Genomic DNA, 144,179 nt, shown 5'->3' with positions numbered 1-144,179 from the left:
GGAGTTTTAGAGAGACTTTGTGACAAGATGAAGACATAGGAGGTTGATTAGAATGGGATTAGGATTCCAAGGGCTGCAATGGAAGCAGCTAAGATGCAGGATAATAGTGGGACTCATCAGGGCTAAAAAAGCAGAGAAGGAAGGATATGGGTGAACAGGAGAAAGTAGGTGATCTGAAATGGAACTTGGCACTTCTCTCTCTGTACATGAAAGTTATGATTAGTAATGATTTATTTCAACACAATTTGGTACAAATTATATCGGCACTGTAACTGGCTAAGAGTCCCAGGCAGTCTGACCTATTTCAGGTCTTTGTGTACATGGGCTTGTTAGTAGTAGTGGAGCTGAAGGGCAAGGTCTCCTAGGAGGTTTGTGGGAGTTCTGGGTTGATGTGCTGAGCTGTCGTAGTCCCACTTTTTATATAAATCTCTATTAATAATGGCATTTTCATGAGTATAAAATTTTCACTCTTTGTTTATGGGCTAACTGTTTAGACTCAATTTTGGAGGGTCTTTGGTTTTCTTCATTGAATTCAGGACATGCCCTATTTCGATTTGTGAAGTAGGGCTGCTAGGATGTTGTGGTTCTGTCATAATTAGCTTTGAGTGGGACTCATTTCTTTGAACTCCTTTTGCTTTGTGAAACTCAGTGTTCCAAGTTCTCTAATCCCTAAGGTCTTTGGCTGATGACTACTTTGTAACCATATTCTTCTAGCCAACATGATGTAAAGTAATAGAGTTCACCAGTAACATTCAGTATCTCAAACTGAGAGATCACTCAGAGAAAAGAGGTTGAATTCACTGACTAACAAAACCAGACTTCTGATCCACAAAACATCTCATAACATGGATAAATTTGGAGGACATTATGCTGAGTGAAATAAGTCAATCAGAAAAGGACAAATATTGTATGAGACCACTATTATGGAAAAAAAGAAAAGAAAAGGTTTACAAACTGAAAAAAAAAAATTCTTTGATGGCTACCAGGGATGGGAGGGCAAGGGAGGAAAAATTACTAGCTTGAAGACATATATTAATGTTGGTGAAAGGAATGGCAATACATAATGTGGGGGAAGTCAATACATGACCAAGGCAAAGGAAGACACTGAGAGATGGAAGAATAAAGAGCAACTACGGTAATTACTATAATATAGACAATCCTGGAACAATAGTAGTCAGTCCTCAATATCCACAGGTTCCACATTGTGGATTCAATCAACCATGGATTGAAAATGTTTGGAAAAAAAAAAAAAGAATGTTCCAAAAAGGAAAACTTGAATTTGCCATGCTCGAAGTACTACGCCAAATCCAGGTGAATGAAGTGATATGTAGACCTACCCTGCTGTAGCCTCCCGCCATTTCACAGATCCTCAGTCTTTCTCCAGCACTTGTTGTTTGAGCATTGTTCACCTCGCATCTCATTTGTTTGCTGCTTGTTTTGTGTGCACCCTTTGTTTCTGTGAAAAAAATAGCTCCTAAAAAGCGATTAAGTGATCAGAGCATTCCCTCAAAGGCTAAATGTTGAGGGCATTGAGGAGAGGGAGAGGGAGTTTCAGGCTAGGAAGGGATGTCTGGTTAGCTATGTAAAGTGCTACAGCCTCAAGAACGTCAAGATCACAGGAGAAATGCAGCATCCACCTTCCTAGAAGAGCTCAAGAAACTTATAGAAGAGAAAGGCTACCTTCCAGAGCAAGTCTTCAGTTGTAATGAAACAATTATTTACATAGCATTTACATTGTACTAGGTATTATAAGTAATCTAGAAATAATTTAAAGTATACAGAGGATGTGGAAAGGTTATATGCAAATACTATGCCATTTTATATAAGTGACTTGAACATCTGCAGATTTTGGTATCTGTGGGGTTCCTGGAACCGATCCCCATAGACACTAAGGGAGGACTGTATTAATGGATGACTGAATTAACAAACCATAATTTATGAATAGATACATATGTAGATAGGTATGCTAAAGAAGTGTGAGAGGGTGTAAGGGAGCACACTCATCTGCAGATATAGGTTTGGTTGTGGATATTTCTACTTACATAATTGTAGGTGCTACATGTATATTAATATAGATAATAGAGCACACAAGGGGCTCGGTCATGGAAACTTCTTAGACATAACCAAACACATTGTGGGGTGAAGTTCCTAGGCTCGAAGGTGAAGGGCCATAGACTCGGGGGATATCTATGTCAATTGGCACAACATAGTTCATAAAGACAATGTTCTGCATCCTGCTTTGGTGAGTAGCACCTCTTGTGAGTGGCCATTTAAAATACAACTATTGGTCTTTTCCCGTTGGGAGCAAAGGAGAGTGAAGAAAACTAAAGACTCAAGGGAGCAATTAGTCCAAAGGACAAATGGACCACATGAACAAAAGCCTACATGACACCAGTACCAGGAGAATTAGATGGTGCCCAGCTACCACTAGCGACCACTCTGACTGGGATTACAACAGAGGGTCTTAGACAAAGTGGAAGAAAAACGTAGAACAAAAAATCAAATTTACAAAAAGACCAGACTTACTGGTCTGGTCTAACAGAGACTGGAGGAACCGCCGAGACTATGGCCCTAAGACTCCCTTCTGACCTGGAAGTGAAGCCATCCCCAGAGACCACCTTTCAGCCAAACAATAGACAAGCCCATAAAATAAACAGTAACACCCGAGAGGAGCGTGTTCCTTAGAGCAATCAATTATATGAGATCAAAAGGACAACATTTGCCCAAAAGCAAAGATGAGAAGGCAGGAAGGGGTAGAAAATCCAGTGGGAAAGGCAGGGCAGAAATGGGGAGAATGCTGACACTTTGTAGGGAATGCAACCAATGTCATGGAACACTTTATGTAAAAACTATCGAATGGGAAACTAATTTGCTCTATAAACTTTTACCACCTAAAGCCCAATAAAAATTTTAAAACAAACAGACTTCTGGCATACATAGGAAGGGAAAATATCAAAGAAGCCAAGAAAGAAAGAATGTGCAAAGGTTCTATTTATACCAATACCTTCCTAAGAACCACTGTTAGCCCCTTCTAAGTTTCTGTTCTCTAACTTTTGAAATTTGAAAACATTAAGCTATTATGAACTAGAATTTGCCAATGCCAAACTGGAAGTAGTTTAATGAGTTTAGAATTTCATTGTAAATAAACACTTTCTCTTCCTGTCTCGGAAACCCTGGTGGCTTAATGGTTAAGTGCCACGGCTGCTAACCAAAGGGTCAGCAGTTCGAATTCGCCAGGCGCTCCTTGGAAACTCTATGGGGCAGTTCTACTCTGTCCTATAGGGTCACTATGAGTCGGAATCGACTCGACGGCACTGGGTTTGGTTTGGTTTTGGTTTTTCATGTCTCAGTTTAGAGTTGGGACATTTTTTCAAATCCAAATATTTACACTGGCAATGGAGGTTTGTTTTTGAAGCTATAATTGTGAACATCTTTAAAAAGGGACAATCAGGAACCAGGTGAGCTTTTCATAGCTCTAGTTTTGATGTGACTTTCAATCTCAGTTTACTTTGATGCTCCTATCTTGTGAAGAGGATATGAAATTTACATCCAGAGAAAACCTTTGGTTCAAGTTTGCTGAGTACACATGTGTACTCCTTAAAATCTTAGCGAAGAATCTGAAAAATGGCGAAAATAGGAATAAATCCAAAGAAATCCTGGAAAACTGAGAAGGATGCAGCTAGCAGATCAGAATAGTGAGGGATTTCTAGTGGCATCAGATTATCAGCAAAATTCAGTAGAGCTTCATAATTTTCAATATAGTAAAATTGAAAGTCAAGACTACAGGTAAAGTGAACTTTCCCAAAAGAATTATGAAATTACCCAAGAAACAGAGGCAGAAGAGGTTGGGAGTTGGTTTGGGGACTGTTGGCAAGGATACTAAAGGGCTACATAATAGCTATGGTAGTCTTGACTTAGGAGTTTCATTGTCTGCCTTTGGGTATCACCCGTCCCCATGCCTAGAAAGCAAGCTCCACATATACTCAAAAAATGCATATACTCAGCTTTATGTGCCTTGTCTCCCAGGCCCACCCTATGCACTCTATCCAAGCAGTTTGTAATAGAACCTACATTTACTACCCAAGAACAAAGTTCTTCAATGGTGCAGAGGGAACACCTTCTAGCTACCAACACTGATCAGCCCCAACTATTGTTAATATATGAACAAATAATAAAGAATAGTCATCCTAGCTAATAAAGTGAATGGCTGCAGACTTAATATCTGTCCTCTAAGTAATTATAAGCAAGTAATTTTTAGATGTCTTTCCTATTGAAATGCCAATTTCTCTACTTGTGTTCTGTCTACTACTATGGTTCCAAGAAAGAGGGCAGAGCAAATATCCCCTCAGTGAGGACTAGGCTATCATAGGAAAAAGTTGAAGTCCTATGCTTTTGGCCTCACGTAGACTGTGAGAGGGTAATGGGGCAAGATAAAAAATCAGTGTCCTAGTTTCTCCTTTTACTTGGAAGTGAGCCTGGGGGTGCAGGCTGCAGAACAGTGATAAAGCAGTACAGTCCTCTGAGAACTTGAGGGCTAGTTCCTCAGGGAGACTTCAGGTTTTTAGGAGCATTTGCCTTGGTACTCAACTCTAACACATTACAGAGTGACCATGGTGGTAGTAGAGGGAGATAGTTCGAGAGAGAATCCTGGAGAGCCTGTGGTTCTTCACATTCTGCTGAGGCTTTTGAGTGATCTAGAAGTTTTCTTTGACTAGCAACTACCTGGGGTTAGGAGTAAAAGGCTACCGTGTGTAGGGACTTTACAACTACAGGTGGAGACCTATATTGGGTGCCAGTATACTGCCTCAAAGTCAGACAAGATGAGTTAATCTTAGCAGTCACCAGGTCAAGTACCATACCAGGTCAAGAACACCAGCAGAGGCGACTGGAGGACTAAAAGAAATGTGTCGGTCTGACACCCCCCTCCTTCCCTGCTACCTTAAGAGCGCATACGGGTCAAACACCCTTGGCGAGGAATTGGCATAGGGGCCAGGGGATAAAATGTGAAAGACCAAACATTTAAAGATTCATTTAAAAGAGATTATTTAAACTGGAAGAGCAGATACCTTAAATTACAAGGTTAAAAATTCACCCTCACCTTTTCCTTCTCTACATCTACCTAGTGGAATGGAGGGTTCCTAAACAGAATCAATTCAAATTTTGTTGTTCGGTGCCATTGATTGGATTCCAACCTGTAGTGGCCCTATGTACAATAGAACGAAACACTGGTCCTGTGCCATCCTCACAATCATTGCTATGTTTCAGCCTGTTGTTGCAGCCACTGTGTCAATCTATCTCATTGAGGGTCTTCCTCTTTTTCAGTGACCCTCTAACTTACCAAGCATGATGTCCTTCTCCAGGGACTGGTGTTTCCTGATAACATGTCCAAAGTATGTCAGATGAAGTCTCACCAGCCTTGCTTCCAAGAAGGACTCTGGCTGTATTTCTTCAAAGACAGACTTGTTTGTTCTTCTGGCAGTCCATGGTTTATTCAGTGTTCTTTGCCAACACTATAATTCAAAGGCATCAATTCTTCTTCAGTCTTCTTTATTCATTGTCCAGCTTTCGTGTGCACATGTGATTGAATAGGTGATTAAAATTATCTTGGCTTGGATCAGGCGCACCTTAGTCCTCAAAGTGATACCTTTGCTTTTCAACACTTTAAAGAGGTCTTTTGCGGCATATTTGCCCAATGCAATACATCATTTGATTTCTTGACTGCTGCTTCCATGGGCATTGATTGTGGATCCAAGTAAAATGAAATCCTTGACAACTGCAGTATTTTCTCCCTTTATCATGTTGTTGCTTATTGGCCCAGTTGTGAGGATTTTTGTTTTCTTTACGTTGAGGTGTAATCCATACTGAAGGTTATAGTCTTTGATCTTTATCAGTAAGTGCTTCAAGTTCTCTTCACTTTCAGCAAGCAAGGTTGTGTCATTTGCATAACACAGGTTGGTAGTGAATCTTCCTCCAATCTGAAGCCACATTTTTCATATAGTCCAGTTTCTCGGATTATTTGCTGAGCATACAGATTGAATAAATATGGTGAAAGGATACAACCCTGACACACACCTTTCCTGATTTTAACCACGCAGTATTCCCTTGTTCCACTGGAACAGCTGACCCTTGGCCTAAGTACAGGTTCTGCATGAGCACAATTAAGTGTTCTGGAATTCCCATTCTTTGCAATGTTATCCATAATTTGTTATGATCCACATAGTCAAATGCCTTTGCACAGTCAATAAAACACAGGTAAACAAACTGACATACAAGTGGTGGTTAATTGAAATATGTTATAGGAAATAAAGAAGTTATTTTCTTTGCAAATTTGAGTAGTGCTATATGAGTAAATTTATTCTGCCACAATAACTTTTTTAAAAATTGTTTATGTGTATATTTGTTTTATGATAACTTTCTGTTTGAGCACAATATTATTCTCCCCAACCACTCTAGGTTAATAGACATAGTTGGAAAAAAATGGAGTGGAAATCTTTTGAAGGAAAAGAAGCGTTAAATATGGAACATATACAGAAGAGAAACTTGTAATTAGAATTATATGAAAAGAAGCTTTGAAAGAAAATAGAAGTGTTAATAGAGACACAAAAACACCATCTGAGAGAAATAAATTCTATAATCTCTACTACTACGTTTATGACTATTTAGGTAAGGCATAAGGCTTTATACCTTTCGTTTTCTCTATCAGTAAAATTGGAATGATAATATTCCCAGGAAAATAATTAAGCTTACTGTTTAAAAGCCCTGTATAAAGTTTATCGATAATAAAAACAAGCTAGAGTTATGTTCTGGTAGACATATCATATTAGTTTTCTTACTTAAATGGTGGGTACATAGGAGCAATTTTTAGGTGATATTTTGATAAGGCTATTTCTTGACTGGAAAAAAAGGTAAATTCATAAATATAAGCAATTATATATTTGTCTAGATATTTGAGAGTAAATTTGTTTTGGTACTCTACCAGAAGAAAAAATTCTTCTACAAGCAAACACTGTTAAAAAGTAAGCAGAAGAGTGTATTATAATAAATATGAGTAAATCTGATTGTTTCAGGATTGACTTCACCGGATTGGATCATCCTATAAACATCATTGTAAACATCATCCAAGTAGTATGTTTCTTGACTTTGCAGTTTTAGAAACTTGATTTTTATTAGGTCATCCAGGGGAGATCAAGTCGTATAAAGCCGAGTCTTGCCCTGTGATTTACAAGTCTAAGACCTTAGCCTGGAGTTCACCCTAATCTATTTACAACTTTTTGTTTTCATATATTTAATACACATATCTTCAGCTCTTATTAGGTTCTATGCACTGAACTAGGAATTGGGGATGTATAAATGAAAAGACATCATTTCTGCTGTTCAAGGTAGGATACATAAATACAAACCATTCATTACAATTACATATTTATTGCGATGAGCACATATACAAAATATAAAGGGAAAATAAGGAAAAGATCTCCTAAATCAATCAGTTAGGCTGTGACTAGGTCCTTTGCCACTAACTGAATGACTCTTACTCCCCCATTTTTAGAAAGAACACATATGTATTTAAATAAATAACATTATACCAAGATTGGTGTATGTTTCCGTATGTGTTAGTATAACATATGTGTGTATAAACTGATGCTTTTTAGGATTAGGGTTGCATCTGTTAAATCTTTTTCAGCCATTGTTTAGAAGCATGAGAGGTTTTGAAAAAGCAAGGCCCTAACATTAATGTAGAAACTGTACAGTTAGGTTTAAATTTATTATATGAAGACTGGTGGTGACAGTTCAGTGAATCCTGGTAACTTCAGGTTGTTTTATTTTTTTTACTTTTATTTGTGAGATAGAATAGGTTAATTGTGATTCATAATGAAATAATCAATTAAATTTGCTCTGTCTCCTTGCAGGATATTTATTTGAAAAACCTCATACTGCAATTCAATAGGATAAAGTGGTCTTATTCCAGAATAATAGGAGTATCGTTGTTGAAAATTAAGTAAAATCTAATTATGCCTATTCTTAGAATAATAGTACTCGAAAGTAAAAAAAAAGTCAGTGATTAAATCTACTGTAAGTTTTTAACAATCCTTGAGGTAAGAATTATTTAGGCATTTTCAATTATATTTAATTAGATATTTCTGAGTAAATGTTACTGCTGCTCAGCTTAGCCGATTTTTAGAATGTACAAAATATGGAAAGACTCTCATAGGCTAAAGAGAATAATAATAAATCTTACATCCATTGAGTGTACAATATTTACCAGATGTGGTTCTAATGTTGATGAACATTTGAGCTATTTCCAGGTTGGAACTATTATAGTGATGCTATGAATATTCTTCTTTCTTGGTACACATGTGTATGCCTTTTTGTTGGGCATATATCTAGGAATATAATTTTCCAGTCATATGATATATTTAGCTTTAAGTGATAATATCAAACATTACCCTAACCAACACTTGGTGTTTTAGCCATTCTGGCACGTATATAGTGATACCTCATTTTGGTTGTATTTTGTACTTTTTTAGTTTTTTTTAATAAGGTTGAGAATCTTTTCACATATTTATTAGCTATTTAGAGATCCTTTTTTTGAAATGCTTTTCTGAAAATATTCTGAAATTAGATAGTGCTGATGGTTGCAAAACTTGTAAATATTCTTAAAACCGTAAAACTACACTTTAGAAGGGTGAATTTTATGGTATGTGATTATATCTCAAAATTTAATTATTTAATTAATTTAAAACACTGGTTGGTACAAGAATATGCAAATAGTCCAATGGAAGAGAATGGAGAGTTTTGATGCTGGCCATTATATATATGGAGCCCTGGTAGCACGGTGGCTAAGAGCTCTGCTGCTAATCAAAAAGGTTGGCAGTTCGAATCTACCAGCAGCTCCTTGGAAACCCTATGGGGCAGTTCTATTCTGTCCTATAGGGTCACTATGAGTCAGAATCTACTCGATGGCAATGGGTTTTATATATATATATATGAATACTATATAGGACAGAGTGACATTTCAAACCAATGTTGAAAGATTGAACTATTCAACATTGGGAGAACTACTTACCCATGTAAAAAAAGGATGAATTTCACTTTATAAGAAAGTTCCAGATGGCAGGAACTAAAAATTAAAAATGAAATGTTAAAACCTTATGAAAATATTCTTTTGACACTGAGTTAGGGAAGGATTTTTTAAATGGAACACAGACACAAATTAAACAAAAAGAGTAAGAAATCTGACTACTGTAAAATGAACTGATTTTCTGTATTCCATAAAGCTGAATGGCAAGGCCAGACTAGAAGAAGATATTTGAAAAGCATGTGACAGATAAAGGATTTGTATCTATAAATTTAAGCTTTCCTACAAATCACTAAGAAAGACAAGCCAAGAAAAATGGGCAAATGATTCAGGCAGACAATTCACAAAAGAGGAAACCTGTGTGGACAATATACATAGATACTCAACCTTACCAGTAATAATATGCAAATTAAAACTCGGAGATTCCATTTGTTCACTTGTTATTTTGACAAAAAATAAAGATCTAATAACTTCTAAAGGTGAGGAAGAAATAACTTGCCATTGTTATTGGTAGTGTAAATTGTTATAAACCCTTCAGAGATTGTGTTAGTTTCCCATGGCTCTGTAACAAATTACCACAAACTTGGTGGCTTAAAACAACAGAAAGTTATTCTCTTATAGTTTTGAAGCCCAAACCCCACCCCCCCCAAAAAAAATACATTGCAGTTGAGTTGATTCCAACTCATAGCCACCCTGTAGGACAGAGTAGAACTGTTTCCAGGGAGCTCCTGGTGGATTCCAACTGCTGACCTTTTGCTTAGCAGCTGTAGCACTTAACCACTACACCACCCGAGTTTCCTTCTGACGGCCAAAAGTATGAAATCCATATTGCTGGGCCAAAAGCAAAGTTTCAGCAGGGCTGTACTCCCTCTGGAGGCTCTAGGGGAGAATCTGTTCCTGCCACTTCCAACTGCTGGTGGCTGCCACCTGCCAGCATTCTTTGACTTGTGGTTGTATCACTCCAATCTCTAATTCTATCATCATATCACCTTCTGTTCTATAGTCAAATCTTCCTCTGCCTCCCTCTTTATTAGGACACTTGTAATTACATTCAGGCACCACCTGAATAATTCACGATAATTTCTCCATCTCAAAATCCTTAATCTGATCACATTTGCAAAGTCCCTTTTGCCATATAAAGAAATCCAGGGATTAGGGAATGGACATCTTTGAGGGGCCATTATTCAGCCTATCACAGAGACCATTGGCAAATCTTAATTGAAAATGTGCATATCCTACAGCTCAGCAATTCCATTTCTAAGGAAATATATGAGGAGACATGTAAAATGATATCTTAGTTATCTAGTGCTGCTATAACAGAAATACCACAGTCTACTAGGCTACAAGTCCAAATTCAGGGTGTCACTTCCAGGGGAAGGCTTTCCCTTTCTGTTGGCTCTGGAGAAAGGTCCTTGCCATCAATCTTCCCCTGGTCAAGGAGCTTCTCAGGCACAGGGACCCCCGGTCCAAAGGATGCACTCTGCTCCCTGGTACTGCTTTCTTGGTGGTATGAGGAACCCCTTCTCTGCCTACTGCTCTTTCCTTTTATCTCTTGTAAGATGAAAGGTGGTGCAGGCCATACCCCAGGGAAACTCCCTTTACATTGGATCAGGGATATGATCTGAGTAAAGGTGTTACATCCGCCCTAATCCTCTTTAACATAACCCAATCTTGGCTTATTAACTACAGGCAGAGATTAGGGTTTATAACACATAGGAAAATTACATCAGTCACGAAATGGAGGATAACCACACAATACTGGGAATCATGGCCTAAACTAGTTGACACATATTTCAGGGGAACACAGTTCAATCCATGACAGATGATATCATCATTATGTATGATGGTACAGGTTGTGTACTACACAAGGGCATCTGGCAAAGACATTGAGTGGGGTTTCAAATGCCCTGGTATGGGACTGTATCTCCTTGGAGGGAGAACCTTCTTCCAATTTGCATAAAGTACTAAACAGACTAGAAGAAGCCCTCTGAAAGAATATTCATTGCAGTATAGCTTGCAAGAGCGATAAATTGGAGATAGCCTCATTGACCATCAGCAGGAGAACAAATAAATAAGCTGAGATTCATTCATACCGAGGAACACTATATAGCAGTTAAATAAATTAACTACATCTAACTTTATCAAACAGATATACCTTAAGCATACATTTGAGTGAAAAAATCAAGTAACAAAAGCTTTAATACAATATTATCCATATATGTTTTAAAAACACACAGGGTTCAGATCCACCATCCTTAATCTGCCATTCTGAAATCTAAAAAGCTCTGAAAATAAATTTATTTCTTAACTCATGGTAATATCTAACTTCAACTGTTGTAGGCATTTTCATAGTCTATGCCCAACTTTGTGTATTGATGCAGAAATATTAACGTGTTAGAATACAGGACCTGACTGAGCCCCTGCTGAGAGATAGTATGATATACAGTATAAGCTCCCATATTACTTTTCTAAAATCTGAAAAATTCTGAATACTGACATCCATCCATCCCCAAGGTCTTTAGGTAAAGGATTGTGAACCTGTAGTACTAGTTTATGGACAAGTAGATATGTTATTAAAGCATAAAAGTATGTAAGGGACTGATTTACAAACACTTCAAAATAATGGTTACCTCTTAAGGAAAGGAGGGAAGGAGAAAAGGAATGGGATGGTGGGGTGGGAAATAAGGCTTTTAGAATATCTTAAAATATGTCTTTAAAAAAGAGAGAGGAAGAGAGACCTGAAGCAAATGTTAAATCACTGTGGTGGATACTTGAAAGTCTGTTCCACTATTTTCTACATGCTTGAAAATCTTCATAATGTTAAAAAATAATAAACTTGCTGGTGATAAAATGGGGACAGTAAATAACGACAACTATTTGAAGGAGTTTTGCTGTAAAGTAGACAGAGAAATAGGGAACGGTAGCTGGAGGAGATGTGAGGTCCAGGTAGGTTTTCTTGTTTTTTTTTTTTTTTTTTTTTTAAGATGGAAGACAGTAGAGATGTCTGTACGCTGATAAGAATGATCCATAGAAAGAGAGAAAGCGGTGATGATCCACAGAAAGGAGAACTTCAGAAGTTAGTTCTTGAAGTCAAGAAGGCAGGAGATCTGGGGCTTAAGTAGACGAATAGGTATTTATTGGGTGCAGAGATTCATCTATCGTTACAGGGCGAAAGACAGAATATGTTTACAGAAGCAATATGTTTGTTAAAAGAAGAAGCTGGTGTTATTTCCCATAGTTTCTCAATAAAATAGGAGGCAAGATAACTGACGGTGAAGTGAACAAGAGGCAGGTGGCAGGTTTGTGAAAAGAGAAGAGAGGTGATATAACCATAGAAGGATCCCTGTAAAGGTTTGCTTTTGAGAAGTCTAAATTGTTCATATCTAGTCCAGAGGTGGGGTGATGTAGTAAAGATCTTCTGTTGTACTAACTCAACCTAGGTAGATTCACTATTTTTCGATGGTTAGAAAGAAAACAGAATAATAGAAGAACCACTGGCTTTGGATTCAGACCTGGGTTCAAATGCTACCACATATTAGTAATTGCCTTTTCTTTTCCATTTCTTCATATATAAAACAAGCTATACATACCTCACAGAACTATTGTGAGGATTAAATCACATAGCATGTGAAGGGCTATTATGGCTCCTAGCACATAGTTGATGCTCAATAAATGGTAATTATCATTATTATCTCTAAGTTGGAGTAGCTCCCTACTCCATCAGATGAGGCTAGCAGTTAAGGGAAATAAAGCCATAAAATATTGTTACATGGACAGACAGTTTCTTATGTTGAATTAGCTGGAATTCTTTGAGTAACAACTTATGCAACCTTGGGTTACTGATTTGCTTAAGGAAACATCTGTACTGCATTGTAAAGATGGAAAATTGCCTCTTTGGCCAAGGACCATAGCAGAAGCTCTGTGTCTTTGTAGAAGGCACACAAGTTAGATATCAGGATGTCTGTAGTACTGAATAGATGCAATTCAAAGGCTAAACTCACATATATTCATATTGCAGAGCAACTTCTAAGATGGTATAATCCCAGCTTTGGAAGAACTTTCTTAGTGGAGATGGAATTTCACTATTCTTTTTTAGAAATGCCCATTATAACATCCCAGGTAGATCATCTCACTTCTGGCTGAAAAATTCTTGAGAAAAGAAAGCTCACTATTTCACAGAACAGCCTATCCTGTTGTAAGTGCTAACCAAAGGACAGTACTTTCTTAATTAAATCCAGATCTGCTTGTCTATGACTTCTTCCCATTGATTCTAGTTCTGCCCACCAAAGCAATGAAAATTAAGTATAATTCCTCATCCATATGAATCTACTTTCAAATATCCATTCTGACCTCCTTAGCTTCTCCAGAATAAACATCCTAATGTCTTTAATTATGTGCCTAAGCCCATTTTCAAGGTATCATTGGCAAATACTTACTTTTAATTTAAAAATTATAAGCTAGTAAACAAATATATATGAAGAATGCAGCATCAGGATTGGAAGAAGACTCATTAAAACCTGTGATACACAGATGACACAACTTTGCTTGCTGAAAGTAAAGATGACTTGAAGCATCAAGACTACAGACTTCAGCATGGATTACATTTCAACCTAAAGAAAACAAAAATCCTCACAGCTGGACCAATAAGCAACATCACGATAAACAGAGAAAATGTTGCAGTTCTGAAAGATTTCATTTTACTTGGATCCACAATCAGCACCCATGGAAGCAGCAGTCAAGAAATCAAAGGATGTATTGCATTGGGCAAATCTGCTGCAAAAGACCTATTTAAAGTGTTAAAAAGCAGAGATGTCACTTTAAGGACTAAGGTGCACCTGACCCAAGCCATGGTCTTTTCAATTGCCTCATATGCATGCAAAAGCTGGACAATGAATAAGGAAGACCGAAGAAGAATTGATGCCTTTGAATTATGGTGTTGGAGAAGAATATTGAATATACCATGGACTGCCAGAATTAACAAATCTGTCTTGGAAGAAGTACAGCCAGAATGCTCATTAGAAGCAAGGGTGGGGAGACTTCATCTCACATACTTTGGGTGTGTTATAAGCAGGGATCAGTCCCTGGAGAAGGACATCATGCTTGGTAAAGTAGCTGGTCAGCAAAAAAGGAAGACCCTCAATGAGAGGATTGACACAGTGGCTGCAACAATGGGTTCAAACATAACAATTGTGATGATGGTTCAGGACTAGGTGGTGTTTTGTTCTGTTGTACATAGGGTGGCTGTGAGTTGGAACCAGCTGGACAGTACCTGACAATAACAATAGCTGTGTGAGCCATTTTCTTGAAATAAATGTCTCTCTCTCTCTATATATATATTAAAAAAAAAATTTTTTTTATACACACCCACACATATATATGTATATATATGTACACTTCCTAGGTATTTTATTCTCTTAGATAATGTAGTAAATGGAATTCTTTCCTTAATTTCCCTTTCTGATTTCTCATTGCTGTTGTATAGAAACTCATCTCATTATTTGTTAACCTTGTTCCCTGCAATTTTGCTAAATTCCTCTATCAGCTCTAGAAGTTTTCTCGCAGGCTCTTTGGGATTTCCTATATAGGACCATATCATCCAAGAATAGCAATTTTAATTCCTCTTTTCCAATCTGGATACCTTTCATGTCTTTCTCTTGTCTTATTGCTCTGGCTACGACTTCTAATACAGTAATAAATAGAAGTAGTGAGAGCAGGCAACCTTGTCTTGTTCCTGATTTCAAGAGGAAAGCTCTCATTCTTTCTCTATTAAGTTGGCTTTCCATATATGCCTTGAATCATATTGAGGAATTTCCCTTCTATTTCAATCTTCTTCAGGATATTCATCAAGATGCTTGTTCTGCATCCATGGAGATGATCATGTGTTCTTTTCGTTTGTTCTACCGATTGATTTTCTTATGTTGAACCACCCCTGCATTCCTGGGATAAACTCCACTTGCTCATGGTGTATGACTTTTTTAATATGCTTTTGGATTTTGTTTGATAGTATTTTGTGCAGGATTTTTGCATCAATATTCATGAGAGATATTGGCCTGTAGTTTTCTTTTCTTGTGGTGTATGTTTTACTTGGTTTAAACTGGCAGGAAATCATATACAGCACCAAAGTAGGAAAATAATGTTCAATTCAACAAACACGTGTCTTCCATATGCCAGGTGCTAGAAATAAGTACATAAATACATAAAACACATAGCTTCTGTTCTCAAGATGCTCAGAATCAAGCGGGGAAAATAAATACAGGCAATCATAAAAGACAATGGCAATAACAACAACAAAACAAAATGCTCATTTACTTCCAGGCATTTCTACCTCTTTGAGGATTGTTAAATCTACTTGTCCTAGAGAAATATAGAGAGGGAGTGTTGATGATGATTTAAACACTTCAAAATGTATTAAGTTGAATGAAAAGGTGACTATCACAACAGAATGCTTTAGATAGATCTTGTATAGGTACAATGAGGCTCATTTACTGACAAATGCAGATCAATAAACTTCAAGACCAAACCTCAACACAAATATGGAATGCAGGAGAACTCTAAGGAGAAAAGAAACAAGTGAGAAGAAGGGATAGACTGATAGTATAGTTCCCAACCTATATGCGAGTTAAAATAATGAACAGATTTGGATTATGCAATACATGATATTATGGATTGAGCTGTGTCCCCCCAAAATATGTGTTTAAATCCTAACCCCTAGCCCTGGTGGCACAATGGTTAAGTGCTCAGCTGCTAACCAAAAGGTTGGCAGTTTGAACCCACCCAGCCACTTCACAGGAGAAAAGGCCTGGTGATCTGCACCTGGCCATCTGGTCCTATAAAGATTACAGCCTAGGAAACCCTATGGGGCAGTTCTATTCTGTCCTATAGGGCCACTGTCAGTCAGAATTGACGGGAAGGCATCCAACAACAATACCTGTGGTTATAATCCCATTTGGGAACAGGTTTTCTTTGCTATGTTAATGAGTCAATATTAGTGCCGGGTGTGTTTTATTTTTTTTAATTTTAGCTTTTTTTTTAAAATTGTGCTTTAAGTGAAAGTTTACAATTCAAGTCAATTTCTCATACAAAAACTTATACACACATTGTTGTATGACCCTAGTTGCTCTCCCTACAATGTAACAGCACACTCCCCCTCTCCAGCAGGGTGTGTTTTAAATCAGTCTCTTTTGAGATTTAAAAGGGCAGATTAAGCAAACAGCAAGCAAAGAAACCTGGTGGCACACTGGTTAAGAGCTTGGCTGCTAACCAAAAGATTGGGTGTTTGAATCTACCAGCTGCTCCTTGGAAACCCTATGAGGCAGTTCTACTCTGTCGTATATGAGTCAACTATGAGTTGGAAATGACTGCAATGGGTTTTTTTTTTTTTAAGCAAGGAGCGATGGGGGAAAATAGTTGCTATCCCACATGATCTCCAAGGAATAGAAACTGAAAAGAGACAAGAACCTTCCCCCAGAGCCAACATAGAGAGAAAGCCTTTCCCCAGAGCTGATGCCCTGAATTCGGAGTTCTGGCCTCCTTAACTGCGAGAAAATAAATCTCTCTTTGTTAAAGCTATGCACCCGTGGTATTTCTGTTATAGCAGCACTAGATAACTAAGACACATGGTCAGAAAATACTGTTCCATAATATCCTAATGCTTTGCGTTAATTAAACTCTCGTATGGACCTTTTCCCTAGTTTCAGTTGCCAGATATTTAATTACATTTGAAGAACCAGAATGGGTCTAGAGAAGCCTGAAAACTGTGAGTAAAGGAGAGCACGTAGGAAACTTTTTCCCCGGGAGAGAGAAGGTTTAAGGGGTGATTTGATTCTTGTCTTCCATATGAGGAAGATAATGTTAATTCGTTCTCATTTTAATGACATAATGAGTAGGACTAGAATGGCCTAAAGTACAGCTTGAAAAACTTATTTTGGGTGCCATAACTTTTAAACATATCATGATAAATATTAAAATATTAGAATGGGAAATGCTTACTCCTGGTAAGTTTATATTTTCACCTATTTGGCTGGTCAGATAACTCCAGATCATCTTTGATTCTGGGAAAATTTAAAACTAGCAGAGGTCTGGAAGTTAAGGTTTATAATTTTAAGCCAGCTATTATGTAGGCACAACTGGGAGTAGAACAAAGGGTGCAGGAAGAGTGTCAGGAGCAAAAGGTAAGACATCATTCTCTTACCTACAGCTAGTTCTTCATTCAAGAATTGTGTTTAAGTGTCTTGGGGTACAGAAAGTATTAAAGAATTAATACGTCATCCCTGCTTGACTTTTTCAAGCTTTTGTGTCCTGAACTCTAGTCTAGGATCTGACATAAAGGTTTCTCTCTAGACTAGATATCTGGGTCTCTTGGTCAAACCTAAATAAAATCTTCACACACACACACACCTGAATTTAGTACCAGGTCTTTCTCCTGTGGAGCCACGGGTTGGGTTTTAGTTGCCAACCTTTAGGTTAGCAGCCAAGAGTTCAACCGTTGTACAACCAGGGCTCATTTCTGTAAAGATTACAGCCATGAAAACCCTATGGGGCAGTTCCACTCTGTCACATGGGGTTGCTATAAGTCAAAACCAACTCAGCACCACTCAACAACAATCCATAGAAAGGAATCCCTGGGTAGCTCAAATGGTTAAACTCCACTACCAGCAGAAAGGTTGGCAGTTCAAACTCACTCAGAGTCACTGGTAGACAGGCCTGGCGATCTGCTTTGAAAGGTCGTAGCCTTGAAAACCCTATGGAGCAGTTCTACTCTGCACACATGGGGTTGCCAAGAGTGGGAATTGACTAGAGAGCAACTAACAACAAAATAGTTGTTTTTTTATAATTCTCTTGGGGCTTTTACTATTGCTAAGTATCATGCTGGAAACCCTGGTGGTGTAGTGGTTAAGTGCTACGGCTGCTAAACAAAGGGTGGACAGTTCGAATCCACCAGGCGCTCCTTGGAAACTCTATGGGGCAGTTCTACTTGGTCCTATAGGGTTGCTATGAGTCAGAAGCGACTCCAGGGCACTGGGTTTTAAGTATCATGCTAGACAGGTGAAGGCATCACACGGAATGCGGTGTTTTGAGGTTCTGTGTTTAAAACGGGAGAAAATGGCCTTGAGAGGTGTGTTTTATTTTAAGAGCACAGGCTTGGAAAATGTATTTTTGGGTAGAGAAGTACAAAATGGATGTATTCTTTGAAATGTTTAAGTACTTTAAGCACTTTTGCTCTGCATACTCACGGGGCAAGAAAGTTAGGAAGGGCAGAGTCCCTGGTCTGGTCTTATAGAGGGAGGGGGGTTTAAGGTCAAAGTGAATTTGGCTGTCAAACGTGGACCCGAGCCCCAGATTCCTTAGCTTAGGAAAGCCGCGGTGAGGGGTCGGAGGTCAGCGTGGCAGGCCGCCCGCGCCTGTTCTCCAAACCGGCCCCTGACCGCCCCTCCAGCCACTCCTCTTACCTGGGCGGGGTTTAGTTTGCAGCCCAGGTGAGTCAGATGAGGGCTTGAGGTCAGAGGCCAGGGCAGTGAAGTGGCTTGCTCGCTTACGTTTTCATCAGGCCTTTTGGGGTCTATTTCCTTTGTATTGAGGAGGTTGTGAGGGTGGTGGCACGGCCCCACCCCTCCCCGCCTCTGCTGCCGACCGGGCGCCTGAGGACGTCCGCTTGGCTCTCCCCGCCGCCTGGCGCTCGCGTGCAGCCCGCAGAGGGCGCGCTCTGCAGCTCAGCGCCCCTCGGCTGCCACCTGCGGGACTGGGCAGGCTGGGTGCCTGGCGCGAACCCGAGAGAAGCACGCGGCGGGAGTGGCGGCGGGGGGAGGAGGGGCCTTGAGCTCGGAGGCGGCCAAAGGACGCCCCGTCCTCCAAATGCTGCCACTTGACCGAGCCAGACGCTGGCAAGAAGGCGGTGCCACTGCCTTTGCAGCTGGACTGCACTTTGCCCCTGCCCGGGCCTCAGCTCCCGCCCGGCCCTGACGCCAGCAAGGTCCCCTCAGCAGCTCTGGCTCCAGGAGCTTCGGGGAGCGACCCTGAGCATGAAGCCCGCCGTACGCGGGATGCCCTGTTGGCCCCCACGTCTGTCCCCAGGGACGAAAGGCGCGCATCTGCCCCAGCGGTGTTTCGTGTAAGTGAACATCTGGGAGGTAGGCTACCGGTGTGTACGTGTGTGTGGGTCTTTGCTTGTCAGCTTTTTGCCGTTTTGATTTTCCAGTGCCAGAAACCTGCGGGTTTCAGCAGGCTTTAATTAAACTAGCCCTTTCTCGGCCAGCTGCCTTGGATGGAGCCTCACATCCCTGTTGAGGAGAGTTAGCCCCCCGTCCCCTTCCATCTTGTTTCTAGCCACCAAATTTAAAGGTTTTTCATTAGGAGTTGCAGCTTCGCCCTCCTTTTCGCCTTTCTACCAGCAGAATGAATGAACATTTTACTTTTGTGTCAAGCTTTACAGCTAGTGCTGTGAATGGCATATGATGAATAAAATATTATCTCTGGTGCTGTTTAGAGCTGTGGGATGCTGAATCTTGAGGTGAATTCCGATGGAAATATGAAATAAATAGTAGTAGACAGGGAATATCCTTCAGCCATTAGGAAAGAAATCTGAAAAGCAAAGCAGAACAATTGGAGTTGTTTCTCTTGTTCTGGTCAGAATGCCTCCCCCCCCATCTTTTATGGAAGTAGGTTAACATAAAATTATAAACTAGTAAATGTTCTCATCAAAGACTCCATCTTTTTAGGATCTGGCATATATAGTATTAATCTTAGGGAAATTTTTAAAGATTATGCAGAATAAGGAATCCATCTTTATTATGACAAAGTATAAATCACATCAAGATCAACAGTTGGATGTCCCTTTCCTTTGGATGGAGTCAAATACCTGATATAGCTATCATATATAAAAAAGATGGGAAATAATATTTAGGTATCAAGCAGAATGGTTTGGAAAAAATAGTTTTTAACTTGTTTTGCCACCAAACAAAAATTACTGATTTAGGCCCACAATTTTATAGCAAAAGGCTACTTTAAATCACAGACCAGCCTCCAGCCAACCTTATAACACTCCTGACAGACCAGCCACATTTGATCGAATACTTCAGTGACAGGGAGCTCACTATATTTTCAGGTATCCCTCTTTCTATTATTATCAACAAGGCTTTGTGTACACTGAATTGACAACTGCTTCCTTGGACCTGTTTCTCATTAGTCCTCCTACTTTTATAATTATATTCAAGATTTTTCTGCAGAGATGATATAAAACTTTCATCAGAGCCTCAAATAGGGCACTGACTAGTTAAGAAATACAAAGTCTGTAAAGTGATACAGAGTAGGACTTTGTCTCTTTTACTCGACAGCCTTTCAGACCTCTGAGCCTCAGTTTCATCATATGTAAAATGGGAATGATAATATACTCTATCCATAGGATTATTGTGAGGATTAAATGAGATAATCTTCACATAGTACTTAATATAAGTCAGTAAATATTAGTTATCTTTGATAAATAGTAATAGCTTCTATGTCTTCTTTCCTTACCTAAGATCCATAGCCCAAAGTTGAATTCAGTAATTCAGGTTAATACCAACAGTGCAGAATGCAATGAGTTCCTATCTTCAAATAAAATTGCCTAACACTTACTTGGATTTTGTGATAAATACACCAATATTGGCTGAAAACCTCACCACCACCCCCTCACCCACACCTCCAACCCCCATGTTTTGCTTTATTTATTCTTTTCTTGAATTTGAACCTTTCTTTTCATTGACTTGTTTTTAATCGTCTCTCCAATTGCTAGTTGGTTAGATATATTTTAATCTTGGCTGTAGCATCCATGTTAATTCTACCTTCTGATTTTGTGTCACCTGCACATTTGGTGTGTTTGTCCAACAGACCTTCAAATCACAGAGTATGTACTGGACAGGCCCTGTTGCCATGGTGGCACGCCTAGAAGCTTATGAAACACTAGAAAAGGTCCTGGGGTTTTGGAGTATGGTTTTTAGTTTGGCCCTGACACCTACTAGCTTTGTGACATTGAGAAACTTCTTTTTCCTAGCAATAGAATGAAGCTAGTAACATCTAATTTTCAGGGTGGTTGTTAGAATTCAAAGTAACGTATGGAAAGTGCTAAGTACAGCACCGGCCAGGAATCTAGTTAGCTAGCCCTCAGTAGATTAATTGCACAAACGAATATATCAGCTGAACTTGATTAGCACCGTCCTTATTTATCAAACTGTTCTAGCCCATAGCTCATCTTCTTCATAAGGACGTCATGAGAAAAAATTAAATGCCTTGCTAAAAGAAAAGATCTTGCCTACTCCCAGATCTATCACAAAAGTCAATGACAATAGTTTTAAAATGACTGAATCTTAGTGAATTGAAACCCTGGTGGCATAGTGTTTAAGTGCTTTGGCTGCTCACCAAGAGGTCAGCAGTTCAGATCTACCAGGTGCTTCTAGAAAACTTTATGGGGCAGTTCTGCTCTGTCCTATAGGGTCACTATGAGTCAGAATCGACTCAAAGGCAACAGGTTTTCTTAGTGAATTGCTCCCAGCACCCAGAACTCAGTGCCGTTCCTAGAAATCCCCAATCGTTTCCTGCCCTAAGGTAACTAAAGAGCCCTGACAGCACAGTGGTTAAGTGCTCGGCTGCTTACCAAAAGGTCGGAGGATTGAGCCCACCAGGTGCTCCAAGGGAGAAAGATGTGGCAATCTGCTTCGTTAAAGATTGCAGACTTAAAAACCCTATTATAGGGCAGCTATGAGTTGGAATTGACTAGACGGCAACAGGTTTAAGTGTTAACTAAGTATTCAATGATTAAGTATAGAATTTTGCCTAGATTTTTGAAAACTAACTGGTCTGTAATGCCTAGGAATTCTGTTACTTCATTGAACAAATTTTAAAATATATATAATATTTGCTATATACAGTTGTCCCTCCGTATCCTCGGGGAATTGGTTCCAGGATCACCCAGGGATCTTGTTAAAATGTAGATTTTGACTCAGTATATCTGGGGTGGAAAGGCAAATTCTCAGCAGGGGGTCAAATCGAGCCCTGGTTTCACTTTTTGAGGAACTGCAAAAATGTTTTCCATAGCTGCTGCACCATTTCACGTTCCCACCAGCAATGGACAAGTGTTCCTGTTTCTCTGCATCCATGCCAACAATTATTTTCTATTTCTCTGGTAATATAGGCATCCTAGCAGGTATGGAGTGGTAGCTCACTGTGGTTTTGATTTGCATGTCTCCAATGACTAATGATGTTGAGTATCCTTTCAGGTGCTGACTGACCAGTTGTACATTTTCAGGGAAATGTCTTTTCAAGTCCTTTGCCCATTTTTCAATTGGGTTGTTTGTGTTCAGTGGTAGGAGCTCTTTATATATTCTGGATATTAAATTCTTATTAGATATATGATTTCCAAATATTTTCTCCCATTCTGTAGAGTGTCTCTTTACTCTCTTGATAAAGTCCCTTGATGCACAAAAGTTTTTAATTTTGATGCAATTCAGCTTATGTATTTTGTCTTATATTGCTTTTGGTGTCATAGCTGAGAATTCATTGCCAAATACAACGTCCTAAAGCTTTATCTGTGTGTTTTCTTCTAAGAGTTTCATGGTTCTTATATTTAGGTCATTGATTTAATTTTCATATATGGTATGAGATATGGGTCCAACTTCATCGTTTTGCATGTGGAGACACAGTTGTCCCAGCACTATTTGTTGAAGAGACTTTTTTTTTCACCCCTGTTGAAAATCAATTGGCCATAGATGTATGGGTCTATTTCTGGACCCTCAATTCTTTTTCATTGGTCTGTATATATCTGTCCTTATTGCCAGGACCGCACTTTTGATACTAGCTTTATAATACATTTTAAAATCAGGAAGTGTGAGCCCTTACTTTTTTTTTTTTTTCTTTAAAGATTAGTTTGGTTATTCAGGGTTCCTTAAATTCCATATGAATTTGAGGATCAGCTTTTCTATTTCTGAAAAAAAGTATGTTGGAATGTTTATAGGGATTGTGTTGAATCTGTAGATTGCTTTGGGCCATATTGACATCTTAATATTAAGTGTTCCACTTCATGAACGTGGGATATCTTTCTATTTAATTAGGCCTTTTTTTTTTTCAACAATGTTTTATAGTTTTCAGTGTACAAGGTTTATCTCTCTGGTAAAATTTATTCCTTGGTATTTTGTTTCTTTAGATGCTATTATAAATGGAATTGTTCTCTTAATTTCCTTTTCCACTTGTTCGCTGCTGGTGTATAGAAACAGAACTGATTTTTATATGTTGATCTTATACCCTGTAGCTTTGTTGAATTCATTTATTAGCCGTAGTAGCTTGTGGATTCTTTGGAATTTTCTGTATATAACATGTTATCTGGAAATAGAAATAGTTTTACTTCTTCCTTTCTAATTTGGATGCTTTTTATTTCCTTAGTTTCCACATATTTGTGTACTTTTCCCATTTTCCTTCTGTTATTTCTAGTTTCATCCCATTGTGGTCAGAGAAACTACTTTGTAAGATTTCAGTCTTTTCAAATTTATTGAGACTTTTTTTTCGTGTCTTAACATATGGCCTGTCCTGGAGAATGATTCATGTGCACTGGAGAAGAACGTGTATTCTATCTATGTTAAGTCTAGTTGGTTTATAGTGTCATTCACGTCCTCTGTTTTCTTATTGATGTCTATCCTTTATTGAAAGTGGTATATTGAAGTCTACAATTGTTAATGTAGAACTATTTCTCCCTTTAATTCTGTCAGTTTGCTTCATGTATTTTGCAACTGTTTTTTGGTGCATATAATTGTTATATACTCTTGATGAATTGACCCTTTTATCATTATATAATGTCCTTCTTTGTCTCTTGTAACAGATTGTGACTTAAAGTCTATTTTGTTGGGTATTAATATAGCCATCCTTGTTATCTTTGGGCAACTATTTGCATGGAAGATATTTTTCCATCTTTGAATCTAAAGTGGGTCTCATGTAGACAGTATATAGTTGGGTGTTTTCTTACTCATTCTGCTCATCTCTGCCTTTTGAATGGAGATTTTAATCTATTTACATTTAAAGCAGTTACTGATAAGCAAGTACTTAACTTCTGTCATTTCACTATTTGTTTTCTGGGTGTCTTATGCCTTTTTGTCCTTCACTTTATTCAGTACTGCCTGCTTTTTTTAGTTGATTTTTTGTAGTGAACCATTTTGATTCCCTTCTTGTTTTATACGTATTTCTTAGGTATCTTCTTTGCAGTTACAATGGAAATTATATTTAACATCCTAAATTTATAACAACCTTGTTCAAATTGATACCAACTTAACTTTAATAACATGAAAACTCTATTCCTGTATCACTCCTCCCCCTCCCTTGTTGTTGTTATCATGATTTACATCTTTATACATTATGTGCCCAATAAAACAGTTTTAATTATTTTTATGCACTTGTATTTTACATCCCGTAGGACATAACAAGTAGAATAGCAACAAAAAATAATCATAAAACTGACATTTATATATACTCATGAAATTACCTTTACTGGAGGCTTTATTTATTTTCAGCATATAGCTTTGAGTGACTGTCTAGTGCTTTTTCTTTTTAACCTGAAGGATTCACTTTAGCATTTCTTGTAGGGTAGGTCTTGTGGTAATGAATTCCCTCAGCTTTTGTTTTATCTCAGAATGTCTTAATTTCACCCTCCTTTTTTTTTTTTTTCTTTCGTGGATTACATCGATTGATTTTCTAATGTTGAACCACCCTTGTAATACTGGTGTGAGTCCCACTTAATCGTGTGGTATGATTTTTTTGATGTATTTTTTTAAATTGTATTTTAGATGAAGGTGTACAGAACCAGCTTCTCACTTAAATAGTAGTACACATATTGTTTTCTGACATTCGTTGCCAGCCTCACATGTCAACATTCTCCCTTTTCAACCTTGGGTTCCCTATTACCAGCTTCCTTGTGCCTTCCTGCCATCTAGTCCTTGCACCTGAGCTGGTGTGCCCCTTTAGTCTCATTTTGTTTTATGGGCCTGTCTAATCTTTGGCTGAAGGACGAACCTCAGGAGTGACTTCATTACTGAGCTAAAGGCCACACTCACCCTTCTTTTTTTTTGAAATACAATTTAGCTGGGTATAGAATTCTTGGTTGACAGTCCCCCCCCCACCCCCCCGTCATTCCACTGCCTTCTGGCCTCCATGGCTTCTGAGAAATTGGTGCTTAATCTTGTTTAGAATGCTTTGTATGTGATGATTTGCTTTTCTCTTACTATTTTTAAGGTTTTATCTTTGGTTTTTTAGAGTTTAATTAATATGGGTCCCATGTGGATCTTTTTGAGTTAGTTTATCCTATTTGGAGTTCATTGAGCTTCTTGGATGTATAGATTCATGTCTTTAGTCTAATATGGGAAGTTTTCAGCCATTATTTCTTCAAATATTCTTTCTGCCTCTTTATCTCTTCTCCTTCTTCTGGGGCTCCCATAATGTGTATGCTGGTCTGTTTGATGGTGTTTCACAAGTCCCTTGGGCTCTATTCAATTTTCTTCATTTTATTTTTTGATCCTCACACTGGTAATTTTAATTGCCTTACCTACAAGTTTACTGATTCTTCTGCCAGCTCAAATCTGCTGTTGATCCCCTCTAGTAAATTTTTCATTTATTATTATACTTTGTAGCTTCCAATCTTTGTCTGATTTCTTTTTCAAAATTCCTCTGTATTGATATTCTCATTTTGTTCCTGTATTGTTTTCCTGATTTCCTTTAGTTCTTTATTAGTGCTTTTCTTTAGCTCTTTGAGCATATTTAATACTGTTGTTTTAGTCTTTGGCTAGTAAATCCATTATCTGGACTTCCATGGGAGTGGCTTCTGTCACTTTTTTGTTTTAAATGGGCCATCCTTTCTTGTTTCTTTGTATGGCTTGTGATACTTTGTTGTTGTTGAAACTGGGGCATTTGGATATTATAATTGATAACTCTGGAAATCACATTATTTCCCACTCTGGAAATCACATTGTTTCCCTTCCCCAGGTTTTACTCTGTTTCATAAATTGTTGAAGGCTGTAATTGTCCATTGGTTTAGTGACTTCTCCTAAGTATTTTTGCCAAGGCTGCCTTGCTGGATGTATGTGGATGCTGAAGACTGTACCTTAGCTTGTGTTCAGCTAGCATTTTGATAAGGATTTTCTTTAACACCAGCAGAAACAAACAAAAAAAAAAAACAAAAATAAAAAACAAAAATCCAGCCTCTCTTAGTCTTTGCAAATTGTTTTTGTGCCAGGGCATTCCTTCAGTACCTACTGAATTGGCACTAAGCCTAAGGATCAGCCCTAGGTGAAAGTGTAGGGGCATCTCATGTAATTTCTGCTCATGTGTCTTGCCCTGCGCATGTGTTTGTCTTTCTCACTTCCCCCTATATATATGGTGCTTTTGAAAGCCTTAATTTCTGAAAGAAATGCCCTCCTGGCCTCCCTTCCCAGCCCAGGGGGGCTTGTTATATGCCTTAATGCCACTTTTTAGGTCCAGGCAGCTATAGGCAGTCGTAGCTCTAGGTTGCTTCCTGCTGCCCCTCAGCCCTGTGCGATACCTGTGACAGACTAAACCAAGACCAAAGCCTTGCTTCTGTCCTTCAGACAGCCCCAGACAGGTTAGAACAGACATATGCAGTGATTTGCTCTGCTCCATCTAGAGCCAAGGACCAGGGTCCCTGAGAATGTGGGTCACTACTACTTGAGATGGCCACACCAAGGCAGGGTGAGGCTGAGGTGCAGGCAGATACAAAACCAAAGCATTCCTACTGTTTATATGTTACCTTTTTCTTGATTCAGCATTTGCCTACTTGCTTAACCTTTTGACAGATTTCTAGAGTTCTGACACTGTTGATTCTGCCAGTTTTTTTCTTTTTGGTGTTTTTGTGGGGAAATGGAAGCATGCAGCTGCATATGCTGCCATCGTGCTCTGCCCTTCCAAACATATAAAATGCCCTTCATTTTTGAATATTAAAAAAAAATTTAACATTGAAAAAAAATGTTGAGTCTCTAGCCTCTTTAGACTCCCTCTTTGTCAGTGTTTTTCCAAAGGTTGTCAGTATTTCTGTGCTCATGTCTGTAGTTTCTCAGTACCATGGGATGTAATTCACCAGAATGTGAAGATGTGAATTCCTTAAAAGTAACCTCTTCTACTTGCACTTTGGTTCTCTCTTAATGAAGTTTCTTCTCTCCTTTCCAACATGAATATCACCTGTTTTTAAGGAAGCAAAACAGTTGGTGAGCAGTTCTGTTTTCTTTCTCTAATTAATATACCAACTGCTCTTGGATTTGGGGATTTTCTAACTAGAGCCTGTTTTTCATAGTAAGTGTACTACAAATAGGAGACACCAAGTCAGCAGTGGAGAAATAAAACCACTGATGGTTTTATAATGTTGACAGTTTGGGGAGTAGTAACTCTAGATAGTCAGTATCTGATATGGAGAGAGCTTTATGTTTTAAGCATTAATTTATACCTTAAGGAGTTGTGAAAATAAGGGTGTTTCAGGGACCAAAGGTAACATAAATCATTGAAACTGGGTTGGTTGCCGACAGAGGAGTGACAGAGAGTGTAACCTGGAGAGTGAATGCCCAGCTCAGAGGTACTGTAACTCAGAACAATTTAAAACATTGCACTGGCCAAACAAAACACCGACCCACCTTGTGCTGCCAGTCTGTGGCCTTTGCTTGTAAGCAACCTGAAAGAGGTAGAACTATGGCTGTGTAGTTCACTGTTTTATTCCCAACATCTAACACAGTGGCACATGAAATGTAAATATTTGATGAATGACCAAGCTTTAATAAGCATTCACTAAGTACCTTGATGCAGAGCTGTTCTGTACAAAATAACAAAAGGAGAAAATCTTGCTCTTGAGGAATAATTCATTTTATTTGGGAAGACAGCATTTATAAATTCAGTAGACTGGATATCAGTTCAAGAAGAGAATTCTGAGTAAGAGAATTCTAAGAAACTTTGTGAAGTGTATACAAAGGAAGAAGCCATGTTGGTGCAATGGTTAAACACTTAGCTGCTAACCAAAAGATCAGCAGTTTGAACCCACCGGTGGTTCCAGGAGAAAAGACCTGGTGATCTGCTCCTGTAAAGATTACAGCCTAGGAAACCTTATGAGGCAGTTGTACTCTGTCATACAGGGTCACTATCAGTCAGAATCAACTCACCTGCACACAACAACAACATAAACAAGGATATGGAGTTTCTCCTAGCCTTGAGTATAGTACAGATTTGGGTTATGCAGGGAAGAGGGGAAAGATGCTGGGTGGATATAAGGGGTTTGTTTCAACATAATGATTAGAAGGAGGGAATGAACATGGGTATAGTAAGGTGAACAGCTTGATGGAGGGAAATTTCCTTGGAATATTGAGAAATTAAATCCAGTGGCTAAAAATAGGGCTTTTTGAAATCTACACGTTCTCCCCCTGAAATACTGTACCACCAGCTACAGAGAATAAGAACTCTATAACTCCACAGGAGAGAAGTGCAGTTTATGTACCATGAAAGAATGATTAAACTTTGAACAGCAAAACTTTCTGAATTCTTGATATTTTGACCTAGAGTCCAAGTGGATTTGAGCACTGTGTTCTCCAGTGTGCTTTCAATATGACTCCACATCAAAGTGATGGTTCTTTCCAGTGTTCAAAAATACATATACTGTTGCCTGGAATTTAATTTAGTGCATAACCAAAAAAACAAAAAACCCATTGTCATCGAGTTGATTCCGACTCATAGTGACCCTATCAGATAGAGTAGAATTGCCCCAATAGGGTTTCCAAGGAGCAGCTGGCGGATTCAAACTGCCAACCTTTTGGTTAGCAGCCATAGCTCTTAACCACTGTGCCACCAGAGCTCCAGCCATGTATAGCACTTAGCACTTTTATTATTTATGCCTCCTACTTATTCTAAAATATTTGAAGTGGCTTCACTACATAATATAAAGACTAACTAAACTTGCATTCCCTAATGACACTTCAATACAGCCCTGTGACTCAAAAGAAAATTTCAGTGAAAATAATTTGATCAATTAAAATGACAAATATTTAGGCATTCTGTATTTTTTCCTTTGTCTTCTACATATAGTTTTAGTATTAATAAAAAGCACGCTTTACAGAGCATATAGAAAATACTCCCCCAAAGCTGATATAGGCTAGAATTTAAGATTAAAGAATTAGAAACTACTTATTAAAGCTCAGACTTAAGACAAAGTCTCTACCTGCAACGAATTCGTAAGCTCATGAAAAAAGAGACTGACAAATAGACCATCTGTTTTAGTTAGCTAGTGCTGCTGTAACATGAATACCACAAGTGGGTGGTTTTAAGGAAAAGAAATTTATTTTAGGAGGATAGAAGTCCAAATTCAGGGCACCAACCAGCTCTAGAGGAAGGCTATCTCTCTGTAAACTCTGGGGAAGATACTTAGCTTCTGTAACCCTGGTGTTCCTTGGGTCCCTGGTGATCTCCAGGTGGCATCTATCTCTCCCCCATTTGTGCTTTCTTGTCTCTGTGCCTAATCTGCTTTTTATATCTCAAAAATGATTAAATTTAAGACACACCCTACCATTGATATAGTCTCATTAATATAACAAAGAAAACCCTATTCCCAAATGGGATTACATCCACAAGTATAGGGGTTAGAATTCTAACACAAATCTTTAGAGGACATGATTCGATCCATAACACCACCCAACCCAGTGACTAGGATATGCACTCATATTGTAATGTAATTGCACAAGGATCTCTACATATTTTTAGGATTGTTTTTTGGGTTATGGCTCCTGCCTTTGGGAAGGATTTTGAGATTGAGGTACCTGATATGTTTCTTATGAACAGACTTTTGTGAAGGGGATTGGGAGAACTGTTCAGAACCAGGGATTGTGAGCTACCCAAGACATTTCCTTTTCACAGCTTTTTCTTCTCTCCTCTATCAATATCAATTTACTCACAGTCTTGTAATTATAGAGCAGCAATAGTAGGTGCATTTCTGTAGTACTTTTGGTTTTTCTTACCAATAGTAAAGGAGGATTTGGGGGCTGACATTATTACCGTTATTTTAGAGATGAGGAAAGAAAGTCTCAGAGAAGTAATGAAAAATGCCTATGGTCACATTGCTAATTAAATTCAAGAGCTGAGATTAGCAGCCAGGTCTACCCTTATCAGTTAAAAGCTCTGTTGTCTTTACCATGTTGTGTCTGAGTCAACGGGCCATTTGAAGAACTACCTATGTAGAATCTTTTGGTTTTTCTAGCTTTTCTGGACTCTAAATGATACAAGTTTGCTGTGCATGTATTTCTCTCTGTAGGCCCAGTGTAGTTAAAATCCCATAAAACATGTAAAGATTTTAGGCACTGATTTGAAGTATAAAGCCATTTTGTTTAGCAGTCTTTTAAGTTCAACATTTTATGATACTGGGCTGTCATTTTTGAAAAGCACTTTGGTCAAGATGTCAGATGAACTATCAGTCTACACCTAAAAGAAATGAAAAATAGCTTGATAAAAGATAGTTTTGTCTACTAAATCCTAAAATGTAAAACAAGCAGTATTTTCCTTCTTCCTTACATACTTTCATGATTAATAAAAAAGCACTGTACAGAACATATACAAAACACTACCCCCAAAGTTAATATAGGCTAGAATGTAAGATTCAAGAATATTTAAGTAACCCATGGATGATGAATAATAGGTTTATGGGAGATACATAAATCGCTGTTTTTTAAATAGTTTCTTTTTATTTGCGAATAAATTCTGAAATCAGTATCACAGAGGGCATCTACCATATCCCCTCCCAAGCTTGTTTTTGGTTTGACAGCCAGAGTCCTAGGCTTAACCTTCTCATCTGGTGCAGCATGACAGGTTTTTTATTATTATTATTTTTTAATTTAGACATACTATAATCCTTTTGACTGTTTTTACTTCTTAATTGAGTACTGTTACTTAGATCATCATATTGGTTCAGTGCTATTCTCTTTCTTTACAAAAAGGTTGAGTCTCATAGTATTGCAAGTCTGGGTTTGAAGGAGCTAAAATATATTGCATCAAATTAACAGTTTGGCTTTTTTAAAAAGTATATTTCTGATGATAAAAATTGCATGTGCATTTGAGAAAATTTGGGAAACAGAATCAAACTATAATCTATACCTATAATCTAACTGGAGCCCTGGTGGCACAGTGGTTAAGAGCTTGGCTGCTAACCAAAAGGCTGGCAGTTCCAATCCAGCGGGCACTCCTTGGGAACCCTATGGGGCAGCTCTACTCTGACCTGTAAGGTCACTATGAGTCAGAATCGACTCAACGGCAATGGGTTTGGTTTTTGTTTTTTCCTATAATCTAACCATCCAAAGAAAATCTGTATTTTCCTGTATTTCATCCTGTTCCTTTTAAAGCACATAAAAATCAAAAACCTGTTGCCATTGAGTCAGTTCTGAAGACTCAGATGAATCTTCTTATCTTTGTATATTTTTCCACAATATAACACCATATTTTAGGAGGCAGGTGATAATATTTTCCATTTTTGATGCAGTTTCTTCAGCTAATGATAACTACAATTAAAATAATGTGATATTACAAGACATATTTATAAGGCTTGAAAATATTTTCAGTGGAATGTAAGTGCTGTAGGAAATTACTAGTTCAAATAACAAATGTGTGAGTAAACAGTATATTAAAAAAAATTTTTTTTAAATATTAAAACTGCATTTTTTACTTATTTGTTTAGCTATGGGTAAATAAACTATTTAACCTGTGATTTAAAAGAATTAACATGAATATTTCTCCAGGTACTAGTCTTTTAAAAAGTTATTATGTTAATTTTATCTATTGTTTGTAGAATGAGTTACCTCAAAATTTAGTAGCTTAAAATAACAAGAATATTAAACTCACAACTTTTGTGTGTCAGAAATTCTAGCACAGTGTAACTTGGTGCCTTGGCTGGAAGGTCTCTCATAGGCTTTCATCAAGTGCCATTTGGGGCTTTGATCTCAACTGAAGGCTCAACTAGGGGAGTATCCAGTTCCTCGCACACTGCTGTACAGAGATTTCCCTCCATTCCTTGCCTCATGAGCCTTTCCATAGGGCAGCTCACGATAGGGAAGGTGGCCTCCTTCAGAGTGAAAAGAGGGCATGCAAGACAGAAGCTGGTCTCTTTGAAACCTAATCTTGGAAGTGGCATCCCATCACTTTTGCTATACAGTATTCTACTGTTAGAAGTGCGTCATTAGTCCCACACTCAAGGGGAGGGGATCACACAAAGGGTGTGAATACCAGGAGGTGTGAGGATTATTGGGAGACATTTTAGAGATTGTCTGTCTTAGTCATCTCGTGCTGCTATAATAGAAATACAAGTGGATGGCTTTAACAAAGAAAAAATTATTCTCTTACAGTCTAGGAGGCTAGAAGTCCGAATTCAGGGTGCCAGCTGCAGAGCAAGGCTTTCTCTCCGTTGGCCGTAGGGGAAGGTCCTTGTCATCTGCCTTCCTCAGCCAAGGAGGCTTCTTAGTACAGGGACCTCAGGTCCAAAGGACTTGCTATTCTCCTGGCTCTTGTTTCTCGGTGGTATGAGGTCCCCATGTCTCTGCTAGCTTCTGTCTTTTATCACTCAAAAGAGACTGACTTAAGACACAACCTATTCTTGTAGACTGGGTCCTGTCTCATTAACATAACTGCCTCTAATCCTGCCTCGTTAGTATCATAGAGGTAGGATTTAAAATACATAGGAAAATTCTATCAGATGACAAAATGGTGGACAATCACACAATACCGGGAATCATGGCCTAACCAAATTGACACACATTTTGGGGGAACACAACTCAATCCATAACATTGCCAAAAATGGTTATTAAACAGTTCCATAATATTCCAGGATATAGATGTACAATAGTTTAACAAATCTCTTATTGTTTGACATTTAGCTTATTTTCACTTTTTCCTATTATAAAACTGTTGTTAAAATACTTTATATGTCTTTGTCTATAATTTCTAGTCATTTCTTTAGAATAGATTCCTAGATGTGGGATTTCTGGGTTAGGGATTTTAATATAAATTGCTGTGCTACTGTCCAAAAAAAGCAGAACCAATTTACACTAATAACAGCTGTGTTTGACAGTGCTCATTGTACCACAACACCTGTAACATTTCTTTTGTAGAATAAATTTGTAAAATAAATAATTCCATAATTATGTAGTTTATTTGAATTAGTATATGTCATAAAATCTGAAAGGGAGGAGTGTAATATAAGGGCAACATCCCTGGAACCAGAATCAGAAGATGTGGATTCTAGAATAGGCAGTGCAACTGATCTCTCATACAGTGTCATCAAGGCTAAAAGCTTACTCAGGAAGGATACTTAGCCTTGTTATACCTCAGTGTATTTTGTCAAAGGCTGGAGGGGGAGGAGGGGGGAAGCTCCATTCTTGTCTGTTGCATGAAATAATGATATAAAAGTGAGGAAGCATTTTACAAATGTGAGGTAGGAGGAGTCTATGGAATAAATCACCAGCTTAGCATATAAGGATGATTGAATCATGATTTTCAGATGGATGGTCTGAGGCCTAAGCACTCAGTTTTGGTTTTAAGTTCTGATTCAAGCTCTGACTCCTAGTTTTAGCTACAGGATCTACATAATAGTCCAGTTGTAACAAGCTAAACAATGAAGACAATATTCTGATGTTGTTACCCAGTTCTTGTTTTTTTCCCCCTTCATTTAACAGCAGTTGCTTAAGGAACTGGCTTCAGAATTTTACAGAGCTTATTCATGTGTCACAAGCATAGTCGTGTCATTTAGCTAGGACGTGACATAACTAAAAAATAAGTACAGAAAATACAGTTTAAATGTTTGACAGTCCTACTGGTGTCCTAAATCAAGTTTTCTTAATTAGCTGGTCAGAAGCTACTTTTCATTTTCCTGTAAGAATTCATATTGCGGTGCTGGAAGAATTGTTGCAGACTGAAGTTCAATATGGATGGTCACAAATAGCAGTGGTCAGGCAAAACGAGACATGTACCCAGAGGAAAGCTCAGGGAATGCCTGCTTATTTCTCCTCTCCATCTGGATGTCCTAGTAAACAACTGACACCTGACTTCAGAGATCTATCACTTGATTCTAAATATTTAAAATCCTAAATGACTATTGAGATTCTTATATTACAATTCTCTTTCCTTAATTATAGTCTTAAAATATAACAACTAAAACACTTAAAATAATTAATATTTTGGTATTAGTAGGTTTAGGGGAAAATCTCAAAGACGTAAGGAAAGGAAACAGCACTTTTGGATACCTTCTATATTCTAACACTTCATTTTTATGATGAACCTCTGAGATAGTGTCTTAGTTATCTAGTGCTGCTATTAACACAAATACCACAAGTAGATGGCATTAACAAAAACAAAATTTATTCTCTCACAGTCTAGGCAGGCTAGAAGTCCTAATTCAGGGTGCCAGCTCCAGGGGAAGGCCTTTTCTCTCAGTTCTGGGGGAAGGTTCTTGTCATCAATCTTCTCCTGGGTCTAGAAGTTTCTCAGTGCAGGGACCCTGGGTTCAAAGGACGCACTCCACTCTGCGGTCTTTAGTCTTGGTGGTAGGAGGTCCCTATGTCTCCGCTTGCTTCTCTCTCCTGTTATCTCTTGTAAGATAAAATGTGATGTAGGCCGCATCCCAGGGAAACTCCCATTACATCAGGTCAGGGCTGTGACCTGAGTAAGAGGTGTTGAATCCCACCCTAATCCTCTTTAACATAACCTAATCTTGCCTCATTAACCACAGGGAGAGATTAAGATTTACAACACATAGGAAAATTACATCAGATTACAAGATGGAGGATAACCACATAATATTAGTAATCATGGCCTAACCAAGTTGACACATATTTTGGGGGACCACTATTCCATCCATGACAGGTAGATTTCCATTTTATAGATGAAATCATACTACCAAGCTCTACCCAGGTTTATTAGAATCTCAACGTTGTCCTTTCACTTAATGTTATTTTCTCTAATTCTCCATTGAGAAAATCTGGTCCCAAATGTAACTACATGAAGAGTCATCCCATGACTCCCCTGTAAACCTACTACTCAGTTTCTAAGGACATTACAGTTGTGCTCTTTTGGTGATTTTCAGACTGACCAGGATCACACTTGCTATATTTCCTAGCTTTTACTTTTTGGTGAAAGATAATTTACATTGAGTCCATTTCTTTCTATGTATTTATTTTTTTTATTGAACTTTAGATGAAGGTTTACAGAACTAGTTTCTCATCAAACAGTACACACATTGTATGACATTGGTTAATAACCCCATGACATGTCAACACTCTCCCTTCTCAACCCTGGGTTCCCTATTACCAGCTTTTCTGTTCCCTCCTACTTTCCAGTCTCCACCCACCCTAGGGCTGGTGCACCCTTTTAGTCTTGTTTTGTTCCATGGGCCTGTTGAATCTTTGGCTGAAAGGTGAACCTCAGGAGTGGCCTGGTTACTGAGCTGAAAGGGCATCTGGAGGCATACTCTCAAGGCTTCTCCAGTCTCTGTCAGGCCAGCAAGTCTGGTCTTTCTTTTTGAGTTAGAATTTTGTTCTCCATTTTTCTCCAGCTTTGTCTGGGACCCTCTATTGTGATCCCTGTCAAAGCAGTCCATGGTGGTAGCCAGGCACCATCTAGTTGTACTGGAACACTGAGTCCCTTTCTGTGTGCCAGTTTAACTAGAGTCATTTGATCCTGTTATAAATTTATAGTCTAAGCCAGTGGTTCCCAATATTCCCAATACAAAGACTTCTGTTTAATATCCCATTTTCATAGACCCCTACAAGTACCCACTAGTAGAGAATGACTAATGATAAATATGTTATTGGGATCTCATATTTTTTTAATGAATTGGCATTTTTATTGCACCAGCATTGAAATTTGGAAAATACTATATACACACGTGTGTGTGTGCATATAATACATCACTCATCTTTCAGTCTGAAATTGACCAAACATACACTCAAGATAAAGTGATAATTAATGGTGATTGGAATGTGAAAGTCAGACACAAAGAAGAGGGATCAGTACTTGGAAAATATGGCCTTGGTGACAGATATGACACTGGAGATCAGATGATAAAATTTTTCAAGACCAGTGACTTATTCATTGGAAATACCTTTTTTCAACATCATAAATGGTGACTACACACGTTGACCTCACCAGATGGAATATGCAGGAATCAGTTAGACTACATCTGTGGAAGGAAACAATGGAAAAGCTCAATATTATCGGTCAGAACAAGGCTGGGGGCTGACTGCAGAAGAGACCATCATATGCAAGTTCAAATTGAAGGTGAAGAAAAAACAAATCCACAAGAGCCAAGGTACAACCTTGAGTATATTCCACCTGAATTTAGGGGCCATCTCCAGAATAGATTTGATGCATTGAACGCTCATGACCAGAGGGCAGACCAGTTATGGAATGACATCAAGGACATCATATGAAGAAAGCAAAAGGTCATTAAAAAGACAGGAAAGAAAGAAAAGACCAAAATGGATGTCAGAAAAGACTCTGAAACTTGCTCTTGAACATAGAGTAGGTAAGGTGAATGGAAAAAATGATGAAGTAAAAGAGCGGAACAGATTTTAAAAGACCAGCTTGAGAAAACAAAGTCAAGTATTATAATGAAATGTGCAAAGACCTGGAGATAGAAAACCAAAAGGGAAGGACATGCTCAGCATTTCTGAAGCTCAAAGAACTGAAGGAAAAACTCAAGCCCTGAGTTGCAATATTGAAGAATTCTATGGGCAAAATATTGAACAATGCAGGAACCATCAAAAGAAGACAGAAGGAATATACGGAGTCACTGTACCAAAAAGAATTGCTCGACATTCAACCATTTCAGGAGGTAGCACATGATCAAGAACTGGTGGTACTGAAGGAAGAAGTCCAAGCTACACTGAAGGCACTGGCGAAAAATAAGGCTCCAGGAATTGATAGAATGCCAGTTGAGATGTATCAGCAAACAGAATGCTGGACGTGCTCAGTCATCTATGCCAAGAAATTTGGAAGACAGCTACCTGGCCAACCAACTGGAAGAGATCCACATATGTGCCTATTCCAAATAAAGGTGACCCAACGGAATGCAGAAATTATCGAACAATATCGTTAATATCACACGCAAGTAAAATTTTGCTGAAGATAATTCAAAAATGGTTGCAGCAGTACATCGACAGGGAACTGTCAGCAATTCAAGCTGGATTCACAAGAGGATGTGGAACAAGGGATTGCTGATGTCAGGTGGTTCTTGGCTGAAAGCAGAGAACACCAGGAAGATTTTTATCTGGTTTTATTGACTATGCAAAGGCATTCGACTGTGTGGATCATAACAAATTAAGGATAACATTTCAAAGAATGGGAATTCCAGAACACTTGATTGTGCTCAGGAGGAACCTGAACATAGACCAAGAAGCAGTCAGAACAAGGGGATACTGTGTGGTTTAAAATCAGGAAAGGTGTGCGTCAGGGTTGTATCCTTTCACCATACTTATTCAATCTGTATGCTGAGCAAATAATCTGAGAAGCTGGACTATATGAAGAATACAGCATCAGGATTGGAGAAAGGCTCATTAACAACCTGCGATATGCAGGTAACAACCTTGCTTGCTGAAAACAAAGAGCACCTGAAGTACTTACTGATGAAGATCAAAGACTACAGCTTCAGTACGGATTACACCTCAACATAAAGAAAACAAAAATCCTCACAACTGGACAAATAACCAACATCATGATAAACAGAATATATTGCAGTTGTCAAGGACTTTTTATTTGGATCCACAATCAACGCCCATGGAAGCAGTAGTCAAAAAATCAAATGACATATTGCACTGGGCAAATGTGCTGCAAAAGTCCTCTTTAAAGTGTTTTTTTTTAAAAAAAAAAAAAAAAAAAAGTCAATTTGAGGACTAAGGTGCACCTGACCCAAGCCTTGGTCTTTTCAGTTGTCTCATATGCATGCAAAAGCAGGACAATGAATAAGCAAGACCGAAGAATTGATGCATTCGAATTGGCAAAGAATATTAAATATACCGTGGACTGCCAGAAGAATGAACAAGTCTGTCTTAGAAGAGTATAGCCAGAGTGCTCCTTGGAAGTGAGGATGGCAAGACTTCGTCTCACGTACTTTGGATGTGTTATCAGGAGGAACCAGGCCCTGGAGAAGGACATCATGCTTGGTAGAGGGTCAGCGAAAAAGAGGAGGATCCTCTATGAGATGGATTGACACAGTGGCTGCAACAATGTGCTCAAGCATAACAATTGTGAGAATGGCACAGGACTGGGCAGTGTTTTCGTTCTGCAGGGTTGCTATGAGCCAAAACTGACTGGAAGTCACAAAACAACAACATCTATACATGTTTAAAAGAAAAAAACAAAAAAAATTTTTTTTAAAGACTACAACATGGTTTTAATTTTATAGAGATTTGCACTAGTTCAGGCTTAAAATTCCCATTTTAAGCCTTAACTTGAAATATAAGGCATTTTAGAATCCTGTTTAAAGGCTTGCAGTACAACATAAAAATGGGATAACAGCAAAAGGAACCGTCTCTGTTAATCTAGTATTTAAGATGGACTTTTGGATATTTGGAGTCACTAGCTGGTGCAAACACTTGGCTGCTAACCAAAAGGAGGTTTGAGTCCACCCACAGGCACCTTGGAAGAAAGGCCTGGTGATCTACTTCTGAAAAATCAGCCATTGAAAACCCTATGGAGCACAATTCTATTGTGACACACATGGGGTCACCATGAGTCAGAACTGACTGAACTGGAACTCTGGTGGTGCAATGGTGAAGTGCTCAGCTGCTAGGCAAAAGATTAGTGGTTCAAACCCACCCATAGTCTCTTCAGGAGAAAGACTTGGTGATCTGCTTCTGTAAAGATTACAGCCAGGAAAATCCCATGGGAAAGTTGTACTCTGTCACATGGGTCACTGTGAGTCAGAAGGGACTCAATGGTACCCAACAGCAGCAGCCACCTATTTGTTGCCAGAGCAGATTTTAACTTACTTTTTTGTGCTAGAGTTTGGTGTGTGTGGCTTTTAATACCACCTTCCCTGGCATGTTCCCAAGAAGTTTACTTCCGAGGTTCAGTCTGGTGACACTGCACCCAGGATGGAGGACCATAGTTCCAAATGAACTATCCCAAATGGGCTGGGTAAATTGGATCTTGTTGATGGACTTGATAAAAGGCCCATTCCTGAGGGAAGTGGCAGGCCTGACACACTTTATATACTTACACTTAGTGCTTTGAAGCTTCAAATAGAGGGAAAAATGTAAAAGGGGGCTTTCTCTTCCTTACATACGACTGTGATGTAAATGTGTATGTACGCTGGGATTCTGGGGAAGGAGAGGGGGAGTGCTGGGAGAAAAGGCATTCTTAGATATTATTTATTTTTGGCTGGCTGTGACATATACAAATGGCCACTTCACTTATCAGAGACTTGTGTGGGAGACTGGGAAGCTCTGGGCCCTAATGTTCCTGCTGACCATCTGGACATCAGCTTAAGGACTGGGGCAGTGAGCAGAGAAAAACAAAAGACTCTGGGAAAGAGCTACATTGGTCTTCATTGGCAGGAATAAACTTAAAGCTGGGGGTTGGGAAAGTCCCATAAATTCTAGACGGGGAGTTTAACGCTTAAATACATAAGCTTTGATTGGAGAAAGTTTTATTGAACAACTACTATTCCAGGAAGAACCTGGAATTTGGAGTAGGCGCTCCATGCTTACTTGCCATGTGTCAGTTTCCTTATCGACGAATGGGAATAGCCAGACCTGTCTGCCTATTTTATCAAACAGTTGGGAGGAGATGGTAAACATGATAATAAATTAGTAAACTGAAGTGATGAACAAGTGAAAGACAATAGTTTTCTATCCTTGAGAGAGGCATTACGTCTAAAGGTTGTCTTACATAAACACTTCACTGTCTAGATATTTGAGGTCCCACAGACATGGCCATCTGACTCCCTATAGTATACAATTTAGAGATGTGGTCAAACTAAAGGGTGTGTTGTGGGAGATGGAGTATTATTAATTTTGGTTTTGGGGAAAGGTCATATATCCCTTAGCTACATGTTCAAGAACAACACTGTTAAGGACAAATGACACATCCAGTTTTTAAATTGGTTTCTCTCTTATTGCTATCACTTCAAATTAAAGCACTCTACAAGTTTCCAAGGGAAGGGAGAAATAAAGCACTTGAACTGGCAGCTGGGGTAGAAGACTTCTTGCTCATCTGGAGGTCCAGAAGGTAGCCACTAAGTTTGGGTTGGTCCATAGGGTAACTGCATGGTTAACTTTACAAGAAACAAACAGTTCTTTAAAGTGATAGTATACTTTTCACCAGCAATATGAGTTTCACATTCTAGCTGTTATTGTTGGGCCTTTTAATTTTAGAAATCCTAGTGGACGTGTAATGGTATCATACTGTGGTTTTTTAAAAATAAATTTTAAATGTATGTACAGTAAAACTTACTTCATTTTGGTGAATAGTTCTATGAGTTTTAAAATGTCTATAGCCAGTACCACAATCAGTATACAGAACAGTTCCATTACCCAAAAAAGTTCCTGCCTGCTGCCCCTCTGTAGTCACACCACCCTGCCCCTAATGCCTGGCAACCAGTGACCTGTTCTCTGCCCCTATTGCTTTCTCTTTTCCAGAATGTCATAAAGGTGGAATTATACAGTACGTAACCCTTTTGAGACTAGCTTCCTTCACTCAGCATGATGCCTTTAAGATTCATCCATTTAGTGTGTGTATCAGTACCTTTATTGTTTCCAGCTTTTGGCATTATGAATGCAGCTGCTATAAACATTTGTATGTAGTTTTTATGTGAACACAGTTTTTCACTTCTCTAGAATAATGACCTAGGAGTAGGATTACTGGGTCATATGGTAAGTGTATGTTTGTAAGAAGCTGCCAAACGCTTTTCCAGAGCGGCTATGCCATTTTGTATTCCCATCAACAATGTATGGGAGTTCAGTTGTTCCGCATACTCACCAGCACTTGACATTGTCAGTATTTTTGCTTTACCCATTCTTTTTTTTTTTTTTTTATTGTGCTTCAAGTGAAAGTTTACAGTTCAAGTTAATTTCTCATACAAAGATTTATACATACATTGTTATGTGACCCTAGTTGCTATCCCTATGTGACGGCACACTCCTTTCCACCCCGGATTTCCCGTGTCCTTTCAACCAGCTCCTGTCCCTTTCTGCCCTCCCATCTCACCTCCGGACAGGAGCTGCCCATTTAGTCTTGTGTATCTACTTGAGCTAAGAAGCACTCTCTTCATGAGTATCGTTTTATGTCTTATAGTCCAGTCTAATCTTTGAAGAGTTGGCTAGGGAAGTGGTTTTAGTTCTGGGCTAACAGAGAGTCCGGGGACCGTGTCTTCTAGGGACCCTGTCTTCTGGGGACCCGCCAGTCTCAGTCAAATCATTAAGTCTGGTCTTTTTACTAGAATTTGAGTTCTGCACCCCACTTTTCTCCTGCTTCATCAGGGACTCTCTGTTGTGTTCCCCGTCAGGGTGGTCACTGGTGGTAGCTAGGCACCATATAAACTTTACCCATTCTAATAGTGGTGTCTCATCATGTTTATAATTTGCATTTTTCCTAAATGGCTAATGATTTGAGCATGTTTTCATGTGCTTATTTGTTCTTTGGCAAAATGTCTGATTAAATCTTCTGTCCATGTTTAAAATTGGATTCTTTATTTTCTTACTGTTAAGTTTTGATATTTATATGTTCTGAATACAAGTCAATTGTCAGATACATAATTTGTAGATATTTTCTCCCAGTCTGGGGCTTGTCTTTTCATTCCCTTAACTATGTTTTTCTCAGGGCAAAAGTTTGACAAAGTCCAGTTTATCAGGTTTTTTAAATGGATCATCTTTGGGGTCATATCTAAAAATCCTTTGGCCTAACTCAAGATCATGGATATTTTCTGTGTTTTCTTATAAAACTCTTATAATTCTGCATTTTACATTTAGATCTATGATCCATTTTGAGTTCACTTTTGTATAAGGTGTAGGTAGCTGTTCATTTTGGGGGAAGGGGAGCCTATGGATGTCCAGTTGCTCCAACCCCACTTGTAGAAACTATCCTTTCTCCATTGACTTGTTTGTGCAAGTTTGTCACATTTGTGTGGGTCTAGTTCTGGACTCTGTTCTGTTCCATAGATTTATGTGTCTGTCCTTTCACTAACACAGCACTGTCTTGATTCCTGTAGCTTTACTTAAAAAAAAAAAAAAGCCAAACCTGTTGCCCTCGAGTCGAGTCCAACTTATAGTGGCCCCACAGGACAGAGTAGGACTACCCCATAAGGGTTTTCAAGGAGCGCCTGGTGGATTTGAACTGCTGACCTTTTGGTTAGCAGCTCTAGCTCTTAACCACTATGCCACCAGGGTTTAGTCATTTTTAAAATTGAGTAGTGTGAGTCCTTCAACTTTGTCCTTTTTTCAAAATTGTTTTAGCCATTCTAGTCTCTTTGTGTTTCTATGTACAGTTTAGAATCTGCATGTCTATCTCTATGACAAATCCTGCTGGGAATTTGATTGGAATTTTAGCATCAGCTTGTCAATGTCTACCAAAAGGCTTCCTGGGACTGCGCTGAATATATAGGTAAATTTTGGAAGAACTGACATCTTAAGAATATTGAGTCTTCCAGATAATGAATACAACTTATCTGTTTATTTAGGTTCTTTACTTTTTCTCAGTAATTATTTGTAGTTTTCATGTACAGCATACACACCATACAGTGTAGTTTTCTTTAATATACTTTAAATTTATCCTTAAGTGTTCATATTTTTGATGTAGTGGGAATAGCATTAATTTCATCTTCTAATTATTTGCAGCCTAGGTATATAGGTATAGTTATATATTTTAATAAAAATACAATTTTTGCACATCAATCTTGTATCTTGAGACCTTGCTAAAATCACTTAGTTCTGATAATTTTTTAATGTAATTCTTAGAATCTTCTACATACACAATCATGTCATCTGCAAATAAAAGGGATTTTCTTTTTCTTTCTTCCAATCTTTATTCTTCTGTATTTTTCTGTTAAAAGAAGTCCCTATCACACTGGCTAGGACCTCCAATACAACATTAAATTGAAATAGTGAGAGTGAACATCCTTGCCTTGTTTCTGTCATAGGAAAAAGTGTTCAGTCTTTCACCATTAAGTTTAACATTAGCTTGCGGGAGTCCCTTCTGTTGCTAGTTTGCTGAGGGTTTTTTTTATCATGAATGTTTTGTTAAATGCTTTTTCCGCATGTACTGATGATCACCTGATTTTTCCTTTGTTAATACAATGAATTATACTTACTGACTTTTGGATGTTACATTGCATTCTTGATATAAATCCCACTTGTTCAAGATGTGTTATCCATTTTATATATGCTGGATTTAATTTACCATTTTAAAAAATGATTTTGGGGTTCATGTTCATGAGAGATACTGGCTGGTAGTTTTCTTTTCTTGTAACATCCCTGGTTTTGGTAACAGGGTAACACTGGCTTCATACAGAATGACTTTAGAAGTGTTCCTTCCTCCTCTGTTTTCTAAGGAGTTTGGATAAGATTGATATTATTTCTTCCTGAAGTGTTTGCTAGAATTCTCAAGTATAGCCATTTGGGCCTGAAGATGACCGGGGAAGGTTTAAATTACAAATTCAGTTTACTTGATACAGGCTGTTCAGATTTTGTTTTTTCTTGTGCCAGTTTGGTGTTGACAAAATTTTAATAGTCCCTTTTTAGCTTCTTAGTGAACATAGGAACTGTAGTGATGTCTTTTTTTTCATTCCACATCTTGGTAATGTGTGTCATCTTTTTTCATGATCATTCTGGATAGAAATTTATCTACTTTATTAGGTTTTTTTAAAGACCCAGTATGGATTACACGGAGTTTTTCTATTGTTTGCTCTTTTTGCTTGTTTCATTGATTTCTGCTCTTAGCTATATACTCTTTCCTTCCTTATTCTTACTTCTGGTTTAATTTACTTTTCTTTTTCTAGCTTCTTGAGGTGAAAACTGAGATCACTGATTTTTAAACCTTTCTTCTGTTCAAAACCAAAAACCAAACCCATTGCCGTGGAGTCGATTCCAACTCCTAGTGACCCTACAGGACAGGGTAGAACTGCCCCATAGGATTTCCAAGACTGTTATCTGTACTGTATGGAAGCAGACTGCCAAAGCTTTTTCCCAACGTTTTGGTTAGCAGCTGAGCAGCCAACCACTGTGCTACCAGGGCTCCCTTCTTTTCTGTTACAAGCATTTAAATCTATATAAATTTCTAAGTTGTGATTTTATTATTTCGTTGAACGTGTATTTTAATATCCCTTGTCATTTCTTCTTTGCCTCATGGGTTATTTACAAATGTGATGTTTAAGTTCCAAATATTTGGGGCTTTTCTGAGGATTATTTCTAACTGAATTCTGTAGTAGTTAGAAAATACACTGATTTCAAACTTTTGGTGAAATTTGTTGAGATATGTTTTACGGTCCAACATGTAGTCTATCTTGTTAAATCTTCCATATGCACTCGATAATATGTATCCTCCCGCTGTTAGGTATAGGGTATAAATGTCAGTTAACTCAAGTTGGATCATAGTGTTATTCAAAAGTTGTATTCTTTCCTTACTTTAGGAGAGTAATTTTGAAATCTCCAGCTATCATGGTGGGTTTCTTTTCCCCTTTAAAGGGTTCTATCATTTTTTTACTTCATGTAATTAGTTGCATACACATTTATAATTGTCATTTCTTCCTCACTGACATATTATAAAATGTCCCTGTTTATCTCTCATAATACTCCTAGTCTTAAAGTCAGTTTTGATATTAATATAGCCATTGCAGCTTTTCTTATGCTTATTTTTTGCATAGTATATCCTTTTCCTAACTTCTTGCTTTCAATCTCTCTGTATTAGTTGTATTTAAAATGCATGTCTTATAGTATGTAGTTGAATCTATCTTTTTAACCACTCTGATCATCTCCGCCTTTTAACTGGAATTTTAAGTCCATTTCCTTTCAAATTTTTGATATGATGAGTTTAGGCCTGCTACCCCTCTTGTTTTTCTTCCTATGTTCCTCCTTTTCTGCTGCCTTCTGGATTCAATGTATCTAATTCCTAATTTAAGCCATACTTTTAAGTCATATTTGTTTGTATTATCTTTTTAATGGTTGCTCTGTTCAATTTTTTAAAATCTTTCTGTCCCCTCTGTCTTAGTTATCTAGTACTGCTATAACACAAATACCAAAAGAGAATGGCTTTAGCAAACAAAAATTTATTTTCTGGCAGTTTAGGAGGCTAGAAGTCCAAATTCAGGGTGCCAGCTCTTGGAGAAGAAGGCTCTCTCTCTCTGTTGGCTCTGGAGGAAAGTCCTTGTCTCTTTTAGCTTCTGCTCCTGGGTGATCTTCATGTGGCTTGGCATCTCTCTTATCCCGTCTCTGCTTGCTAGCTTGTGTTTAATCTTTTTTATGATTGACTCAAGATACACCCTACATTAATCTCTCATTAACATAACAATAACCCAAATGGGACTGTAATCACAATCATAGAGGTTAGGATTTACAATACATTTTTGAAGACAGTTCAATTCATAACACCATCTGTTCTTTAGACTGGATATAGATTTTTGTTCACATTCATTAACCATTTCTTCTGCATTCAATCTTTTTAGTTCATATGAGTTTTCAGATAATTGTACATTTTAGGTCTAGTTCCCATTTTTTTTTTTTTAATATATATACCATTTCCATTTCTCTGATAAAATCCCCTATTTTATACTGTCTTTATGATCATTTTATATCCTTTATGTCCTAAAATATAAATAGCTGCTTTAAAGCTATTGTCTTCTAATTCCAAGAACTTTAATTCTGCTCCTAAGACCTGCTTTTTTCCTCGATTATGGGTCACATTTTCCTGCTGCTTTACATCTAATAATTTTATATGATGGACATTGTGGATAATAGCTTGTAGGGAATATGAATTATGCTATCTTTCTTTAAATGGTGAGTTTTGTTAGCATGGGACTATTTCTATTTGAACTTTGTCCAAGAGCATGACCCTTGCTTTAGGGAGGGGTTGGAATAATACAGCCTATAAAAAAAAAAAAAAAAATTTTTTTTTTTTATAGGCTTGCCTCCTGTTTTTGTTAATGAAGTTTTGCTAGAACACAGTCATGCCCGTTTGTTTACATATTATATGTGGATGCTTTTCAGGACGCCCGGTGGTGTAACCCTTAAGCACTGGGCTGCTAACCAAAACCCTGGACAGCACCAAACAACAACATGCATGCCTTTGTGCCAAACAGCGGAGGTGAATAGCTGTGACAGAGACCATATGGCTCACAAACTAGCTCTTTAAGAAAAACGTAGTCAACCCCTACTCTAGGGTATGCTCCTGACTCCTAAGGTGTCACCTCTCTAGAACAGAGAATATCACTTTACATAACTAAGTACCTGAAGTGTTCAATGAGGTCTCTCCACTCTGGCTAGTCTGGAACTCTAAGGCCTTCCGGTATCACTGTTCAGCTCTAAGCCCCAGAGCAAGTCATCTTTTGCTAAATCTTGCATATCCTCATCCTGCACATGTACATCCTAGCCAAGTATCCTTGGTGAGTCTCCACGGCTCCCTTTTCTCTTGAACTGTCTATTAATTCCAGCTGCTTCAGCACCCCAAAATTCTGCCTCAGCTCAGCAGAACTGCTACTCTCAACAGAAACCTAGGATGATCAATTGTAGGGCTTAATACCATGTGTTTCCCTTGTACTCAGGAAGCACAGTCCTCTGTTGCCTGTTGTTCAATCCCTAGAAATATCTCTCCACATACATTATGTCTAGTTTTATAGTTTTGGGTGAGAACAAATCTGGTACTAGTTACTGTTATAGTCAGACAAAAGCTGCTCTTGCAAAATTAACGATTCTAGGTAACACAGATTATTCTATTCATGGCCTTTTATTTATCTGACACTCAGTGAGGTCTCTAATCTTTTTCAGGTTAAATATGTCCAGTTCCCTTAACTAATCCTCATTGTACAAAATAGATACTACATAAGTCATCATATGGTAGAGATGCACAACCCTGACAGTCCCCATCTTCAAGGAGCTCACACACATCCCTTCTTCCCCTTTTAAAAGACATCTCGAAATCTTCCTGGAACATGTAGCAGGGCCAAAACCACCAAAACCAGTGCTGTCAAGTCGATTCCGACTCATAGTGACCCTATAGGACAGAGTAGAACTGCCCCATAGAGTTTCCAAGGAGCGCCTGGCGGATTCAAACTGCTGACCCTTTGGTTAGCAGCTGTAGCACTTAACCACTACGCCACCAGGGTTTCCTGTAGCAGGGCATACAGGACTAAATTATAAGTAGAAAGCCAGCTCTCCTATGTCTATCCCCATATGATCCTTAGGAGGCAGGGTAGGGAACAGATGTAGTATTGAGAGAAATCGGGTAGAATTTATACAGGTCAGAAAAATGTATAACAGTAGGCCTGAACAAAGGTCACTTTTTATAGACTTCTTTAATTTTAAACTATTAAAAATAGAATTAAAATACATGCTAGTTTTTACTTAATATCAGTGTTTTCAGAAATAGTTATTTCTGAATTTTATTCATTTTTAGAGGTATTTCTTTGGTCCATAGGCTTTAAGACATATTCAGAGACCATTAAGACCTCATTCATTGCTTGTTCTCTCCTGTGGCCAAACCGCCCTCCAGTGAAGTTGTTTTGTCTTGTTTCCAGTCACCCTTAAATCCTGAGTTCATTCAGTGACAACATCCCAGCTGGGAAGCTGAGAAGGAACTTCACAAGCCTTGGAGCCTACTCACTGTCTAAACACCAAAAAGTGGCAATGAGATACTTAACATTAATTTGAGCTTTCCATATCATTTCACAGGGAATATCTAATTCAGAAGAAGTAGGTGGCTTTGCCATGTCTAGACTGCATTGTTTCGAATTTGCACCAGTGTAAGGATTATCATTCTTTGCCACTGCTTGAGTTGTAAACATTTGACCAGGGGAAAAGCCTTCCTCTGGTAGCAGCCAAAGATGAGTAGGCTCCTGAGATTTGGGTCAGGAGCAAATTTTCATATGCTTGTTTCCCCTGACAGTATGGATCAGAGGTCAGCAAACACTTTTTTGTAAAGGGCCAGATAGTAAATATTTTAGGCTTTGCGGGCCACATGGTCTCTGCTGAACTCAACTCTGATGTTTGTTGTAGTGTGAAAGCAGCCATAGACAATACGTAAATGCATGTGCATGGCTATGTTCTATTTACAAATTAAAAAAAAAAAAGCAGCTGGGATTTGGCCCATCGGCCATAGTTTGCTGACCCTTGGTATAGATAAATCTAAGCTATCAAACGTTTAACTGTTTTCAGTTTTATACCACTTTTTCAAGATCTTGAAAAGATATTTTCCTATCTTGTAAATTGCCATTTTTATTAAGTGATTGCCTTTTTTGATGAGATAAAGCTGTTTGTTGTTACTGCCTATCTCCTCCAAGTGCTATGGAGGACTATTTTTACATGCCACCTAATCATAGAATATTTTGCATTCTGTAACTTCAAAATGAAACAAAACCTCCCTTCTCTCGACAGATAAACACTACATGTGAAGAGTGGTGACGGGAACACTGATTCCCCAAGTGGCCCTAGAGAAGGAAAGCAATCAGTATCACGTGGACTTACCCTTCGTGTAGCCAAAGATGCTGTTGAAATAGTCTTTCTACTGCTTTCCTCCCCTCGGTCAAAACTCTTCATACCATGGGCTGCATGAAATCAAAGCAAACTTTCCCATTTCCTACCACACTTGAGAATGAGAAACGACACTCAAGTGAAGAAAACTTTATGCCAGAAGAGAGATTTCTACCAAGGATGCCTTCTCCAGTTGTCGAAGAGAACGTGAAGACGCCCCCAGAGCCCAGTGTTGTGGTCCTAGAATATGCACACCGTCTGTCCCAGGAAATCCTGAATGATGCCTTGCAGCAGTGGGCATGCAATAACATCAAATACTGTGATATCCCATACATTGAGAGCGAGGGGCCTTGATGGTAGGGTGATGACACTTTCTTAAACTGTGGTTATAGTTGGTGCTAGTTTTAAATATATGAAACAAAAGCAAAAATGGTGTGAATAAGTACAGATAACTCTATATGGATGTAAAAAAAAAAAAAAAAAGGCCTATGATAACTTCCCTGGTGTAGGAACACAAGACGAAACGTGTTTTAAGCAGTTTTACATTAATAACAGCATTTTCTACCTGCTTGATCCTGGATTTTAGTCACTTGAAGGACATCACAATAATCAGCTGCATGTCACACCACTTTCTTCTTGAGGCAGTAGCAACATCACCAAAGAAAATGCTTAAGAATAAAAAGTGCCCCAGGTTCCAAATGCTTAAGGCATAACTTTAAAATAACATATTTACACAAAAAAGCTAAAGATATGAAAAAGGTTTTTCTTGGAATGCCTTGGCAGGGCAACAGCACTCAAGCCATAATGATAATTAGTGGGTCTTGTTTCTTAAAATCATTTGTGTCAAGGATCCCCACTTTTTGACACAAAGGATCAAACATTAGAAGGCAAGTCAATGTATAGAAGAGGTCCAACTTAAACCCTGTCCTTAATGATATTTATTTTTGTAAGTGAAGAACTACCACCTTGAACCTCAGGGCCCTAACTCACCATCACTATTACTGGATGACTCAGACTTTGTGTCTTAAAAAGATACAATTTACAGAAGCCATGATATTACATAAATGTCTACTGCATTGAATTAAGAAGCTCAGTGATGTAACTATACAAGAAAACAAATATGGGTACCTTTTATAAATAGCAATCCAGTAAATCTTAAAATAACAAGTCTTGTCTGCAAGGCAGAAGGTAAAACATGGTCTCAGTGTTTAATGTGTATTAAACCAAACTGTCCCACAGAAGTAGACAGCTGGCCTACTGTGCACTCTTTCCTAATTTTTGTCGTCTGGTGTGGCAGTCACCATTCAAACCACTGTGGCACCAGATAATGCAGAGAGATTTGTGGTTGGATTGCAGAGCCAAAAAGACAGAGCGCATCCCCAGTGAAACAAAGCCAACACGTACTTTAAAGAGTATTCATGCATTTTCTAAATGGCAACACAATGTCCATACAGCATTTATAGCCATTACACTATAATTTTCATAAACTTACCTGTCTTTGAAGGTATTTGTTTTTTTAATTGTCAAAGCACGCCCCGCCCCCGCAGTCTTTTTTTTTTTAAAGGATTAAGTACTGTTCGAGAATTCAATGGTAACAGAAAATTAAGGGGTAGGAAGATACAACTTGTAGGAGAATTGGGACTGACTCTCTTTAAAACTACCTTTTCATCAAGATTTGCTACACATAGTTTAAGTGAAAAGGGAATTACTTAAGCCCATTTATGCTGGATCCTTTTATTAAAATACAACAGATCCTTGTCATCAGAAGACAGAAAAAGCCTTGAGACCTCCTTAGTAAGAGAAATATGCATTTGGTCTTGGAAGCAGGCAGAAAAGCTACCTCTAATGTTAACAATTGTACTTTGAAATCACAATCAAATATAGCGAATTCTCCAAATTACATGGGCAAAGAATTACTCTTTAAAGTGAGCAATGTGCCATCTTTCAGTTGCCTTTGGACACCCGATCATTTAACATGAATGTCACCTAGTTCCAGGATCTATACTTTCCTGTTGTACTTAAAGTCTTGCAACTTATATAACAGAAAAACCACCATGTGTGTTCATAGAAGGATCTGAAGTTGTAAGGCTAAAGGCAGAAAGTTTCACATAGGTCCTAAACATTTCCATCTCTGAAGAGAAATTTGGGTTTTTAAGGGTTTATACTAGTGACTCTGACAAAAGCCTAGATGTGTTTTTTACTCATTTTATATTTCACATCATTTGCTGTTTAAAAGCATTTAACTAGGTAAATAAAATAATACTATGGTGAGAAGACAAAGACATATAAAGCCACATATCACACTAAATTTTTCCGTCTACATAGACTAGTGGGCTTTGGCTACTTCTAAATATTTTAACTTCTGGTTCCTTCTCTGCTTTGGACCCCTATTTCCCAGGGGTAGAGCAGGGATGCTGCCAAATGCTTATCTAACTGTAAGTCTAATCTCTATCACCACGGCAGTAGTTTTGTCTGCCTCTGCAAAACAAGTTTCCAATGTTTTAAACTGAGAGAAAGGACAAGTAGCAATTTTCTTTCTTTACAGTATTGACATGTGCCCAACCACTGCATCTTTTCCCTCAGAGGCAGATAAGCCTCCACCAGCGCCAAACAGAACCACCAGGTGGCAACTGTGGAAGCAGCAGAGTATCAGAAGAAATGTGCTAATTCCTTATTTACAGAAACCCACCTGACACCACAGATGTGCTTCACTGATGCCTTTCCCGGTTAAACGTCTCTTATGTCTCTATATACCGTTCAGTTACATGCCTGTGATCCTAGAATTCTCTTAAGTTGCCTTATCCGTTCTTTGCAAACTACCTATGGCTATTAGCACTTAAAGCACAATTTAAAGGAACAAAAATGATTCCCATCTTCACCCCAGAGGAATAATTTGTGTCAAATTGCCTTATTAAAAATAGATGAATGAATGAAGTAGGATGATATTCATATATTCTACTCATTATCATTGATATTTTATGAGATGGGGCAACTTTGGTATTACATAGGTTTAGAAATCAAGTTGGGGCACTTTATAGTGTTAAGAAACAGTACTTTAGAAACAAAGTTCTAAAGAATATCATGTCCTCACACTGTATTTGTGTGACTATGTCTTCCTTGGAGCTGTGGGCACTGGCTCAAAAGCACTAAGAAACGGTACTTTAGAAACAAAGTTCTAAAGAATATCATGTCCTCACACTGTATTTGTGTGACTATGTCTTCCTTGGAGCTGTGGGCACTGGCTCAAAAGCACTAATTGCATCTTAGTTTGCAAAACTCAAGTTTTGTGAGCAAATTCTCTTCCCTGTATGACTTAGCTATGAAATGGTCTATTTTTTTCCAGATATTTTTGTGAAAACATTTTTTGTAACTGTACAATAAAATCCAGTTGCAATTAACTAGCTCTGAGTTCTTATTTCAAGTAAGCAAATGCTTTTCAACCTTCCATACTTTCAAATTTTTTAACAACATAAAAGATTTCACCATTTTCTTCATTCTTAAATATAAAAGTGAACAAAAGTTTATACAAATAATTTCTTGGGATCATTCAGGTCCAATTTAGGTGCTGTAAAAATATAAATGCAAACGTGTCCATCATCATGGCATCCTTATTCTAATCTGCTCTCTGAATCTTCTGGATGAAAAATGCTTCATTTCAAATCAAGAACTAAGAAATAGCAATACCTTTTGAACTACAATTTCTTCACCTATGAGCAGGGTGAAGAATAGTCTTTCATGTCCTTTGCAGTTCTGTTGCTTTATGTTCTTACAAACCTGAAGTTCTCTTATGTATTTAAAGTATTTTGGGATAAAGGAGAAACTATACCAAATTACAAAATAAATGATCAGCTGACCTTTAATTAAAAACTTATCCTTTAGCTATCTAAGGTTTTGGAGTCTAGAACACTTTATAGTACCCTGTGTACATTAAAAAACATATATTGTTTTGCCAGTACAAATTATTGAAGACATTTATATTTAAAACAAAAGTCTTATTTCCAGTTATTTTTTTCTTTTGATTTGAACCTTCTATAAGGACAATTATCATAACACAAACAAGTTTGATATAAATTGCAAAAAATACAGTGTACCTGTCTTACCCCACTGCCATTAAGCAGATTCCAACTCATAGCGACCCCACAGGGTTTCCAAGGCTGTAAATCGTTACAGAAGCAGGCTGCTACATCTTTCTCCAGTGAAGCCACTGGTGGTTTCATACCACTGACCTTTCGGTTGGCAGTCAATGCTTTAATCATCGTGCCAACCTGTTCCTGTCCTGTCTTAAAGATTGGCGTTTCTTAATCCTTCATTTGCCAAATTAGCAAAAACTGTAAATAAAAAGGAACAGTGTTTTCCTGTAGGGTGGGATTTTGATTAGGGAAGGGAGAAGCTCAGAATACCACTAAAGAGGTAACTTTATAAAAACTTTTTAAATGTAGAGAAAATTCCATGAAGTATTAACAAAGTATCCAAAAATTTTTCAGTTATTTTTTATAATCTACATGTAAGTTTATTTAATAAACATGTAAGCCACTGTTCAAAGCCAAAACACAAAAGTTCCCGTTTCAGTTAGATGTACTAATTTGAGAGAATCTCTAAAGGCCTTCAAATTTTCCTGTCTTCTAAAGCGGGTTGGCAAACTTTTTCTGAAAAGGGCCAGGTATTTTAGGTTTTGCGGGGCAACTACTCAACTCTGCCGCTGTAGTACAAAGGCAGCCGCAGGTAATGTGTAAACAAAAGGTAACAGCTATGTTCCAATAAAATGATTTATGGACACTGAAATTTGAATTCCACATAATTTTCATGTGGCATGGAATAAATCTTTTTTTTTTTCCTCAACCATTTAAAAATCTAGAAACCATTCTTAGCTTAAAAATTCTTAGCTTACAGGCTGTAAAAGAACAGGCCAGATTTGGCCCATGGGCCACAGTTTGCCATCCCTTGCTCCAAAATAACAGCTTAAAAGCATAGTCACCTCAAAATATCAGATCATTGCTTCCCAGAGATTTAAAGTAATTATTCACATCTTCATCAGTAACTTCTTTTAGATCAGCTGGTTTCCACTTCGGACTCTGGTCTTTATCTATTAAAACTGTCAAGACAGAGATGTTAACACATTTCTTCCTGGTATTACTAGATTTTAATTACTGAATTGACAGGAACTATATGTTTTGTTCTGTTACACCTAAGGTTGCTATGAGTTACAGCTGACTCAACAGCAACTAACAATAACCGTCTTGTATTTTTATTAGGCATAGTTTTCTATAGCACTTTTTTTTCTATAAATTTTAAATGTTTATACATGTATAATTTTTCTGTTAAAGTAAAACCCAAAGAATTTGGATTCTTGGATACAATATATTGATGATGACCAGTATGGATACTTTCTAATCTAAGCCTGATATCTCTAGCTTTAATAAAATTTACTGAGATAATCCAGTGACTTAAGCATCAAAAATCTTTTTTTTTTTTTCCTTCAAACAAAATAGTAAATGAAATCTCTATGATCTAAAGCAGCTAAAACCAGACTTGGTGTGGTTTAAGGGGAAGGCAGGAAAAGGTAACAGGCCCAGATCTGCCTTCTCAACCTCCTCCACATTGCCTTTGAGGGTGAGGGGAGAAATGAATCACTCAAGGTACAGGGAAGGGGGCTGTACGCCTAGTTAAAGGTGGCTACTGCAGTTCTGCTGAATCCTCTGGTACGGACAACAGCTCTAAATTAAAAACCCAGACCACCTTCAGGTTATCGTCAAACCCTCTCCCTCTCCTATTTCAATGTAGTCATCACTTCCTGCAGCCACAGCATCCCCTCAGGGTTATGAGGCAAGCTCTAACCTCTCCTAAAAAGGAGGGGGAATATCAGTTTCCTTGTTGTGATATTGGAGGAAACTGGGAGAGGGTATGCAGGATCTCTCGTATTTTACAACTGCATGTGAATCTACAATTACCTCAAAAAGTTTTTTGAATTATTTTGATTTTTTAAGAGGGAAGGGGCTGTAGTCGGTATGTTTGTGGTAGGGAATTTCATTCATACTTAAAATGTGCATAATTCTTGTGAAGAATGGAAATATTTAAACTCACAAACTCTACAGTGAACCCAAAAAAACCTAATTTAGCATAAAAGGCTGAATAGTTAAAGAAGCAGTCTGGGAACCAAAGAAGAAAGAAGGCTGCCTTGGGAGGTAGTATGTTCCCTATCACTGGGCATTTTCAAGGTTTGGCTGCCTAACTGTGGGCTTTCAATATCAGATCAGTGGTGATATTAAACACTGATGTTCTGATTCTTGCCAATTTGAAAGTTTTATCTTCCTCGGACAGGGTAAACAAAGAACAATCCTAGGACATTCTTTTTGCAAGAATCTCTTTCCCTTTCTGGTCAAACCTATCTACCACCTCCTTCAGATTCCACTGAAGGGCAAAAGAAAATATTAATCAAATCTGTTACTTTATTTTAAAGTAATATATATTCTTTACCTACAATAGATATAACTGAAGTTCCTGCCATATAGGCAACTAAGGTTTTTCAGACGGTCTCATGAGATACCCACTCAAATTCCATTTGGTAGCTCTCTAGCTCTGACATAATCCATTTTTATTCTAAAATCAGGAAGACATTGATTCTACATGTTAAAGAATTCTTAACATTTCCCTAATTTGATAATGTATTTTATCTAATTTGCTAACATTTTTTAATTTGCAAATTTAACAGCAAACATTTGATTATACAACACTAAACAGTTTTATCCAGAATAGATAATAACTTTCTGAATAAAGAGGCTATGCTGAAAGACGAGGAAATATACTCTCTCTTTATTGAAAAGTGGCTTGATAAAGCACCTGCTTTATGAATTAGGACTTGGATTGCTACTTTGATACTGGCTTCCACTTTTTTCCTTAAAATAACTGACAGTATAAATTAAAAGCAATGCTTCTCCTTTTTCAGTCTAGAATGGCTGTTATAACCTATAAAAATATATATACTGAACTCTAAATATTTTACTTTAGTAACAAAACCCAAGTAGCACACAGGCCCTCTTAAAATCTGAGGTCTAGGCTCTGATCCATACACAGCAAGAATTTGCAGGGAATAAATTAACAGGGAAATGCTTATTTTACTTGGTTTCAATAAAATATACAGCCATCTCCTCTGATTCAACTCCATGTGTCCTCTGAAAAGGTTTGAACTCAGTGCTTACTTCTGGTGATTCTATATCATGTAAGAAATTAAGAGAATTCTAAAACAGTGGTGACTGGTATTTCTCAAAGCTTAGAGCATAGAGAACATAACCCTTTTATTCAGGTAAAGCTTATATCAAGGGTCCACACTATATTAAAGTGATTAATGAAAATGTAAGAAAATTAGGTATGCAAAACACATGCAGAGGGGAACAACTCATACCACAGAAATAACAGCTATTATTTATAAGGGTAAGTGATTATAAATAAAAAGGAATTATTGCATTTTTGCTTTAAAAAAAGAATCAACCACTACACTTGCTGTTTCTAAATATGCTGACGTTGGAGATGGTAAGAAAAAACGGAGTGTATCAGTAATAACATTAGCAGATGGTAGTAACTGTGCTGTATGGTTTTTATACAGCAATGTTTAACTGCTCTGGTACAGGAAAGAACGGGGATGGTAGGGTTCAGCCACTGCTGGGATTTTGCCTGGCAGTACAAAAGAGGGAGGAAAGGCTGAGGGACTTGAGGGCTTTTTGTAAGGGAAATGAATGTTCAAAGGCTTCAGCAGCAAAATGAGTTTACAAGCTCATGCTGCACTTATCAGAGGCAGTCCATGTGACTACAGGAGCAGGATTACCTCTTACATGTAAATTAGGGAACGGTGGCCAGGTTATATGAATTTTTTTTTTAACACTATTAGTTTCAAAGACTGACCTCTCTTTATATCTCAACTGGTAATAGGAAAACAAAACAAAAACTCTGCAATCTTTATAAAAGTTAAATGTTCACTTTAATATAGCTATCATTTCTGACTAAGAGTATATACCTACAAATCCTATTTTCATAGCCAAGAAAGAAAATCAACTGTCACTTACCTGCTCTAACACCTTCATGAAAATCATGACCTCCCTGAAAGAAAATCAAGATTTAATGGGGTAATTTCCAAGCATTCCTATTCCTGGTGATCTTCACTCCACCCACCTCAGCCCATGGCTACAATCTGAACAGTGACATTCAGAAAACCCACTCTCTGGTCATCACTACCTATTTTTATTTGCTCAAGTATTTCCTCTGCTGTAAATCCTTGATCTTACTGAGGCCCACTGACCCTACGACTTTCTCACCATCTGTACTGGCTTCTCATCCTTCCTGGTCCAGCCCATTTTCCCCAGTGCTTTAATACAGTCCCTCTCTCTTGAACTGTTTTCAGCTCCCTCAGTCTCAGCTCCCTCACACTGCTTTCCCTCCTTCACACTGGCCTGGCAAAACCCCATCACCAGCTGAACCTCACCATTACCTCTGCCTGTACCGGAGCAGCTAAACCCTACTGCAGAAAAAAAATCACATAACTAATGTGACTTTAATTTAAAATCCATGATCCCAAACTTCAAACAGGCATGGAAAATTACCCAACAATCCATGCTCTCTACTCTACTCCCCAAGATAATGACTTAAACTGTCTTTTGCCTTGTCAACCTCTACCCTCAGCACACTCTGTTGTTGTGGTTAGGTGCCATCGAGTCGATTTCAACTCCTAGTGACCCCTTGTACAAGAGAACGAAACACCATCCTCAATCGTTGCTATGTTTGCAGCCACTGTGTCAGATCCAGTATACTCTACTCTCAATAAATTCTCAGCTAATGCCTTATTTCACTAAAAAAGAAAAAAGAGAAGCCCTCATAGATATCCCCATCTTCCTACCACAAAACCTGAAGCCTACCTGCATTTATCTGCACCTGTCTTCCCTTCCATGACAACAGAAGAAGAAACCATCTCCCTTTAGAACGCCAGTCTTTCCCTACATTCCAGTTCACATCTCCTCTTGCCTTCTCAAGGACTTTGCTTGAGAAGCTACCCACCTCCTTTTCCTGACATCATCAACGCAAGCAGCATAACTTACTGGCTAAGTACATGGAAACTGTCTGGATTCATATCTTGATTCTACTACGTAGTAACTATGTGACTCTGGGCTAGTAAATTCTCTAAACCTTAGTTTCCTTCTATATGAAACAGCAGTATCAATACATGTGTCGTAAGATTATTTTAATCCACATCCCAGCACAACACCTGACACTCAGGAAACGTTCAGTAAATAAATGTTAGGATCATCAACATGATCTTTCTTCTCTACTGGATAATTCCTAATCACTTGTAATTTTTTTTTTTGTAAACATGTTCTAATACCTTCCATCTTAAAAAATAAAAAACCTCACTTGATTCCAGTCCCAGCTTCTACCCTATTTCTATTTCAAGAAGAGTTGTGTACACATACTGTCTCAGTGTCTTCACACCATTTACCACTCATATCCTCTCTACACTAGACTATAACTTCTGTCCCCACCACTCCTCTGAAACAACCTGCCAAAATCACCCACAGTTTTGATGTTGCCAAATTCAAAGGATACTTCTAGTCTCATCTACTAGACCCTTTGGCTGTAGTCAATGCTGTTCATTATGCCCTCCTTCTTGAAACACTCCTCTCTTGCTTTTGTGACACCATTCTCTCCTGGTTCTCCTACCTCTCTAGCCCTTCCCTCTTCTCACTGCTCTTTCTCCTCTAGCCCACCTGGAAATCAAGTTGGAGTTCCTTAGAGCTCAAAATCTCAGATGTCTTTTATTTTCCTTCTACGTAATCATTCCATACTATGCACTATAGATCAATTGTCTGGTGGTCAATTCTTTTAAAATATGAGATGTCACTTCTCTGCTCAAAGCCATCCAGTAGCTCCCCAGTTTACTCAGAACAAAAGCCGAAGTCCTCATATAGACGTTCAAGGTCCCATATGCTCTGCGCAGCTCCTTCTACCCTGTTCCCTCTGACCTCATCTCTCATGCACCCCCTCCTCTACTCCATCCACGTGGCCTCCTGGCCTCCTAGAACAAGAAGGCACACTCCCAACTCAGCTTTGTACCTGTAGTTCCCTCTGCCTGGGGTGCTCTTCTTCTAGGTCTTTTGTCAAAGAACATCTCAGTGAGGTATTCCCTGATTATCCTATTCAAGTTTCAATCCTCTGTCCCTCTATATTCCATACCTTCCTTCTCTGCTTTGTTTTCTCCTTAGGACTTTTAACTTATAAACTATATATTTTGTATATTTATCTGGTTTATGGTATGTCTCCCCCACTGTAAAGTTCCATGAAGGCAGGGATTTTGTTTTTTTCACCTATGTATTCCCAGCACTTCTTCCAGCAGTACCCAGTACATGGTACGCACTCCTATTTTTTAAGTAAATGAATAAATCCCCAAACTTTTAAAAAGCAACTGGTGCTAATGTCTCACAGACTTAAACCCCTAGCCCAAACCTCTAAGCTCCAATTCCTAAATACATTATTTCCCTCACATTCACAAAAGTCCTATCAACTCTATCTCCCACATCTGTCTCAAATCTATTCTCTCCATCTCCATCCTAGTCTAAGGAGCTATTATTTTCCACCTGGACTACTGTAATAAACTCTCATCTGGTCTTTGCATCTATTCTGAACCCCTCCATCTCTATTTCCATTCAGCAGCAGTAACCAACCACCTTCTTAAAGCAAAGCCGATCAAATTAAAATCATATCGCCCCCTGCTTAAAACCCTGAGAGGCGTATTAACATACTCATTTCTCATCCTTCAGATTACAGAGGAGGTAACATCTCAGAGACGGTTTCCCTGACTTACTTAAAGCAGGTTTCCCTTTGCCTCCCACGTCCCCTCCTATCCCTGTGTCACTCTCTTCATCATTAATTCCTTATACTTCCTTTAGAGCATTTACCACAATTTGGAATTATTTTACTTATTCTTTATAGTCTCAGCAGGCTATACACTCCACAAGAACAAGGACTGTGTCTTTTTATTCAACATAGCTAATACTTAGCTCAGTGCCTGGCATATAGCTAATATATTTGCCTAGAGACTGAAGGAATAAATCAATCCAGGCAGTGCACAAAATGTACTATGAAAAATATGCACTGAGTGAGGTATACAGGGTAGTGGTCAAGAGTGCAGGCCCTGGAGTGAGACTGCCTCATTTCACATGCCATTTCTCAGCCACTTACTAAGCTGCACAACCAAAAGCAGGTTATGTCTCTATGCCGTTTGCTCATCTGTAAAATGGAGGTAATAATACCAACCCTCCTAGAGTAAGAGTTAATAGAGAGAATGCATGTATAAGTGCCTAGCATAGTTTCTACTCATAGAAACATTTGATAAATCCTCGCTGCTATTTACATCTTACAGGGAGTGACTTTAGGCCAACAGAGCTTTATTTCTGGTTGAATATCTTAATAACTATCTGAAGACATTAAAATCCATTAAACATGTACAATGTTCTGGTTATTAAATGAAATATTCCCTTTAGGTCACAAATTTACCAATCTAAATAAAAGTAAATTTATTCATTCCATAAAATGATGTTTCTTCAAGGATCCTTTGTACATCAGCACAAAAGGGATGATTCTGCCTTTAAAGAGCTTATTATCTGGAAGAAGAAATCACTATGACTCTGAAATGTTTCGTGAAATCAATATCGCACGGGATTACTATCTACTTTAAATGTATTTACAATGGTACTTTCAATTCTAACCTATTAATTAAAACATTTAACAAATAACTTCTATTTGTACATTTATTATATGTCAAGAACTACACTAAGCACTTTATATATGGATTCACTAAACCCTTAAAAAAAAAAAAAAAAAACCCTTACGATGACTTAAAACGTTCCTCATTTCACTGATGAGGGAATTCAGATTCAGTTTCCACACCTTGCCCAAAATCACAAAGACCAAGCCTGTAACACGGTTAATGTCTGTTCTGTATCCCAGATGAGGTCTGAGGCCTTCTTACACTTAGATGCAAATGTAACTGCTTGTTTCATAAAGGCTCAGTACCAATCTGGGCAGCAGTATTGCCACACACCTAAAGATAGCTGGCATGCTGTGCTTTCACAGAGTAGATTTACATGTAATTTTTATTTCCTTCTTTATACTTTTCTGTATTTTACATCTTACAATGAACACACTTTTATAACTATTTCCTTTAAGTCTTACCATACAAGCTTGACTTAGTCGATATTCCATAGTTAACACTTCCTGTAATGTCTTTGAAGTCCCCTCTATGAGTTGCCTTAGTGTGATCTTTAGGGATGTTGGAGACATTTTATTAATTATCTATTGGGGAAAAAAAGATTTAGCCCAACAGTTACTTTATTGTTCATAATAAATTAGCTGATTTTTCTACACAAATCACATTGAAACATGCTCCTTCACAGTACTTTCACATCCCAAAGTCTCATAAAAGACCTCAACCTGTCTTACCAAAGCATCAAAAAAAGTTTTCTAATATGTTACAAAAACAAAACATATCATTCCACAAGTGGAATACATTCTATACCTGTAACTTACAAAGTAATAAAATCAATCTATATTTGTAGCTTGCTTGTTATAAATATGGTCCCAACTAGGTAAGCAAACAGCAATTACATCTGACTGAGGTTAATATACATCTTGCAAACTGCAAACACATCACAGAGGACACTTCACTGTAAAATATAAAGGAGGTGGAGGAGGAGAAATACAGCAGCTCTCCCCTCCCACACTGTGACTCTAGGGATGTGCCTTATCTGAACTAATTTCTTCATCCGTAATAAATCAATTTACCTTGAAAGAAAGGGGAGAAAACAAGCTACCGTGACACACTCTTCTATAACTGTATTTTTTTAATCTATTTTGTTGTTGAGAATATACACAGCAAAACATATGCCAGTTCAACTGTTTGTACATGTATAATTCAATGACACTGATTACATCCTCCTTTTCTGAGTTGTTCCTTCCTATAGTATTTAAATATTTAATAAAATTAGAACTTCAGACCTGACTCTGTGGCTACAATGCTATGCCACGTCCTTTTGAATTTAAAGATGCTCATAAAATACGTGTGTAAGCGTGTAAGACCGTGACTACAACGGCTGCTGCAGGAGGCCTGCTGCAGGCTGTGAATGTGTAATGTCTGCCCTTTCCTTTTTAATTCAGGCTCTATTGTTGAATGACTGTCTCAAGGGTTTAAACTTCACTTTTTGAGTTCAAAGAATTCCTTGGATCAGGATTCCACAGAAAATCTACAGCAATAAAATTTTTTAATGGTGAAATGTTAAAAGCTTTCCCCTTGAGACTGGAAATAAGACAAGGATGGCTGCTATCACTACTTCTTCTAAACATTTTATTGGAGGTGCTAGCCAGTATAGGAAGCTGACAGGGATAGGGTGGGAAGGAACAAATGAAAAGGATATGGACAGAAAGATGAGAGGGAAATGAGGAAGAGCGACAATATTATGTATACAGAAAATCCGAAGTAATTTGTAAACTATTAGAATAAGTGAGTTTAGCAAAGTCATTGGATATAAGGTCAATATACAAAATTTAATCTCAAATTATATTTCTATATATCAACAAATAGAAAATGAAATTTTAAAATGATACCATTTACAACTGCATAAAAAATATGAAATATCTAGGAATCTACTGAAAGATGTATAAGTGCAAGCTCTCTACACAGAAAATTACAAAGCATCGTTGAGAGAAATTAAATATGGAGAAACATACTACACTGATGGAATGGAAAATTTCCTCTTGGAAGTCTGGAATTCTGGTAAGTACTAGGCAGAGGATGTCTATGTGACCAGCCCTGCAAAAAACTTTGGCACTGAGTCTCCATGAAGCTTCCTTGTGACAACACTTCACCACGTGTCGTCTCAACTCTGCTGGAAAAACTATACACATCCTGTGTGACTTCAGTGGGAGAAGACTTCTAGAAGCCTGGGCCTAGTGTTCTCCAGATTTTGCCCCACGCACTGTCCTTTTGCTGATTTTGCTTTGTATCCTCCCTCAGTAACAAATCATAGCCATGAGTATGGCTATACACTGAGTCCTGTGAGCCCTCCTAGTGCATCACCGAACCTGGGGGTGGTCTTGGGGAACCCTGGCACAGAAGGCAACGGTCCACCATCTTTTAGCTTCCAATGTTGTTATTCAGAAATCTGAAGCCTTAGTGTGACATGTTTTATTCTCTGAAAGCTTGTAGGGGGACCCAAACATTTCTTAAACAAGATGTAAAAGAACTGACCATAAAGGAAACAAAGTAAAAGATGGATTAGATTAAAACTATTTTCTCTTCATCAAATGACACCACGAAGACAGAGAAATTTGGGGCACAGGTTGGAGGAAGATATATGCAATACATATATTAGACAAAGGGCTTATATCCAAAATATATTTTTTTAAAAATTCCCACAAATAATAATAAAGGTTTAACAGGGACTTCACAAGCAAGGATACTCACGTGGCCAATAACACATAAAATGGTGCCCAATTTCATTAGTCATATGGAAATGCAAATTAAAACTACAATGCAATGCTATTTTATATCCACCAGAGTGATTAAAATGAAAAAGACAAATAAAATCCAGTGTTGGTGAGAATATGGAGCAACTATAGAGTTTTCATGGCAAGGAGCCCTGGTGACACAGTGGTTAACATGCCCTGCTGCTAACAGAAAGGCTGGCAGTTTGAGCACACCAGCCACTTCACAGGAGAAAGATGTGGCAGTCTTTTACAGCCTTGGAAACCTTAGGAACAGTTCTATTCTATCCTGTAGGGTTGCTATAAGTTGGAATCAACTTGACGGCAACAGGTTTTTAGTTTTGTTTCCGGATGACACTGCAGTACTACTCCTGGGTATACCCAACAGAAATTTGTTACATATGTTACTAAAAGATGTAGAAAAAGATTATAACAGCACTATTAGAAACAATACTAAATGTCCATCAACAGTAAAAAAAAAAAAAAAAAAAAAATGTCCATCAACAGTAGAGATACATAAATACCAAAAACCAAACCCATTGCCATTGAGTTGATTCTGACTCATAGCACCCTATAGGACAGAGTGGAACTGCCCCATAGTTTCCAAGGAGCGCCTGGTGGATTCAAACTGCCAACCTTTTGGTTAGCAGCTGTAGCACTTAACCACTACGCCACTAGGGTTTCCGATACATAAATGTGATATATTCACACAATGGAATATGTAATAGCAATGAATGATCGAACTACTGCTACGTACAACATGGATGAATGTTACAAATACAATGTTGTACAAAAGAAGCCAGACACAAAACCCTACAATTTCATCTGTAAAAAACTCAAAAAATAACACAAGGCATGGTGTTAAAACCCAGTATAATGGTTATCCCAGGGGAGAGGCAGTGATAGGAGAGAACACATGCCGGATATTAATTTATTCTGGGCGTTGGTTATGTTTACTTTGTGAAAAAAATTTGAGCTATACATTTAAGATCTGTATTTTTCTGTATGTTATTCTTCAATAAACTGAGTTCCTAAAATACACACACAGAAAAAGCTCACTGAATATGAACTCCTTAGTAAACATAAGGCCCCTCACAAGCTAGCTCAATTATTTCTTTGGCCTTATTTTCTGAACTCCTTGTTCCCTGCTCTACATTCCCCAGACATCTGTTCTTCGAATATGTGGTTTGTACTAGTATCTGGAATACCCTTTGCCACCTTGGAAACTCTTACTCATCTTTTAGACACTGCACAGATGTCACTTCCTCTGTGAAGCCTTCCAGAGTCCTTCTATCATTTCTGGACACCTATAGTGCTTTGTACGAGCCTCTATTTTACCATATTGTAATACTTACATATTCTAATTATTCATGTGTCTGTCTGTTCCACTAGATTGTGAGCTCCTAGAAAGCAGGTACTAGATCTTCATTTCTGTACCTCAGTACTCAGTACAGTGCCTTACCCACATTCATCCATCCATCTATCCATTCATCAATCCATCCACCCATCCTTATCCAACCACTATGTGAAATGCATTGTAATAGGTGCCTGGAGATACACATTTAAGCAAGCTTCTGGGGAGCTTATGGTCTGCCTTAGATAGCACTTAATAAAGCAATGACAGAAAAGGCAGAGAGAAAAAGACACATAATGGGATAAAGACAAGCAAAGAAAAGGCATACCGGCCTTTAGAGAATAACCCTGCCATTTTACGGTGTTTTACAGTATTATTCCTAAAGATCTGAAGCCATTTTGTATTGTTGTTAGGTCTAAGTGGGAAATATCTCTTAGCAGTTGTCCTCGGGGTTCAACGAAATTAAGTAGAAGGCAGAATTTAATCCACAGTGAGAAATCACATCATCTGTTATTTTAAAATCAAGCAGCATAAGCCACTGTCCTACCCTGTCTGTTAAATAGGTCTTTGACTTTTAACTAGATTCAATCAGCCACAGTTAAGCCAGTTATGTTTTAATATGAATTGTGAATGTTTTTCTAAATAATAACCTTACACATAAGCACTTACATCTACAAATCTTTTCCAGAAGTGCTAAGAATGACAATAAACTAATACAAACACAAGTACAAAATACCTAAACTAGAACAAATCGAAGTCCATCTCACTGAATTGTGCAGTTTCACAAAATCATTCTTATTTTTTAATATATTTCCACTATTCTAAAAGGGTCCTATTTCTATGTAAATAGTCCTTTACTGAAAGAAATGGCATTAGTATTTCTTTTTCCTATCTACAATAAAGGAAACCCTGGTGGCATAGTGGTTAAGTGCTACAGCTGCCAACCAGAAAGGTCGGCAGTTCGAATCCACCAGGCACTCCTTGGAAACTCTATGGGGCAGTTCTACTCTGTCCTATAGGGTCACTAGGAGTCTGAATCGACTCGACAGCAATGGGACGGGATCTACAATAAAAGGCTTAGAGCCAGACAAGAAGAATGCATTTTGCAATCTGATCTTAGACGTTTCCAGTAATTTCTTAAAAGCATTTACGACTTAAAATGAAAATATACTACCTAATGATGCAGTGGGTAATGATGCAAGTACTACTACTTCATGATATCCTAAAAGCTCATGAAGGTGTTTACAAGTCAGTAAAGTCCATCAGTGGACTGGAAAACTGTTTTCTCTTCCTGTCTACATAAATTGATGCATTTCCCCCGAAAATTTATTGTACTCATTTCCCAAAAGACAAAACGTGGCCATTAAATTGCTCTTATTAATAGCAATGAACACAGTAGTCTAATGGATACCTTCGGCAAATATAATACACACTTCTACAGATCAAACTTATATTTTAACATAATTTGCATATCGTTTTATTTAAATAGTTGGCTTTACTGAGTTATAATGATGATGAATTCACTCATTCTAAGTGTATAGTTCTATAAATTTTGATAAATGTATACTGTTGTGTAACTGCCACCACGATCAAGAAATAGAACACTCCCATTGACAGACACAGCAGCCAGGAGCTGCTTAGCTGTGTGTGGCTCCACTAGAAGCTGCTCTGACCGAGCGGAACCTGTCCCCTCCTATCCACTGTCCTGAGGGCACTGCATGTGGGTCAAGCCAGTCAAACCCAGTCTACAAGCCTACGTGCCAAAGAAAAAAATGCAATTTGTCTTACTGCGCCATGATAACCTATGTAGTCCATAATGTTTGTTTGTACATACTTCCTTGGAGAGGCGGTATAAAAAGTTCTGCCTCCCTTTGTTCAGGGAGCTTGATTTGAGGTATACACCTCCCTGCTCCTTGCCTGTGCGCTTGCAATAAACGTTCTTCCTCCCTCCTCACTTCAGTGTGTCTTTGTTGATAAGAAGCTGCATCAAGCAGGATCTGCTTCGGGTAACAACATCACCTCAAAGAGTTCTTCCCCAACCCTACCCCCACAGCAGCTGATCTGCTTTCTGTCCCTTTAGTTTTACTTTTTGAGAATTTCATAAAAATAAAAATCATACAGTCTTTGTGTCTGCCTTCTTTCACGTGACATGATGCTTCTGAGCATCATCCATGTTGCACATATCCAGACTATCTTTGTTCCTTCTTATAGCTTTTAATAGTATTCTAGGGTATGGCTATCTGTTTATCTATTCAGTAGTTGTAGTAGTGGGTACTAGGGTTGCCCCAGTTTTTGGCTTTTATAAGTAAAGCTACTATGAACATGAGAGTATAAGCATCTGTGTGGACATGTTTTCGTTCTTTTTGGGTAAATACTTATGAGTGGAATTTTTGGAGCTCACGGTGAGTACATGTTTAACTGTAAGAAACTACCAAAATACTTTGCTGCGAGCAATGTATGAGAGCTTTCTTGGTTATCTAGTGCTGCTGTAACAGAAATATCACAAGTGGATGGCTTTAACAAAGAGAAATTATTCTCTCACAGTCTAGGAGGCTAGGAGTCTGAATTCAGGATGCCAGCTCCAGGGGAAGGCTTTCTCTCTCTGTCAGCTCTAGGGGAAGATCTTTGTCATCAATCTTCCCTGGTCTAGCAGCTTCTCAGCACAGGGACCTCAGGTCCAAAGGATGCACTATTCTCCCGGCTCTTATTTCTTGATGGTATGAGGCTGAATCAAGATACAATCTAATCTTGTAGATTGAGTCGTTCCTCCTTAATATAACTGCCTCTAATCCTGCCTCGTTAACATAATAAAGGTAAGACTTAAAAAAACAGGAAAATCACACCAGATGACAAAATGGTGGACAACCACACAATACTGGGAATCATGGCCCAGCCTAATTGATACACATTTTAGGGGGGACACAATTCAATTCATAACAGAACTCTAGGTACTCTACATCCTTACCAATACTTGGTATTGTCAGTTTTTAAAATTTTACCCATTCTAATGGATGAAGTGACATCTCATTGTGGTTTTAATTTGCATTTTCCTAATGATCACAGACGTTAAGCATCTTTTCATGTGCTTATTGGCCATTCATATATCTTCTTTGGTGAAGTAATACTTCTCCCACTTTTTTTATTGTACTGTTTGTAGTCTTTAAGTTATAAGAGTTCTTTATATATAGTGGATTAAGATCCTTAATCAGATATATGTTTTGCAATTATTTTCTCTCAATCTGTGGCTTCTTTTACCTGACATGGTCTTTCAAAAAGAAAAAGTGTTTGGTTATAATGAAAATCAACTGACCAATTTTTTTTCTTTCACTGATAAACAGAAAAGAGATTGAAGTTGTCAAGGATTTCATTTTATATGGATCTACAATCAACATCCATGACAGCAGTCAAGAAATCAGACGACGTACTGTATTGTGAAAATCTGCTGTAAAAGACTTCATAAAAGTGCTTTTTGTGTTCAGAGAAATCTTGGGTAACCAAAGTTGACAAAGATTTGTTTTCCTTTAGAAGTAGTATAGCTTTAGCTATTGTATTCAGGTGTATAATCCATTTCAAGTTGTATATGGTACAACATAAGAATCAGTTTTTCTGTTCTGTATATGGATATCCAATTGTGCCAGAATCATTTGTTGAAAAGACTGTCCCTTCCCCTCTGAATTACCTTAGGAATTCAGAGCAGCATTTAGTCTCGTGTTAATTTATTTACTAAGGGATAGGAAACCCTGGTGGTATAGTGGTTAAGGGCTATGGATGCTAACCGAAAGTTTGGCAGTTCAAATCCATCAGGAGCTCCCTGGAAACCCTACAGGACAGTTCTACTCTGTCCTATAGGGGCACTGTGAATCAAAATCGACTGATGGCAGCAGTTTTGGTTTTGTTTTTCTTTACTAAGGGATATCATTGCTGATGTCAGATGGATCTTGGCTGAAAGCAGAGGATTACAGAAAAGATGGTTACCTGTGTCTCACTGACTATGCAAAGGCATTTGATTGTGTGGATCAAAACAAACTGTGGATAACACTGCAAAGAATGGGAATTCAGAACACCTAATTGTGCTCATGCAGAACCTGTACACAGACCAAGGGTTCAAACAGAACAAGGGTTCAAACAGAACAAGGGAATACTATGTGGTTTAAAATCAGGAAAGGTGTGTGTCAGGGTTGTATCCTTTCACCATACATATTCGATCTGTATGCAAAACAAATAATTTGAGAACTTGTACTACATGAAGAAGACCGCGGCATCAGGATTGGGGGAAGACTCATTCACATTCTGTGATATGCAGATGGCACAACCTTGCTTGCTAAATATGAAGAGGACTTGAAGCACTTACTGATGAAGATTATAGAGCCTTCAGTATGGATTACATTCTCAACACAAAGAAAAAAATATCCTCACAACTGGACCAATAAGCAGCATCATAATAAGCAAAGAAGAGATTGAAGTTGTCAAGGATTTCATTTTACATGGACCCACAATCAATGTTCAAGGCAGCAGCAGTCAAGAAATCGAATGATGTATTGCATTGTACAAATCTGCTGCAAAAGACCTCTTTAAAGTGTTAAAAAGCAAAGATGTCACTTTGAGGACTAAGGTGCACCTGACACAAGCCTCAGTGTTTTCAATCGCCTCATATGCATGTGAAAGCTAGACAATGAATAAGGAAGACTGAAGAACAGTTGATGTCTTTGAATTACGGTCTTGGAAAAGAATACCGAATATACCATGGACTGCCAGAATAATGAACAAATCTGTCTTGGAAAAAGTACAGCCAGAATGTTCCTTAGAAACAAGGATAGCAGGGCTTTGTCTCACATAATTTGGACATGTTATCAGGCGGGATCAGTCCCTGGAGAAGGACATCATGCTTGGTAAAGTAGAGGGTCAGCGAAAAAAAGGAAGACTCTCAGTGAGATAGAGTGACACTGTGGCTGCAAAAATGGGCTCAAACATAGCAACATAGGAGAATGGTGCAAGGCCGGGAAGTGTTTTGTCTGGTTGTACATAGGGTAGTTTTGAGTCAGAACCAACTTGATGGCACCTAACAACAAATAAGGCATGAATCTTCTGGCTCGTGAGAACATGGCCCTTCCCAGACCTGTACGAGCTCCATTAATTGTTCTGCCTACTGCGTTTCTGTGATTCTTTCCCTGGTCTTGTGGAATTTTACCCAGCAGATCAATATTCTCGAAATTCCTACAGGCAAAGAGCTGAGGCAATCATAGGACTCTCTTGTTTACCTTCTCTCAGTGATCACATCTAATTCTGGAAGAGATACTTCTCTCACCAGCTTAAGACCTGAGGAACTGTCTTTACTTTGGTGAGCCTGCTAGCCTCATCACCAGGAAAGGGAGATACAAACAGAAGAGCACTTTAGTTGGAGTCTTGGCTTAAGATTTCCCTAATATAAGCTGCCCACCTACTACTCAGGGTATTTAAATAGCCCATTTTTTTTTTTTTTTTTTTATTAGCTTACATGGATTGTTTGGAACCATGAACAATGTACCCCAGCAAAGGGACTAAAGGAAGAGGGAGGTTTGAGGAATTTTAACCTTAAGCATTGAAAAAAAAAAAAAAGTATTGAGGCTTTCTGATAAAATCTAAGGCACATGAGAAGCCACAAAAATAATATACTATGAAAATTCCATCGGTTGTAAAGAAACTTCCCCATGTTTTTTTTTCTCAACCCCCACATGCTTTCCTATCGTGATCTGCAGTATAAAACTTAAATACCTCAAAGGGGGAATAAAAAATTTATGTTTTTATTTAATGATCAAGGTCAGAAGTTCGAATCTACCAGCTACTCCTTGGAAACCCTATGGAGCAGTTCTACTGTGTCCTGCAAGGTCACTATGAATTGGAACTGACTTGACAGCAACAGGTTTGGTTTTTGGTTTAGATGTATGTTGAAAAGACTGTGTCCTTCCCTACAGGCAACCTTGAAGAGAATGGAAACCCCAAAAAATATAGCAGATAGCGGCAACTTAGAAGAGACAAAGGCTAGCTTCTTGCAACCTGAAAGAAGAAGACAGGAATCCCTGAAGAGCCCACAGGGGTTAAGAGGAATCCCAAAGGCTCACTAGCAGACTTGTAAGAATATTAAAAACATTCTTTAAATCTTTAATCTTAATCATTCTTTACATCTGTTCAAACATTTGATCTGCAAATCTTTCAATGATGTAGTAACATCTAGAGCTGTATTTTGGTGCGTGTTTCTAGGTGACATACTTTTAAAATGATCCCCGTATAAAAGCTGTCAAGGAAAGCTCAGTGGGAATTTTTTGATCCCCACATCATGTTATCCTCAACCAGTATTTCTCAGCCACGTTCATTCATCAGAGCTGTACATCAAATGAACAAACGAAAACCTGTCCTCCCAAATAAGAGTGTATAAAGTGATTCTAGCTGTGGTGGGTGGCTTGTGAAAAATTGTTTCCTGAATAGGAATAATCATATGGCCAGAAGAATGGAAGGAAAACTGAAAAATCATCTGGTTCCTACACCTCACTTTTGGGGAAGGCTAGTGGTTTTAAAATAATATGGTTAATTGCTTATCTGCACCAAACCAAAAAACCAAACCCACTGCCGTCGAGTCGATTCCGACTCATAGCGACCCTACAGGACAGAGTAGAACCGCCTGACAAGAGTTTCCATGGAGTGCCTGGTGGATTCAAACTGCCAACCTCTTGGTTAGCAGCCATAGCACTTAACCACTATGCCACCAGGGTTTCTGCTTATCTGCAATGCTTTAAAAATCATATCATACAGCCTGTGAGGTAAAGTGCTGCATGACTATTTTCGAATGAAACTGCTAATAATAATAATAGTGGTTTTTATATTGCTCTGGAGAGAAGAGAACCAACTTAAAGTCAGAATCCTTGAAATATAATTATCTAAATTTACACAAAACGTTCTCCAAAATTGTTGTTAATAATTTACTTTTGTGAGTTAGGGAAATAAATAGGGCTGTTCTACCTGTAATAATTTATGCCCATACATGAAATTTGTAAAATTTTAATACTGAATAAAATCCTAACAGACAAATTAGAATTTTTCCCCTTAAGAATACAACAGTGGGAAAATGTTTTCATTTTTCAGACAACAATTTATTAAAATTTTTTGTCAGTAACATCTCTGACAACTGAAATGCTATTACTATATCTACAAAACTGAAAAACACTATCAGATAAAGACAAGCTAAAACACCTTTTACGTATAAAGAAACATACTTTTCTTCCCTTTGTCCAGAAGTCTGCAATAGTCTCGGTTTCATAAACATGATAGGTCCAAGAATGTCAGTACCAACGTGAACTCATTTATACAAAACGGCTTTTCTTCTTAATTAAATGTACTGCTGTCATCAATTAAGTTATGCTGTAGAAAGAACAAAGTCTACCTAACACTGAGAAACACTGCTGAGTACTCAACTATGACTGTAGACAGAGCCTCTTGCTATTTTTAAAAGGGTCATATTTTTTAAGCCTCATGCTTTAACGTCACGATTGCAGGATGTTACAGGATAACTATTCTCCAGTAACTCAACTCTTCTAATAATAAAAATGTCCCTAAAATCTTTCCCTGCAGGACAGGAAGACTACTGGAGATGAAACATGCTTACTAAAGTCCTCCTATTACTTTCAAAGGACCAAAAACAGCTTGGCTTTACCCTTAACATATAAACAAGATACTTGGGTTTGGGTCAAGGTTTTGTGGAACTATTCTCTGAGGCTCACCTGAGTTCACAGAAAAACAATGCAGTGGACTATGTCACAACCACGGAGAATGGCAGCCCTCAGAAAGGCTTCCTAATCACAAGAATGCACCATGCTCAGTCAGGGTATAAAAGATGAATGCATTACCTTTAACTGCTCTAGAGCAAAAGGTGAACCATCCTGTTGTAAATTCTCAATAATCTGTTCCATCGTATTGGCTGAAAACAAACTATAAAAAAGGAAACAGGTGATTTTACCAATGTGCAAGTAATTTCCTACTTCTAAGATACCAAGTGACAACAGTGGCTGCAAAAATGGGCTCGAACATAGAAACAATTGTGAGGGTAGCATAGGACCGGGCAGTGTTTCATTCTGTTGTACACAGGGTCACAATGACTTGGAACTGACTCCACGGTACCTAAAGACAACAAGATGCCAATGAATCTGAACACAGGCTTCTCCCTACGCCCCACTGCCATCTCATAATGAAAAATTTTCCAACCTATTTTACAGGATTAACAAAATAGAACATTACATCTCTGGGAAAGTGTTTGCAGCCTACCTTCATCAATGCGAAATAAAACCTAAATTTTCTTTTGCTTTCATGCAGTTATTGTACTTACATATAAATAAATGATCTCTCAACTGTGAAAAAATGATGCTTTAAAAGGAACAGATGGTTGTCTTATTTCCAAGAGTTTCTCCTCTTTCTCTCATTTCCTTAAATCAATCTGTTAATCTCTCAAATCACAGCACAAAAACCTTTTGCTGATCTACTTGTAAGATCTTCACAGAAGATGACTTTACAAGGATAAAATGTAGGTTAATTCAATGATTATTTTCTAGCCTCTCTTCCCCACTTTAAAAAAATGTTTTCACTAAAATGAATGAGCATGGTAGATTACTTAAATATAATTAATTTATTTCCCCCTAAAAGATTGGATAAGGAGGTATTTTCAAAGGTGAATGGAGATAAAAAGCACTACATTATCTAATCTCAAAATCTGGTATATTAATTATTGTATAAAGTTCAAACACAATGTAACTGTAATGTTAGCAAATTCAATTTAAGATAGTCCTTCCAAAGGAATAGATATAATTGAGATCTCTTTTTAAGCACCTGTTTATTTTACCCATGTGTTCCTCCAGTATGAAAGACTTGTCTTGATCGATCTTGGACTGTTGAAAAGAAAAATCTTCAATCAATTTGAAGTAACTCAAATCTTTTACAAATTCTTTAAAATCTCATCATAATAAATGACACACTTTGTGACAGATTATCGCATTTCACTCAAATTATACCTAACAGTCTTTTATAAATAACTACCACCATATGTTCAAAATTCAGACAGCATTTTTACTCCAGACTAGCTCTCAAAATGTTAAAGACAAAAAACTGTCCTTGTATTTTTATTTATATATATTTATATATATACACACACACACACACACACACACACACACTAAAATGTGTCAACACATTTAAGGGTTTTAAGGAACCCGAGAGGTCAACTTGCCCAAATTTTCATCTTATATACAAACTCTTACCACATCCCTAACACACATGGCAACACTGACTTCCAGAGAAAGCAAGCAGTACTGCAGGATCAAACTCGCAAGTGCCTGAACAACTTTAATTAGTCGGTTTTGTTTATTTTTAATTCTGAACCAAAAATCAGCCATCTCATGTTTATTGTTCCACTTAATCCCTCTTCCACCTTAAGCGTGCCTTATACAGCATACTTTTGTGTCCCCTCACAATCCAAGTCTTCTTACGGACAAGTTCCAGGTCATTCATAAAGTGTGGAACACAGTCCTTAACTGAAAGTGTAGCTGGATTATAGCAAAGTAGATCAGCAATACACGTACACTTGTTTGGTCTGCATACAGTACTTTTATTAACAGGACCAACTGTGGGTTAGTTTTGGGGTAGTCCCATTAAGCTGCTAATTTACACTGGGCTGCAATCCATTAAAACTATCCTTTTTTGTTTGTTTTTAACCTATGCCACTATATGTTGTTTCTCCCATCCTGTTCTGAGAAATTTGGTTATTTTGTACTCAAGTGCAAGATTTTCACTTCTCCCTATAAATTTCAAAACATTACTATTAATCTGAATACTCTAAACTCAAAGAAGCTTTTTTTTTTTAATATATATTCTTTTACCTAGTTACCTTTTCTGTTTCAAATCAATTTGATCAAAATGCTGTCAACATTCTCATATCACTGAAAGAATCTTCATATGCTCTGTATTCATAGTCACTGTGCTAAGTACTCAATAGACTCTGTCAATCTGTACATTTATGTTCTTCAGTTTTGGGTAATTTTCTTATATCATTTCTCTAAATATTTCCTGCCTTCTGTTACTTGCCTTCTGAATTTCTAATAACTATATACTGGACCTTCTAGATGATGGTTTTAATTTTCCTTTCTCTCCATTTTCTGTCTCATTATCCTTCCCTTCTTCTTTGAGTTTTCCTCAACCATCTATTTTAATCTGGTGTATTTTTTCTAGTTTTGCTAGTTTCTTAGATCTGTTTTTGTTTCACAGATGAAATACTCCCCTCCTAGCTGAAGAAAATAATTACAAGGTTATTTTTTCTAAGTTTCCTTTTTTCTCTCTGTATTATCTGTTTCCTTCAAGTATCTTTTTTGTTTGTTTTGGCCGATATCTGTTTTTTATGTTAAAGGCTTTCCTCAAATGCCTGGTGATGCTTCTTTTCCTGTGTGAAACACTAAAATACCACAGGAAGTTTGTGTGCAGTATCAGTTGCAATTACAGGCTTGTCAATTGTACAATGCATTGTAATATGATCAGACAGGGAACTGTCTGTTTCATTAAGGCGCCTTGAATATCAGTATCCGCAGTTTTCTTCTTTTTCTTTCAATGTCTTACTTGGCTTGGGAAGCCAAGCAGAAAAAGTGTTCCCATTTCGTATATTCTGCCTCTTTTCAGTAGAGCACCTCACCCACCCCTGCCCTAGCTGATCTGGTCTCTCTAAGAAGTCTCTACTCTTCTGCCAGGTTAGGGAAGGATAGCTGCTCCTGGCTATACAGAACTACTGAAGCTTCTAATTGCTCCTTACAAAAATATACCAGAACTATTTCTGTCTTCCAGCCCCACTACGTACCCCAGTCTTCAGACGGACCTGGTGCCTTTCCAAGGATCGATAGCAAGAATTGGCTTGTTTCTTCTCACTTCCTCCATTTAAGGATAAAATTTCAGTGTTCTCAGGTCTAAATTAGGTGCCCCTCATCCTTCTACTTTCAAGTTTCCAAAATGTTGACATTATATCATTGCCACTGTCTCCTCTTCTGTTCCATTTGCCTTTGAGAATTTATGCTTCCCCCACCCCTTATTATAATTTTAGGAAGAAGCATGTATTTAATCCATCATGTTTAACCATAAGTCATACAGTATTTTGATATTCTTGGCTCTTGCAAGAAAATTTAAGAAGGGATTAAAACACCAGAAAAGGCTTTATTATTATACATAGATACGTATCAGAGTTTCATCTCAGCAGCTCCACAGTGTCCACTTCGAACCTCCTGACAGAGATACCAGACCGTTGTGAAAAGCCCTTGCAAAGGTTGATGATAAGGCTTTGTATGCACCGCAAGTCATCGGCAATAAGGTAGGATGTGCAGTTGCACAGTAACAAAGTCATCTTATTAAATGGCTAACCTAATGATTGTGAAGCCCTGATCCTCCCACCAAGCTTTAAATAAATCCCCAGTACATTTATTTATATCCACAAACTACAGTATTAACCAAATGCGAATTTTTCAATAACTTCCCCTTTCCCACGAATTAAAATCTGAGGTAAGAATATTGAAAAGATTACCTTTGTATGGTAAATTTCTAAGACATCTGCAATATTTTCTCTGGAAGGAGATTTTAGGGCTAACAAATCTTCCTCCAACATGCCCAACTGAAGGAAAAAGAAAAAAGGTTTGAAACCCTATAGAAACACAAAAAACAATTTAAAAAAAATCTCATGTTCTTTTTTTACAATCCTTGTCTTAAAATTATGACGTTCTCTCTTCAGCTTAGACAGTGAAGGAAATATGCACACGTATCCCCACACAGCAAATGCAAACTATAATCTCTTTGAAAAAAATGTACAGTCCTTTCTTATATGTAAGCTCTTCCTCCTTTGAATTCTTTGAGTATTTTCTTTGCATTGTTTTTTACACTTCTCATATCCTACTCTGTCAGAGGAGTAAGTAGTTATTATCTTTTGTACCCACCTCTAGCCTCATTCATTCGACTCGACGGCAACAAGTTTGGTTTTTCTCGTTTTCTAGCCCCATTCCCAAAGTGTACTACTCATTTCTGTGTCTTCTACAGGCCCTGTGAATGGCAGTCCACCCAATGCAGATATTATTGGACAAGCTGACAAAGAGGGAAAGAGGATGTGAATCACACTTTCTCCTATCTTTAACTACACTGCACTATAATCATAAGTGTCCCTGCAAAGTGGATAATGGAACGCCCATGTTTGACACCTATTACAGCTCAAGGGAAGAATGAGACAGCAGCCTACTCAATACGACTGGGGATGTCCAGAACATGGAGAAAGACCTGCAGCTTCCAGCAAACTTGATGAAAGGCCCACACAACAGTATATATGGATAACCTTCAACTTAGTATACTTCTTACATTTAATAGGATCTGTAACAGTGGGAAATATGACCAAGACTTATCAACATGAAAATTTTCACAATTTGTAAAATTTCTGAAGAAAATTGTATCAGCAACCAAACAATACATTTTTATGCTCCCCAGCTGTCTTACTCTGTTGGCTGGTAGACCAGACAAGACAGAATGAGAAAAAAGCATCAAAATTTATTAATAGTCCTTAGGGATTAACAAGATAATCCAACTGTCAATACAATCTCTGGCATCCATACCCAAAACAGAAGAATGTTACAAAGCGTACAGTAGATTCAGTGGGCCATACAGCACACCGTAAAAGATTCTCAATGAAAAATCTAGAAACCTTGAAAAATACACATAAAAAATACGTTAAAAATAGTAGTTAAAATCTGAGTGTTTACAAGGGAAAGATTAGTCCAAAGGACTAATGGACCACAAGTACCACAGCCTCCACCAAACTGAGTCCAGCACAGCTAGATGGTGCATGGCTACCACCACCAACTGCTCTGACAGGGATCACAATAGAGGGTCCCAGACAGAGCTGGAGAAAAATGTAGAACAAAATTCTAACTCAAAAAGAAAGACCAGACTTGCTGGCCTGACGGAGACTGGAGAAATCCTGAGAGTATGGCCCCCGAACACCCTTTCAGCTCAGTAATGAAGTCACTCCTGAGGTTCACCCTTCAGCCAAAGATTGGGCAGGCCTATAAAACAAAATGAGACCAAAGGGGCACACCAGCCCAGGGGCAAGGACAGGAAGGCAGGGGGGGACAGGAAAGCTGGTAATGGGGAACCCAAGGTTAAGAAGGGGAGACTGTTGATATGTCATGGAGTTGGCAACCAATGTCACAAAACAGTATGTGTACTAGTTATTTAACGAGAAGGTAGTTTGCTCTGTAAACCGTCATCTAAAGTACAATAAGAAAAAAAATCTGAGTGTTTTGTCGGCTGCTGACATAAATACGTACTCCACATGAATTTTTAATTTAAGTTTTATAACATTCCTATCCCAAAACACCTCTCCCTTCGGATTGGGTACCCAAATGCTTCCTGGAAAGCTGACTTCACCCCACAGCACCTAGGACAGAGCACATGACCTAGGACAGACCAGTCGTGTATTCCACCCATCTCTGCCACTCCCCTCCACACGATCCAAGGGTGATACAAGTTGGTAAATCAGAGTGAGCTAAAACAGTTGAAGCAGAATAAATTCCAGACATCCTTCTGGGAAATACAGAGCAAAACCACCTTGAACTGAGTTTGCTATTACAGGTAACACAAGGAGTTCCAACTACAATGGGTAATATTGCCATCCCCATTTTGGAGATGGGGAAACTGGGGGCCAAAGATGCTAAATTCAAGCTAGGATTTAAACCCAAGCAATTCTCTGCATATTCTTTGCCACAATGCTATTCTTTGCTAACAAAAATGGCCACACTGTTAAAAAAAAAAAGACAAAAATAAGTAACATGTGCTCCTTATTAGCATATGTGCTTTAGAAAAGTTCCAAGATCATATTTTACAACTGCAATTGTTTTAGATGCACTAGGGGAACTCACAACCAAGAGAACCTTTCAAAGATGTCTTTATAACATAAAAAGTCTACCTTTTAAATACACATTTAGATTTTTATATATTAGACTTTTAAAAATAGGCATTACTTTTTTTTTTTTTACAGATACTAGTTATTCATTAAAAAATATTGAGTGCATAATATGTGCTGGACAAACAACCCTAAATCCTGAGTAATACCTGAATATAGGTATTATTTCCATTTTATATATTTTAAATAAGAGGAAACTGACAATTAGAGAGCTTAAGCACCTTCCCCAAGATCATGCAGCTATAAGCAACAGATCCAGGATTCACACCCACGTCTACCAAAAGCCTGTGATCTCAGCCACTCCTCATACTGCCTCCCTGTGCAGTATTAATCGTCTCAACAACACAAAATTCAGTCATTCAAATAATTACCGTTTCAGAGTCTACAAAGTGTGTAGCAATTCCTGCTTTGTGCACATCTCTCCCTTTTAGTCTGAATCCTGTTAACGCAAGGAAGTAACCAAGTTTTCCTTGAAGCCGTGGCAAGAAATAACCTCCGCCCACATCAGGGAATAGCCCTGTAATTAAATATAACAAAAAGGGATAACAATGACTCAAATGAAAGAGATGAATACAATACCTGTCTTTACTTTAGATCAATAGCCATTTCTCTCTGCGGCTTGATTCTACACTAAAAATATTATTAAAGTCAGTACTACACAAGCAACCAATTTCACAAAAGACTTGCAATAAATTATGCTTAACTGAATATTTTTCAAAATCTTCATGTCTCATTTCTATAGAAATCAGTGAAGTATTTGATGGCACAATGTTCTGTACATGAGAAGTACTCAGTAAACATTATCTGAATTTTATGGCACTAGTTTTTTTTTTTTTTTTTTTAATTACTTTTTAAGAATCTAAGAAATAAGAAATTTTAAAAAATCTTTTCTTTCCAAATGATAAGCACTGGAAAAACATACATGATCTAAAATCTGATACTTTATAGGAAAACTCACTCTTCCCATTTAAATTACTTTACAAATTTAATCAATTATCTAATATTCAAGATATTTAAAGATTGATGCAATAAAAATTAGTCCTACTAAATAAGAAGTCTACACCTACTAAGGTCATTGGCATTTACTATTTTTTTAACCATCAGTATTTTTTTAATGCCCTTACTCTACTGGTAACAAGTGAAAACAGTATATATGCAAATAATTGCCAGCACACTACTTTTTTTTTGGTGTTTAAACAATCATGACTGTCTAGGTTCATAATCCACATATTTATTCTAAGATTGCTTCATTTGATGAAGCTGAGATAAAAACACAAGCACTCAAACTCTTCGCAGTTCAACTTGACAGTTCCTAAAATTAAAATAAACAGCCGGCTAATAGAAATAGAAATATCTCTTAGCACCTCAAACTAAGTGTGTCTAAAGTTGAACTCAGGACCTCCTCCTACTTCCTCTTTGTCTCCCTCCAGTACTACCACCTCGACAAATGGCACAATATCCAGCCTTGACACCTTCTTCTCCGTTACCACCCCCAGCCCCCACAGTGACTAGTTCCTTGCTATTGACTGAATATGTGTTATAAATTCTAACCCCTATACATGTGGTAACCGCAGCCCAAATAGCACAGTGGTTGAAGTGCTCGGCTGCTAACCAAAAGTTTGGTGATTCAAACCCACCAGCCACTCAGTGGGAGAAAGATGTAGCAATCTGCTTCCATACAGATTTATAGCCTTGGGAACTCTATGGGGCATGTGTTGGAATCTAAGGCAGTGGGTTTGGTTTTTGGTTTCAGTTTATACATGTGGTAATCCCACCTGGGAAGAGGGTTTTTGTTATGTTAATGAGGCCATATCAGTGTAGGGTGTGTTTTAAACCAATCACTTTTAAGATACAAAATGAGCTGATTAGACACAGAAGGAAGGATAAAGGGGATAGATGGATAGATGCCATATGAAGACTGACAAAGAAAGGAAGACCAGAAGCTGAAAGAGACAAAGATCTCCCAGCGCCAACAGAGCCTTCCCCTAGAGTTGGTACCCTGAATTTGAAATAATAACCCCCTAAACCATGAGAAAATAAATTTCTGTTTAGTAAAGCCACCCTCTTTCATACTTCTGTTATAGTAAGCACTAAGAGACTAAGACAACCCTTTTGATTCTACCTCTAATTACAGCTCAAATCTATCCATTTCCACCACTACCACCTTAATTAAAACCATTACTACTACAACAGCCTCCCAACTGGCCCTTCTCCAAATGCTTCTCCACACAATAACCAGACTGATCTTTTTAAAATACAAATATTGATCAAATTCTTGCATCTTACTGCTTACCAACCCTTCAACGGCTGCCTATTTCTTTTAGACAAGAACCAACACCTTTATCAAAGTCTTCAAGACCCCCGTCATGTACTCAAGGACCCCACCACCTACTCACTATACTCCAGGAACTCTGGTCTTCTTTCTGTTCCTCCAACATTCTACACTCCTTCCTGCTTTAGACCTTCAGCAACATTCTGCCCAAGTGATCACACCCTCTATCCTGAAAAGCTTTCTTACCTTCCATGGCACTATATATTCACTACCCCACCGTCCCCGCCAACTCATGGCTGCCTTGTCCCGGTCTCCCTTGCTAGTTCCACTTCTTTGGCTTGACCTCTAAATGCTGCTGTGATTAGGCTTGATCTTAGGCTACTTCCTCTTCCCTACATACACATTTTCTTTAGCTTATATGGCTTTTAAAAAACAAAAAAAAAGTTGAGTCGATTTCGACTCATGGTGACCCCATGTGTGTCAGAGCAGACTGCTCCACAGGGATTTTAATGGCTGATTTTTTGGAAGTATATCACCAAGTCTTTCTTCCAAGGTGCCTCTGAGCAGACTTGAACTTCTCAGTTAGCAGCCAAACATGGGGACTCCCCTATAGCTTTGGTAACATCTATATGCTGATTACTCCCAAATCGACATGTCCTGTTATGCCTTTTCCCTTGAATATCAAACTCTTAGATTTGCCCTCTTCACATAACCACATGGATAACTAATAAGCTTCTCAAACAGAACATGGTCAAAACACAACTTTTCATTTCCATCCCTCCAATTATAGTGCTCCTTCCCTAATTGGCCTCATCCATTCAGTAGCTCACACTAGATACTGTGGAGTTATTCCTAATTCCTCACATAAGCAGGCCAGTGGACTCCACTCTAAAATATTTTTCCATCTACCCATTCTATTCCAACTGTATGCTCCTACACTACTGCAGGCCACAATTATCTCTCTAGACCAGTGCTGTCCAAAAGAACTTTCTGCAATGATAAAAATATTCTATAATCTGTGGTATTCAATAAGGAAGCCATTAGCCACATGTGGCCCTTAAACACTTGAAAAGTGGTTGGTGCAACTGAGGAACTAAACTTTTTACATTATTTAAATTTAATATATACTTAAATAGCCACATGTGACCAGTGACTGCTATACTGGAAAGCACAGCTCTGGACTAATGTCATGACCCCTTTAACCAGTCTTCTTGCTTCTACTCTCGCATCTCTACTATTCACTAAGCTCAAAGCAGCCAGAATAATGATACTAAAATGTAAAACAGATCATACCACTCCCTGCTTACAATTCTCCAATGGCTTCTCATCAGACTTAGTTAAACCTAACTCTTCACCAGAGGACCATGCATACCTGTTCAAGAGCCACCATGTGCCTCTTCAAGAGTATGCTGTACCACTCCTGCCCTTGATTCAGATACAGTTGCTTGCCTCCATTTTATTCAACAGCCAAAATTCATTCTCATCTTAGAAACTCTGAGCTAATTTTTCTCTCACAATATTCTTTCAAATCTTAACATAACTGGCTTCCTCTTGTCATTCTCCTCAGAGAGCCTAGCTTCTTCTAACCATACAATCTAAAGAAGCTATCTGGGAGAATTACATTTTGGATGAGACAGAATGACACCAGATTTACCCTACTACCTGAAACAACTATAAAAGCAGACATAATATGGAAACAATTGTTTCAAGACGGTGGACATCAGACAATAAAGGAAAGTGATCCCTAAGAGACAGAAAACAAAAAGGTAAACCCTACAGTTGCTCCAGCTTTGTCTTGAGAGAGTTTGCAGGCCCAGCAGAGTCCCTGATTTGAGTTGAAACTTAACAGCTAGAATTCCTACAACAGGATACCAGAGAGGAAAGAGTTACACAAAGAGAAAACTCTGGTGAACCGCAGGGGCTTCCCTTAAGTATTCAGCTTACTTAATAGGATTAACACCTCTGTTTGAAGAAACCACCCCATGCTACAGAAAGAACCACACAAAAGGATTATAGGAGATAGTCCTGGGAACTCACAGGGGGCTGGGACTAGTGCCTGTTTCCACTAGCCAGACTGAAAAGTTCATGATTTATGAGGCACTGGCTAGAATACAAAGAAGAGTCTTACCTCAGTACTGGGGAATACTTAGCAGTAGCCCGAGCGATATTGTAAATCTGCATAGCAAATCTTAAAAGGCCAGAAAGGATCAAACTGTTTCCAAGTAACAACTTCACCCCAGAAGAAAGCTCAACAATATTAAAAAGAATACAAAAATAGAAGACTTTAGGGGGTATTTTTGGTTAAAGTTTAAAGATTATGTCAAGACATTAGTTTCGGGGGTTCATTCAGCCTCCACAGCTCCAGAGTCTAGAGTACATGAGAATTTAAAATTCTGTTCTATATTTTCCCCCTTTTTGATTAGGATTCTTCTATAGAACCTTTGATCAAAAAGTTCAGTAATGGTAACCAGGCCCCATCTAGTTCTTCTGGTCTCATGGCAAAGGCAGTTGTTCATGGAAGCAATTAGCCATACATTCCATTTCCTCCTCCTATTCCTGACTCTCCTTCCTCTGGTGCTCCAGGCAAACAAAGACCGATTGTTCTGCCTTGCAAATAAAGACCAATTGTTGTGCCTTGGATGGCTGCCTCCAAGCTTTTAAGACCCCAAGCACTATGCCATGGTTGCACAACTTGAAGAATGTAATCAATGTTACTGAACTGTACATGCAGAAACTGTTGAACTGGTGTTATGTTTTGCTGTGTATATTCTCAACAACAACAGCAAAATAAATAAAATAAATAAAATAAAAAAAAACACAAAAATATCCAGCAACCAGCAAGGTACAATTTACAATGTCTAGATTCAATTAAAAAATTATCAGGCATCTAAAGAAGCAGAGAAATGCTATCTATAACCAGGGGATAAATCAATCAACTACAGCACATTACTGACATAGATAAAAGAATTAGCAAAGACAATGACAAAATCAGTATAAACATATTCCATACGTTCAAAAAGTTAAGTGGAGATACAGGAGATATACAAAGACCCAAATCATACTCCTAGAGATGAAAACTATTACGTGTAAGATGAAAAATACACTAGATGGGATTAAGGGCATAACGGACTTTGAAAAAGAAAAGATTAATGAACTTGAAGACAGAGGAATAGAAACTGTCTAAAATGAAAAGGGAAAAGAGAATTTTTAAAAACTCACAGAGCATGAGTGAACTGTGGAACAACTTCATGTGGCCTAATATAAACAAATGTATTTGGAGTTCCTGAAAATAGGGTGGGAGGACTAAAAAATATTTAAAAGAAATAATGTGAAGTATTTTTCTAAACTTGGCAAAAACTATAAATCCACAGAATCAAGTAGCTCAAAAAACCTCAAGCATAAGAAACATGAAGAAATCTAAATCAAAGCACTTCAAATTGCTCAAAATCAGTCATAAATTGAAGGCATTAAGAGCTTCCAGAGAAAAAGACACTTACAGAGGAACAAAGATAAGGATGACAACAGATTTCTCATTGGAAACAATGAAAATAACAAACATGTTTTAAAAGAAACAGAAATTTAAAAACTCGTCCATCTAGCATCTATACCCATGTCTTAAATCAATGACTCAACTTCCACCTCAAGAAATTAGAGAAAGAAGAGAAAACGTAACCAAAAATAAGTAAAAGAAAGGAGATAATAAAGATTGGAGCAGAAATTAAAAAACAAATGAAATGAAAAAACACCACCAATCCAATACAAACTCAAGTAAATGAAGCCAGCATTAACGTGATACCAAAACAAAGCAAGGACATTATATGAAAATCACAGAACAATATCCTTCATGAACACCGATGTAAAAATTCTACATTAAATTTTAGCAAGTCAAATTCAACAACAGATAAAAAGAATTAATGCATCTTGTCAGAATGAGATTTATCCTAGCAATGCAGGGTTGGTTTAAGGTTGAAAAACTAATTAGATTAATTTACCATATAAACCAATTACAAAAGTAAAACAGCATATGATCATCTGAACAAATGCAGGAAAACATTTAACAAAATCCAAAATCCACTCCTAATAAAAACACTCAGCAAACTAGGAATAGAAGAGAACTTCTTCACCCTGATAACGTGCATCTATAAAAAAAATCTACATTTACTATAATACTGAATAGTGAAAGATTAAATGTTTTCCCTTAAGATCAGGAACAAGACAAGAATGTCTGTTCTCACCACTTCTACCAACACTGTATTGGAGGTTCTAGTCAGTACAATAATGCAAGAAAAAGTATTCAGATTTGAAAGGGAAAAGTAAAACTGATTTTATTTGCATATTTTATATGCAATATTAATATTTTATTTGCATATTTAATAGACATGATTGCCTATTTAGAAAATCCAATGGAATCTATTTAAAAAATCTATGAGAACTAATAAGTAAGCTTACCAAGTTTTCAGGATACAAGACCAATATACAAAAATCAACTTTATCTCTCTATATAGGTAATTAACAGAAACTGAATTTTTTAATTTAGAATAGTATCAAAAAATATAAAATACTTAAGGATAAACCTAACAAAAGAATGCATGACCTATACACTGAACACCTTAAAACTTTGCTGAGAGAAATTTAAAAAGGGCTAAGTGGAGAGATACACCTTGCTCATGGGTCTGAAGACTGATTATTAGAATGTCAATTGTCTCCAAACTGAGCTATAAGATTCTAGGCAATCCCAAACAAAATCCCACCACGCTTTTTTGTTGTTGCTAAAACTGACAAACTTATTGTAAAATTAATATGGAAATGCAAAGAACCTATATAGCCTAAACAACTTTGGAGGAAAAAACACACACACAAAGTCGGACTACTAAAACTGATTTCAAGACTTACTATATAAAGCTATAGTAATCAAGACCGTGTGGCATTGGCATCAAGATCAGCACAGACAACTGACAAATGTGCCAAGGCAATCAGTGGGGAAATGACAGCTTTTCAAAAAATGGTGCTGAAACAATTATATACCCATATACAAAATAATAAACGTTAATCTATACTTTTGATCCACACCTCACTCCATATACAAAAATTAACTCAAAATGCATCAGATACAATTTAAGAATATTTTCACCCAATAACCTTTTATCTAAAATTAACTGCACTGTGTTAGTGTCTCCAGTTAAATGTTATTTTGTGATTTCAGATACAATTACTGAGCTAATAAAACTTCTAGGTATCTTCCTAGTTTCTTTTTAAAAAACCTTATTGTATCTCAAAACAAGATTCCATCAATTCCTTCAGTAACAGGATGTAATATAAAGTGTATCAAAAGAAGATTCTAAAAATATAATTATCTATCTATATATATATATATTTTTTTTTTTTACCAATTGCTGTTTCTGGCATTGCAAAGACAGTCTTTTCAGTAGCCACTCGGAACTGTCCATGAACTGAGAGACCAACTCCCTAGGGAAATAAGGCAGACATTTTGGTTTAAAAATACTGCAAAAAATAAAAACAAACAAATTTACATACAAACATTATAAAGCAAGTTAATTATCCTTATATCCAACAGAAATCTGACTCAGGGGATAGGTTAGAGGGAAAGCCTAACCCACACAAATTTCCAAAGAATTTTTTTGGGAAAAAAAAAAAAACCTGGGTATACCTGATAAAAAAATAGCTGGAATGAATAGCTTTGTTCTAGCTAAGATGTTTTCAGTAAGTTTCTTGTGTTACACTTCATGTCCTATTTTCCCAATTCACTCTTATTCTAAAACAGACGTAGCATTATAGTATACTGACTCTTCCCAGAAACACTGAGTACTGCTTGTTACCGGAAACGATAATCAAAAAAGCATAACCAAGTTATTGTAGCAAACTGCAGTTGTTTTGAACAGAATAGTAACAGATTTTATTTATTATTCACACATTTCATCAATATCATTTTTCTCAAATGTCACATTTAATGGGACAATGATATAACTCCTAAAAGTTGGACAACTCCTAAAGGTTCCACAAAGTTCAGAAGATTCGGTTCAAAGTCTCTCTCTGACTTGTTGAATGTCACTGAAAAGGGCAAACATAAACAGTCATCTTTTGAATACCAAAGACATACTTGAATACACTGAAATAAGAGGTATGCACGTGATAAAAAAGTATCTACTTTTACAAGAGTGCTCACACTATTGTATACATTTCCTATGTTATGCTCTTTTCACCTTATTCAGAGCTTCTATTTGATCTTTTTAATCCTTCTCATTCTCAACCCTTTTTTAAAAAGCAGTATACTCTATCTTTGAGATCATAGAGCTAAATGAATACAACATGTATTTGGAACAATGTCTGACACTTAAGATTCTGTAAGTGTTGGCTAAATAGAAAGGGTCTCATTTCTACCTCGGTCTATCTAAATTCTTCATTAAAATTTCCTCAACTCTTTTAAGTGTTCAACATGTTCTCTGGCCCCAGTGGAATTTAACTAGTAATCAAAGATAGAAAGGTAACTAGAAAATGCCGTATGTTTGGAATTTTAGCAGTATATGAAATCTATGAGCATAAAATTGTACATAACACTGAAGTTGAAATTCTTAAGACTTTTAAACCTTTGATTAAGAAAATAATCAAACACATGTAATTTCCTATAAAGTTTATGTACTGTACACTAAGTTTAAATTTTAAAAGACTATGTAAATAAACACGGAAACAAATAAAATTCTTTAGTCACTACCAACATCCTTTAGTGTCAACATTTATTAATTAAATTCACAATGTTAGATTTGCCTGTACTGTCTGTATAGGGGAAACCCTGGTGGCATAGTGGTTAAGTGCTACGTCTGTTAACCAAAAAGTCAGCAGTTCAAATCCACCAGGCGCTGCTTGGAAACTCTATGAAGTAATTCTACTCCGTTGTATAGGGTTGCTATGAGTCGGAATCAGCTTGATGGCAATGGATTTAGAGTTTTTTTGGTTCTCTGTATAAGCAAATATGATTATTTGTATTATAAATATTCTACTGGGACACAACTGACAATATTTACCCAGATTAGACTGCACACACTTCAACAGTATATAAAAATCATACAATTTCTCACAAAAATAAAGCATTACTAAGTTATATTAATAACTCCTATAAATATTTGTATGAGAAATTAACCTGAGCTGTAAACTTTCACCTAAAGTGCAATAAAAAATAAAAAAATCCCTTGTATTATTTTTAAGAGCCCTTGGCCCATAATCTCTCCTCCACTTTCAGTTTATCACATTGTAAGTGATAACTTACTAGTGTTCAAGAATGTCTCACTAAGAACTTTGAAAGAGAAGGTTGGACCAGATTAGCAGTTTTTCAGACTATGTTCTCTTGAGCCAAGGGCTCCAAAGAGCTGCCTCAGTCTGGGGCTGCCCAGCAGGTAGGTAGATCTCAAGATTCACTGACCGTATTTTATCAGAACTCCTCTGGTTATGCCTGCCATACCTTTTTAAAATTAACTGTGAATTCCACAAATAACACATGTTATTATTGTTATTTCTTCCTTAAATGTTTGAAAGAATTCAAAAGTATAGTCACCCGGACCTGGAGTTTTCTTTGTGGGAAGGTTGTTTTTTTTTTTTTTTTTTTTTGATAGATTAAACTTTCATATATTTATTATGGATTCAATTTTATTAATAGCTATAGAATGATTTTCCTTCTGTCAGTTCTGATAAATTATAGGAAATTGTCCATTTCATCTGTGTATGAAATCTATGAGCATAAAGTTGTATATAACACCTTCTTATAACTTTTTAATGGCTATGAGATCTGTAGAAATTTTTTTTGTTATTTCTAAATTTCTAACTTCTTTTTTGCTTTTATCTTTATCATTCTAAGCATTTTATAAACTGATTTTTGACTTTGCAGATCTTCTCTACTGTGTATTCTATATTTCATTTATTTCTACTCTAATCATTCCATTGTGATATCACACTAGGTGTACTGTTTAAATTCCAAACATATGCTATTTTCTAGTTACTTTCTATCTTTGATTACTAGCTGAATTCTACGTGGGCCAGAAAACATATTCTGTAAGATTAATTCTTTGAGGCCAATGTGTTGAGACTAATTCTATGGCCAATTTTGGTGAATGTTCCATGTACATATGAAATGAACATGAGTTCTACAGTTTGTGAGTTGAGTTTAATTGGGTCAAGTTTATTAAACAATGTTCAAATCATGTGTGTATGGCTGTTTTACCCGTTACTCAAAGAGATCTGTTCAAATCTTCTCCCGTGATTGTGGTATTGTCTATTTTTCCTTTTAGGATTTTTCATTTTTTGTCAAGATAGAACATTTAAAATTGTTTGAAAATATCACAGCAGTAATTTCAGATATGCAAGAGGTTTGTTCCCACAGTTTTTCAGTTTCAGTACTAATGTCATATTGTATATGATGGCACACATTCAGTAATTCAGTTCAGCTTGCTATTCACCTATAAATTAAGTTTTAGACAAATACTTAAAAAGTATCTTCCTGTAGCTGATTATAGTCAACAAAATGCTTTTTAGAGCCCGACTCCAGTGAAAAGCTGAACAGAGCTCTCAGCAGACTGAGCTAAAATCTAGCTACTAGGGAAACAAAAATTGGGATTTACAGCTTGCCAAGTACGGGCTTTGGTTTGAGTCTTTAAAGGCCACATCCTAGGAGTTGGGGTGGCCAGTATTGAGACCCTCCCTCAGTCCAGCTGAAGCCCAGCTCTGAATCCTCCCATTCCCGACTGGCTTAAGGTGATCCGGGATTGCTAGTACCTTTAGTCTAAACCCTGGTGGCGTAGTGGTTAAGTGCTACGGCTGCTAACCAGAGGGTCGGTAGTTCGAATCCACCAGGCGCTCCTTGGAAACTCTTTGGGGCAGTTCTACTCTGTCCTGTAGGGCCGCTATGAGTCGGAATTGACTCGATGGCACTGGGTTTGGTTTCTTTTTTTGTTAGTCTAAACACCCAGAAGCAAAGGTACATCTTCCTTCGAGTAAAATAACATCATCCTAGGGCTCAAATAATCTCTACATTTTTAATACTCAATTAGAAATAACTCAGAAACAATCAGCATTCAATCAGAAATAATCAAACACAGGAGAAAAGAACACATAACTAAAACCAAAGCGAAACAATACACAATAGAAACAGATTCTCTGAGCATACAAAATTAGATTTGTTATATCTAAGAGTTTTATAATCACGAAATGTCCTATCTCAAAGCTTTCTGTCATAAAATTTACCTTATTTGAATCAAAATAATTACTATATACCAACTTGTTTTTAGTGTGATAGGATACATTTTTCTATCCTTTTTCATTTAACCCTTCAGTGTCTAATATAGTTGTCTCATAAGCACTCTGACATTCTTTGTTTTTGACTTGGGTTATTATTAAACAATCATCTTTGCATTACTGCGCTTACACTGTGCGATAAAGTAAAATGAATTTGATCCTTATTTATAATTTGCCACAAAGAACGCTTGTTGTGGATTGAATTGTGTCCCCCAAAAAATATGTGTCGACTTGGTTAGGCCATGAATCCCAGTATTGTGTTGTCGTCCTCCATTTCGTGATTGTAATTTTATGCTAAAGAGGATTATGGTGGGACTGTAATACAACCCTTACTCAGGTCACCTCCCTGATCCAGTGTAAAGGCAGCCTCCCTGGGGTGGGCCTGCACCACCTTTTTCTCTATCAAGAGATGAAAATGAAGCAAACAGAGAGTGGGGGAGCTCATACCACCAAGAAAGCAGCACCAGGAGCAGAGCACGCCCTTTGGACACGGGGTCCCTCGACCTGAGAAGCTCTTTCACCAGGGGAAGATTGAGGACAAAGACCTCCAGCCAGAGCTGACAGAGAGAGAAAGCCTTCCCCTGGAGCAAACACCCTGAATTTGGCCTTGTAACTTTTTTTTTTTTTTTAACCTACTAGATTGTGAGAAAATAAATTTCTCTTTGTTAAAGCCATCCACTTGTGGTATTTCTGTTATGGCAGCATTAGATGACAAAGACAATGCTAATACGAACAGCATAAATAACAGGTGAGCAAAAATGGAACAAGAATATAAAAAAACTAAGTCACTTATTTTTAAATTTGACATCTTAAAGGCAAAAAATAGGCAAACTAAGACTTTTTTTTTAATTAAGGGATGTAGCCAGACGAGTTTTCAGGCTTTTCAATAGGGGGAAATAGCTGGCATAGGTTTACTTAAGGCTTTTAAAGATCTAATTATAATTACTTTAAGGACAAATCATTCAAAAATGCAAATATGCTTATCAGTAACTAGAAATAAATGTTTACTTCTTTGTTTCCAGATAATATTAGTATTCTAAAAAAAAAAAGCAGCAACTTGTTAACTAAAAAACTGGTATTTTTTTTTTATAAGGATATTTAAAATTAATTTATAATATAGTCGACACTCTATGATGTATATTAATGGTAAGATAAAGCAGAAGAGATATAACATATATGAATTCTCCAACACACACAAACACAGATACACGTGAAACAATTCAGCTTGAAAATTCAGCTTGAAAAAGAAATGCTCCAAAGTAAGCGGAGCAGACAACTACAGTTACGAAAACAATAAACTCAGAAAGTCATGCGATGGGGTGATGGGACTTGGACAGGGTCATGAATTGAAATTTTAATTAGAGAATGAGTAAGCTTCTGCCCAGAATGAACACTGCATCACAGTTATCTGAGAATATGTGAGAGTCTTCTCTTACCATTATTCAGGATTAGAAATAGTGCTTTGAAATAGCACATTTTTATTAGAAATTTAAATAGATTTTTCATCATACATTAGTTCACTACGGTATAAAAGTACTGTAACTATAAACCAAGTTGCATGGTGTATCTCTGGGACCACACGAATCAGATTAGCAATCAAACCAGCAGTCTCCACAGTAAAAACAAAGACTTTTCATTATGCTTCCCACAGTGTATTAATACATTAACAGGCTATTCGCTTCACACATATTCATGTGTGAATAATAGATAATATACTTTTTTTTATATATAATGTAAGAATTCCTATTCACAGTGTAACTGAGCTAAGCACTTTTCTCCTTTCTAGTTGCTTATATATTCATTCGCACAATCTTACCTCCCAACACAGAAAAAAACTACACATGAGCCTATGTGACTTCTGCACTCTTCCAGCACCATTCCTCCATTTACCAACTGCATAGGACCTAATTCATGTTACAGAAGCACACACTATAGAGCCTACTGTACCCACAGGAGTCCCAAAGTTACACTTCTTGCCTAGGTAGCAACCTGAGTCTCAGACCTGCATAACCAATTTCAGACAAAATACTCCCATACAGATAGCCCATGGGCATCGAACATTTAACATGTCCAAAATTAGACTCATCTCCCTTTTCCCTCCCTACTCAATCCCCCAAGTACTCTTCCTCCTAAATTTTAGAAAACAAGGCCACTGTTCACTCTACTGCCCAGTCTAAAAATCTGAAAATCCATCTTTGCCTCCTCTCTTACATTCTATCCGTCATCAAATCTCACCAAGTCTATCTCCTAAATCGCCCTCTTAAATCCATCTAATTTTCTAATTCCCACTTGTTGTCGTTAGCTGTTGTCGGCTTGGCCCATGGTTCATGGCAACTCCATACACAAAAAGTTCGGACCACTGTGATCCACAGGGTTTTCACTGGCTGATTTTTTGACAGTAGATCGCCAGGCCTTTTTCCTTATCTGTCTTAGTCTGGAACTGACATTGAAACTCGTTCAGCAACACACACGTCTTCACTAACAGATGGGTGGTGCCTGTGCATGAGGTACACTGGCCGGGAATCAAACCTGGGTCTCCAACATGGAAGGCAAGAATTCTGCCACGGAACCACCATTGCCCTCTTAATTCGCACTGCCCTAGTTCAAGTCACCATTATCTAGCACCTTGATCTCTACAATACCTGGTTGCCATGAATTGGAATCGATTTGATGGCAATTGGTTTGGTGTTTTTTTTTTTTTTTCCTTTAAATCTCCCTACCTCCAGTCCTATCCCCCACCCCACCCCCAATCTATCCTTCCCAGGGAGAAGTTATTTTTCTAAAATGTAGATATGTTTAAATCATTTCCCTGCTAAAAACACTTAAACAGTTCTCCAGAAACCCTGGTGGTGTAGTGGTTAAGTGCTATGGCTGTTAACCAAAAGGTCGGCAGTTCAAATCGGCCAGGCACTCCTTGGAAACTCTACGGGGCAGTTCTACTCCTTCCTATAGGGTCACTATGAGTCGTAATCGTCTCAATGGCAGTGGGTTATAGATCTTGGAATAAACTACGTAACATGTCCAATATAAGAGGAGTGATCTGGCTTCCTGCTTACTACTTTGGCCTCAAAATCTACCACTCTCTCCTTCGTACTCCAAAATTTAGGCACGCTGAACTTCCCCCGTATATACATTCTCTCTCAGATGTCATTTTCACGTATGTTATTTCTTCTCATTAGTACAATGTTCCTTCCACACTGCATCAACCCCTTTACACTCTTGCACCCATATCCCATTTCTTCACTCCCCAGAAACTACTTGTTTTTCCCCTGGCTAATTACTCCCTTAAGACCAGTTTACATGTAACTTCCTCCAGGATGCTTTCCCTTCACCACCTCATCAATAAGCTACCCAAGAATACACACATGGTTAAACATGGTAACACTGTTTTACGCTTTTTCAGACCACTCTGTACTTGCCTCTCTAGACCGTAAGCTCATGAGGAAAGAGAACATGTCTGCCTGGTTCACTATTTTATCCCCAGGGCCTAACCTGTATCTAGTACATAGTAGGCATAAGTTTTGCTGGCTGAGTACAATAGTTGAGAATAACTTAAATTAAAAAAAAAAAATGGGTAAAATTATAATGAACCTCTAGTTAGTGTCCAACCTTTTATAGCCTTAGGGGAATGAAATTTTATGGGAAAAAGAAGTTTCCCCTCCCCCTTTCTTCTCTGTCAAACGGTCTGCTGCCTCACCAGGGAACAGAGTCCTCTAGGCCACAAATCATTCAGCCCAACATGGTGGGGATGGAATGGAGACAGGGTGAAAAATGTACAGGGGGGGGAGGTACCTAGAACCTAGTGTCCTTTCACAGTTAAAAACAAACGAGCAAAATGAACAAACAAAAAAATCTGACCCAGTATGACCAAAAGGAAATGGCCAAGGGAGAAAGAAAGGGGCTCCCTGTAGATTTGAGAATCTACAAGCCTGTTAAAGTTGCCAAGTGTATTAGTCATCTAGTGCTGCTATAAAGGAAATACCACAGCGGATAGCTTTAACAAAGAGAAATTTATTTCCTCACAGTAAAGTAGGCTAAAGTCCAGATTCAGGGTGTCAGCTCCGGGGAAAGGCTTTCCCTCTCTGTTGGCCTTCTCATCAATCTTCGCCCGGAGTAGGAGCTTCTCAGGCACAGGGACCCTGGGTCCAAAGGACACACTCTGCTCCTAGAACTGCTTTCTAGGTGGTGTGAGGTCTCCCTGCTGGCTTCTCTCTTTTATATCTCAAAAGAGACTGCCTTAAAACACAGTCTAATCTTGTAGATTGAGTCCTGCCTCACTAACACAACTGCTGCCCATCCCCCCTCATTAACATCACAGAGACAGGATTTACAACATATAGGAAAATCACAGAATACCAGGAATCATGGCCCAGCCAAATTGATATACATATTTTTCGGGGGACATGGCACTGGGTTTTTTGGTTTTTAATTCAATTATATTCCACCCTCTGGCCCCCAAAAAATCACATCCTTGCAACATACAAAACATATTCACCCCATTACATCATAGCAAAAGTCTTGAACTCCAAGTCCGAAATCCAAAAATTCCTCTTCATCTGTGACACCTAGAATACAAGTTATCTACTTCCTAAGGTACAATGGCAGAACAGGCACAAGCCAGACATTCCCATTACAAAGAGGCGATGCCAGAGGAAAACAGATAACAGACACCAAGCAAGTCAGGAGAACACATTACATTAGCCCTCAAGGCTTTGAAAATAATCCTCTGTTCTCTAAGACGATTTATACAATGGCCCTACTCTCCAGCCTCTAAGTACCAGCCACGCTGTCCAGATTCTGAGTGGAGGCCCCTCGGCCCTGGTCTTCAGCTTCGCCTTCTAGGCTTTCTGGGACTGAGACTCTGCTCCCTGTGCTTTGGGCACGCCATTCTCCTAGTCCATCTGAGTGGCAATTCTACCCTTAGGAACACCCAGAGGCCATGGCTCCACCTTTGAAAGCCCTAAGGTCATGACCATACTTTTTGAGACTGAAGCAGCTCGGCTTGTCTCTTCAGCTTCAGCTTCCACGTTTCTTGGCCTCTTGGCACCTCAGGTCTCACGCCTGATTCTTCCCTGCTGGGGCAAGTGTTCCAAAATTCTGTAGCTCCAACAATAAGCACCCAGAGGCACCTCACTCCAGCAAGAAGCCTCCTGCACACAGGCACTCAGCTCTCTCAGCTCCAGCACTGTCTCACACTGGTCTCCTGGTTCTGCTGCTGCTGTCATCTCTCTGCCACTGCAGGTTCTCTGCTGCTGCTAGTCCTCTGTTGCTGCCGCTCCTCTATCCATTCACAGTTCAAAACTGCTTCCACATTTTAGGTATCTGTTAGAGCTGCACCCTGCTCCTGGTACCAAGTTCTGTCTTAGTTATCCAGTGCTGCTATAACAGAAATACCACAGGTGGATGGCTTTAACAAAGAGAAATTTATTTCCTCACAGTAAAGTAGGCTAAAAGTCCAAATACAGGGTATCGGCTCCAGTGGAAGGCTTCCTCTCTCCCCTTCTTATCAGTCTTCTCTGAGCAGGGACCCTGGGTCCAAAGGACACACTCTGCTCCCGGAACTGCTTTCTTGGTGGTATGAGGTCCCCCTGTCTCTCTGCTGGCTTCTCTTTTATATCTCAAAAGAGATTGCCTCAAAACACACTCTAATCTTGTAGATTGAGTCCTGCCTCACTAACACAACTGCTGCCCATCCCCCCTCATTAACATCATAGAGGCAGGATTTACAACATATAGGAAAACCACATAATACCAGGAATCTTGGCCCAGCCAATCTGACACACACATTTTTGGGGGGGACATAATTCAATCCATGACACCAAGAATTTCTATACTCTTAGAAAGTTACAGTCCTAGTTTCCGGAATGCAATAGCTCAAAATGGGGAGGGGAGAAAAGGGCAGTAAAGTCAAGTTCCTGGTAAAGAAATAGAAAAACCAGTTGCTATGGAGTAGATTCCAACTCAAAGAGACGCCATGTATGTCAGAGTAGAACTGGGCTCCATAGGGCTTACAATGGCTGGTTTTTCAGAAGTAGATGGCCAGGCCTTTTTTCTGAGGCACCTCTGGGTGGATTCAAACCTCCAACTTTTCAGTTAGCATCCTAGCGCATTAACCGTTTGCACTACCCAGAGACTCCAAAGAAATGGAAGCACTCCCCAGTTTTGTATTTATGTATCACTGGGCTAAGGTGGGGGGGAGGCAGGGAAAGGTGGGAATAAAGGGTTCTATTCACTTTGGTAGCCAAGGGGTGAGATAGAGTTACACAGACCACCTGAATCAAACTGCCAAGCAGCATATGAAGAGATATTAAGAGGTAATTCATTGAATCTTACCTGTAAAAGAGGCTCATGAAGAAACTGAACCTAAAAAGTTACTATGAGAAATTTTACAACTGAAAGCAATCCTAACTCTCCCTTACTAAGCAGAAGAAAATCTGACAGAGAATCCCAGCAAAAGAAAAAAAAAAAAAAGCCAAACCTACCCTGCTCTATCTAGAAAAAAGATGGTCACACATGGAAAAAGTTCAATAGTAATCCTAGACAAACAAAAATGAACGTCTATAAGCACACATTCTCTATACTGACAAATCCAAGGAAAGTTCTCCTCTATTTTTCCTTTAACTGCTCCAGTTGTTACTTATACCGTTCAATCTTACTCCTTTTCTGAGAATTATTTCTGTCTTGATACATCTTATTACTTTCTCTGTGAGACAACTTTACCAGCCGATACAGTCCTTTTATTGCTACTTCCCAGTGAAATTGCACTCCAGTTGCCTTCTTTAGTCTCCATTTGGTCTTCCTTTACTTTTTCACATTCATTTCAATTCTGGCTTTATCATAATTGAGGCTGCTTTCACCCTAAACCCCCAAAAGACAAATAAGTCTCACAAAACTCAACTTGTGTGTGCGTCTTATATTCATGTACCTGAAATCAACTTGCCTTGATCTAGAGGGATAGACTTAGCAATAAGAATGTCTATCAGCAGAAGTTCTTATTCACTGGACAAAAAGTTGGTTATTCTAAAAATGATGCTTTTTTTCTATACAGCTAAGCCACGAATTTAGTCCTTGAAGTTGAAGGGAACCTGACAAAACGTATGCGGGAACAAATATATGATCAATTTTCTAACCACAACCATTTCTTCCCTTTATGGCATGAATAAAGAATATTTGTTTGCGGGCAAATTGTAGCTTTTACAATGAAGTCTCAAGCACGGGCAAATGAATGGTGATCTGCAAATCTGAAATCTTTTCCAGGCTTTGTTAATGATTTTATATTTGATCTTTTCAAGACTTCTTCACTGGTTTTCTCATTTAAGAATGGCCTGGGGCCCATCTATCAGTGCGTTATACAATGAAGACACATCGAAGAGTTTTATAATGATTAAAAAACAAAAAATAAGAGGTTTAAATGATGGGGGGTGTGTACTAAAATAAGTTGAACTCAAAAATTTCTCTGCATTAGGGGACATCTAAGGCAACTGCCATAACAGTTTATTAACAAAATGTTTTGCATCCCATTTCGGTGAGTGGTGTCTAGGGTCTTAAAAGCTAACGAGCAGCCATCTAAGATGCATCAATTGGTCCCAACTTACCTGGAGCAAAGGATAATGAAGAACACCAAAGGCACAAGGAAAATATTAGCCCAAGAGACAGAAAGGGCCACATAAACTAGAGACTCCATCAGCCTGAGACCAGAAGAACTAGATAGTGCCTGGCTACCCCATGACCACCCTGACAGGGAACACAACAGACAGTCCCTGACAGGGCAGGAAAAAAGTGAGCGCAGAACTCAATTTCTAGTAAAAAGACCAGACTTAATGGTCTGCCTGACACTGGAAGGACCCCGGAAGACATGGCCCCTGGACTCTCTGTTAGCTCAAAATTAAAACCAGTCCAGAAGCCAACTCTTCAGACAAAGATTAGACTGGACTATAAGACATAAAATGATACTCGTGAGGAGTGTACTTCTTAGCTCAAGTAGATACATGAGACTAAATGGGCAGCTCCTGTTCAGAGGTGAGATGAGAAGGCAGAATTGGACAGGAGGTGGTTGAATGGACACGGGAAATACAGGGTAGAAAGAAGGAGTGTGCTGTCATATTATAGGGAGAGAAACTAGGGCCACATAACAAAGTATGTATAAATTTTTGTATGAGAAGCTAACTTGAACTGTGAACTTTCACTTAAAGCACAGTAAAAAAAAAAAAAAAGGGAAATAATTTTCTCTAAAATTCTTCAGTTTAGTTAATAAAATGCTTTTACTTCTTCTTTTATAAACTCTCAGGTCTCATTAAGTGACTGGATGCTGTTACAAAAAAACTAGCACTCTTATAATAAAAAGGGTTTCTTAAAATGTCATCTACTCAATTGTCACTAACAGCAGCAAAAACAGGATACCTTTTTAAAACTGTGGAAAGAAGTACCTATTATGTCTTACAGACTTTTGCAATATTAACAATGCAATCTTTGAAGACTGTTAATTCTTTTCGAATAAGAAAAAAAACACGCCTTAATGACATTAATCAGTGGCTGAACTTTATCTGAATCAGTAGCCCCCAACTGGTTTATGTCTTCCAATGAAGTTATCTGAATATCACATATGCTCATTGCTTCCATTCCATTTCAAATCCCACTTCTCTGTTCATTAGAACAGATCCTTTCAAAAATATGCTTTAAACTTTTAATCTTCCACTTATTGATCACAAAACTCTTTTGCTAGCAACATATTAAAGGATACAATACCTGGCACTAACTTTATTTCTACTGTAAAATGGAGAGACAGACTTCAAAGTTCTTTAAATCCAGTTCAGCTGGGGAGAGAAATGATGGTGGTACACTTAAGAATATTTCTCTGTTCTCTATTTGAAATTTTAATTTTGAAAACAAATTTATTTTTGTTTTAGTTTGAAAAATGTAACTTCAGATACTTAAAATAAAAGGTAAGGGAAATTAAATTTTTATTTTCAGATTGAACTGTTCTTACAAATCTCTAGTCATAAAAAAATTAATTTTCAGAAATACTGGAATGACATAATTTTGTTCAACTATGTGGAGAATCACTGCAACATTCGTTTTTATTGTACACCAAAACATCGAGTAAACACTGTCTTTGAAATCTGAAACATAATAGAATTTAGTCATCTCCTCTATAAAATTCTGTGCCACCCTTCATGCTGTATAACAAGACATAGTAAAACTGTTATTTTCCATGCTAGGAAAAAAATATTACTTTGTATAGCAAAAAAAAAAAAAAAAAATCAAGCTCCATGGCGCCATCTCTTGGACTGTTAGAGTTTTCTTGACAAGGAAATTACTATAAGAGGAGTGCCTATATGGTGCAAAGTTAACAAGCTCAGCTGCTAACTGAAAAGTTGGAGGCTAGAGTTCACCCAGAGGCAAACCTCAGGAGAAAGGCCTGGCAATCTACTTCCTAAAAAATCAGCTACTGAAAACCCTATGCAACACAATTAAACACTGACACACACGAGATCACTATGAGTCATAACTCTACAGCAACTGGTATCGTTACATGAAACAGTTTATTGATCAGAGTCATGATAAAGACAGATTAATTACTATCAGTACATCCTTCTTAAACCACACTTGCCCTGTTTTATTCTCATACTTCCATATCAGGACTAAAATATGTATATACGTTAAATAATTATGTGTTAATACTAAAATTCTACTATAAATTCTTAAAATAAACTTCTTTTGAATAACAAAAGGTAGGTTTTCAACACGTTATAGTAGTGGTTTTTCAAGTGCTGCCCCCAACAAGCATCATCATCACCTGGAAACCTGTTAGGAAAGCCACACCTCAGACTGACTAAAAACCAAAACCAAACCCATTTCTGTCGAGCCAGTTCAGACTCATAGTGACCCTGAGGCTGACTAAACCCTAGCAGACTGACTAAGCGGTGTTTTAACAAGCCCTCCACATGATTCTGGGAGCAGCAGTTGTTCAGTGGTAGAATTCTTCTCTTCCATATGGGAGAGGACAATGCTGGTTCAGTGGTAGAATTCTGCCTGCTTCCATGCAGTAGACCTTGGTTCAATTCCCAGCCAATGTACAGCCACCACCTGTCTGTCAACATAGGCTTGTGTGTTGCTATGATGCTGAACAAGTTTCAGCAGAGCTTCCAGACTAAGACTAGGAAGAAAGGCCTGGCAAACTATATCCAAAAATTATAAATCACAAGGATCCCATCCACAACCAATCGTGGGGATGGAGCAGGACCTGGCAGTATTACGTTCCTTGTGCGTGGGTTCCATGTGCAAGATCTATATGCAGAAATCAAAGAATATCTAAATAAATGGTGACACAGTCTACATTCCTGGATAGGAAAACTTAGTATTATTAAGGTATCAATTCTTCACAACTTGATCTAAGGATCCAGTGTAATCCCAACCAAAACCCTGGCAAGTTATTTTGTGTATTATCAACAAACTGGTTTTAATGTTTATATAAAACCCAAAACCCATTGCCGCTGAGTTAATTCTGACTCATAGCGGCCCTACAGGACAGAGAAGAATTGCCCCATAGAGTTCCCAAGGCTGTAAATCTTTACAGAAGCAGACTGCCATATCTTTCTCTCATGGAGCGGCTGGTGGGCTCAAACCACCAACCAAATGCTTTAATCACTGCACCAACAGGGCTTCCTATCAAGTTTATATGGAAAGGCAAAAGACCCAGAATAGCCAACACAATATTGAAGAAAAACAAAGTTGGAGGACTGTCACTACTTGACTTCAGGACTTAAAATAAAGCTACTGTGATCAAGATAGTGTGGTATTGGTGAACACAGACTAAATCTCTGAAACACTGAACAGGTGGAATTCTGAAAATGACAAATGCCTGTAGCAAGGTTACTGAGAGTTTTTATGTCTCTACCTTGGTCGACAGCACCTTGTTTGCTGTATATGACCTTGCTTTCCAGGATACAATACAATATACCTCTGGCTCCTCCAACCTACTCCTTTTGCCCATTTGTTCTCTAGAAATTGCAGTCTCTCCATAATGTGGGGAAAAAAAATTAGTGTATCAAAAAGCAGCACAAATGTAACAGAGATGGCTACCCAATTTTCTAGTCGGTAAGGATTTCACATTATTCAATCAGGGAAAAATGTAAAGAAATCTGACTCTTTATTTTCTCACTGGCAGGCAAGCACGGAGAGGTTATCTATTACTTTTTCAAGAACCGTACATCAACCTTGAAGTTAATAAAAATGCCAGTGCCTGGCAATAAACTAACAAGCCTAGTTTTTAGTGGTGATTAAGTCTTAATACTTCCATTGTCTTTACAGATTTTACAATGGAGGCTGAAAAAAAAAAAAAATTATCACACTAGATAAAATTTCTAACCTGAAAGTTCTGGTTTTATACTTAGGTTAGCATCATTTTAACAGTGCCATCTTTAAGTATATCCAGATAAACAGTCTTTTTCAAACATTCAAAGCTTATTTTTTCTTTAAATAATTCCTCTACTTGGCTTTTTTTTAAAATCATTTATTTGCACATAAAACCCTTGGTTAACTAACCCTCAAAAATGTTACTACTATCTGATTGTTCCCATTTGCAAAGCAGATTTCTAAACACATGAAAAAATAAAGAAACCATGTAAAAAAAGATGGTATGGCATTTGGCTTTTTATTTTATAAAGACAAGAAACTCACGGGGCAGCTCTAATTGATAAGATCAGTTGCTTGATCTTTCTTGCCCAGTGAATTAACAATTGCTAACATTTTTAATAGAGCCAATGACTCAAAATGTGTTTTTGACCTCTCTTTTACATTACAGGTTAAATATGGCACTTCTGGAAAATATCTAAAGGTGAATGATAGTGTTAGAAATCAAGGTTCCTCCATTTTTGCTGGCTCCCGATATCTAAAATAAAAAAAAAAAAAAAACCAAGCTGCAACAGATTAAAAAATACGGAGCCCTCTAATAGTAAGCTCATGATAGCCTTAGAAGCACTTCAAATATGAAAACATAACCAATTCTAAATTGGTTACCTGTATCATTTATATTAACATACTCAAATGTCTCACAAAGTTGCTCTTTTGAAACTACCTCTAGCTTTCACTCACTAATAACAAAGTTTTCAGTGTAACCACTAGCTCTCACTCATTTTCATTAAGGGACAAAATCACTTCAGTGTGTAAGGACACAAAATAGAGAATAAAATTTGGGTTTTACCAAACAATAGTTTAGCTTATCTAGTAAAAAATGTCTGCTTTTAAGATTTATCTATACAGGATCAAATTCACAAGAGCAAACTGAATAAGATTTGATAGGAACCTTAGTAGGCAGTGAATTCATGTTAATGGAGGAGGAACAATTTTTCAGAAGAGGAGGGTGAGAATAGTTACACAACTCAAAGAATATAATCAGTATCACTGAATTGTACATGCAAAAGCTGTTGAAGTCGTATATATTTTGCTACGTATATATTCTCAGCAACACAGAAAATGAATAAATTATAGAAAAAGTAGTTTTGATTTTATTTCAATAATCAGAAAAAAATAAAATGTAGCAATACACAAATGGATGTAACAAGAGAATTTTTAAACAGCCAATAGATTTCATCATGATCAAATTCTGCTTGTCTTGCGTCACTCTCCTGTAAGAGTGTATTAAGAGGTCCTGACTCCACCTAGTCCACAAAGTTATCAGCTTGATTTTCAAAGTCTTTTGAATGAGTCCCCAACCCACTTACTCCACAAAACTTCATATTCACCTATTTGACTTCTCTATCATATACGGGTCTCTTCACTCTCCCTTGGATATATTTATTTCCATACTAGTCCTTTTCTCAGACTATTTCCCTTGCCTGCAATGCCCATTGGTCTCCTACTATCTGCCTAAGTCCTATCAATCTTTCTAGGTTCAGCTCAATTCATATGTTTTCTATGAAGCCCTTTTCCTGCCATGAAGACCAGTATCTGTCACTTCTTTAAAGGCGTGTTCTTTGCTACAGTCAGTGCCATACAACTTACCACTTGTTCTATAATGATTTTATATTCTCCAACTCCATATCAAGCTATTTGAGGTCACTTACATTTTAAACTTCTTTGGTATACACAAATAGGCTATCGTAGAAACAAAATTAATATTTACAGGTGATAGAAATTCAGTTAAAGAGAATGTCATAAAGAATCCATACATTTTCACTAAGGTGAAATTTTGTGCAATAGGTATAATTTAAGCAACCACATTCCCACTGTTCAGAGTCTAAGAAAAAACTTTTAACGTTTTGATTTCTTTTCTGAAGTTATTGGAAGCAATCAGTTCACTAGTAAGCAGAAAAAGGGCTCTACATATTAAAAAAAAAAAAAAATCAATTCTGTTGCTTAAAAAAGCTTACTAATGCTAGGAGTCAAAATAGCATATAAAATAATTAAGAACACAAAATGTTCTTTTCAGGTGAGATAGTCTATATGTGCTATAAGCAAAAAAAAAAAAAAATTTATCTGCAAGGATCCAAAAGCCATGAAGATTTTGTTTCAACAAGTTCTACAAAGATATCTAATGCTCTATTGGGTTACATTCATGACCTCACTTCCAGTTGTTAATTACTAACTTTTTTTTTTTAATGCAACTCACTTATGTCAATAATGAGAGTAAAACAGTCACTTACTCCACCCATCGTAATTCCATGAATAAGTGCAACATACGGTTTCCGGCAAGAATCTAAAAAGAAACAGAGCTGTAATTAATTGCCAAGTTTAAAATACATTCATGTTTTACCAAAAATCACATATTACATGAACACTTAGTATTTTCGCTAAGAAATTTTTGCATAAAATACTAAATGGATGGTTTATAAAATATGTTTTTTTTAATGTCAATTCATACACAGTCCTGATCTTCTACTCATTATCATTTAACAGTTCAATTTGAAACAAATGAAAGCCTTGTATAACTCAGCTGTTGAGAAATACAATTAATATTTGCCTTATAGACCACCAATGTTTATGTACACAGTTGTATTTTAAAGAACATAATTTGTTTTCCATACACGTATCTGGATATATACAGAATAGAAAGCATCAAGAAAAAAGCATGAACTAGGAGTCAGAAGACCCAGATTCCAGTCTCAGCTTTATCGTTAATTGGCAATTCAACTGGGCACAACTTAAATTTTACGTGTGTGTGTTACATGATATAATACACACACATTATAATACACACATGATATAATACATACACACTATGGATGAGTTTCTCCCTTTCCAGCTGGAAAATTCTGTTAATCATACAAACTTCTACTCTTTTCCTCTCCCTTTTTATCTTTCCTTTGAGAGGAAGTTGCCTAGAACATTACAAAACTATAAATCACTGAGCTTTTATTATAGTTTGCTGCCAATATTACTCCTTGCCAGAAGCCAATATAAAACTGCAGAGGTTTGATTCATCTAGTAATTCTGTAAATATTCCCAAACAAGCCACCAAGGCACAACTCTAATATCAGATTCTCAAGGACCCCTATAGTCCTCAATTTTGACCTGAGTTCCCTAGAAACTGTGAGAGAAAATTCTCTATTGATCAGAATGGAGATAGACACACGTGCGCATGCACACACAGGCACACACGTGATTTCAACAACAGATACATACATTTCAGGAATAAAATATCAGAAAGCTAATTAATGCAGGACATGAAGCCATATGCTATCAAATTCCTTACTGACTATGAAATATCTTAAATGTATTATGGACTGAATTACATCTCCTGAAAAGATTATTAAAGTCCTAAGTACCATACTTGTTTAGAAAAAAGGTCTTTCAAATGTTGTCTGTGAAGTTAACACGAGGTCATACTGGAGTAGGATGGGTTCTAATTCAATCTGAGTAGTACCATTATAAAACAGGGGAAGTGACACAGAGACAGACACACAGAGGGAAGACAGCCAGGCCATATGACACAGGAGGCAGAGGTTGCTGCAGATGCAAGCCATGGAAAGCCTAGGACTCCCAGAGGCTGAGAAAGACAAGAAAATGCCTTCCCTAGAGGCTTCAGAGAGAGCATGGCCCTGCTGACCCTCTGAATGGGATCTCCAGAACTGTGAGATAATAAATTTCTGTTCCTAAAAGCCACCCAGTCTGCAGCACTTCATTATGGCAGCCCTAGGAAATGAATACACAAGCTTTCTCTCCGTATAGTAACATTTTTACCAAACTCGTTTTTTTTTCAAATTCCTTAAAGGTTTTCACCCATCTCGTTTTATTTAGTACAGAACTGCCCTGTCCAGTATGATAGCTACCAGTCACATGTGGCTATTTAAATTAATTTAAATTTAATTTAAAATTCAGTTTCTCGGTCACACAAACTACTTTCAAGTGCTTAATAGCCACTTGTGGCTAGCAGCTATCACATTGAACAGCATAGATAGAGAATATAACCATCATAGCAGAAAGTTCTCTTGGACAGTGTTGGCATAGAATAATAGAAGGAATAAAACATTCTAAGTAAATTTGATATGTGGAATTTTAGGCTTTGAGCTAAAGTGGGAAACCTTCCTTTCCCCACTCTTCCTTCAAAGACATAGAAATGCTAGGAAAAAGTAAGTTTTAAATGCAATAACCAAGTTCAAAACCAGTAAATAGAAGTCCCCAGGTAAAACAAACTCAAAAGATGAATGGAAGCTACAGCCAAAGAAGTCATGGATGTGAGTATGTATGTGTGTCTTATGATAGGGAGTAAGGGGTTAATTTTAATTCTGGGCCACGCATTCTATGCAATGACACATCCACATAAAGCCTCAAGTAAGGAAGAGCTATTCCACTTGTAGAACAGGACTAGAAAAACTCTATCCGCTGATCCAGGAACTCATTAAGGAAGCTTACTCTCTGCCTAAATGAGTAGATAGGAAAAAAGGCAGAGAAATCAGATACTCAAGCACTGAATAACAACCACCACCTCTGCAACTGAACGAACAAAACAACCCTAACAAATTTCATATAGAAGGGACATCTTCAACTCAGTAAAAAAAAATTCTGCAAGAACCACCGCAATCATTCAACATTACAATAGTCTTGGTCAAAATAAAATACAATAAGAAAAGTCATAAATACAAGGATTAGAAAGGAAGAGATGGAAAAAATTAGGCAATTCTACCTTCTGCACATATATAGAAAAGCCAAGAGCATCTATGAAAATACCATTAGAATTAATAACAGATTTTAGCAGGCTTGCTGCAAGTTAAGACCAAGATATCAAAAGCTTTTCTAAATGCCAGAAATAGTCAAATAAATATGTAACAGGAAAAGAATTGCAATTAAATGGTGTAGTAGCAAGAACCAGGAAACCCTGGTGGCGTAGTGGTTAAGTGCTACAGCTGCTAACCAAAAGGTCAGCAATTCGAATCCGCCAGGTGCTTCCTGGAAACTCTATAGGGCAGTTCTACTCTGCCCTATAGGGTCACTATGAGTCAGAATCAACTCGATGGCAACAGGTTTGGTTTTTGTTTTTTTGCAAGAACCACAAGCTACCTAAGAATGAAGTATTTAAAAAAAAAATCAAGCAAGTATGGAGAAAATTACAAGACACCATCGGAGAACATGAAGTCAGCCTAATGAAAACATTCTAAAACTGGTTCATGGTGATGGCTGCACAACTTTAACTTTACTAGAAATCACTGATTATACACTTGAAATGGGTGACTTTCACGGTATATAAATTATAACTTCATAAAGTTTTTAAGTCTATGTGAATAAATGAAGTGACGTCATATTCATTGATAGAAGACTCAATATCAAATATGTCAATTCTCCCTAAATTAATATAATTCACCATCATTCCTAGCAAAATCTCAACAGGATCTTTTGTAGGACCAGACAAGCCAATTCTCAAATTCATATGGAAGATCAAAAGTCCAAGAATAGCCAAGACAATTCTAAAACAAATAAGAACAGTCTGCTCTACTGGACAGAGATATACTTCAAAGCTATAATAATTGCAACACTGTAATTTCAATATACCTGTTGCTAGTACCCACTGCTGTCGAGTCAATTCCAACTCACAGCGACCTTAGAGGACAGAGGAGAACTGCCCTATACAGTTTCCAAGGAGAGCCTGGTGGATGTGAACTGCCGACATTTTGCCTAGCAGCTATAACTCTTCACCACTATGCCACCAGGGCTTCCAAATTTCAATATAAGTACAGACAAATGGATCAATGAACAGACCTGGGCACATATAAGAACTTGGTGTATAACAGAAGTGTCATTAAAATCAGTGAGGAAGGGATGGACCTTTCAACAAAAAGTATTAGGGCATCCGGTTTTCCATATGGAAAATAATAGATGATATCACATGCAAAAAAAAAAAAAACTTCCACATACATTAAAGACCTAGAGTATAAATAAAATACTCAAATTGTTAGAATATAAGAATATCTTAACCTCAGCACAGGAAAAGTTGGTTCTTTTAAGATGCAAAATAGCAGAAATCAAATGCATACATTTCACTGCATCAAAAAAAGATTTGTGTATGTCAAAATATAACTTAAAGTAGACTGGAAGGATCATACTTGCAATATATATTACCTACAAAAGCTAAGTATCCAGAATACATAGAGAATTTCTATAAAATCAGCAAGAAAAAGATAAACAATCCAATAGACTGACAAAGGATGAAAACATAAGAACCATTAGAAAATACATTCCACTTCATTGATGTTCAAGGAAATACAAATAAAAGCCACAATAAGATATAATTATATGCAAAGTTTAACAAATGATGAAAAGGACATGTAGAAAAATGAGGCTTATACTTTAGGGAACAATTTGGAAACAAACTGAAGATGTATGAACTCCATATCATCCATCAATTCTGCTTCTAAATCCCAGGAGAAAATTTTTCACAAGGTACTAAGGGAACTGATAAGGACGCAACAATTTGTATTAGCAAAAATTGGAAATAACCTAAAATACTCCTCAACATAGGCCAGTAAATATTATTTACTTAATAATTCATGATATTAAATACTATAGAACAGTTACATTTCATGTTGTTACAAACAGGTTATGAAATGGTATATACAGTAAGATAGTGTTTGTCAATTTTAGAAACAAAATATTTTTTCATAAATATGTAGTAAAAATATAAAACATGGACTAGGAGGATACACTACAAATGAACAATAACGACTGCCTCTGGAGAGGGAGGAAGAACAATGGCACCCAGGAAACCAACAAAGCTGACTGAACTTCAAACTTATTAGGTGCCATCGAGTTGATTCTGACTCATAGCAACCCTATGGGCAATAGAACGAAACACTGCCTGGTCCTGTGCCATCCTCACAATGGTTGCTATGTTTCAGCCCACTGTTGCAGTCACTGTGTCAATCCATCTTGTTGAGGGTCTTTTTCTTCTTCGCTGAACTTCTACCTTACTGTGATGTCCTTTTCCAGGGACTAGTCCTTCCTGATAACATGCCCAAAGAATGTGAGACAAAGTCTCGCCATCCTTGCTTCTGAGGAGCAACCTGGCTATATTTCTTCCAAAACAGACTAGTTGGTTCTTCTGTCAGTCAATGGTATAGTCAATATTCTTCACCAACACTATAATTCAAAGGTATCAATTCTTCTTCGGTCTTCCTTATTGACTATCCAGCTCTCACATGCATGTGAGGTGATTAAAAACACCATGTCTTGGGTCAGGTTCATCTTAGTCCTCAAAGAAACATCTGTGCTTTTTACCACTTTAAAAAGGAGTTTTGCAGCAGATTTGTCCAATGCAATACATCATTTGATTTCTTGACTGCTGCTTGCATGGGCACTGACTGTGGATACAAGTAAAATGAAATCCCTGACGTCGTCAATCTTTTCTCTGCTTACCATGCTGTGGCTTATTGGTCCAATTGTAAGGATTTTTGTTTTCTTTTTTATTATGCTTTAGGTGAAAGTTTACAGCTCAAGTTAATTTCTCATACAAAAATTTATACACATATTGTTATGTGACACTAGTTGCAATCCCTGTAATGTAAGAGCACACTCCACCTTTTCCACCTTGGGTTTCCAGTGTCCATCCAACCAGCTCCTGTCCCTCTCTGCTTTCTCATCCTGCCTCTGGGCAGAAGCTGCCTGTTTGGTCTCATGTGTCCGTTTGAACTAAGCACACTCTTCACAGGTATTATTTTATGTTTTATATAGTCCAGTCTAATCTTTGTCTGAAGACTGGATTTTGGGAATGGTTTTAGTTCTGGATTAATAGAGCGTCCAGGGGCCATGGCTTTGGGGGTTCCTCCAGTCTCAGTCAGACCATTAAGTCTGGTCTTTTTTATGTGAATCTAAGTTCTGCTCCACCCACTTCTCCCACTCCACCAGGGGCTCTCTGTTGTGTTTCTGTCAGGACGGTCACTGGTGGTAGCTGGGCACCATCTAGTTCTTCTGGTCTCAGGCTGATAGAGTCTCCAGTTGATGTGGCCCTTTTGTCTCTTGGGCTAGTATTTTCCTTGTGTCTTTCATTTTCTTCATTTTCCTTTGCTCCATGTGGGTTGGAACCAATTGATGCATCTTAGATGGCCACTCACAAGCTTTTAAGACCCCAGACACCACTCACCAAAAGAGGATGCAGAACATTTTCTTAATAAACTATTGTGCAAATTGACCTAGACGTCCCCTGAAATCATGGTCCCCAGACCCCAGACCCAGCTACTCTGTCCCCAAAAGTGTTTGGCTGTACTCAGGAAACTTCTTAAGCTTTTGGTTTAGTCCAGTTGTGCTGACTTCCCCTGTACTGTGTGCTGTCCTTCCCTTCACCTAAGATGATTCTTATCTACTATCTAGTTAGTGAATTCTCCTCTCCCTCCCTCCCCACCCTCATAACCATCAAAGGATGTTTTCTTCTGCATTTAAACCTTTTCTTGAGTTCTTATAATAGCAGTTTCATACAATATTTGTCCTTTTTTGTGAGTAGGATTTTTGTTTTTTTTATGTTGAAGTGTAATCCATACTGAAGGCTGTGATTTTTGATCTTCATCAGTAGGTGCTTCTCATCCTCTTTGCTTTCAGCAAGCAAGGTTGTGTCATAGGAACATTGCAGGTTGTTCATGAGTCTTCCACCAATTCTGATGTCATATTCTTCATATAGTCCAGCTCCTCGGATTATCTGCTCAACATACAGATTAAGTGTGGTGAAAGGACACAATGCTAATGCACACCTTTCCCAATTTTAAACCATGCAGTATCCCCTGTTCTGTTTGAACAACTGCCTCTTGATCTATGTACAGGTTCTGCATGAACACAATTAAATGCTCTGGAAATCCCATGCATTGTAATGTTATCTATAATTTGTTATAATCCACACAATCAAATGCCTTTGCACAGTCAATAAAACATAGGTAAACATCTTTCTGGTATTCTCTGCTTTCAGCCAAGATCCATCTGACATCAGCAATGATATCCCTCATTTCACATCCTCTTCTGAATCCGACTAGATTTAAACTTACAGTATTATATTTCCTTTAAATATGTTTTAAAACATCGAGCAAAAACAAAATATAAATGTCTTAATTCTGGGCTGGTGAGTAGAAAAGTATTTATTATGCTATTCTCTGTAATTTAACTTTCGAAACACACACTTGATAAAAGGACTGCTTCACTTCCAATGAAACTTGGTAACTCGAGTATAAAGAAATTTTCATTCCAGAGGCCCTCAAAAATTAGGAAATGATACTTTATTTTATAAAGAAAATTGAAACTCGATTTTTGTTGGTCTCCCCCCACCCCCAAAAGAAAGCCAGCCTAGTGATCAGGAATTCATATTTTCATATTGGTTTTATGACCAAAAAAAATTAAGTACAACCTACTAATATTAAGGAAAGCCTGGTGGTGTAATGGTTAAAAGCTATGGCTGCTAACCAAAAGGTCAGCAGTTCAAATTCATCAGGTGCTCCTTAGAAACCCTATGGGGCAGTGCTACTCTGTAATTTAGACTCTTTATTTATGAGTCAGATCGACTTGACAGCAATGGTGTCGTTTTGGTTTTTTAGCTAATATTAAAATGTAAGTTGTTTTGAAATAAGTAGCCCGAATAGTTTAATTTGATTTATACCAAAGCACTAATCACAACTATAACCAATCATTTGCATGATCTCTCTCTCCACTGGACTTATTTTATGCCTGATGAAGGCAGAAACCATAGTTATCACCCCTACTATCCTTTACCATAGTGATTCGCACAGAGCCTGGCATGTTAGTACATAAAAGATTAAATAAACATCACTATTAATTACATTTTTAAACAAATCATACTCATTTCTTGATTTCATTTTCAAAGCTCTTGGCAAAGCACACATACCAATGGCACTGTTCATGATGTATTCTTCCCTGAAGAAATCTTGAGCTAGCTTCTGTTTTGCCTTTCCAGCTTCTGAGACCTCTACGATTGAAAAAAAAAAAGGTATAAATACAAATCACAAAAGGTGTTTTCAGTAAATATAGTCCAAGAGAATAAATTAAAATTATTGTGATACTAAGTAGCCCAGGGTAAACTCTAGAATGGCTTATTACTAAATTTTTGGAGCTGCCCATGCCACAGGCATGATAAGAGTCAGTCACGGATCCATAACCCAACACTACAGACTCAAGGCAAAAGTTCCTATTAAGAACTTCTTACAAAGTGTTATACTTAAATTAATAATCATAAACTGCTACAAACTGCATTTTCTTTTGACTGTTCTCTCTAGCATCTTAATTAATATTTGTGGGATACACTTTTCCTTTAGTTATACATCTTGACAAAATAAAGTACATCTTGTATATACAGTATATTCCATCTAGTTAAATATTTCTGCCATATCCACTTCACCATGAAACATTTATTGAACTCTGTAACACACGCTATTTTAGGTGCTGCACGTAACAAGAAAGCAATTTAATATGGCTGCCTTGGAGTTCAAACTAACAGGAAGACACACTGCTACAATACACTCTTTGTGCTATGCCCACAATAAGGACGAGTGCTGTGGGAATGGGAGCAGAAGAGTAATAAATAAAAGAAGACTGCCTAGAAGAGGTAAGACTGAGCCAAGTTTGAACAGATGGGTGGGGATTTTCTACAAAACAGGAGGGGGAGCTCTAAGTAGAAGAAAACAAAACAAAACAAAAAACAAGCCCGTGGTCGTCAAGTCGATTCCGACTCGTAGTAACCCTATAGGACAGAGTAGAACTGCCCCACAGAGTTTCCAAGGAGTGCCTGGTGGATTCAAACTGCTGACCTTTTGGTTGGCAGCCATAGCACTTAACCACTACACTACCAGGGTTTCCAAGTAGAGAAAGCAGTACCTATAAAGATACTCAAGCAAGAAAGAACAGAGTAAAATCAAGAAACAGCAAATATTTTTTAGAAAGCTTAAGTAAATACTGAAAGGTGAGGTTAGAAAGGTAAACAAACCCAAAAACTCATTGCTGTCGAGCTGACTTCAACTCATAGCAACCCTATAAGACAGAGAACTGCACCACAGGGTTTCCTAGGAGCGGCTGGTAGATTCGAACTGCCAACCTTTTGGCTAGCAGCCGAACGCTTAACCACTGTGCCACCAGCACTCCAGAGAAGTAAATAAGATAGTAATACTCAAACCCACTCAGTGACACTGCAGGAGAAAGTCAAGGTGATCTGTTTCCATAAGATTACAACAAAGAAAACTCCACGAAGCATGTCTACTCTGTCACACATGGGTCACCATGAGTCAGAAACAAGACAACAGCAATGCATTTGTTTTATTCTTACTCATTGAAAATATCAATGGAAATGTACCTTCTCAACGCCATTGCTACAGCATACTATAGCTGGTTTGGTAAACATATGACCAGTAAATATTTCCTGAATAACGAATATTATTCACTGGTTTCTTTTTATTGCAATCTCTATTATCCAAAGTCCACATCTCCTACCTCGGTCCTACTGCAGTCAATTTCAAAATCACTATCAAAATTTTCTCTTCCGTATACTGCAAGCTCATATAAGTCAGTCTTAAACATCTTTAAGCCCTATGAGAATTTTCTATTGATATACAATCAAATGTGCATGTTTCTACTTTATAAGGAATATTTACATAAGAATCCTATTTAGATTTTTAGACTAACTCTTTAGAATTCTGATTCACCTTCTTTGAAAATGTTCCAAATGTTGAGTCATTTTCCTAGTTTTTAAAAGAAAAATCTGATATCTACTTTTCTCATTCCATGGCTTTCACTGATACATGCCAAAAATATTATCCAATGCTTACCAATTCTAAAAGGAAAGAAGTCAAATTGTACTGCCTTTGAATTGAAGCTCTTTTTTCTTAAAAACCTTATTATATTTCCTTATAATCTTATTTTCAATTAGTTAAAGCAATGTAATTTCACATAAATTACATTCGTAATACCAATTTTTTTTTTTTTTTAATTTTCTAAGTGCCCACTTATTGCCTTGAACTTGGATTTTTAAAGTTTCCTGGAATTGGAATCCATTGCTTTATAAATTTAAACTAGAATAAGTCTGAAATTAGAACTGTATTTTTAACATCAGTATAATGTTAGGCCTATATGGATAAATAGCTCACAGAAGCAGCTCAACTCTATACATAAGGCTCTCCCTATCTGCAAACTAACAAGATTCTTTCTAGTCCAAACTCCAGAGGAAAGTTAATCCAAGGCTGAAAACAATGTTTTAAAAATACTCTTGTTGTAGGCAAAACAATAAATTCGAGAACAGTTCAGTTAAACAATCAAAGTTTCCATTAAACTGCAATTTTTTAACTCAGTTATTTTCAATTTAATAGTTATTTGAAATTATCCTGAATCAAGCTTATTTCTTCCTATCATAAATGTAGTAATTCATATAAACCTGTAAATTTGATGAACAAATTCAGCACAAAGATGGCTGTGTTAACACAATACAAAAAACACACAGGTACAAAATAAAAATACAAGGAAACAATTATGCCTGGATCCTTCCAATTCTATAATAAACACAAAATGTAAAAAGTTTTCAGTATATATAAAATACTGACAACCAGTGGTGATTAACAATAAATGCACATGGTTTTGATCCTGGGAGCAAACATTTTCTCTCTTTTGTTTTTAATAGTTAAACATAGTACAGACAGGTTTACTCAATTAAAAAGATAAGAAAGATAATGAGAATTAACCTTTTTATGTTATAATACTACTTCCTTCAAAAAGGTAAAGAATTAGAGTCCAATCCCTCACATCTGAAATTGTCCCCCAAAAATGGGAACTCAAAGTGAGAATGCTGAGCACCAAAGACAAAGGTAATTAAGGCATAAGCTTGCCCTCAAGGAGATCTCAGCATGTTTATTTAAGCAGATATAAAAATATACTAGTATATAAAATACACAGAGGGTGTTTGTTCTAGGATCATGGAGGGAGAAGTTTCTAACTCGCTCTGGGCGTGGGGAGATGGAATATCAGAGAAGACAGGAATTGAATCTTACAGGATTACAAACAGTTCAACAGCAGAGTGAAGAAAAATTACAAAGGGCAAGCACGCACAAAGTCCTGGAAATACGTGGGAGCATGTCATATCTGGAAACGGCAAGTCATTCAACATGACATGAGTGTAGAGTTGTGTGACAAACAGAATTGCTTAATATCAGGTTTTCTAACATAAAATTCAGTGGACTCACATACCATAACTGGACATTTCATTTAAGATGACTCAGGCAGAGAGACAAATAACTGAATCTCAGAAGTTCACATTTGTAGTTTTTTAAAAAATCGTTATTCCTCCCATTTTTCTAATATTAACTAAAAAATAAAAAATATTAACTACAAAAGATAAATCTTTAAATTTTTTTCTAAGTTAATTAAACAATGTATTAACCTAATTTTAAAAAATTCTAAAAAGTAAAGAAAATTACAAAGTACCACAAAAATTTCCTATTATTTTATCAGTTCTTTTGGGAAAAAACACATTTAAGTGAGGAGGAAATTTTTTTTTTACCTATGATATCACCACCAGCACAAAAAGCCTTTTCTCCAGCTCCCTTTATAATGATCAGGAAAGTTTCAGGATCTTGTTCCCACGTCTATCCAAATATAAAAGACAATGGTGTAAGCATATTATAAACTGTTCTTGTTAGCTGCTTTCTATATCGGGCTCTGTCCTACATAAAATTTTAAATAACAGAATGAAAGCACTTTTGATACTGATCAAATCTGCAAATGACGGGGTAGAAAAGGACAGTTAATAAATAGCATTTAAGACTCAAGACTCATGATCCAATAGAAATTCAAAAGGCTAGAACAATGGACTGAAGGAAAGACTAGTTAAACAGAGACAAAAATAGGGCCTCTATAAATTCTACAATCAATAATAAAAACTTAATTGCACAAAGAAGAGCTGTAGCTAGACAGACCTGGTTATGTAAAAGGATAATGTAGCACCAGAGTACGTTAACAGAAATGTGGTATTCTAACATGGAAGTTTCTACTCTCTTCCATTCTAGTCCAACTCTAATCTGGAATACAAAGTTTATACCTAAATATTTCTAAGTCCCTAGGTGGTGCAAATGGTTAGCACACTCAGCTGCCAACCAAATGGTGGGTGATTCAAGTCCACAAAGAGGCACCTTGGAAGAAACAGCCTGGCGATCTACTTCTGAAAAATGAGCCACTGAAAATCCCATGGAGCACAGTTATAGTCTGACACATATGCGGTCACCAGAGTCAGAATCACCTTGACGGCAGCTGGTTGGTTTCTCTGTATGGCACGTCAGTCCCAAACAGACACACGAGGATAGAAGAGAGACTCTTCAAATAAAGAATGATTTAAGGAATTGGTGATGGTGGGGCAACTAGTATTTGTTCAACACCTATGTAGCAGATCATATTAGGTGCTTACATAAACCAAAAATAAAAAAAAAACCATTGCCATCGAGTCAATTCCAACTGATAGCGACCCTATTGACAGAGCAGAACTGCCCCTCAGGGTTTCCAAGGAGTGGCTGGAGGATTTGAACTGCTGATGTTTTTGGTACTTACATACACTATTTTATTTAATCTTCACAATCAGCCTATGAAATATCATCCCCACTTTACAGATGAAGAATGTAAGGCATAGAGTAATCAACTTCCCCAACCTACACAGTTAATAAGTAGAAATCTGAGTTTTAAACACAAATAGTCTGACTTAAGTCCAATGCTTTTCCAATGCACTACACAGTTTCACTTAGAATATAAAAGCTTATGGCCTACTCTAAGAAAAGGTGGGTAAGTACTTCCTAACACTGATCTTAAAACCAAAAGGCTGTCATGCGGAAAAGATTAGATACGTAGCTTCATGCCACGAGAGACAGAGCCAGTATCACTGGGTAAAAGGCCAGAGAAACAAAAAGTAGGAGCAGAGCACAAGCAAAAACTTCTTGGCAAATACAGGCTACGTAAAGGTGCCACGTGAAATCTTGTCATGAGGGGTGCTCGGAGGGAAGCACTGAGGACTCAAGAACCAAATGGGGTTTGGTTGGACACACATCCCAGACGGTCCTACGAGTCTTTGGGAAAGAAAAACAAAAACGTTCTATTAACACATACTTTTTAAAAAATCCATGTAATTGGCTTAAAGAAAATTACAAACCTTTAACTGTAGATAAATCTGCCGAAGCATAGTAAAATTCAGTGCATTTAGGAACTTGGGTCTGTTTAGTGTGATCACTCCTGCACAACCTTTTCTTTCCAATAGTACCTCATCTGCTGCATTTGTGTGTTTGGACATTCCCTGTGTAAAGAAAGAATAATTTTATGATAAAATTCATTAAGTTTTTGTTATAAGCCAACATCAAAACATATACAAGTCAGATAAGAAACTGTCACATAATGTGAACAGTAACTAAGCAAATAGATAGCAAGGTACAAACTTATCATACGAACCAGCAATCACATTCCTTGGTGTTTAACTAAATGTCTTGAAAACGTTATGTCCACACAAAAACCTGCACACAAATGTCCACACAGAAACCTGCACACAAATGGCCACATAAAAACCTGCACATAAATGTGGGGAGGGGAGGGAAGGGGAGGGGAGGGAAGGGGAGGGGAGGGGAGGGAAGGGGAGGGGAGGGGAGGGGAGGGGAGGGGAGGGGAGGGGAGGGGAGGGGAGGGGAGGGGAGGGGAGGGGAGGGGAGGGGAGGGGAGGGGAGGGGAGGGGAGGGGAGGGGAGGGGAGGGGAGGGGAGGGGAGGGGAGGGGAGGGGAGGGGAGGGGAGGGGAGGGGAGGGGAGGGGAGGGGAGGGGAGGGGAGGGGAGGGGAGGGGAGGGGAGGGGAGGAGCCCTCCGTTCTTCTATCTCACAGTTTTCACCACCTAGAATAAACATAGTGTATAACAGGAAGAAAACAGATTTTGGAATCAGATGGACTCAAACATTATAGCTATGATACTCCCTACTCATATACCCTCGGACAAGTTATTCTCAGAGTCTGTTTCCACATTTGGAAAATGGAGATAATAACACCTCTAAGGGTTAGAAACCCTGGTGGTATAGTGATTAAGAGCTACGGCTGCTAACCAAAAGGTTGGCAGTTTGAATCCCCCAGGCGCTCCTTGGCAACCCTACGGGGCAGTTCTACTCTGTCCTATAGGGTCGCTATGAGTCTGAATCGACTTGATGGCAATGGGGTTTTTTGGGTTTTCTAAGGGTTACTATATGAACTTCCACCACAGCCCATCTCTATCTGTTGAAACCCTAATCTTGCTTCAAGGCCTGTATCAAACAAATGACACTTCCTCCAAGAGGTTTTCAGTGGATAAAAAGGACATCATTCCCACTTTCGCTCATACATCCAATTTATTTGGCCATTTTACCACACTTTATTGGTGCATATTTCTACCTCTTTCATTAGACTATTCATTTCTTAGGGTCAGGAACTGTCCTGTTCATAACAGTACCTCGAAGTGCTTAGTTAAGGTCTTTGCATACAGAAAACAAGCACTTAAAAAAGGTCTGTTCAAATGGCAATGATTATAAATTGGTCGATATTGATTCGAGATCATCATCTGGATATACAGGATGAGAACATGTATGCTGTCATGAAAACAATATGTGCAATAACATTTCATGCAGTCCAACCAATATACCTTCATACTAAATTGAACTACTTTCTGTAAAAATAAATAAATAAAATGAAGTTTTCTTCATGTCCAGGTCAAATTTATGTGGAAGAAATGAGCTTCTGCAGTAAATTAAAATGCTACTTAATAGTTTAAAATAGAACATTATGGGGAATCTCTCCAAGAATATTTTTGTAATAGTATCTCCAAATCAGTCTGTGGATACAAAGGAGGCCTCACTGGACAGGTTTCACTGGCTTTTGTTAGCTGAGCAATCCCCATCTGCAGAAAGGCAGGCCCTTGGCATCCTTTCTGGGTTCTGTTGGAAGGGTCACCAGGGATGTCACAATATCACCACAAATCAGTCTCATGCACTTCTCATACCCCTGCCTGCAACACTGCCATCAGTGGCATATTTCCAGCACTCCACTGTGAAATAAAGAAGAAAGAGCTCTCTTTCCACTGACTTTACTGGTTCTTAGAGAAGGATCAAACATGGACTGCTTCAAGTACAGCCTCTTTATCATCCCTGAAGCACATGTAAAAACCAACTGGGACCCAGAACCACCCAGCCCTCAGGCCTTGATTAGAGTCCAGTTTCTCTTTCTTCCCTCAAGGTGCTTTATGCCCCAGTTCCCACAGTCTCCACATGATCAGGATTCTGCCATGTCTTCCCATTCTGCCTGTGTATTTATGTCTGAATATGAATTGCTAATACCACTCCAAGTTCTTTCCCCAGGAAACTCCTCAGCCCCATGTCTGTCAGCTAAAATAAATAAAGGTGGGAACATATATTCCCATCCTCGTATCACCATCTCCTCTTAGGCTTAACTGAGACACATTCTATAATAGTTACTTAATACCCACTCTGCTAGCAGTTGTTAAGTTTATGGAGCCAGATCCTCTGGGTTCAAATCCAACCAGACTTGAAAATCTATGCTCTTAACTGTAACCTCATGCTACCTACTAAAAGGTATGTGTGTCAAGGCTAGGCACCGTAAAACTGGAACCATGGTATACCAAAGCCAACAAAACCTGCCACCCCAGTATTTGCCTACTGACCTGCAACAGTAACATTTAAAGTTACACATCATAATCTAATAATGCTAATAAAATAAAGTCCAAACTTACCAAATGCTGCAGTATGATATGAGTTCTTTTGAATGAATTAAATCTGAAACAAAAAGCAGAATAAATATAATGAACATAGTAATGTGAGCAGTCATATCTCAACTTACAAATACTACATTCTTTTTCCCTCTTGCTTCTTTTAAACGGTATTACAACAACGGTACAACAATAGATCTCTATTCGCCTGGAGCAACGGAGGAAGGACAGCCAGGAATAAGTGGAGGAAATGGAATGTGTGGCTAGTTGCCTCCATGAACAAGTGCCTCCTTTGCCATGAGACCAGAAGAACTGGATGGGCTCAGCTATTATTGCTGAACATTTTGATCAAAGACTCTATAGAAGAATCCTATCAAAAGGGGAAAAATATAGAACAGAATTTCAAATTTCATGGACTCCAGATTTCCTGGAACCATGGAGGCTGGATGAACCCCTGAAACTACTGCCGTGAGACAATCTTTAATGCTTAAACCAAAAATATCCTCTGAAGTCTTCTTGAAACCAAAATATAGTTTAGTTTAGCTTAAACTAGGAAAGAATATCTACCTTGAGCATTGTGCTCTTTTAAGATTTATATGGGATCAAACTGACAGCAGTAACTCAAAAGATTAGATAGGAAACTTAGGGGGCATGGAGTTTACGTTAAGGTAGGAGAAACAACTTAGAAAAGGAGGGTGAGAATGGTTGTACAAATGGAAGAATATACTCAATGTCACTGAATTATAACGTAGAAATTGTTGAATTGGTATATGTTCAGCTGTGTATGTTCTCAACAAAAATTTTTAAAAAGGTAATGCAACAAAAATAATTTTTAAATGGTTTTATAAAGATGCATGAACTTTTCATATGCAGAATGTCTGCAATCTCAGGCACTGTTGATAGATATATAAATTGGTATTGCCTTTCTAGTAGGCAACCTGGAGCAGAGCTACAACCTTTAAGCCTAGTAATTACAGAAGTACCTATACTAAGGAAATCTTGGCGATACGGTCGTTTGATTTATGAAGATGGCGTGACAAATGGGAAAACTGGAAACAATGTAAATGTCTAACAACAGGGCAATATTTTAAAATTATGCCATTTATACAAAAGTATTACACAGCCACTAAAAATATTTCTCTGTTGTTGTCAGGTGCCATCAAGTCAGTTACGACTCACAGCGATCCTATATATGACAGAAAGAAATGCTGCCCCATCCTGTACCATCCTCACAATCATCACTATGCTTGAGCCCATTGTTCCAGCCACTGTCAATTCATCTCATTAAAAGTATTTAAATAATACATATGACTCAGAGTAATACTCATGATGGAATGTTACCCACAAAAAAGGTACAAAACAGTAAACACAATACACCACTAACTTTGTTGCTTTAAAAGTGTTTGTTAATGGCTGGGAATACAAAGCCTAAGACATAGCCTGAGAAAAGTGATCAGTGATAACAGAAGTGAGAATAGTGTGGCTGGGGGAAGCCGGGATGGGCATGAAGAAGTATGGGGTACTGAAAACTTTTTTTTTTTAATCAATATGATACATACACATGAGAAAGTTCACTTAGTTATAGAGGCTCTAGAATAGTGCATTTAAGTACTTTTATACATGTTACTCACGTATATAGTATAGAAGTATTACATATATTCAACATATAACATTTTATAATTCAAGAAGAAACTAAAAAAGCCATATGGAGGGTAGTGACTGTAAGGGGCATAAGGGCTTTTCATCTACTCGTACTGTCTTGTTTTTTTTTTTTTTTTTTGATCTAGGTGCCAGTGATATGGGTATGTTTGCTTTGTGAAAATTCATTAGATTGTATTCTTATACTTTGTGCCTTTTTTAAAAGTTCCCTAAAAAAGATGTAGCTCTGCCCTACAGAAACTCAGTGTAGCGAGACAGATGCACATAAAATTACTAGGATGCATGCTAACCAAGAAGTTCAACTTAAGATGTATGGGACATAAGGATCTGAAGACAGGTCAAGACTACAAGCAGTAGCAGCAGCCTGGTAAAGACTTTGCCTATGTAGAGATACATATACTATATGATGGAACTGATAAACTGCCAACTACTGATTTTTAAAGGAAAGAGTCCCTGAACTAGTAGCCAAAAGGTTGGTGGTTCAAATTTACCCAGAGGTGCCCCAAAATACAGACTTGGCGATCTGCTTCTGAAAGGTTATACTTAGCCTTGACAATCTTATGGAGCAGTTCTACTCTGCACACATGGAGTCCCCATGAGTCAGAATCAACTCAACTGCAACTAACAGTTTTTCAAGGATAATTTGAAATTATTTGAGGGGCAATAACTTAGCTGAGTTTTTTTTTTAAGGCAATATGATCATTTTTGCCACTTGCAACCATATCCTAGATGACCAATTTCATAAAAATATTTGTAATCTTACAAATATTACTTGTTTTTCAAAATTTATATTGTTTTCCTTTTATATTCCATTCCAATTGACTACTGCTACAAAAAAGAGAAAAATCACTGTTTGCTTTAATATCAGTCACACTAAACATACCTAGATTGGCATACTTTGAATTTGCCTTAGGATAAGTAAAGCATTCTTATCCTAATCCAGTGATTCCACAACTTGTCTGCACATTAGAATCACCTGAGAAATTGTATTAAAAATTCCAAAGCCCAGGCCACATCCCAATCTCTGGAGGAGGGTGTCAGGCATCGACTTTTTTTTTTTTTTTCTGAAATTCTCCCAAATGATTTCAAAGTGCATACAAGTAATGTCCTAGTCATTAAAATCAATATCAATAAAAATTAAACTGAAGAGATAGGTCCTAGCTTATTTAGGGGTATTTTCTAAATAAGGTTTTCATAAACTTTTAAAATCTGAACTATACTTATCCTGAAGCATCATTTTGAAATTTTTTTTCAACTTGACTCAATTTTATTTTTTGAGACTTTTTTAAGTAAGAGCTAATTTCTTCAGATACAGAATGACTCTGAATTCCTTAATAAGGCCAGTATCCAAATGCCACTTCAAGGCTAAAGAAGGTGTTGCCATATTGGCAAATCTGAAGTAACAGTTTAGGTACAACTCGAAGAATAAAGAGTAAACACAGAGGAATAGAGAGAGACTTAGCTTTAAGTGCCAGTTTTATTTCTGAGATACAATTTTTATTTCACTCAAAGAAAGTTAATGCAAACCTACCAAATGCAGGTGCAAAGCACTGTGCAAGGCCTTTATGGGTCACTTTGGAATCGACTCCATGGCAACGGGTTTGGTGTTTTTGGTTTTTAAGTACAACTAAGTTCCTTGCCAGATTCTACATAACCACAAAGCTTCCATTTGTTCTAATTCATACTCAGTTGTTACTTAAAATCTGATACTAACTTTTGTATCCCAAAAATGAATTTGGAAAAAAAAAATTATTTGGAGTATTCAGTCTCCAAGTAATTTTTAATTTCTTATGGTCTGTTTGTCTTTCTATGGCTCCAAAACCATGTGACGGAAGGGAAGAGGGACTGCATATTGAGTTATTGCTAATTTACTAATTCACTTTATCAGGCTTATTTCTTTCGGGTGATGGTCAACGTGCTACCTTGGAAGTTGTTCTCAAAGCGTGTCCCTGGACCAGCAGCAACAGTGGCACTCGGGAATTTGCTAGAAATGAATATTATCAACCCCAACCCAGACCTACCAAATCAGAAATTCTGGGAGTGGGGTCCAGAAATCTACAGTTTACCAAACCCACCAGTTGATTCTGATGCCCTCTTAAGTTAAAAACCACTGTTTTCTTAGAAATACCAAACTCTTATCATTTAGGAACTTTTTGCAATTATCTAATAAAACAAACAAAAAAAACCAAATCCACTGCCATCAAGTCGATTCCGACTCATAGTGACCCTACAGGACAAAAAAGAACTGCCCCATGGAGTTTCCAAGGAGCACCTGGTGGATTCGAACTGCTGACCCTTTTGGTTAGCAACTATAGCTCTTAACCACTACGCCACCAGGGCTTCTAAAATAAACACAGGCTCACATAATTAAACAATTTGTCATGAAGCTGAGCAAGATTATATAATGAAAGCAGTGCTTAATGAAGATTACTGCACCAGACGTATCAAAGGTAAAATACAGAAGAAAATCAAGTCCAGGAAGAAAGTAATCCAGACATAAGCTGAAGAAGAACAGCAGCTGTGGAAATGGAATAGAATGATTTACTGAGAGTTATTATGAAGTAAAAACTCACTGAAAGAGAAAAGAATTATGCCAAAATGACTCCAAGGTTTCAAGCCAAAATAGCTAACCTAAAAAGGCTGGAAAGGAAGATAGCTGGTTTGTAGGATGAAATGTGAGTTGGATTTTGAGTTTCTTGAGTTTGCAGTGACTTAAGTAGAAATATTCAACAGCAAATGAAGAGACTAATGCTTGAAAGAAAAGAAACTGAAGACATGTCAGGAAGTCACATGCATACACAACCCCTGAGACATAAGAACCTCCCAACTCTCTATAAGGAATAAATAAGAAAGCAAAGATTGAAAATTTGTGACCTGAAAGCTGCCTAGGTCCATGAATGTTTTGTTTGGTCAGCACAGTGTTTTAAAACTACCAACATCTAAAAATTAAAGAGATTCACCTGAAAATACAGTTTTCCGGCTTTTCCAGGAAAAAAAAAAAAAAAAAACTGGTAGCTATGGAAATAGTGGGCTTACATTCTACAATAGCAACAATGGCCTGGAGCTGAGAAGCTGCCTCTTTCACAGGGAGCACTCATTCTCCAGCTCCCCAGTCTCCACCTAGTCCCCAAGCTGCCATGTAGCCAGCATCATTCAATACTTCCTTCTGACCCCTGCAAGCATTTTGGAGTTTTGACTCCTAGAGTAAACTGAACAGAGAATCAAAGACTGACCCTTAGGGAGGTAGTGCCAAGATGGCAGAGTAGTCATATGCTTTCTGTGGTCCCTCTTACAACAAAGACCAAAAAAAACAAGTGAGTTGATTACATATGACAATCTAGGAGCCTTGAACATCAAAGACAAAGTTCAAGAGTCAGATTGAGCAGCAGGGGGAGGGAAAGACAGTTCACAAGCAGCGAAGATTTGCCAAACCCAGCCTGGCCAGTACCCTGCAGGCTGGATCAGCTGGCGCATGTGCGCTGAGGCAAGCAGTAGCTATTAGAATGCATTTTCCACATCAGGAGTAACCGAGCAATGGACAGTCTGCTCAAGCCTCTGGAACAAGGGAGAAGTGGCTCCGAATTGGTGAAAAATAAGTAGTGTCTATACTACCACATGGATCAAAAAAATCCTTCCCCCATTTACCTGCCCCCTCCTCACTCTGCTCTGGGTCCAGATCCTATTTCAGCGATTGTTGCACACCCCTGGGCTGGAAGTAGGATCCACCGCTGCCCCAAGCCATTCACCCAGCTTTGGAGAGGGAACAAATTAACAAATAGGAAAAAATAATCTGCCAGCTCCCCTAGTCTGGGAACTCATGGCAGGCACAGCCCCTTTGCCTAGGCACAGGCATAAAGGGTCCACAGACTTTGAATGCCTTTCTCCCCTGCCTAGGCTTGGAAGGGCCCATTTCAACAGCATAGGCCCTCATTAGCACAGTACAACAAGGTCTATACCTGAAGCCTATTTTCAACTGCAACAGCTAAGAGGGAGTGGCAGATTCATGATATTCGACACCACCCTGCCCATTAAGCAGGGTCCTCACCTACCCACATCACGGCCTGAGGACTGGTGGCTCCACCCACTCCACCTACCCAGGGGTCCAAGAACAAGTGGTGCCTCCCAGTCCTTACAGCCAACAGCACTGGGTGCCCGAAGTCCAGCTGCAAAACCCACACACCTACATGTGCTAGGGGACAGGGACATGCCTTCTGCCCAGGCACTCAGGCGCAACCATCAGCCCCCTGCCTTGCTCAGCACATGTCCCCCTACTGCAGCCAGATACCTGTACCTACTCTGATCAACCCTGCCCATCTAGAACTGTAGGTGAGAGCCTGCACCACACACTCAGTGGCAGACAACCTGGACACCTGAGCTGAATCCACACAAGTAAACAGACTCCTGCACTCACAGACCTAGTAACAGCTGTAACCACCTGGTGACAGGACGTGAGAGCTTCAGAGACACCAATAAACAAAGTAGCTCACACAACCAGCCTATTTGGGCATATCAAAACAAAACAAAACATGAAGGTAGGACACAGTAAGCAAACATAACTTATTGATGACTCGGAGACAACAGTCAATATCGAATCACACAAAGAGGCAGGCCATGATGGCTTCAGCAAGTGACCGAAACAAAGAACTAAGAAACCTCCCAGAGGAAGAAAATTTCTGGGAATTACCAGAAGTAGAATTCAAAAGACTAACATACAGAACTCTTCAAGAGACCAGGAAGATCAGGCAAAACAAAGACCAAACCAAGGAACAGACAGAGAAAGCAACAGAGGAACTTAAGAAGGTTATTCAAGAGCACAATGACAAATTTAACAGGCCGCAAGAATCTATACAGAGACAGCAAACAGAAATCTAAAAGATTAACAATAAAATTTCAGAATTAGACAACTCAATAGAAAGTCACAGGAGCAGAATTGAGGCAATGCAAATCAGAATTAGTGAGACTGAAGATAAAGCACTTGGCACCAATTTTTTGAGGAAAATTCAGATAAAAGAATTTTAAAAAATTAAAAAAACCTAAGAATTATATGGGTCTCTATCAAGAGGAATAACCTATGAGTGAGTGGAGTACCAGAATGGGGTGGGGGGGGGAATAACTGAAAATACAGAAAGAATTGAAGATTTGTTGGCAGAAAACTTCCCAGATACAGTGAAAGATGAGAAGATATCTATCCAAGAAGCTCACTGAACCCCACACAGGATAGATCCCAAAAGAAAGTCACCAAGACAACTCCAAACAAACAAACAAAAAAAGCCCTGACCTTGAAGGCTTCACTGGAGAATTCTACCAAACTTTCAGAAAAGAGGTAACACCACTACTAAAAAAACCAAACCAAACCCGTTGCCATAGAGTCTATCCCGACTCGTAGTGACCCTATAGCAACCCTACAGGACAGAGTAGAACTGCCCCATAGGGTTTCCAAGGAGCGTCTGGTAGATTCGAACTGCCAACCTTTGGTTAGCAGCCGAAGCTCTTAACCACTACACCACCAGGGTTTCCAACACCACTACTACTACAGGTAATTCAGAGCATAGAAAAGGACGGAATACTCCCAAACTCATTCTATGAAGCCAGCATTACCCTGATACAAAAACCAGGTAAAGACAATGCAAAAAAAGAAAATTACAGACCAATATCCCTCACCAACATAGATGCAAAAATCCTCAACAAAATTCTAGCCAATAAAATTCAATGACATATCAAAAAAATAATTCACCATGACCAAGTGGGATTCATACCAGGTATGCAGGGATGGTTCAACATTAGAAAAAAAATCAATAAAATCCATCACATACATAAAACAAAAGAACCACGTGATCTTATCAATTGATGCTGAAAAGGCATTTGACAAAGTCCAATACCCATTCATGATAAAAACTCTCAGCAAAATAGGAATAGAAGTGAAATTCCTCAACATAATAAAGGGCATTTATACAAGGCAAACAGCCAACATCATCCTAAATAGAGTCTAAAAGCATTCCCCTTGAAAAGGGAACCAGACAAGGACGCTCTTTATCACCACTCTTATGCAACATTGTGCTGGAGGTCCTAGCCAGAGCAATTAGGCTAGAAAAAGAATAAAGGGCATCCAAATTGGTAAGGAAGAAGTAAACATATCCCTATTTGCAGATGATATGATCTCATACTTGGAAACCCTGGTAGTGTAGTGGTTAAGTGCTACGGCTGCTAACCAAAGGGTTGGCAGTTCGAATCTGCCAGGCGTTCCTGGAAACTCTATGGTATGGGGCAGTTCTACTCTGTCCTGTAGGGTCGCTATGAGTCGGAATCGACTCAAGGGCACTGGGATGATCTCATACACAGAAAATCTAAAAGAATCCAAAAGAAAACCACTGGAACTAATAGAAGAGTTCAGCAGAGTATCAGGATACAAGATAAACATACAAAAATCAGTTGAATTCCTCTATACCAACAAAGAAAACTTCAAAGAGGAAATCACCAAATCAATACCATTTACAATAGCCCCCCAAAAGATAAAATACTTAGGAATAAATCTAACCAGAGACATAAAAGACTTATACAAAGAAAACTACAAGACACTACTGCAAGAAACCAAAAGAGAACTACATAAGTGGAAAAGCATACCTTGCTCATGGATAGGAAGACTCAACATTGTGAAAATGTCTATTCTACCCAAAGCAATCTATACCTACAATGCAATCCCAATCCACACTCCAATGGCATTTTTTAATGAGATGGAGAAACAAATCACCAACTTCATATGGAAAGGAAAGAGGCCCCAAATAAATAAAGCATTGCTGACGAAGAAGAACAAAGTTGGAGACCCTACACTACCTGATTTTAGAACCTATTATACTGTCAAGTAGTCAAAACAGCCTAGTACTGATACAACAACAGACCCATAGACCAATGGAACAGAATTGCGAATCCAGACGTAAACTCATCCACTTATGAGCAGCTGATATTTGACAAAGGCCCAAAGCCCGTTAAATGGGGAAAAAGCAGTGGTGCTGGCCTAACTGGATATCCATCTGCAAAAAAAATGAAACAAGACCCATACCTCACACCATGCACAAAAACGAACTCAAAATGGATCAAAGACCTAAATATAAAATCTAAAACGATAAAGATCATGGAAGAAAAAATAGGGACAATGCTAGGAGCCCTGATACATGGCATAAACAGAATACAAAACGTGACCAACAATGCACAAATACCAGAGGAGAAACTAGGTAACTAGGAACTCCTAAATATCAAACTCTTATGCTCATCCAAAGACTTCATCAAAAGAGTAAAAACACAATGTACAGACTGGGAAAAAATTTTTGGCTACGACAGATCCAATCAAGCTCTAATCTCTAAAATCTACTAGACACTCAAAAACTTGAACAACAAAAAGACAAATAACCCAATTAAAAAATGGGCAAAGGGGAGGCGGGGCCAAGATGGCGGACTAGGTGGACGCTACTGCAGATCCCTCTTGCAACAAAGACTCGGAAAAACAAGTGAATCGATCACATACATAACAATCTACGAACTCTGAACAACAAACACAGATTTAGAGACGGAGAACGAACAAATACGGGCAGACAGCAATTGTTTTCAGAGCCAGGAGCCAGCATACCAGTCAGCGGATTTTCTGGAAAAACTACTTTCCCAGTGATGGCTCGGAGACAGCAGTCCATATCAAACCACATAAAGAAGCAGACCATGACAGCTTCTACAACCCCCCAAACAAAAGAATCAAAATCTTTCCCAAATGAAGATACAATCCTGGAATTATCAGATATAGAATATAAAAAATTAATTTACAGAATGCTTAAAGACATCACAAATGAAATAAGGCAAAATGCAGAAAAAGCCAAGGAACACACTGATAAAACTGTTGAAGAACTCAAAAAGATTATTCAAGAACATAGTGGAAAAATTAATAAGTTGCAAGAATCCATAGAGAGATAGCATGCAGAAATCCAAAAGATTAACAATAAAATTACAGAATTAGACAACGCACTAGGAAGTCAGAGGAGCAGACTCGAGCAACTAGAATGTAGACTGGGACATCTGGAGGACCAGGGAATCAACACCAACATAGCTGAAAAAAAAATCAGATAAAAGAATTAAAAAAAATGAAGAAACCCTAAGAATCATGTGGGACTCTATCAAGAAGGATAACTTGCGAGTGACTGGAGTCCCAGAACAGGGAGGGGGGACAGAAAACACAGAGAAAATAGTGGAAGAACTCCTGACAGAAAACTTCCCTGACATCATGAAAGACGAAAGGATATCTATCCAAGATGCTCATCGAACCCCATTTAAGATTGATCCAAAAAGAAAAACACCAAGACATATTATCATCAAACTTGCCAAAACCAAAGATAAACAGAAAATTTTAAAAGCAGCCAGGGAGAAAAGAAAGGTTTCCTTCAAGGGAGAATCAATAAGTTCAGACTACTCAGCAGAAACCATGCAGGCAAGAAGGGAATGGGACGACATATACAGAGCACTGAACGAGAAAAACTGCCAACCAAGGATCATATATCCAGCAAAACTCTCTCTGAAATATGAAGGCGAAATTAAGATATTTACAGATAAACACAAGTTTAGAGAATTTGCAAAAACCAAACCAAGGCTACAAGAAATGCTAAAGGAGATTGTTTGGTCAGATGACCAATAATATCAGGTACCAGCACAATACAAGGTCACAAAACAGAACGTCCTGATATCAACTCAAATCGGGAAAGCACAAAAACAAACAAATTAAGATTAATTATAAAAAATAAATAAATAAATAAAATAATACACATAACACGGAATCATGGAAGTCAATAGGTAAAAAGATCACAATAATCAAAAAGAGGGACTAAATACAGGAGGCACTGAACTGCCAGATGGAGAGTGATACGAGGCGATATAGAACGATACAAGTTAGGTTTTTACTTAGAAAAATAGGGGTAAATAATAAGGTAACCACAAAAAGGAATATCAACTCCATAACTCAAGACAAAAACCAAGAAAAACGTAACGACTCAACTAACATAAAGTCAAACATTATGAAAATGAGGATCTCACAATTTACTAAGAAAAACGCCTCAGCACAAAAAAGTATGTGGAAAAATGAAATGGCCAACAACACACATGAAAAGGCATCAAAATGACAGCACTAAAAACTTATTTATCTATAATTACGCTGAATGTCAATGGACTAAATGCACCAATAAAGAGACAGAGAGTCATGGACTGGATAAAGAAACACGATCCATCTATATGCTGCCTACAAGAGACACACCTTAGACTTAGAGACACGAACAAACTAAAACTCAAAGGATGGAAAAAAATATATCAAGCAAACAATAAGCAAAAAAGAAGAGGAGTAGCAATATTAATTTCTGACAAAATAGACTTTAGACTTAAATCCACCACAAAGGATAAAGAAGGACACTATATAATGATAAAAGGGACAATTGATCAGGAAGACATAAACATATTAAATATTTATGCACCCAATGACAGGGCTGCAAGATACATAAATCAAATTTTAACAGAATTGAAAAGTGAAGATAGACACCTCCACAATTATACTAGGAGACTTCAACACACCACTTTCGGAGAAGGACAGGACATCTAGTAAGAAGCTCAATATGAGAGACACGGAAGACCTAATTACAACAATCAACCAACTTGACCTCATCGACTTATACAGAACTCCCCACCCAACTGCTGCAAAATATACTTTTTCTAGTGCACATGGAACATTCTCTAGAATAGACCACATATTAGGTCATAAAACAAACCTTTGCAGAGTCCAAAACATCGAAATATTACAAAGCATCTTCTCAGACCACAAGGCAATGAAACTAGAAATTAATAACAGAAAAACTAGGGAAAAGAAATCAAATACTTGGAAAATGAACAATACTCTCCTGAAAAAAGACTGGGTTATAGAAGACATCAAGGAGGGAATAAGGAAATTCATAGAATGCAACGAGAATGAAAATACTTCCTATCAAAACCTCTGGGAGACAGCAAAAGCAGTGCTCAGAGGCCAATTTAGATCGATAAATGCACATATACAAAAAGAAGAAAGAGCCAAAATCAGAGAACTGTCCCGACAACTTGAGCAAATAGAAAGTGAGCAACAAAAGAACCCATCAGGCACCAGAAGAAAACAAATAATAAAAATTAGAGCTGAACTAAATGAATTAGACAACAGAAAAACAATTGAAAGAATTAACAAAGCCAAAAGCTGGTTCTTTGAAAAAATTAACAAAATTGATAAACCATTGGCTAGACTGACTAAAGAAATACAGGAAAGGAAACAAATAACCCGAATAAAAAACGAGAAGGACCACATCACAACAGAACCAAATGAAATTAAAAGAATCATTTCAGATTACTATGAAAAATTGTACTCTAACAAATTTGAAAACCTAGAAGAAATGGATGAATCCTTGGAAAAACACTACCTACCTAAACTAACACATTCAGAAGTAGAACAACTAAATAGACCCATAACAAAAAAAGAGATTGAAACGGTAATCAAAAAACTTCCAACAAAAAAAAGTCCTGGCCCGGACGGCTTCACTGCAGAGTTCTACCAAACCTTCAGAGAAGACTTAACACCACTACTACTGAAGGTATTTCAAAGCATAGAAAATGACGGAATACTACCCAACTCATTCTATGAAGTCACCATCTCCCTGATACCAAAACCAGGTAAAGATATTACAAAAAAAGAAAATTATAGACTTTTTATCCCTCATGAACATAGATGCAAAAATCCTCAACAAAATTCTAGCCAATAGAATCCAACAACACATCAAAAAAATAATTCACCCTGATCAAGTGGGATTTATACCAGGTATGCAAGGCTGGTTTAATATCAGAAAAACCATTAATGTAATCCATCACATAAATAAAACAAAAGATAAAAACCACATGATCTTATCAATTGATGCAGAAAAGGCATTTGACAAAGTTCAACACCCATTTATGATAAAAACTCTTACCAAAATAGGAATTGAAGGAAAATTCCTCAACATAATAAAGGGCATCTATGCAAAGCCAACAGCCAATATCACTCTAAATGGAGAGAACCTGAAAGCATTTCCCTTGAAAACGGGAACTAGACAAGGATGCCCTTTATCACTGCTCTTATTCAACATTGTGCTAGAAGTCCTAGCCAGGGCAATTAGGCTAGACAAAGAAATAAAGGGTATCCGGATTGGCAAGGAGGAAGTAAAGCTATCACTATTTGCAGATGACATGATCGTATACACAGAAAACCCTAAGGAATCCTCCGGAAAACTACTGAAACTAATAGAAGAGTTTGGCAGAGTCTCAGGTTATAAAATAAACATACAAAAATCACTTGGATTCCTCTACATCAACAGAAAGAACACCGAAGAGGAAATAACCAAATCAATACCATTCACAGTAGCCCCCAAGAAGATAAAATACTTAGGAATAAATCTTACCAAGGATGTAAAAGACCCATACAAAGAAAACTACTAAGCTCTACCACAAGAAATTCAAAAGGACATACTTAAGTGGAAAAACATACCCTGCTCATGGATAGGAAGACTTAACATAGTAAAAATGTCTACTCTACCAAAACCCATCTATACATATAACACACTTCCGATCCAAATTCCAATGTCATATTTTAAGGGGATAGAGAAACAAATCACCAATTTCATATGGAAGGGAAAGATCCCCCGGATAAGCAAAGCATTACTGAAAAAGAAGAAGAAAATGGGAGGCCTCACTCTACCAGATTTCAGAACCTATTATACAGCCACAGTAGTCAAAACAGCCTGGTACTGATACAACAACAGGCACATAGACCAATGGAACAGAATTGAGAACCCAGATATAAATCCATCCATGTATGAGCAACTGATATTTGACAAAGGACCAGTGTCAGTTAATTGGGGAAAAAATAGTCTTTTTAACAAATGGTGCTGGCATAACTGGATATCCATTTGCAAAAATATGAAACAGGACCCATACCTCACACCATGCACAAAAACTAACTCCAAGTGGATGAAAGACCTAAACATAAAGACTAAAACGATAAAGATCATGGAAGAAAAAATAGGGACAACCCTAGGAGCCCTAATACAAGGCATAAACAGAATACAAAACATTACCAAAAATGATGAAGAGAAACCAGATAACTGGGAGCTCCTAAAAATCAAACACCTATGCTCATCTAAAGACTTCACCAAAAGAGTAAAAAGACCACCTACTGAATGGGAAAGAATTTTCAGCTATGACATCTCAGACCAGCGCCTGATCTCTAAAATCTACATGATTCTGTCAAAACTCAACCACAAAAAGACAAACAACCCAATCAAGAAGTGGGCAAAGGATATGAACACACATTTCACTAAAGAAGATATTCAGGCAGCCAACAGATACATAAGAAAATGCTCCCGATCATTAGCCATTAGAGAAATGCAAATTAAAACTACGATGAGTTTCAATCTCACACCAACTAGGCTGGCATTAATCCAAAAAACACAAAATAATAAATGTTGGAGAGGCTGCGGAGAGACTGGAACTCTCATACACTGCTGGTAGGAATGTAAAATGGTACAACCACTTTGGAAATCTATCTGGCGTTATCTTAAACAGTTAGAAATAGAACTACCATACAACCCAGAAATCCCACTCCTCGGAATATACCCTAGAGATACAAGAGCCTTCACACAAACAGATATATGCACACCCATGTTTATTGCAGCTCTGTTTACAATAGCAAAAAGCTGGAAGCAACCAAGGTGTCCGTCAACGGATGAATGGGTAAATAAATTATGGTATATTCACACAATGGAATACTACGCATCGATAAAGAACAGTGACGAATCTCTGAAACATTTCATAACATGGAGGAATCTGGAAGGCATTATGCTGAGCGAAATGAGTCAGAGGCAAAAGGACAAATATTGTATAAGACCACTATTATAAGATCTTGAGAAATAGTAAAAACTGAGAAGAACACATACTTTTGTGGTTACGAAGGGGGGAGGGAGGGAGGGAGGGAGGGAGAGGGTTTTTTATTGATCAATCAGTAGATAAGAACTGCTTTGGGTGAAGGGAAAGACAACACTCAATACATGGAAGGTCAGCCCAATTGGACTGGACTAAAAGCAAAGAGCTTTCCGGGATAAAATGAATGCTTCAAAGGTCAGCGGAGCAGGGGCTGGGGTCTGGGGAACATGGTTTGAGGGGACTTCTAAGTCAATTTGCAAAATAATTCTATTATGAAAACATTCTGCATCCCACTTTGAAATGTGGTGTCTGGGGTCTTAAATGCTAACAAGCGGCCATCTAAGATGCATCAATTGGTCTCAACCCACCTGGATCAAAGGAAAATGAAGAACACCATGGTCACACGACAACTAAGAACCCAAGAGACAGAAAGGGCCACATAAACCAGAGACCTACATCATCCTGAGACCAGAAGAACTAGTTGGTGCCCGGCCACAATCGATGACTGCCCTGACAGGGAGCACAACAGACAACTTCTGAGGGAGCAGGAGATCAGTGGGATGCAGACCCCAAATTCTCATGAAAAGACCATACTTAATGGTCTGACTGAGACTGGAGGAATCCCGGCAGCAATGCTCCCCAGACCTTCTGTTGGCACAGGACAGGAACCATCCCCGAAGACAACTCATCAGACATGAAAGGGACTGGTCAGCACGGGGGAGAGAGAGGCTGATGAAGAGTGAGCTAATTAAATCAGGTGGACACTTGAGAGTGTGTTGGCAACTCTTGACTGGAGGGGGGATGGGAAGATAGAGAGAGAGGGAAGCTGGCAAAATTGTCACGAAACAAGAGACTGAAAGGGCTGACTCAATAGGGGGAGAGCAACTGGGAGAAGGGAGTAAGATGTATGTAAACTTACATGTGACAGACTGATTGGATTTGTAAATGTTCACCTGAAGCTTAATAAAAGTTAATTAAAAAAAAAAAAATGGGCAAAGGGTATGAACAGGCACTTTGCCAAAGATGACATTCAGGCTGCTACCAGATATATAAAGAAATGCTCACGATCATTAGCCATTAGAGAAATATAAATCAAAACTACAATGAGATACCATCTCACCCCAACAAGGCTAGCATTAATCCAAAAAACACAAAATAATAAATGCTGGAGAGGTTGTGGAGAGACTGGAACACTTACACACTGCTGGTGGGAATGAAAAATGGTACAACCACTTTGGAAATCGATTTGGCACTTCCTTAAAAAGCTAGAAATAGAACTACTATTTTTTATTTTATATGATCCAGCAATTCCACTCCTTGGACTATATCCTAGAGAAACAAGAGCCATCACACAAATAGATACATGCACACCCGTGTTCACTGCAGCACTGTTTACAATAGCAAAAAGATGGAAGCAACGAAGGCACCCATCAACAGATGAATGAATAAATTACAGTATATTCACACAATGGAAAGCTACGCAATGATAAAGAACAACGATGATTCCACGAAACATCTCACAACATGGATGAATCTGGAAGGCATATGTTGAATGAAATTAGTTGCAGAAGGACAACTATTGTATGAGACCACTATTATAAGAACTCAAGAAAAGGTTTAAACACAGAAGAAAACATTCTTTGATGGTTATGAGGGTGGGGAGGGAGGGAAAGGGGGATTCACCACCGAGATAAAAAACAAAAAAAACCTAGATAGTAAACAAGAATTATGTTAGGTGAAGGGAAGAACAACACATAATACAGGAGAAGTCAGAACAACCAGACTAAACCAAAAGCTAAGAAGTTTCCTGAACACAACCAAACATTTTGAGGGATGGAGTAGCAGGCACAAGGGTCTGGGGACCATGGTTTCAGTGAACATCTAGGTCAACTGGCTTAACAAAGTTTAAGAAAACGTTCTGCATCCCACTTTGGTGAGTGGCGTCTGGGGTCTTAAAACCTTGCGAACGGCCTTCTAAGATACATCAATAGGTCCCAACCTACTTGGAACAAAGGAGAATGAAGAACATCAAAGATACAAGGAAAATATTAGCCCAAGAGACAAAAGGGTCAAATAAACTAGAGACTCCATCAGCCTGAGACCAGAAGAAACAGATGGTACCCAGCTACCACCAATGACCACCCTCACAGGGAACACAACAAAGAGTCCCTGACAGAGCAGGAAAAAAAGTTGGGTGCAGAACTCAAATTCATGTAAAAAGACCAGACTTAACGGTCTGACTGAGACTAGAGGGACCCAGAAGACATGTCTCCTGCACGCTCTGTTAACCCAGAACTAAAACCATTCCCAAAGCCAACTCTTCAGACAAAGATTAAACTGAACTATAAAACATAAAATAATATTTGTGAAGAGAGTGCTTCTTAGTTCAAGTAGATACACGAGACCAAATGGGCAGCTCCTGTCTGGAGGCGAGATGAGAAGGCAGAAAGGGACAGAAGCTGGTTGAATGGACACAGGATATCCCTATCCCGGGGTAGAAAAGGGGAGTATGCTGTCACATTATAGGGATAGCAACTAGGGTCACATAACAGTATGCATATAAATTTTTGTATGAGAAACTAACTTGAGCTTGAAACCTTCATCTAAAGCACAATTAGAAAAAAAAAAAAAAGATTGAGCCTTCAAAAACATCTACTAGAAGTAAAAGATAGGAAACAAGCAGGCCCAGAAACGAAAGCAGAACAATGTAGTTCAGCAGAGTATGGAGCAAATGGAGAAGGGAATGAGTGTTACTAATGGCTTAAGAATCAACCTCTTTGAAGAGGGTCTCTTTCCCTATCTAAATTAACTAGCTGCCATTGACTCCAACTCATGGCAACCCCATGTTTCTCAGAGTAGAACTGTGCTCCATAAGGTTATCAGTGGCTGATTTTTCAGAAGTAGATCACCAGGCCCTTCTCCTGAGGCACCTTTGAGTGAACTAGAACAGCCAACCTTTCAATTACCAGCCAAGCACATGAAACATTTGCACCTAAATTTAAAAAAAACAACCAAAACCAAACCCGTTGCAGTCGAGTTGATTCTGACTCATAGCGACCCTACAGGACAGAGTAGAACTGCCCCATAGAGTTTCCAAGGAATGCCTGCTGGATTCGAACTTCTTACTTTTTTTGGTTAGCAGCCATAGCACTTAACCACTACGCCACCAGAGTTTCCACACCTAAATTAGGTCCGTCTAAATTCAGCTCTCTCATAACTGTATTTTTCCTTTAAGATGTTTATCAGGGTTGGTAACTAAATATCACGATTGCTTAAATATGTTTCATGTCTTCTCTTTCAGATTTCAAAAACCCATAAGGAACAAACATTAAGAACATCAAGTAGTCCAGACTGGCTACAAGATAGCAAAAAAAAAAAAAAAAAAAAGAAATAGAAGTGCTTAAATAGTGCCTTCCATCAACAGAACAGAAAAAGTATTATTGAATTCATGAAGTAAACTGGAGCCAAATCTTTTGAAACCCAGGCTGGGAAGTTTTTATTTATTCTCTAGACAGGAAGGCACCTCTGAGAGCTTCTGAGCAGAGGAATGGCAGGCACTGAAGTAGATTTAGGAAGATTAATCTGAACCTACACAAATCGGGGAGAAAAGGGGTAGGTCCATTAAACAAGTTTCTGCAAAATGAACAAGTGATAAATTTTAGACTGTTCACATTTGACTTAACAGGAAGAGATAGGTGTATAGGAAGACTTAGATAATTTTAGCAATCTAGATGAGAGTGACAAGAGGAACAGAAAGTGCAGACGAGGAGTAAGGTTTACACACAAATTTGAGGTACAAATGAGACATTCAAGTGGTTGTGACTAGCACTAGAAAAAAAGCTCAGGGTAAATCAGGGTTAGAGATACAAATTTTAGAATTAACTTCAGAGAGGTGAGAGGTGATTTATTTCAGAACACAAAATATCCAATGGCTGAATTGGCACTGGGGCAAGATAAGCAGTAGAAGTAATAGAACAGCAAGACAGTGCCAGAAAAACCATGTAAGACCAGAACTCAAAGACAGGGGTTGCCTGACAATGTCAACCATGGCCCAAAATCAGGGCAGTCAAGTCGATTATAACTCATAGTAATTCTACAGGACAGAAGAGAACTGCCCCATAGGGTTTCCAAGGTTGTAATCTTTACCAAAAAAGAGAAACGCTAAGCGTGTTCTTCCCTTTTGGTGTTCTACCTCCAGGTGTTTGCACATGTCACTATAATACTTTATCCTCTTAAGCTGCCCTTTGAAATCTTCTATTCAGCTCTTTTACTTCGTCACTTCTTCCTTCCGCTTTAGCTACTCGACGTTCAGGAGCAAGTTTCAGAATCTCTTCTGGCATCCATTTTGATATTTTCTTTTTTTCCTGTCTTTTTAATGACCTCTTGCTTTCTTTATGTATAATGTCCTCGACATCATTCCACAACTCATCTGGTCTTCAGTCATTAGTGTTCAACGTGTGAAATCTATTCTTGAGATGGTCTCTAAGTTCAGGTGCAATATGCTCAAGGTTGTACTTTGGCTCTCATGGGCTTGTTCTAATTTTCTTCAGTTTCAACCTGAAATTGCATGTAAGCAATTGATGTTCTGTTCCACAGTCAGTCCCTGGCCTTGTTCTGACTGATGATATTGAGCTTTTCCATCATCTCTTTCCACAGATGTATCGATTTGATTCCTGTGTATCCCATCTGATGAGGTCTATACGTGTAGTCGCTGTTTACGTTGTTGAAAAAGGTATTTGCAATGAAAAAGTCATTGGTCTTGCAAAATTCTATCATGTGATCTCCGGCATCATTTCCATGATGAAAGGCCATATTTTCCAACTACCAATCCCTCTTCTTTTTCTCCAGCTTTCGCATTCCAATCATCAGTAATTACCAATGCATCCTGATTGCATGTTTGATCAATTTCAGACTACAGAATTTGGTAAAAATCTTCAATTTCTTTATCTTTGGCCTTAGTGGTTGGTGTGTAAATTTGAATAACAGCCGCATTACTTGGAATTCCTTGTAGGTGTACAGATATTATCCTATCACTGTCAGCAATGCACTTCAGGATAGATTTTGAAATGCTCTTTTTGTCGATGAATGCAATGCCATTCCTCTTTAATTTGTCATTCCTGGCAAAGTATATCAGATTGTCCAATTTAAAATGGCCAATACCAATCCATTTCAGCTCACTAATACCTAGGATATTAATGCTTATGTGGTCTTCATTTTTGACAATTTCTAATTTTCCAAGATTCACACTTCATAGAAGAAGAGAAAGTTACAGAAGAAAAATTCAAGCTTCAAGTTGCAATACTGAAGAATTCTGCTGGGAAAATATTAGATGACACAGCAAGCATTAAAAGAAGATGGAAGGACTACACAAGGTCACCATACCAAAAATAATTCACCAACATACAACCAATTCAGGAGGTACCATATGATCAGGGACCAATGGTACTAAAGGAAGAAGTCCAAGCTGCACTGAAGGCACTGGCAAAAAACAAGGCTCCAGGAATTGATAGAATACCAACTGAGAAGTTTCAACAAATGGATGCAGTACTGGAGTGCTCACTCATTTTGCCAAGAAATTTAGAATACAGCTACCTGGCCAACTGACTGGAAGAGATCATATTTATGCCTATTCCCCAAAAGGTGATCCAATCAAATGCAGATTATCGAACAATATCATTAATATCACAAGCAAGTAAAATTTTGCTGGAGATCATTCAAAAGCAGCTGCAGGAGTATATCGACAAGGAACTGCCAGAAATTCAAGCCAGAGTCAGAAGAGGATGTGGAACCAGGGATATCATTGCTGATGTCAGATGGATGCTGGCTGAAAGCAGAGAATGCCTGTGTTTTATTGACTATGCAAAGGCATTTGACTGTGTGGATCATAACAAAGTATGGATAACATTGCGAAGAACAGAAACTCTGAACATTTAATTGTGCTCATGAGGAACCTGTACACAGATCAAGAGGCAGCTATACAGAACAAAGGGATAATGCGTGGTTTAAATCAGGAAAGGTGCGTGTCAGGGTTGTGTCCTTTCACCATACTTATTCAATCTGTATGCTGAATAACCTGAAAAACGACTATACGAAGAAGAACGGGGCATCAGGATTGCAGAAAGACTCATTAATAACCTGCAATATACAGATGACACAACCTCACTTGCTGAAAGTGAAGAGAACTTGACGCACTTAGTGATGAAGATCAAAGACCACAGCCTTCAGTATGGATTACACCTCAACATAAAGAAAACAAACATTCTCAAACTGCACCAACGAGCAACATCATGATAAACGGAGAAAGGAGGATTGAAGTTGTGAAAGATTTCATTTTACTTGGATCCACAATCAACATCCATGGAAACAGCAGTCAAGAAATCAAAAGACGCATTGCATTGGGCAAATCTGCTGCAAAAGACCTCTTTAAAGTGTTGAAAAGCAAAGAAGTCACCTTGAAGACTAAACTGCACTTGACCCAAGCCATGGTGTTTTCAATCACTTCATATGCATGCAAAAGCTGGAAGATGAATAAGGAAGAAAAAGAATTGATGCCTCTGAATTATGGTGTTGGTGAAGAATACCGAATACACCATGGACTACCAAAAGAACAAACAAATCTGTCTTGGAAGAAGTACAGCCAGAATGCTCCTTAGAAGCAAGGATGGTGAGGCTACGTCTCACACACTCTGGACATGTTATCAGGAGGGATCACATGCTTGGTAAAGTAGAGGGCCAATGAAAAAGAAGAAGACCCTCAACAAGATGGATTGACACAGTGGCTGCAACAATGGGCTCAAGCATTAACAACTGTGAGGTTGGCACAGGACCAGGCAGTGTTTCCTTCTGCTGTGCATAGGATCACTGCGAGTCGGATCCGACTCAACCACACCTAACAACCCAACAACAGTCTTTACAGAAGCAGATCGCCACATCCTTCTCCCATGGAACAGCTGGCTGGTGGTTTCAAACAGCTGACCCTACTGTTAGCAACCGAGCATTTAACCACTGTGCCACCAGGGCTCTTCCAACCATGCCAGGGGGACTTTTTTTCCTAGAAACACTTCCCACATCACCCTACCCCTTTATATATTTGTGGGTTGCGCTACTGTAGACTAATGACCTTGGCCTCAGATCCTTGCTTCAGCTGGTTTGTACCCACTTCAGGGCCTTATCAATGCCCCAAAACTCTTCCAGGCCTCACCTAATCAGTCAACATCTTGAAATGTGGTGCAGCATAAAGTCACGCTGAACTGTAGGAATAAAAATCTCTGTTTCAAATAAATTAGTCTTGTTAACAAACATGTCATTCCAATTTGTTTCTCAAATAATTTGGTCTTTGCTCATAACTTCAAAAGAGCAGCAGCAATGATTACATAAACTGATTTTCTTAAGTATATTCTACATCTCTCCATAAGCTGGTTAGAGGTGCAAGGACAACTAATTTCAAGGCCTCAAAACAAAACAAAATCCTTCATTCATATAACAAATATTTGAGAGTAAGGTTCCTGGATACAGTGTTGAAAAACTAGACCACGTCGTCTAAAGCAATGATCATTCTTCTTCTGCCAAAAATATACTCCCATTCCCATACAGGAACCCATCAAGGCAAGTTCAAAAGAGATAAACCAAACCCGTTGCCCTTGAGTCGATTGCGACTCATAGCAAGCCTATAACCCAAAAACCAAACCCATTGCGGTCGAGTCGATTCCGACTCATAGCGATCCTATAGGACAGGGCAGAACTGCCCCATAGAGTTTCCAAGGAGCGCCTGATGGATATAACTGCTGACCTTTTGGTCAGGAGCTATAGCTCTTAACCACTACGCCACCAGGGTTTCCATAGTAACCCTACTGAACGCAGTTATTTGTCGAACTGTATGGTTTCCCCTTCAAGCGTACACAGCTGCTAGCTGGTGCTACTGATGCCAACCTTTCTAAGGTAATTGCTACCAGATTTCCTCTGCTAAGCTCAAGATGAACTGAGTTGCACTTTTAAAAATAAACACAATGTTTGTACACATACTCCACCAAGCCTCGCAACACTAGCCTGAAAGCTGCCAACGCTTGTACTAACTCCTGGAGCCATCCCATAAAGCTGAACAATAAAGTCACATCGTCAAACCACGAACACAGGTGCAGTAAGCATGCGTGTTTGTCACCTGCACAAAACATACCATAAAATAATGTTCCTCTAAGTTAACTTCCGCCGTGTCCCCCATCTACTCAACTTTGAATAAAGAAATGAGAGGAAGTCGTGTGAGGCTCAAGACTAGAGTCAAAATGGCAATAAAGGAAGGTGTTGTAGTAACAACGGTACTAGTGGGAGAAAGGGCAAGTAATGGCGGAGGCCCGAGGGGCTCGGGACAGACACGGGGCTAAGAAGCGGGCCGGGGCTCGGGTCCCAGAGTTGCGCTTTGGTAGGTAGGGGGTGAGGCTGAAGGGTAAGCGGCGTGTGCGCTTCGGGACTTCGCGGCCAAAGGGTTCCCACCCCCGACCCTTTTCCCACTTCGGCGACCGCCGCTAACGAAGCTGCCCTTGGCAGCTCACTCACGCACCTCGACTTGAGGCTCCACATCTCCGACAGTCCCAGCGCCCCACCACTCAGGAGGCTCCAGCAGGCGGGTACAGAGCGTCTGGATCACTCCACACGCCTCACGTATCTTACGTCAGACCGCCTCGTTGCCGCCCAGCATCGCCCAGCGCCGCCGGACAAAGATGACAAGTCCTCCAGGTGGCCAGAGCGGCCCACTGCGGCTTCTTCCGCTATGCGAGGCCGAGGGCCGGACAGCAGCAGACCGAGGACACTACTGTGGGCGTGGGAAGGAGGGATGGGGCGGGGCCTTTGGCGGGGCCGGGGGCCGGGACTGGAAGTGAAGATCGAGGAGGAAGACGTGGGGCGGAGTCGGAGGAACGCAGAAAATAGTAGTTGGAGGATTGCGAGGAAAAGATAGTGCCCTCTAGAGGCTGTTTTGGGAAAAACCCAACTGGCCTCAAATCCGTTGCCGTTGAGTGGATTGCGACCCTACGGGGCAGACTAGAACTGTCCGATAGAGTCGTATGAGTCACAATTGACTCGATGGCAATGGGTTTGTTTGGTTTTTCATAGGGTTTCCAAGGAGTGGTTGATGGATTCGAACTTCCAACCTTTTGGTTTACAGCTGTAGCTCTTAACCACTGCTCCACCAGGTCTCCTTTCTAGACTAGGCTAAACCAAACCAAAACAAAACAAAAAACATCTGCTGCCATTGAGTCTTCTAGGCCCATAGTGACCCTACAGAACAGAGTAAAACTGTCGCATAGGATTTCCAAGGCTGTAAATGGTTATGGAAGCAGACTTTCACATCCTTTTTACCCCAGACCTTTCAGTTAGTAGCCAAGCACTGAGCCACCAGGGCTCCAGCCTAGACTAAACCTGCATAATTCTTCTAGTGGCGGTTGATGTGAAAGAAATTTCTGGAATGTTAATGTTTTTAATTAAAAATTAAAGTTGATACTCTTTTCTTTGAGAGTCAAACAGATGAAGTGCATTTGATAACAGGACGTTCACTTAGTTTATTCCTAACCCAACATACAAGAACTTCTTTCACATTAGGATTGGGACATCTCCAGTTTTCTTGGAAAAGTTGTAGATCCCTCCACTTCGTCAATGACAGAATTATCCATTAAGAAGTGGTATATTTTCACCATCTAAACTAAAAGTTACTGTTATCAGTTAAAGTGTAATCCAGAAAGTAGTTTATTCTTAAATGAAACCAGGATTTAACTCATCTACTAGGATTGGGGAAACCCTGGTGGCGTAGTGGTTAAGTGCTACGGCTGGTACCCAAGAGGTCGGCAGTTCGAATCTGCCAGGCGCTCCTTGGAAACTCTATGGGGTAGTTCTGCTCCGACCTGTAGGGTCGCTCTGAGTCGGAATCAACTCAATGGCAGTGGGTTTTTTGTTTTTTTTTGGGCGGGGAGATATTAGGATTGGTTCAGGAGAATGTTTCTATGCATCCAGCTCCACCCAGATACCAGCATCAAACATTCATCAACACTAAAATTTGACACATTTATCATCAAGAAGGAATTCGGTGAAGAATTTCAGGGAATTATTCTGATATTTAAGAACATACTCTGCCAGGCATTTGATGAAAGACTGCATTTCTAAC

At 38.1% G+C, this 144,179-nt stretch overlaps 2 protein-coding genes across 5 annotated transcripts; one reads left to right on the top strand and one right to left on the bottom strand.

The window, feature by feature from the left end:
- Positions 1-48,808: 48,808 nt before the first annotated feature.
- HIBCH (3-hydroxyisobutyryl-CoA hydrolase) lies at positions 48,809-142,861 on the bottom strand. 4 transcript variants are annotated; one of them, XR_010322268.1, is made up of 15 exons: positions 142,584-142,859; positions 119,405-119,447; positions 116,804-116,944; positions 115,172-115,256; positions 111,521-111,601; positions 103,854-103,906; positions 86,298-86,376; positions 79,010-79,155; positions 76,221-76,307; positions 73,496-73,554; positions 72,523-72,604; positions 60,985-61,104; positions 56,829-56,862; positions 52,863-53,863; positions 48,809-49,169 (listed from the first exon to the last, which is right to left on the bottom strand). XR_010322268.1 is itself a non-coding variant. In XM_010602719.3 (15 exons), the coding sequence occupies exons 1-14, from the start codon at positions 142,601-142,603 to the stop codon at positions 53,748-53,750; spliced, it is 1,146 nt and encodes a 381-aa protein (XP_010601021.1). In that variant the 5' UTR covers positions 142,604-142,859; the 3' UTR covers positions 48,809-49,169; position 53,747. The 4 variants fall into 4 exon arrangements, 3 of the variants coding, with proteins under 3 accessions (XP_010601021.1, XP_010601022.1, XP_010601025.1); XM_010602719.3 differs by having other exon boundaries at positions 53,747-53,863; XM_010602720.3 differs by lacking the exon at positions 48,809-49,169 and having other exon boundaries at positions 51,577-53,099; positions 53,747-53,863.
- Positions 48,841-49,125, top strand: C6H2orf88 (chromosome 6 C2orf88 homolog). Its single transcript, XM_010602714.3, has one exon. The coding sequence runs from the start codon at positions 48,841-48,843 to the stop codon at positions 49,123-49,125; it is 285 nt and encodes a 94-aa protein (XP_010601016.1).
- Positions 142,862-144,179: the final 1,318 nt, after the last annotated feature.

Source organism: Loxodonta africana, chromosome 6 (genome assembly GCF_030014295.1).
Source record: "Loxodonta africana isolate mLoxAfr1 chromosome 6, mLoxAfr1.hap2, whole genome shotgun sequence".
Lineage (NCBI taxonomy): Eukaryota > Metazoa > Chordata > Mammalia > Proboscidea > Elephantidae > Loxodonta > Loxodonta africana.
This window is presented reverse-complemented; position numbering and strand designations above follow the sequence as displayed.

Bases quoted from the DNA above. Each gene is read 5' to 3' on its own strand.
- HIBCH (XM_010602719.3), bottom strand. From the start codon at position 142,603: ATGTGGAGCCTCAAGTCGAG. The intron at 116,945-119,404 runs GTAAGTTTGGAC...TTCTTTACACAG, and splicing joins ATATCATACTGCAGCATTTG to GGAATGTCCAAACACACAAA. The intron at 73,555-76,220 runs GTAATCTTTTCA...TCTTTTCAACAG, and splicing joins TAGAAATTTACCATACAAAG to TCCAAGATCGATCAAGACAA.
- C6H2orf88 (XM_010602714.3), top strand. From the start codon at position 48,841: ATGGGCTGCATGAAATCAAAGCAAACTTTCCCATTTCCTACCACACTT.